This window comes from Diospyros lotus, chromosome 7 (assembly GCF_014633365.1).
Source record: "Diospyros lotus cultivar Yz01 chromosome 7, ASM1463336v1, whole genome shotgun sequence".
NCBI lineage: Eukaryota > Viridiplantae > Streptophyta > Magnoliopsida > Ericales > Ebenaceae > Diospyros > Diospyros lotus.
Genome location: NC_068344.1, coordinates 27,491,793 through 27,635,971, shown reverse-complemented (window position 1 = coordinate 27,635,971; position 144,179 = coordinate 27,491,793). Strand labels below are relative to the sequence as shown.

General features: G+C 36.8%; 4 protein-coding genes across 6 annotated transcripts; 1 reads left to right on the top strand and 3 right to left on the bottom strand.

Moving 5' to 3' along the window:
• The first annotated feature begins 5,737 nt into the window (after window positions 1–5,737).
• LOC127806440 (plasma membrane ATPase 4) lies at window positions 5,738–12,720 on the top strand. The gene is made up of 16 exons (XM_052343740.1): window positions 5,738–6,057; window positions 8,003–8,122; window positions 8,217–8,453; window positions 8,649–9,410; window positions 9,531–9,653; window positions 9,765–9,869; window positions 10,036–10,180; window positions 10,280–10,444; window positions 10,551–10,789; window positions 10,885–10,917; window positions 11,005–11,086; window positions 11,189–11,349; window positions 11,452–11,625; window positions 11,754–11,936; window positions 12,046–12,227; window positions 12,325–12,720. The coding sequence occupies exons 1-16, from the start codon at window positions 6,007–6,009 to the stop codon at window positions 12,419–12,421; spliced, it is 2,859 nt and encodes a 952-aa protein (XP_052199700.1). The 5' UTR covers window positions 5,738–6,006; the 3' UTR covers window positions 12,422–12,720.
• An 11,729-nt stretch (window positions 12,721–24,449) lies between these two features.
• LOC127805876 (uncharacterized) lies at window positions 24,450–26,201 on the bottom strand. Its single transcript, XM_052342701.1, has 3 exons — window positions 26,000–26,201; window positions 25,696–25,922; window positions 24,450–25,278 (listed from the first exon to the last, which is right to left on the bottom strand). The coding sequence occupies exons 2-3, from the start codon at window positions 25,918–25,920 to the stop codon at window positions 24,733–24,735; spliced, it is 771 nt and encodes a 256-aa protein (XP_052198661.1). The 5' UTR covers window positions 25,921–25,922; window positions 26,000–26,201; the 3' UTR covers window positions 24,450–24,732.
• Window positions 26,202–46,335: 20,134 nt separating this feature from the next.
• LOC127806069 (putative glucose-6-phosphate 1-epimerase) lies at window positions 46,336–72,534 on the bottom strand. The gene is made up of 9 exons (XM_052343061.1): window positions 72,236–72,534; window positions 70,223–70,297; window positions 68,416–68,472; window positions 68,156–68,316; window positions 60,098–60,238; window positions 54,019–54,121; window positions 53,823–53,922; window positions 53,131–53,378; window positions 46,336–46,756 (listed from the first exon to the last, which is right to left on the bottom strand). Exons 1-8 carry the CDS (start codon window positions 72,347–72,349, stop codon window positions 53,164–53,166), a joined length of 966 nt encoding a protein of 321 aa, XP_052199021.1. The 5' UTR covers window positions 72,350–72,534; the 3' UTR covers window positions 46,336–46,756; window positions 53,131–53,163.
• A 1,368-nt stretch (window positions 72,535–73,902) lies between these two features.
• LOC127806051 (villin-4-like) lies at window positions 73,903–114,288 on the bottom strand. Of its 3 annotated transcripts, none has more exons than XM_052343030.1 (24): window positions 114,023–114,288; window positions 111,870–111,985; window positions 111,435–111,534; window positions 106,835–106,903; window positions 106,512–106,748; window positions 106,241–106,418; window positions 106,018–106,150; window positions 105,156–105,318; window positions 104,925–105,072; window positions 104,655–104,755; window positions 103,816–103,971; window positions 101,459–101,527; window positions 101,288–101,356; window positions 101,031–101,168; window positions 84,713–84,841; window positions 84,197–84,344; window positions 84,047–84,057; window positions 83,605–83,745; window positions 83,158–83,283; window positions 82,999–83,064; window positions 74,959–75,283; window positions 74,662–74,870; window positions 74,392–74,581; window positions 73,903–74,304 (listed from the first exon to the last, which is right to left on the bottom strand). In XM_052343030.1, exons 2-23 carry the CDS (start codon window positions 111,923–111,925, stop codon window positions 74,468–74,470), a joined length of 2,886 nt encoding a protein of 961 aa, XP_052198990.1. In that variant the 5' UTR covers window positions 111,926–111,985; window positions 114,023–114,288; the 3' UTR covers window positions 73,903–74,304; window positions 74,392–74,467. The 3 variants fall into 3 exon arrangements, with proteins under 3 accessions (XP_052198990.1, XP_052198991.1, XP_052198992.1); XM_052343031.1 differs by lacking the exon at window positions 114,023–114,288 and adding an exon at window positions 113,549–113,948; XM_052343032.1 differs by lacking the exon at window positions 114,023–114,288 and adding an exon at window positions 112,819–112,963.
• Between the last annotated feature and the right edge of the window lie 29,891 nt (window positions 114,289–144,179).

Genomic DNA, 144,179 nt, shown 5'->3' with positions numbered 1-144,179 from the left:
ACATAACTCGTTGAAATAACACTAATATATTACGACATCGCCTTTGCTATTCAAGCTATGCCAAGGACTATTTCAGTCTAGTCTTGAATGAAAGAAAAATTCGTCCCACCCAAATGCAAATGGAAGGAGCCATCAGAGATCACAAAGTTTAGGTCCTCATCTTAAATAGTCGTCAGAAGTCGCTCATCCATTGGCACGTACCCACCAAATAAACGTGGAAAAACAAGAACAATACGTGGCCCAGAAGGAAAATGAACATAGAGACAAGTCCGAGGCAGATTTCGCACGACGTTTCTAACTTTCTGATGCTGGGCATATGTATGTACACGGACCCTAGAGAAAGCCAGGTCTGTGAGTCGACAGGACAGGGGCAACATCATCTATGGAAACACTTAAAAACTTATGTTTTGTTGAGATTATTTTTAATTAATTATATATGGCTAGTAAATATATTAAAATTGATGGTGCAAAGCAAATCAATATCAATATCAATCGGGGGAGGCTCCAATCCAACCCACCCAATAATTAATTTCTTCTTAGACTATGAATAGAAATGATGAGATAATAATGGACGCGTATAGTCAACCCTGAGCCTCAGCCTGAGGCTGAGCATGTTTCTAGGCCCAAAATATGCCTACATTATTGCTTACGAAATATGTACCACATTAAATAAATTATTGTTTTTTTTGTTTATGATAGATATGAAATTGTAGATTTACGTTTTTTATATAAAAAAAAAAAAACTTTCCAGGTAACTGTTTAGAACCATTATTTTATTTAAAAATCTGAACTTATAATATAACATAATAATATTTCAATGAATAAAGGAGGTGCACATATGTAGTATGTATGTTAATATGTAGGCTACAGTAGGAGGGGTAGGATCGACAAATGTACTACTGTGCGATGTTTAGTATCAGACGAGCTAGCCAGCAACCTTCCTTTTAACTTCTACCGCGCCCGCTTTTCATGCCGTTGTCAGCGCGTGCGATCGTCTCCATTAGTTCAATTTAAGTACAATTAATTAATTTCCCGTGCCCCGCGGGGATGAAATAAACGTGAGCTTTCATGCCGAGGAATGAACTCTAGGGATGGTTGACACCTATAAATTAGGGGAGGTTGAAATTAACGTAAGTTTTCATGGCGCGGAATGGACTCTAGGGGTGGGCTTTCATGACGAGGAATGGACTCTAAGGGTGGTTGACACTATAATAAATATTTTGATATTTAAGTAAGAGAGTAAAATAATAGACTATTAATAGGATAGAGAAAAACATACATTGACTTTAATGAGAGCTAGTTTATATAAAAGGAGAAGAGGTCCTTCTATATGTATGCGTCGTATGTTTGTAGGGTGATGTGACTGGATATCCAGAGCTGATGAGTCTTTCTGATGGTAACATAGTGCTGACAAGATCCTCATTAATGGCATGTGAATGAGATCGACCATTAATAAGAATGAGATCTTGAGCGAGCACGAGAATATCCAACATGCAACTGTAATGGACTCTAGGGGTGGGCTTTTATGGTGAGGAATGGACTCTAGGGATGGCTGACACCTACAACAAATATTCCGACGTTTAAGTAAGTAAGAGAGTAAAATGACAGAGTATCAGTAGGATAGTGAAAAACATATATTGACTTTGATGAGAGCTAGTTTATATAAAAAGAGGAGAGATCCTTCTATATGTATGCATCGTATGTTTGCAGGGTGGTGTGACTGGATATCCAGAGCCGATGGATTTCTCTGATGGTAACATGGTGCCGACAAGATCCTCATTAATGGCATGTGAATGAGATCGGCCATTAATAAGAATGAGATCTTGAGCGGGCAAGAGACTATCCAACATGTAACTGTAATGATGTTATTAAAGACTGGCGCAAGGTCAAGATCGAGCCAGGGCTTGAGACCGACCCAAGACAAAGCTTGATTGGTCCGTGAGCCCAAATAAAGTTGATTGGGCCAGAGACTCAATTTGGGTCAGTACATTCTAGATTGATTGTGATGACATTGAAAAAGAAAAAAAAAAATTTATGTCCCATAAAGACACGTGTAATTAAATTAATGGTGGAAGATAAAGTCCGATTAAGCTTGACTCGTACCACATTAGACTTTTAATAGTCATCAAGCGGTAAGACTCCGGACCATTATTTGTATTTTTGGATTAATAGATAAATACCAAAATATTCTTCAAAGCAAAACAAGAGTCACAGTCACCACTATAAACATAATTTGATCAAGAGAAAGTCTGCCAGACTTATCAGTTAAAGTCCTCTTTTTAAGGCAATTTCTTTCATTTAATCCCTTGATTTAAGGCAATCCTAAAATTTAAGAAACAAATAAATTCAAATTTAGTATAAAAAATTATAAGATAGGTATTCTAATTCTCTTTGTTGTCGCATGTCCTAATATCTTTAAATCTAGGTCTAGACAACTAATACCCGTCCAATAATTCTAGTTTAACTCATTTTTAAACTTGCAAAATAGAAGAAATTAATTAATCATTTGTGATATGAGTAGTGTTAGCTCGTTCTCATCGTGATAATTATCATAGAACTCAATTCAAAATTTACAAAAAGAACCTTAAAGTGTGAGTAAAATGTATGACGATCAATGCTATTCTCACAAGCATTCGAGTTTTCTTAAATTTATTGGTGACTTAAGAATTGCAAAGTCGTTATCTTAGCTGTTTTTGGGGCAACCATTCTTATTGAAATTTTGCTTAAATCTTATAAATTCAATTGGTAACTGATTTATGCTGTATCAGAATGGTTTTAAATGATATTATTTAAAATTCTATCCTTTGAAATAAGGTTTATTTAATTTATTTTTTAATTTTTAAATCTAATTTCACAATGAATTCAAACTTAAATTTAAATGCTTTCAATTATTAGATATATTTAAATAATGAATTTAAAACCTACAAATTCAGAATAACAAATGATAGACCATAATATTGTAAGGATCGTGATAAAACAGTATTAAAGCACAGCAACAAATGTGAAACAATTATATGAAGGGTTATGGGTTAAAGAGATAAGTGAATATATAGTTTTTAAATTTAAATAATTTTATTAATTAATTAAAAATTAATTGTGCTTAAGCTATCTTTTTGAGGGGCGAAGAGGGTTGGTAGCTAAATTGCATAAATGATAATTGAATTTTTACTAAAATACAAAAAAAATATAAAATTTTAATTTATATTTAAAAAATCACTGAATTTCAATTTAATATACAATTCGATAACTACTGTTAATTATTGTTAAAAAAAACTAACGTGATGTTGACGTAACTAATAACGTGAACGACTAAATAACATAAATATTGATTGAACTTTACACAAAAATATAAAAAAAATTATTAAACTTTACACTAAAATACAAAAATATCAGTATTTCGTTAGTTTATTTTAACGATAATTGATAATTATGAAATTATATATTAAATTAAAATTTAATAATTTTTTGATTATAAATTAAAAATTAATATTTTTTTATACTTTAATATAAAATCCATGACATTATGCAATTTAGGGGCGGTGGTGGTGGGTGGTTGGGTGGAAGGAAAGGTAAATTATCTTCTTATTTTGATTTGATGGTTAAAGAGGTAACTATAAGAGAAATTTTTTTTTTTTTTAGATTGCAAGCTATCACCCGCGCTCTTGTCGAACTCATCCTAAGATCATTACGAGGAAGATAAATTAGGGATGTGTTTGAGTGATCAAGATTTTTTTTTTTTTAATTTTTTGATGCTACGTTTACTGACACTTACCAATAATCACTTACAGAAAAATGTAAATTAATTGTCTCTCCTAGAATTGATTCCCACACTGACAGTCTTAGTATGACTTTACAATCCCTTCTTTACCACCTGCTATGCTCTTGTGGGTGAATCTATTTCTTTTTTATCTTTTGAGGGTTAGAAGTTAAAAGAGAAAAGCAAAGGGGAGAAAGGATTTATAATAGTAAATTTTTAATATAATCTCTGTGATTTTAATGGAGGGTAAAAACAGAATCTTTCTCTCTCCCACTCTTTATAAATATTTTACTAAAATAATAATTCCTATTAAAAAATATACAATGTACTAAAAGCTATTACTGATTTACTGCAGCACATTTCAAATTACTACAAAATTTAAATTTTAAACTAAAATGTAATAATTGCTCATTGTATAAAACAAGAAGGCTAAATATGTTATTTTTACGCCCACTTGATTATTGTGTTTTACAAAATATCAAATAAGTTAGACTTAATGCATGCGGTCTCTATATGACGTTTAGTCTTTAATGTATAAAATGTTAGATTCGATATCTTAATTATTAAAAATTATTATTTTAAATTATTATCTGGAAGTAAATAAAATTTTTATATATGTCATGTAAAATATCTACATAGAAAAGAAAAAAGTACTATATCATAAAAAAATTACATCAATGGAACATATCAGATTATAATTTATATTGATAGGAAAAAGAGACTAAATTGTCCATGACTTAAAAAAATTCTAAATCCTAAATATTTAAATCAATTACTCAAAAAAATATTTAACTTTTTGTATTCTTAATCACAGAATATAACAAAACTAATCTCTATGATTTCTCTTTCTTAAATTCGATTTCCATCTCTCTTGTATATATCCTCCTTTAGGTGGGAGAAAGGGAAAACACGGAATATGAAAAAAGATTAGGCAGAATCAAATTCCGATAAAATCTTTACCCGACTCCCCTCCCTCCCTTTTTCTAATTATCAATAATAATTTGTGATAAACGATAAATGCTTCATTGGGTGGGCATTTTTGTGATGTGAGTGTGGGCACCACCGGGGGGGGGGGGGACACATCACACGCCCAATATGGACGGCGGGAGGGGGGGGGGAGGGTCGGCACTCAAGACTCAACTCATCATCCTCCAACCCACGACCCGGCAAAGTCTATCATGTAATGAACATAAATTTTGATCTATATGACTCTCTCTACACATAAAGAGAGAGACTGTTGAGATCACAATGAGCAGCCAGCAGCGCCCCCGCCCCCCAACTGAATATAGATGACACAATTAGTCTTATATCCACCCCCCCCACCCCCTGTTGAGATCACAATCAGTCTTACATCCACCCCCCCCACCCCACCCACCTAAATTTTTTGCTGGAATTTTAAATATCCAGCCTTTTACTTTTAGAAGCTGACTCTGAAGAGTCACTCGACAGCCGCTTGGGGTTTGGGGCTGCATATATTAAATTAAATTCCCCTATAGATATTGAGGAATTTCAAATAAAAAACGCTCCATTTCTTTATTGGCAAATGGCAATAATAATAATGGAAAAATTGGTAAACAAGTGAAATACTAAAAAGAGAGTGGATTTGGGGATTTACAAAATCTATTCCATTTATACAATTTGTATGCATTGATAATTACAAATTTACCGTCGCTTATCCTAATAAGAATCTTTGTCCTGGCAAGATCAGAATATGCAAAATTTTAAGTCTAAAATAATTTATTTAGGAAAAATTTATCTAAATCGAGAAATCACACACCCACATATACACATACAAATTTGTTGTTCGCGAGCACACAGGAGGTGTTTGGGAGAGGATGGAGCCCATGTTCCCTCCCTTTGTTATTTTATTCGCGTCGAATAAATGTTATATTATTTGACAAACAAAACATAATATTTTTATATATACATATATAGAGAGAGATAGATAGACAGATGGAGAGAGAGAGAGAGAGAGAGGCGTGCTGGTGGTGGTGGGTATAAAGAGAGGAGCGAGGCCTGGCCAGACCGTCCCCCAGATTCAACCCTCCATTGCTCTTGCTTCCTTTCGCAGCTTTTTTCTCGGGGATTTCGAGGCGGCTACTCCTTCAACGAATCGTCGTCTCCCTCATCCTCTCTGATCTTTCCACTCAGTCTAGTTTTGCTAGCGCACTCTCTCTCTCTTTCTCTCTCTCTTGCTACCGTTCTGATTGGCTGCTGCTGCTGCTGCTAATTAGCTTCTTGCCGCCGCGATGGCGAAGGCGATGAGTCTTGAAGAAATCAAAAACGAGACTGTTGATCTGGTACTCCCTCTCTCCCTCTCTGTTTTTCTTCGTTTTTCTGCAACTTTTAAGGCTTGCGTTTTTTTTTACTATTTTCTTTCCGGTGATTTTCCCGGAAAAGAATGGAAACCCGAAAACAGATCTAGGATGTCGACAAAAAATATGATGTAGTTCTTTCTCAAGAGATTTCGCTTTCTCTATGCATGCAGATTCTTATCTCTACTTTGATTTTGATATCAGTTTATAATATATATGTTCTTGATAAGCCCAAGTTGGAGTACTGTGATGATCATAATTCTGTGAGTTGGCAATTGGCATGAATGCAGAAATATTTACTGCCCAGAAAACAGCAGCCCTCTCTTCTCTTTTTTGGGTTAAATTTCCATTAATATTAACTGAGATTAAATCAAACGGAACACTAGATTTTCACTTCCTCTTTCTCTTAATTTTCTTGTGCTCTTCAATTTTTTTGTTGTTGATAATATTCACTTTTGGTCTCTTCTCAAGGGAGATCATACTTCATACCCTGAGAATTGTTATTTATTATATTCTCCAGAAAATTTCTTTTTTACTTCTCTTCTCTTTAACTTGGGACTCGGAAGCCAAGCACGCTTTCAATGGCGTTGACCAACATTTATTAAAAATAACAATACAATTTTTTTTATCAACAATAAGAAACTCGCAGTTATTATATTTGATTCAGCTATATTAATTCATTAGCAGTTAATAATAATGTTTTAATTTCTCTTATGGCTCTACTGTTTGAATTTTATTGTTGGTACTCTTTCCGTAGTACCTAAACTTTCTGGGTTGGGACAAAAAGATGCTACCGGATTTGATTGTTCACTTCTTATTTTCTATCTTTCTTTCTTATGTTGACTGTCACTTACACGGCCACAGTTTTCTTCGTTTCTTTATTGGCCTTCAAAATTTTTCAATCTGTCAAATTCAAGCCTACCCCACTGCAGCCCGCCGGAAAATTTAGACTGCGCGTCTTGTACGCGCGCCGACGAGGTACCCTTTCCTCAGCAGCGTTTACTTTTATGACATGGGCCGCTGGTAATGTGATTGGTTCATCCTCCAAGGCCATTCTTTTCAGTTTTCAACGCCCACCATAGAATTATATTAAAATACGCGAATAGAATAATACAACCGAAGAAAAAAAGTTCACTTTTTTGGGGTCCACTCAGTGAGTGCACAGGCTTCTGTCCTGGACGCACTGTACCCTATTGTTTGTGAAACAATTCAGGGTTGTTTGGAGTAATTATTATTAGTTTATTTTTGTTTTAACTTTTGTTTTGTTGTGTTGATTAGGCTTAGAAAGTTGCAACATGTGATTATGGCATAACCAAAAACGTGAAATGTCCTTCTGAAAGTGACTGTCTCATTTAATTTGGCCTTTACCCTCTAGAACTGTAAATTAGTTTGGTGTTTAGACTTCCTATATTCATTAAATACCCATCTGTTATCCTTGACTTTCTTTGTTTTTTTTTAACCACAAATTTTCAAATAAATCTTTTAGGTTTTTCGTGGAATCTCACCAAACTTGTTTTGTTCTGTTTCTCCCATGGAATGTATATTGTCAGCTATTTTTGCTCTAGATTTAATTTGCTTGCCTGCCAATGAATGTTTCAGGCATGCTGATAAAGTATGCCTGTTCATGAAATTGCTTAATGTTGATTGGGAGTGATTTTATTGTAGACCAAACATCTTTATGGAGAAACTGTAGTAGCATCATGCTGCTTTTCGTTATGCTGAAGAGGCCAAGTTTTTTTTTTTTGAAACTTATGATGTAATTGTAGCTTAGTGAGCTTGACTTTGACCAGTTATTTCCTAACCTTGAGCATGTAAATTCTGGTGTCCCTGAATCTGTATTTGTTTAATTTGAGGAGGCATATCAATTAAAAAGTTTGAAGAAAATTCTGGACATGGGTGTTAATCTCTTTGGTTTTGTTTAAATTTACAGGAAAAGGTTCCAATTGAGGAAGTGTTTGAGCAGCTGAAATGCACCAGAGAAGGTTTAAGTTCGGACGAAGGAGCCAACAGGCTTCAGATCTTCGGACCAAACAAACTGGAAGAAAAAAAGGTTATTTGCTTTTGGACAAATGTCTTCCGTGTATAAATAACGTCATCCTGATTGCAATGGTTAAATTGTTTTTTTTTGGGGGGGTCATAAACAGGAAAGCAAATTCCTCAAGTTTCTTGGATTCATGTGGAATCCACTCTCATGGGTCATGGAAGCCGCAGCTGTGATGGCAATTGCACTGGCCAATGGTGATGGAAAGCCCCCGGATTGGCAGGACTTTGTTGGTATCGTTTGTTTGCTGGTGATCAACTCTACCATCAGTTTCATTGAAGAAAACAACGCCGGTAATGCTGCTGCAGCTCTTATGGCTGGTCTTGCCCCCAAAACTAAGGTATAAAATTGATGTATGTTACCACACAAGGACGAGCACATGAAATTCCTTTTCTCTCTGTCACTAGAAGAAAAAATAGATAATTTGTTGATTTGACTTAAAAGTTCGTCACCTATGTCTCTTGTTGGAAATTTTGGTGAAGCAGTATTTGGAAATGCTGTAATAGTCTTATGCTGCATCTGTGTATAAACGTAGGTGCTTAGAGATGGCCGTTGGAGTGAGCAGGAAGCTGCCATTCTGGTTCCTGGAGATATCATCAGTATCAAATTGGGAGATATCATCCCTGCTGATGCTCGGCTTCTTGAGGGCGATCCATTAAAGGTCGATCAGTCTGCCCTTACTGGGGAATCACTCCCAGTGACCAAAAATCCCTATGACGAAGTTTTCTCTGGTTCAACTTGCAAACAAGGTGAAATTGAAGCTGTTGTAATTGCTACTGGAGTGCATACCTTTTTCGGAAAGGCTGCACATCTTGTGGACAGTACCAACCAAGTTGGGCACTTCCAGAAGGTTCTCACTGCAATAGGGAACTTCTGTATTTGTTCCATTGCCATTGGAATGCTGGTTGAGATTGTTGTTATGTACCCGATTCAGCATAGGAAGTACAGGGATGGAATTGATAACCTTCTTGTTCTCTTGATTGGAGGTATTCCAATTGCCATGCCCACAGTCTTGTCTGTGACAATGGCTATTGGGTCGCACAGGCTGTCACAACAGGGTGCCATTACCAAGAGGATGACGGCCATTGAGGAGATGGCCGGTATGGATGTCCTCTGCAGTGACAAGACAGGGACACTAACTCTTAACAAACTGAGTGTTGACAAAAACTTGGTGGAGGTTTTTGCAAAGGGAGTGGACAAAGAGCATGTTTTACTACTTGCTGCAAGGGCCTCTAGGACTGAAAACCAGGATGCTATTGATGCCGCCATTGTTGGGATGCTTGCTGATCCTAAAGAGGTATAACACTCTCTCCATTTCCTTGTGTGCTTTCATCTGTTTATTTTAGAATGTGGAACATTAAGAAAAAGGCACATAAGCACCAGTGACTACTTATACTAAGTATGGTTGTATTTTTAGGCACGGGCTGGTATTAGAGAGCTGCATTTCTTCCCATTCAATCCTGTGGACAAGAGGACTGCTTTGACCTACATTGATGCTGAGGGCAAATGGCATCGAGCTAGCAAAGGTGCCCCTGAACAGGTACCTTGTGTTTCCTTTCTTTTGGAGTTGTGTCTTTGGAATCAATATCGAACAATATAGGGCTTATTTATTTAATTAAATTATTTACTTTTTTTTTTTTTTTGGGAACAGATCTTAGCACTTTGCAATGCCAAGGAAGATATGAAGAGAAAGGTTCATGGCATTATTGACAAGTTTGCTGAACGTGGACTGCGGTCGCTGGCTGTTGCAAGACAGGTGTCCTGTACTGACCGTTTGTTATATCATAGTTTTCTTCCAAAGCTTGAGATTGTGCATATTTGTGCCCTTGATAGAGTATATCTAAGCTTGAGGGATTGTTCCTTCGATTTTTCTCTTCCTCTTGACATAAAATCTGAGCTGTTTCCTCCTATTGTGATTGCAGGAAGTGCCTGAGAAAACAAAAGAAAGCCCAGGTGGCCCATGGCAATTTGTTGGATTGTTACCCCTCTTTGATCCTCCTAGGCACGATAGTGCAGAGACTATCCGCAGGGCTCTAAATCTTGGAGTGAATGTTAAGATGATTACTGGTAAAGGATTTACTCCCAATGTGAAATATGCAATTGACTTGTCTTGTTCCTCTGTTTCTTTTTCTTCTTTAGTTTACAACCTACCATTCTAATGACTAGGTGATCAACTTGCCATTGCTAAGGAGACTGGGCGAAGACTTGGAATGGGAACGAACATGTATCCATCTGCTTCTTTACTTGGTCAAGGCAAGGATGCTTCCATAGCTGCCCTTCCAGTTGAAGAGTTGATTGAGAAAGCAGATGGCTTTGCTGGTGTATTCCCAGGTGGGTGCTTTATTTTTGCTTGTAGAAAAGAAGTTGACCAACTGTTTTCTTTCCTTTTTTATTCTGGAGAAATGCTTTACTTAACTACTTAAATGACATTGCATAGAGCACAAATACGAAATCGTGAAGAAGTTGCAAGAGAGGAAGCACATCTGTGGTATGACTGGAGATGGTGTCAATGATGCCCCTGCATTGAAGAAAGCAGATATTGGAATTGCTGTTGCTGATGCTACTGATGCTGCACGAGGTGCTTCGGACATTGTACTTACAGAACCGGGGCTGAGTGTCATCATCAGTGCAGTGTTGACGAGCAGAGCTATTTTCCAAAGGATGAAGAATTATACAGTTAGTTTCTTTCCTTTATTCTTTTTTCCTGCGATTATACCAGAAATATTTTGGCTAGGCTAGTCATTAACTTATTTACAATTACATTTTGACAGATATATGCAGTCTCCATCACAATCCGTATTGTGGTAAGTTAAATGTGATAGCCTGAAGAATTTGATAATCTTTATGAATTTTTTGGAAGTTTGCTAATGTGTTTTGTTCTCGTATTGTAGTTTGGTTTCATGCTTATTGCATTAATATGGAAGTTTGATTTCTCCCCATTCATGGTTTTGATCATTGCCATCCTAAATGATGGTAAGACATAACTATTCCATCTGAAGAGATACTTCTTATTTTTGCATTCCTATTTCAATTTAATCCCTGACTACTGTCACAACACATCATTTAATCTTTAAGGGACGATTATGACCATCTCAAAGGATAGGGTGAAGCCATCTCCAGTACCCGACAGCTGGAAATTGAAAGAGATTTTTGCTACTGGGGTTGTGCTAGGGGGTTATTTGGCCTTGATGACTGTAATATTCTTTTGGGCAATGCACGACACTGATTTCTTCTCAGTAAGAACGAAACTTTTTTGTTCTTTGTATCATGACTGACTGACTATATTGTGTTGGTGCTCTTGAGATTTGATTTTTCATTTCTTCCTTAAAATTTCACAGGATAAATTTGGTGTAAGATCTCTGAGGGAAAAGCCTGACGAAATGATGGCTGCCCTGTACCTGCAAGTGAGTATTGTGAGCCAGGCTCTGATTTTCGTCACTCGATCTCGCAGCTGGTCCTTCGTTGAACGCCCTGGACTTTTACTACTTACAGCTTTCATAATCGCGCAGTTGGTAAGAATTATATTCTGTAATTTACCATCTTTTCTTTTCGAGGAATCTTTACATTAACCTATCTCTAACTTTGTAGGATAAAGTGATGCGTGGCATGTTTAAATTGAGGAATGACTTGATCTTTTCAGGTGGCAACTCTGATAGCCGTATATGCAAACTGGGGTTTTGCAAGAATTAAAGGAATGGATTGGGGCTGGGCTGGTGTTGTATGGCTTTACAGCATCGTGTTCTATTTCCCACTCGACTTATTAAAGTTCGCCATTCGTTACATCTTAAGTGGGAAGGCTTGGCTCAACTTGCTAGAGAACAAGGTACTCTCTCCTCCACCTTCTCAAGAATTGGAATATATTCATCCCTTGCAGCTTTCAATATTAATAACTTGCAACGTCATTAATATCACATATTCTGTTTCGACAACAGACTGCATTCACCACAAAGAAAGACTACGGCAAAGAGGAGAGGGAAGCTCAATGGGCGCATGCTCAGAGGACTTTGCATGGCCTTCAACCACCCGAAAGCTCTAGCCTTTTCAACGAAAAGAGTAGCTACAGGGAGCTATCTGAAATCGCCGAGCAGGCTAAGAGGAGAGCTGAGGTTGCAAGGTAAGCCAGAAGGCTGGCTGTTTACAGACTATAAAATCGTGTTCGTTTTGAGTTTGCTTCTCTAGCTAACAAACACCATCTTTTGCCGCGATTGCAGGCTCCGGGAGCTTCACACGCTCAAGGGCCACGTCGAGTCAGTGGTAAAGCTGAAAGGGCTGGACATCGACACGATCCAACAGCATTATACTGTATAAGAAAGCATTACAAGTGTCACCTAGACAGGGGCGGGGCAGCAGCTTGAAGAAGGAAGGGCCCGGTTTCATGAACAGAGAAACCCTGACTGGATAACAAGAAGTTTTCGACACATTGGGAAACTTTACTTTGGCTGTTTTATTAAATTTTCCTTTTTTTTTTTTTTTGGGTCTGTCTTATGATATCCGTTCTTCTACCTTAATTTTGTTTTGCTGGTATTTCAAGTGGCAGAAGCAAGATAACGGTTTGGCTTCTTAATGCCTTTTTAATGCTGAGAAAAGAAAAGTATAACGTTGATGATGATCCGCTTCCATGATGTTGTTTTGTCCAACAGAGAACAAAACCATACATATATGCTTCCTTTTTGTCTTTCCTTGTCTCATGGTGTCTTGCTTTGGGCTGTTGCTTCTTCATAATCATTGATATTTGCGGGGTTGGCGCGTGTTGGCTGTTGGCGACTGTTGAGAGGTGAAACTAAAATTTCATCTCTTGGCACACCTAATGCAAATGGTGATAAAATTAAAATTTCATTCAACTTGTGTTTTCATCACATCTTCTCAAAGGACAAGTCGTTATCCTTCAACATTTAGATAAAAAATTTGAATTGCCAAGGAGATTAAAAGGAATCACTAGTACATAGTATAGATAAAAATATAATTTTTATTGTGTATTAGATATACCTAGTAAAATATAATATACATACTATACATAACTTGGGTATTTAAACAATATGTATATTTAATAATTGAATACATAAATAAATACATACATGTTGTTTGATGTAAGGTTAGGGTACATAAATTATTTTTGTGTTGAGACTGTGTCTACCTCACGTTATGATGGTCCTATTTTGTCCCCACCTAATATCCAGTAGGATATTGTTCTAGTAACATCTTCTTGTGTTAAACATAGAGGATTTGTGCATCATCGGCTGTGAAGCACGGAAACGGCTCGGAGACGCCGTTTTGGCGTTTCTGAATCGTTTTGATGATGATTTTTGGGACCGACCACTACGTGCCACCTCTGCGACTGGACCTCGGGAATGGAACCTCGGACTTGGGGGTGTCGGACCTCGGGTGTAGAACCTGCAAGACAATGGGGGGCCGGGGCTAGGATCCCCCGGGATGGACTCCGACGCTCAAATCAGTAGAGTAAATACGAGTAGAAGTAAATGAAAGAGCTGTAGAGCTTGAATGTACCTGACGAGAGTCCTTGTCTTTTATAGGCGAACCCGTTTTGGGGTACCCGAGATCAGTGGGCGCGACTCTCGAGAATCCCGGTCAAGTTGGAACGGGTCTTGCGGTTCGGCCTGGATTTCCCGGGCTCCGCTCTGGAGTGTTGACTTACCACATGTCGGTCTCTCAGGTGATCCACGTGGCAGGTGAGACTATCAGCGCGTAGGGGTATTTTAGTAATTTCAGTTGGTGCCACATCACTTGCCCCCCACTCCTTAAGCCGAGCTGAAAACCATGCTGGGTCGAGGAGTAGGTTACCTGACTGTTGATTTTTACCAAGACGCACGAGAGTGTTTTTAAAGTTGAGATTAGTGCTTAAAAATCTCATTTACTACCCTGGAATTATAGGGATGGGTTTTGGTTGGAGGGAAGAATTCGTTTGGAGGGAAACATTGTTATTTTGAATTTTTCTTCCTTTGGGTCTCCTCTATATAAGCCCTAAGGCCCCACCCTACAATTATCATTTCAAGACAAACATTCATCTCCTTGAGGTTAGTCTTTCCCATCCTCCTTTGCTTTTATTTTTCCTTATTTGTTATTTATTTATTTTTTATCTTTGCTTCCATTTTGCTTTTTTTGCTTGTTTTTTTTTAAAAAAAAAAAAAAAATCAAATTTTCCCTCGGATTCTCGGGAGTTGCGCCCACTCATCTCTGGTACCCCAAAACGGGTTCGCCTATAAAAAACAAGGACTCTCGTCAGGTACATTCAAGCTCTACAGCTCTTTCATTTACTTCTACTCGCATTTACTCTACTGATTTGAGCGTCGGAGTCCACCCCGGGGGATCCTAGCCCCGGCCCCCCATTGTCTTGCAGGTTCTACACCCGAGGTCCGACACCCCCAAGTCCGAGGTTCCATTCCCGAGGTCCAGTCGTAGAGGTGGCACGTAGTGGTCGGTCCCAAAAACCATCATCATTTGGCGCCTACCGTGGAGCCGACGTCCATACTCGCTAGCCTCTTCATTCCCTACCTCGTGCTTCGGACTTCAACTCCTCACCTCGGACCTCGGTCCTTCCGTGAGTGTCAAACGACTTTCGCTCCTTGTCATAGCTAACCACAAGGCTCCCCGAAGAGACGTGACTCGCAGCCAGGTCGGAGCCAATCTAGAAGCCCCGCAACAAGGAGAGAATCCACCACCTCCAGCCAATCCCATGCTGGAGGACCGACTCACCAGGTTGGAAAATCAGGTCCAACAGCTAATTGAGTTGTTGACTGGTTATCTACACCAGACTGAACAGCATCGTTCGCATGTGCCCTCCCAGCGGGCGGAACATCAGTCACCTCCTCCTGCTCGGGAGCCTCGTCAATCCCGCCAGATGGGTCAGGAAATCCACTCCTCTGAGGCGGCAAGATCCACTTCTGCCCCCTCGCGAGAAAGAGGGACTTCGCAGGAGAGACGATTGCGTTTCCTAGAGAAGCAAGTCCAGGAACTCAAGAAGGGAAAGAAAGAGTTACTCCACCTCGGCTCTAACCAACCCTTGAGTAAGGACATCATGACAGAGGTTCCACCGGAAAGGTTTCGTATCCCCTCCATTAAGCTCTATGATGGAAGCACGGATCCCTATGACCACATCGAGCTTTTCTCCTCTCACATGCTGGTGCAATCGGGGTCGGACGCGATGTGGTGCCGGGCATTTTCGGCCACTTTGGGAGGACATGCCCGGACCTGGTACTCCTGCCTTCCCCATCGTTCCATCAACCGCTGGGAAGAGCTGAAGACCTGTTTCTTAGCCCACTACGCTCCCTTGAAGCGCCACCGAAAGTCTTCCATGGCTTTGGTGAACATCAAGCAGAACCAGGGTGAATCCCTAAGGGATTTCGTGGCTAGGTTCAACGAAGAGGCATTAAGTATCGATGAGTTTGACCAGCGAATCGCAATGGTGGCTCTTCAGAATGGCTTGAGAGCTGGACTATTTGCTCAGTCCTTAGCCAAAACTCCACCTCGTACTTTCACAGAGTCCTTAGCCCGGGCTAATAAGTACATCAACGTCGAAGAGGTGATGAAGGTGAAGCGGGCGGAGCAACCTGATAGGAAAGAAAGAGAAAATGAGAAGAAAAAGCTGGCGCCAGAGTAGAAGACGGACTATCGCCCCTCCCGAGCTCCCGATCGCCCGGGTTTTGGGGGTGCACGTGAAAGCCCGGTGAATTACACTCCCCTCAATACAAGTCGAGCAGAGATTCTCCTGGCGTTGGAGGATAAGAATTATTTACGGCGTCCTCCCCCGCTGAAATCTCCACCCAACACTCGAAGCAAAAAGAAGTATTGTCGTTTTCACCGCGACCACGACCATGATACTGAGGATTGCATCCAACTGAAAGAAGAAATACAAGAGCTTATCAACCGAGGATACCTCCGGGATTTCGTGGGTCGAGGAGGTACGAACTCGGGCAGGGTAGAATCCAAGTCGGAGCATCGAGAGAGGTCTCCTACTCGAGATCGCTTTCGAGAGCGAAGCCAAACACCGCCCCGGAGAGAAGGAAAGCAACCCGCCAAGGAGGGGGGCAAGTGATGTGGCACCAACTAAAATTACTAAAATACCCCTATGCGCTGATAGTCTCACCTGCCACGCGGATCACCTGAGAGACCGACACGTGGCAAGTCAACACTCCGGAGCGAAGCCCAGGAAATCTGGGCCGAACCGCAAGACCCGTTCCAACTTGAACGGGATTCTCGAGAGTCGCGCCCACTCATCTCGGGTACCCCAAAACGGGTTCGCCTATAAAGACAAGGACTCTCGTCAGGTACATTCAAGCTCTACAGCTCTTTCATTTACTTCTACTCTCATTTACTCTACTGATTTGAGCATCGGAGTCTACCCCGGGGGATCCTAGCCCCGGCCCCCTATTGTCTTGCAGGTTCTACACCCGAGGTCCGACACCCCCAAGTCCGAGGTTCCATTCCCGAGGTCCAGTCGCAGAGGTGGCACGTGGTGGTCGGTCCCAAAAACCATCATCACGTTTCCAATTTTAGAAAAGGGAAAAACGGCCCGAAACATTTTTTGGGCCGCTTGTATAATTTTCAAAAACTTTTGGGCTGTTTCAAAATTTTAACAATTCGGCTGGAAACGGGTTTCCTGCACATGACTAAAGCACAGAGAGCCCTAAAAAATTGAATCTGATCTGCCTCATTCCCTCTCTTTCTTTTTCTTCTTTTTATTCTTCTTTTTCCTTGCCGCCATCTACATCAAGGCGCTCTCCTGGTCAAGCAGCTTTTCACTTTCTGGTAGTTACCAGAATGGCACATTCCTTCCAGCATACAGCAAGGATCATTTACCCATTAATCCACTAGAGCTTGCAAAGGCTTTTCTATCTAAGGTACACAATAAATTTACATACTCATGCCCATTAATCACTTTCTATAACTTTTTTATAAGTTTTCTTTTACATGTCGCAGATAAAATACCACCAAATTTCTTCCTTCCTAATTAATGTCCACAAAGGAGAAAAACAGATAACTGGTAAGGATATGTATTATTTCACTCAGTATCGTTAATTATGGAATTTATGTTTATTATTTATATTAAAAATTATATTTAAAAAAAACCTCTATTTTTTTTTAAATTTATAGTTTACTCCACGTTTCCGTTTCCTACATTTTTAGAAAAATGTCATTTCAGCGTTTCCGTTTTTTATCGGAAACGTTTCTCGTTTTCGTGCAATATAGATCACCAGTACTTGCGTCTTAAAATTATACACGTAATAATCACACATATCATTTCTATGATATTTCCAGAGGAGGCAAAAAGAAAAAGAAGAAGATAACAACATCAAAAGAAAGAAGACAGAGAAGGGTAGAAGGCTCTATCTTCCTTTTATTAAATTAATCCCGTTTCCCCTTTTTTTCTTCTTCTCCCAATTCAATTCATTCTCGTCCCACCAACTCAATAATTCAAGCAATCATTCAAGAGATTACTATACAATTTCACTATACACTATTACTATACACTATGCATTATTGGCAGGGGTTAATGATTAACTTTTGACCAACTATTTTCAGAGACATTTTGGGTACACGATGTCGATATCAAACGCAACACTATATGGTATGTGACTTTTTAGGTTCACTGCTCGCTAGCAACCATATAACACCGAAACCCTTTTTGATATTGGTTAACCCCTTGACCTATCATCGAAACTTCTCCAAGTCCTGACGACGTTTCAAAAGTTCCTGAATAGTGCCTAGTAACGATTTATGATAGTATAGGTGACAATGAAATCTCACTTTAAGTGAACCTATTATAGTTGACGATTACTATGTGTTATAATCCTTCCATCACCTAACGTCCTAACTGAGTGAGAGTCATGGAGTGATAAATTCACAAACTCAGTAACTATGTGTCAGACCTCATTAATGTGACTAGATGACATCTTAAAAAACACATTTCCTGACTTTCAATCTGCCATAGCCAGAGATTGTTCTATTACATTAATAGTATATCATATAAGACGTTCATCTCATCAAATATCGATGAGGGCAACAGATCATATTCCTAATGATTAGTGGTTAATTTTATAAAAATTTTGTTATAATTATACCCTTCTTTTGATCTTAAAAATAGTTTAAATTAGATATTAATATATATTTTATGGTTATATGCAAGTTTAAATTGAAAAATGAATAAAATGAAATTTTAAAGTAAAATTTAATAATAATAATAATATATAAAATTATATATAATACATATACATCATTATATGCATGCATGTAATATATATATAATATAATATAATATATATATGTGCCATGTGTAATACATATATATAATATATAATTTATTAATAACATTAAATTATTATTATTATTATTTTTTTTAGGCATGAAGAATTCAAGCCCATGAAGACTTAAAGTCCATGAAGAATTCAAGTCCATGAAGAAATCAAACCCATGGAAAAATCAAGCCCATGAAGAATTCAAGTCCATGAAGAAATCAAGCCCATGAAAAATTAAAGTCCATGAAGAAATCAAACCCATGGAAAAATCAAGCCCATGAAGAATTCAAGTCCATGAAGAAATCAAGCCCATGAAAAATTAAAGTCCATGAAGAATTCAAGCCCATGAAGAATTAAGGCCCAATTTGAGCAACCCATGGAAGATATTATTTGGAGAAGGCCCAAGGATTATTTTTAATCCTAATGAAGATTAAAAACCAATTTATAGAAATCTATTTTTATTTTTTATGTGAGAGCTTTATTAGGTGTGTTTTTTAGCTAAAATCCATTTAACTATTAGGTGGATATTATAGCTAAAATCCATTTAACTTTATGAATGCTTTATTAGGTATGTATTTTAGCTAAAATCCATTTAATATTAGGTGTGTATTATAGCTAAAATCCATTTAACTTTAAGTGTGTGAGTGCCCATTAGATATAATTATGTTTAGTTGAATAATTGAAATTGTGTGGTTTGTATTGCATCTTGTGGCCTATAAATAGATCACTTGATTGCATTTGTAAGTGTGATTATTATTCTTGAATCAAAGTTTAGTTGTTTCCTTATAATTCTCTCTTTGAGAATTGTTCTTGTTCTTTCCCCTTTTCTTTAGTATTCTCTCTTGTGATCTTACTTCCTTCCTTTCTTCTTTTAAATTCTTATGTCATTTATTATTACTTTATTATTCACCGCCTAAATGGCCGGTTAATTTGTGCCTTTAAATTTCTGCAATTTTAATTCTTGTCATTTAATTATTCACCGCCTAAATGGACGGTTAATTTGTGCCTTTAAATTTCTGCAATTTTAATTCTTGTCATTTAATTATTCACCGCCTAAATGGACGGTTAGTTTATGCCTTTAAAATTTCTTGTCATTTAAATTCTGTTATTTAAATTACGTCGTTTAAATTCATGTCAATTAACTTTTAAATGGAAATGAGTAGCTAAATCTAATCTTGGGTTAAGGCAAGGACAGTGTCCAACGCCAATGATTCCCAAAGAAAGCTGCGCTTTAAATAAGTAACATTAATTTAAATTTCAGTATGAGTGTATCTTAATTATTGAGAAATCACTAGGTTTGGATTGGAGCGTAAGCCTAACTTAGAGCTTTCATGCCATGTATGAGAGTTACTAGAACTGGAAATACTATCATACCCAAACCCGGATGATTAATTTAGTTGTTTTGTGTATTAATTGCAATTGAATTTATGGTGGTTGCTTAAATTAGAATCCCGCATATCATGTATGGGGATTGCTTAACCTAGAACTATCATCATCTCTAATTGCATTTAATAACAAACCCTCATATCTGAAATTAAATTAATGTTGCTAATCTTTTATGCTAAAATTTGGGAATCAACGGGTTGGCACTGAAATTGTCTTAACTCAAGTATTATCTAATTTTATATTCTCACTTAAAGTATTTATTTCAATTACTGCCTTAATTTATTTCCTAGTATCTGTTGTTTAAAAAACCATAAAAAACCTTGTTGCCAATTTATCCAAATGCGTGTGTGCTTGTGTGACATTCTTTTTATTTTGCCATAAATAAATCTCTCAGTGGACGACCTGGACTCATTCAGAAAATATAAATTTAAATTTAGACTACAACTGCACTCGTACACTGACGAGTATAAACCTCTCACCTAAACAAAGAAAAAAATATAAAATTTTTATTGTGTTTTGTTTTGTGTTTTAATTGCAGGGTGGGAGTGCAGTCACCTAACACCTGTCTCCATATACCAATAATATAGAACCACATAGATGAATGTTCCCACCTCTCAATTGGATGGTTCGACTCATTAGCAAATCTCACACACCAATATACAAAATAATCGTGCCGATTCAAGTCCAAGGATCAACATACTATCACAACCTAATGACACAACCATTATCCACCAGGTCATGTGGTCACTCATCGATGTCACATTTGGTTGATCGTTCCCCAACGATCACCCACATGTTTACTAGCGATATCTCATGTTATATGCGCACGTGACACACCATCCTCCCATTGGTATCGCCATACCGAATGAGGTAATAACCCTTGTGTTAATCTATACTCGATTAATCGAAGTCCCCATCTAAAGAATTTAAGGACTAGGAATAGTTTAAGAAATTCTGTTATGAGAGAATCTTGTCACACAGTCTCAACATTTATAGAATAAGATTCTCACATAGAAGATTCAAAAAGTCATTCATATAATAGATTAGAAAAAATATGAATAAAGAAAACTTTGTCTTTTATTAATTTATACAGAAATACAATTAATGCATTAAAACAAGCCCTTTAGATGTTATCCAAATGTAGTATCAAGGCATACAACACTAATAATTTCTCATTTACACTAATGTTAATTTACATCACATGTAGATCTAGTGCTTCACCATTGGCAGGAATCAGATACCCATCTTTTTAAGATGTCAATCTAACTGTGACTGAATCATAGCTTTGGTGAGTGGGTTAACTATATTATATGTTGAATCTATTCTCTGTAGCTGCACGCCCTTAAGTCCTATAATCTCTCGAATCAAATGAAGCCATCGTTCAATGTGTTTGGACTTCTGATGAGACTTGGGTTCCTTCGCTTGTGCGATAGCCCAATTGTTGTCATAATACAAATGTACTAGTGACAGAATGACCGGAACCACATCAACCTCCGAAAGAAACTTTCAAATCCAAACAGCTTCCTTAACAACATTACATGCCACAACATACTCTGCTTTAGTGGTTGAATCCGTTGTGATTTCCTACTTGGAACTTTTCCAGTTCACAACACCATTATTCAAGAGATATACAAAACCAGACATCAATTTGCAATCATCAACATCCGATTGAAAATCTAAATCAGTGAATCCATGCACATGGAAATCTCCCCTCCATAAATCAATGGCATATATTTAGTCTTTCACAAGTATTTCAAAATATACTTTACTACGATCTAATGACTCTAATCGAGATCGGATTGATATCGGTTTACAACACTTACAACGTATGCAATATCCAGATTCATACATATCATTACATACATAAGGCTCACAACCGCCGAAGTATAAGGTACCTCCCTCAATCTTGGATCTTGTAATCTTGGAAATAAATCTGCTCCTATTTATGTGGTCCTAGTTTGGTTTCCTTAATGTCTCATCTCTCTCTCTCTCTCTTTAGCTCTTGATCTTAGTTGGAGCATGCCAGTACTTGCCATTTCCTGTGTCTACATTAGCTTAATTATTTGACCCTTGGTCACATTTCTTTAACAATTGTTCACTCTTCAATTCATGATCTCATCCCTATCACTTGATCCGTTATTTGGCTTTGGGTGTGCCTGGTTACTATTAGGCTAAGGAAGGCGAGATGAAGGAACATCGAGAGGAGGTGACGAACAATTCAACGTAAGTGGGTGAGGAGTAGAGTGTTTCAGGGTTCATTTGAAACTTGTTGACATGAAGGTTTTGCTCAGGCCTGGTTTAAGGCATAAGCCTTACTGACCTATGTCTAGGCCCCTCAAAAAGGGGAAGGCCCCAATTTCCCAAAATATCATTGTTTCATGAGATAAATTTTATATATAATTGAGTGTTACAATTAGAAGTTAGAAAGGAGGGGAGTGTAGGCGGATGGGGGTTGTATTAATTGGGTGCTTTCATGTCATGTCATCCACATTTCATATTCCTTTCTAGTTTTGCCCTTTTGATATTGATATTTCCACCATCTTTCAAATGAATAAATTTCACAAATTTTTAGTATAAATAAACTTAAAATAAACCAAACCAAATTCTCAATGAATAGGTAACATTTGCAAATGAATGTTAAAGAATTTAGACAATCAAATCTTATGGACAAAACTATCCCTCATGTTTTAAGTTTATTTATAATAAAAATTTATAAAATTTATTATAAAAATATCAATATCAAAAGGGCAAAAATGGAAAGAAATGTGGATGAGAAAGTGCCCAATTAATACAACCTCCCTCCCCTTCCCCCTCATTTCTTAGTTCTAACACTCAATTGTATTCTATATTTGGTGGATTCTTTATTAATCAGACTGCCCACAATGAAGGAAAGACCTTTTTATTTCAATTTCATTAAATAATATCAATCAGAAGCTTCACTGCTTCAGAGGAGGTAAAAATTGCGATGGACCCGACCACTTGTTAAGACTAAATTTTATAAAAAGAATATTTTTTTTTAAATTTATGAATAACTTATAAAATATTATTAATCATTCATGTTACTATAGTTCCAACAATTTTTTTTTTTCAAAATTAAAATTAATAAAATCTTATTTACATTCAACTATGTCACAAGAAATATTAAGCAATTTAATTATATTATCAATTAAAAAAAATTTACTTTCTAAAATAAAATCTAAAAATTTAATTAGTAATTTTATATCTCAAAAAATAAAAAAATAAAATTTTAATAATTTTTATTATTTATAGTCTAGCACCTCACCAACTCTCCAGCCGGCCCTAGTTCTGCTTTTGGGATAGAGGTGAGGCCGATGATTTGGCGCGGGAACTGGGATGCGCGGTTGTGATAGTGAGGGACTGTTCGCTCTTACTGTTGGTTTGGATGCTTACCACGGCTAGTGACTGGCGTCCAACATCAGGTTGTGGTGGCTACATTCAATTGATTTGTATCTTTGATCTTTTGTGTTGTTGGATTTGGTGTTTTGTCTAGGGATTCTGTTGGGCCTTGTGGCATATGTTTTGGGCTTATGCTCGTCAATTATTGGGGCCTTAGGAGCTTGTTGTAGCAATCTTTTCTCTGGTTGAAAATTAGACTCTATCCAAGGGCACGAGGTTTTGTAGCTTAGTTCTTCAATCTCTTAGAGGGTGTTGGATATGGAAATTGTTTTGTGGGACAAATTAACACCGAGTAATATTTGGAGTCATGATTGATGATAGTGTAATCAATCATATATCGCATCTTCATTAAAGGAGATGATAGGCAGATGAGACAGTCATCTGTCATGACTCTTAGCATTACTCATTAATCCCTCTCCCATGGGACTAACTTTTTTTCAAGAATTAATTAAGTCTAATCCTTGCATTACACCCAATAAGGGATAAGGCTTAGGATAAGACTAATTAAGCAAATTCCCTGCCAAACATGCAGTGGGTCGTTTCAGTTAGGAATAATTTGAATTTTCTTTTTTGATGGGTACAAGTTTATGGTTCGGCTGTCGCGGTCCCCAACTGTTCGAAGAATGTCCTCGCTGACGATCTCAAGCAAGTGATCGTCAATCAATCAAGCAGATGTTGTTTTCTGGTGTTTGCCTTCTGTTCTTGCAGATCAGCAACTTTCATTTCTTGGAAACAGCATCCCTGAATTTGGATTTGACAGGGATAGATATTTATGAAAGGAGAAATTCTGTATAACTACAGAAGAGAAGAAGAAGATGAAAGGCAGTTAAGAGACAAAGGGATAACAGTTTCCTTCATGATAATCAATACAAGTCCAAATTTCTATTAAATAGACTGCACACAAACCCACTAAATTAGAAAATATGAAAACACTACCAAAAGAGCAACCAAATCCACTTGCTGCTGATCCTCATCAACCCAGGTAGCCTAATTCCATTTCATGTGCTCGTTGGCATTTTGGATGGATCAGTTTTGTTCTTCAGTTTAATTTCTTTTTAGGCGTTAAATATGGTTTTGTATAATCTAAATCTTCGATGTCTGCTGCAGCCGAATTTCACCTCATCCGGTCGAAAAATTAGACTGAATAGCAGCATTCATTATATTCATTTGTTTATATTAATTAAAGTGGCTGTTCTGTGTTCACTGTTGTACATTCTGCACATACATGGCAACGACTCGCCCTTTAACTGACTGAAAATGCAAAATATTTGAACCGTGCATTTCAACTACTGCAAACACTGAAGCTAATAACCAATTAATGGGTAATGAACAATTTAATAATCTACAGCAAGCTTAATCATGCTCCAAGTAATTAAACATCATTCACAGGAGGAGCATTTACAACACACACACACACACACATATATTGTCCATCGCCATAGAGTTATTCCTCGTGCACGAATCAAACTGTGTTAAATTAATGCAGGATTCATTACAAACACACACACACACACACACACATATATATATATATGCATGTCAATGACAATATTAATTAATTATTAATTATGTTCTATTCAAGTTTAGACTTTGGAAAAGCCAATGGGGCCGCTTACTTTGCTGATCAAACGACGTAGTACTCGAACTACCCATCGTCGTGTTGGAATTAGTCCCACTGCATTCTTGGTCTCTCTCTGATTTCAGCAAGCTTGAGCTTCCAGTCTCCTTCAAATCACCTCTATCTTGATGATGATGATAGTGGCGGCTCGTCAATTTGTTCTTCCTTATGGAGCCCCCCAGGCTCAGCGTTAGCTCCACATCATCGTCTTCTTCTTCTTCTTCTTCTTCTTCTTCTTCTTCTTCTTCTCTTTCTCCTTCTCCATCCATCACAATCTTGCTGTTTATTTTCATGGCGGATCTGCAATTACTCGGCCCTGCAACTGCTTGGTCTTCTTCAATGGCGCTACTTGAGAGATCCTCTTCTTGAGCCGGCCTTTCCAGATCGAATGCCGGCCTCGCCATAACCCAGTATCCGTTCTGCTGTTTGATCTCGTTTCTCAGCTCTTCCATCAGATTCTTCTGGACGCTGTAGAGCCGGTGGAGCTCTCGCACCTAAGAGCGTAAGAAGAAATACGGGACTCAAAACAATGAATTTTGTACTACTTGGACTAAATTATATGGCTTTTGTTCAGAGTTGTTTATAGAAAGAGTTGTGCAGCTAATTATAATCCTTTACGAGAGACAAAGATAAGATCAATAATGGTATTCCAGCCGGTTGTTTAGCTGAATGTCGATTTATGCCCGTTCTGCCATGGATTCAGCCAGTCAAATCGTCTAGAATATCAGTGTTCTATAGTTAAACACAAAAGTTTTGAATCAAGATCAACTCAGCTCAAATTCCATCTGATTTTACTCTCGAATTCAGCCATATTTCTCGAACTCGAATTGCATGCATTCGTGGATGCAATAGTGCCAGACGATCAGAGAGGAATATTAATCCGAAATCTGTAGCTTGAATTAAATTGATACCTGATGTCTGAAAACAGTTTCATGCATCAGCATTGTGTTCTTGATGGATTCAATGTTCTGTTGCTGGACCATCTGATCCATCATGCTGTTCTGAAAGCTTATGAAAACAGTCCTTTTGGGGTTCTGGAAGCAGTCCCAATCATCCGGTCGACTGCCCGAACAAGAACTATCGTTGTTTGGGGCTGAACATAATGGATTAATCGCATATTGGAGCTCGGTTCCCATGCCTGAAAAATTCTCAGAATTGTTAAAAAAAAAAAAAAAAAAAAAGAAGAGAAAAGAAAAACCAGACAGGAATTATTACTTGTAAGCAAACTACCGCACAGAAAATAGACCCCTTGAGACAGAAAATGGGAGAGAGAAAGATATATAGAGAAGAGATGGTGGGGCTGAATATTTGGGTGGGGTTCTTGATAAAAGGCACTAATAGTTGATGGAGGGGTGGAGATATATGGGTCAGGTTTAATAAGGTCCAGTTCCGCCGCGCCATTAATCCACCCACCAAGACAAGAAGCAATAAGCTATATAATTAGCAAATGGGTTCAATCATCTTGCGTCATGCCCAACAACCAAACAGTTCTTCTCTGAAACCTATGCAAGTTGTTAGGTACGTATCGCTTGCGAGCGAGACGGCCGCACAGACAGCTAGCCACATGCGTCTGCAAAATAGCTAGCGCTTTATTTGGAGGCCCTGCTTCAACTAGTCACCATTTCTACTTGTTGATGTTGGCGAAGGGGAAAACATGGATCGGCCATGAAGAATACTTAGATATCTGTGAACTCGTAATTTGTATCGCCAGTCCATAAATACTTGCAACATAATTCTCTTCTGATCTCTTGCATTTTGGCTGCTCCCAGATCATCATGCATATGAGAACAACACATAAATATGAACATATATATTCTACAATATGCCATTTGGAAAATGGAAGGCGTATGTGCAAGTTAATTTGCAGATCACATCATCCCAGACTGATTAATTACAGAGATTGTTAGGATGGAAGTAAACTGGACCAACTAGATGAATTAATCTGCAGATATATGTATGTATGTATACCTGTGGAAAGTTGTAAGCTGCAGCCGAGAGTGTCTTGTTGGGAGGCTCATTGAAAATGTTGCACCTTCTTCATGCCAGTGCTTTTACCGTTTGGCAAGGAGCTGATTTGATCACTAAGAAGTGAGCTGAAACCATTAGTTCAGAGATCAGAAGCCAACAGTTGAATCAACTGATCAGATCAGACATTTCGATCCCTTGTAGAGTTGGACGGAGCAATCCAAGGCGCAGCAAATCTTTCAGCAGCAGCACAGAGACAAACCACTAATTCCCTTGTTGGAGACAAAACAAAGTACCCCTCACTACTTTTAAAAATTACTTTCATGCTGTTAATAATTCATGTCTGCTGACAGCCTGTGCACAAAGGAAATTAAGCAGCGTGCAGCTGGGGGGAGAGAGAGAGAGAGAGAGCCTCTTTGTGAAGAGGAGGAGGAGGAGCTGGAGCTGGTGCTGGCAGCATATGGTATATTATATTTGCATATACATATATAGACACATTTGTATATGTGTCTTGTTCTGGCTTCATTTGGAAGAAGATCAAAACGTGGGGCCCACATATTTTATTTCTCGTACTAATATCTTAAAAATGGGATTCTATATGCTTGATATGTATACTTAGTTATATATAAGTTTCGTGACTTCCCTTTAACAGGGAAGCCAAAGTAATAATCATATTATTACCTATTGTTACTATGAATTGTGACATAATTTTAGATCAGTCAAAAAATAAAGATTGTATGTAAAAAGGACTCAATGTCAATGCGGGCAGTCGTCCCTCACTTTTCTTTAGAACGCTTTCAATTTGCTAAAGGTACCACTCAGGAGGATTGTTCTCTCCGTACATGGCAACAACTTTATTATGAACAGATCAACGATTGTGTTTGTAAATAAAGAAAACCAAAGTAAATGGAGGTTTCTGGAGCTGGGGCCTGTTTGCTGTTACAGCAATTAATTAGGTTGGTAGGTGTCAAGGCCCCTACTTAATTATTCTAATTAAGAAGGGGGATAAACCAAAGCCTTGTGGACAGCTCAAAGTGGAATCTTGATAGAGTTGTCAAGAGGTTAATTAATTAATTAAGGACTATTAATTTAGATATATATATATGATGAAATGAGAAACAAGGAAAGATTATTGTCACGCTGCCTATCGCTTTCTTTCAAAAGCTATATATCTCAAGCCCCAAAACAAGCATTAACCTTATCCTTTAAAAAGAAAAAAAATAAAACAAATTAAGTCCAATAATATTGCTTCAGAGAAACTCTTCTACTCATATCACATGCATTAGGCTTATTCTATATGACTACACACACACACACACTCACACATATGTTTATACATGTTCTTGACATGATCATTTGTTTAATTTTTGTTGTAATTTTTTTAATTATATGCTTCAAATTATTTAATCAGTTTGAGAGAATTAATTTCATAGGCAGTACATATGGCCGCTTGTAGCTGTCACCTGTACACTTTGATTTAAGATATTAATGCCTAATCTATACTGTTACATTAACAAGGCCATGCCACGTTGAGTTAATTAATTTTGGCTACTTTTCACTAGTTAACCAAAGAAGCTATGGTTTCAAAGGAAAAGCTTTAAATGATGGGTTCTGGGCATGCATATAAAATGACACATTTTTCACAATAAAAAATGCTACTTGTACAAATAACTGAGTTATCGAGAGAATGACTAAAGACACCGAATAATAAAAATACCATCACCTAATTTAATTTGTAGATTCACCACCTTTGCCCTTGACTGCCTCCTTTCTCCTCTGCCACGGTTGCCTCTAGCAAGCTCTGCCTTCCCTTGCCTCGTCGTAGCCCCGCATCGCCTTACCGACCATCGATGTATCATTTCGTCGTCCCGTTATAGCACCTCGCGTAATCGCTGTTGCATCCTGTTGTCGCCTCGCTGCAGCGTCTCACGCAATCATTGCTGCATCCTGTCGTTGCCTCGTCGCTGCATCTTGCCGTCACCTTTTCGCAGCATAAGCCAATTGTCGTTGCACTATCTTGTTGCCTCGTTGTTGTCACCTTTGGATGAAGCTCGAGAGATGAATTAGCCCAGACTTCATCCGATGATGAAGTCCAATTCAGTTATTGAGTTTGTCAATCCCATCGATACAAAATAGCACAGTCATTTCAAAATATACCTCATGATGGCGCATGATTTTATTATTAGGGAGACTTAGTTTCCAACATGGAGATGAGATATATATATATATATAGTTTTAATCTCTTAAGTAAACGTTATTTAGTTTATATTAAGTAATGTTGATGTGACAACTCAAATATAATGACGTGGGTCTTATCCTATCAAGTTGTTATGTTGAAAGAATTAAATAGCTGAGCCCCGTATAATCATTATATTTGAATTGCCACATCAGTTTTATTTAGTATAAATTAAATAATATTATTTAAGAGATTAAAATTTTATATATATATATATATGTTTGAATTTTTATGAGGTTTTTAGAAATTTTTTAAAAATATATTATTATTTTTTAAAATTTTTAATTAAGTACTACTCATTCTAAACATTTTAATATAATCTTGCAAAATTGTCACATCATTTTTTCACACTGGAGAAAAGGTGTCAGGGTGGAGTTGAGTGGACAAAACTCTTTCCTAAAAGTAGTGAATTTTGCTTAAATTATTTAAAGTAGTGGTTAGTTAATAATAAACTCACTACAAATGGTAGCAACTTTCAGTAGTTGGATTTACAGACTTCTTGTTACAAACATCCAACACAGCCCAAACACTACAATATATTCACAATTAACATCCCTGCCAACATCTAAGCTGTCACTATAAGAGCATTATGATATATGTACAAAAAGGATGATAAGCACTCAAATCAAAATACACTATATATCTATTGAAATTAAAATATCATACATACTAAAAAAACACCTAAATTGAAAAACTATCTTCAATGTACATACTAACTATGAAACATCATCCAATATCGAACAAAAAGAATGACAAACAATCAACCGTAGGCATGTAGAAACAATTGGAGCATCCTCCATCACAACCTACTCTTATACTTGATGCTTTTGCTTCACCACCGTGGTCTATGCTCATACACTCACAACGGTGCCTCAAAGGTGGCCTTGCTAGTCTCGGTAGGAACTATAATGGCAGCCTGAGCAAAACAAGCTATGATGATGGTCTCTCGGCCTCGAAGCCATTCACACTCCACCTCAATGTGATTGTGGACTAATGGGTTGACATCTCATGGTGTGATTGTTGGGAATAATATATCTAAGAGTTGTGCTACAATACCCGGAAGAGGTTGACGCATGGATTTACCAAAAAATTGCGGGCGGACTTCAACAATGTTGAAGTCCGCCCACACTGTGTGGGCAGATTTCATCATAGATGAAATCCGCTTGTGTTGGGAGTTGAAGTCCGCTCGTTCAGTTTGGGCGGATTTCATCTATGATGAAAGATGAAATCTGCCTGGATTTTATTTAAACACGCGTGCGGTGTATTCGAGGCAAGGCGACAATTTCAAGATGAGGATATTTTTGACATTTAATGTCTTTAGTCATCCTGTTCATCAATCAATTCAGGCAAAGTAGAATAATCCTATATCTAATCCTTAACTGGTGAAAACCTGTGAGGAAACAAAACAACCAGTCAAGTACCAAGGGCAACCATAAAAATAAAGGAGATAACCAAATTACGCGAAAACCCCCTCAATGTGAGGAGTAAAATCATCTCAACAATCACAAGAGGCAAGAGATAAAACAAAGTATCAAACTTATCTCAAATCAGTGAAATAACAAAGGAGTTAGGAAGAACAGATCGAACCATAAGGTAATACGAAAATGGCTTGATTCCTATGGATCCCGGCCTCAAAATCAGATCTCCATCGTCCAGATCTTAGAACCACGAGTCTATAACGTACCTTGAAAATTTCAGATTGATCGGAGCACAAAACACCATCTGATCAATTGTTCGATCACAGTTGCACAGGTAGAAATGAAAATTCGAATTTCTCCTAGAACTTTGCCCTTTTTCCTCTCGTATTTCCTTATGTTTTTCTCACCTATATGTATGAATTTTATAGCCTAAGGGGCATAAAAAAACCCTAATCTCATTAAGATTATTTTAGACCCGTGAGATAAAAATATTTGTGAAAGAAACCGGGACATCCTTTTAGGAATACCCAACCATTACTGGGTTGTCCTTTAGCTAGAAGGGAAGCCTGACCCAGTAGTGATCACTCTGCATCATCATTTATGACATTATCGACATCAGAGCCCTCAACCCCAACATTGTAATACCCATATCTGTATGAGGTCACCGCGTAATTTAGATAAATATAAAATATCGAAAAGTTGGCCTAAAAGTAAAATAAATCGCCGAATCAACTGAAGGGAGTACCTCAGACCCTAGATGATTAAGAAAAATGGTATAGCATCATCAAGCAATATAAGTTATGATTTTTGGTGATGAAAGAAATTGAATCGGGAACAGTTTTCGGTACAGCTGTCGACTGGGCTAAGAAAATCGAATCGATGTAAGAGACGTTCGAAAAGTCAACAAAGCGTGTCAAGGACTAGTATTTTATGTATGGAACAACCCTTAAGTGATTCCAGGTTGAATCGAGTGGATTTAAGGTTAAAACGATCAGACGGGTCTAAGTGCAATTTTTTAAATTTGCCCGAGGGAGGTCAAAACAGTAATTTTTTGAAAGTTTCAAGGGAGAAATGAGAAGTACTAATCTTGAGGGTCTTAGTGATGGTGCTGGGAAGATCAGGGGCTTGAGGATAAGGGCCAAAATGTAAAAGGAAATTTCAAGAGGGCCAAACTGTAATGGCAGATCTGGCTGCGATTTTTGGCCTACAAATCCAGAGATTTGGGCAGTAAATCTTGTCAGAGCATGGGCAAGGACGGTCTAGGAGGCGTGGGGGAAACGTTTTGGCCGAAAATTGGCCACATGGGGGTCGGTTTTGGCCTATAAATAGCAAAGGATTTTGGCCAAATTTGGAGCATCAAATTGCTCAGTTTTGAGGGCGAATCGAGGGAAGCCAATAAGGGGCTTTTGATCCTTGAGGCGAGGGGAGAATTTTTGGTAAGTTTGGTGAATTTTTGAGGTGTTTTGAGGGTATTTCGAAGACTGGTCGGAAAAAGAGGCGGACCGCCGTGCCGCGCCTGTAAATGCCCGATCAGAGGCTTTTCCGGTGGCTTTTCAGCCTGAAACCGATGGCATCGGGATCGACTTTAGATGGGCTTTCGATCAGTGTAGGAAAATGGGGCATCGGAGCATCGTCGGTGATCGAAAAAAGGAAGAAGATGACCGGCGCGTGATTGTCACGTGCCAACCAAACCCTCCAGCCTACTTGCCCGCGCGTGGGGGCGCGTGCCACATAGGTAATTTCTGATTTTTTTCCAAAATTCTTGGAAATTTATTTTATGAATATTTATGTAAAAATATTTGAGAAAATAGTTGTGTAGATAATTATTTTGGATTATTAGTGATAAAAAAATAGGAGAAAAGTGAGAAAAATTAAGGAGAAAATTATATTTTGATGGTTATTGAATGATTAGGGTACCTTGCGGCTTGAGGTAAAGTGACTCGTGCAAAGTTCGAGGTGGGCACGCAAATCGAGGCGTACCGCGCTTTTTGAGGAAACCAAGTTGTGTCTAAAGGTTAATGGTTCTATCGAAAAACTCATTTATGGCATATGAATGGTTTACTGTGAGTGTTCATCCCCGTGGCCAGGTTTATTGATGGTTTTACAAATGATTATTTACACCTGTATTAGATTTTGTACGATAAATTGCATACATTGAGATGTTGATTTTATGCATGTTATGATTTTCGACATTGGCGTGTTGTGTTGTCCATGTGGGACGTGGGTTGTAATCTTGTGATGTGACCCCTGAGTGACAGCACTCGGAATGCGTGCCAAAGATTATTGTTATGTGACCCACTTGAGACGGGGCTGAGGCAGATTTCACCCTACGGTACTCAAGTGGCGGGGCTGAGAGTGGACACCAGCCCAAGTTCCATTGAGCAATAGCATTAATATTGAGGTGTCATTGATTCCGAGGATAGTGCTGATATGACACTCTTGGGGCTAGCGTTATGTTGGATTTTGGAATTGCTTTTGAGTATGAGCGTAATGTCTAACAATGACAATGGGGTGATTCCCGGGTTCATATGTCGAGGTTGTCCCTCTTAAGTAGGATTGGTTTGCCAATGGGTCGGTGTGGTCATGTCGCCTTTAGAGAGATTGCATTTTCCCCGGTTAGGGCTAAGTGCTATGTGAGATTCTCTTAGGCTGGGGCATGTCAGGATTTATCAATTTTATATATGATTTTACATATCTGCATGAAAATATTTTTGAACTCTCACTTAGATGATTCAGTATCTAATTTGGACCATGTCCCTGGAATATTCAAACGTTCCAAGTGAAAGCAGTGTGCTAAGGGAAAGAATGTCATCGAGATGTAGCTGCTATGTTTAGTTTTCATAAGTTTTGTCTGTGATTACGATGTTCAGAGGTTATGTAATATTTTGATATTTTCATGTGAAACATCGATTTTGTTACTATAAAAAGAATTGTTAGTTATATATCGAGGTTTCGATCTTGCTTCCGTTGATGTGATTAATAATACCTGTCTTAGTCTATTAAGTTTTAAATTTTGATATGCTGAGAAGGTATAATTGGGATTGTCGGGAAATGATTATGATAAGGGTATGTATATCGAGAGACTTATGTTGTGCGTATGATATTGAAAAAAAAAAATTCTCAAAATCTCGAGGTAATGCTCGTTTTGGGAAGACGGGGCGTTACAAACATCCTTCTGTTACAATTGCTCAACGTCATCATCATCCACAAGATGTGATCCCTCGACTTTACCAAGTCCATCTCTACTAGCATGGAGTGAACAAGTCTAAAGTGTGAAGTCGCCAATTAGCCATTGCTTCATTGAAAATAGTAAATTCTCTAGATGATGCAATGAAGAGGTGACATCGATAAGGATCTAACCAACCTTGTCTGTTAAATCACTTGACTGTAGAGTGCCTATGTTGGAAATAACTAAACGTTAGTACATACAAGCAAAATATAACCAAAAAAATAAAAAATGAACGAATGAAAAATAATTCATAAATAATATTATATCACATTTGCTCTAAATCATCATTATTTGGTATATCATCGACGATTGAGATGGGGGCGATATAATGTAATGGGTGATCTGACAATACCATGTCACGTAATCACTATCTAGAAGGGTAGGACTCCCAAATCCCTAGAATCACGATAGCACAATGCTACTCTCACATGTCTACATATTGCTAGTGATAAATATACTAGTCATGTGTACCTTTGCCCTGCTTATCTAATATATGTAGCTTGGGGTCTCGGTGTCCTTATACGACGATATGAGTTGCACCATATTGAACTAATGCATTATGTGCAATGGTAGTGTCACTCCACAACATCAAAAAATATCAATGAGACCTTTGATAACCAAATGTCTTATCTATCTTGACACATGTAAGGTAAGAGATGAATCACATCGTCACTATATGACTCCCACATGACCTAAAAGGATGGAAACAAACATATGGTTATGATTATTAAATACAAACCATTAACTAAAAGTATGTAGGTATGGAAATAAACATCACTGCCATATGACTAGCTATCAAATGGTTTGGGTAACAACCTATGAATTAGTCAAATGGTTAAGCTGGTCTCAATAGTATTCTAGTGTGTGGACGATAAGATTATCCTTACACATGTGAGGACCTCTCCAATGTTGTAACATACCTCAATCTCATGCACATCTCGTGGACATCCACAACACAATGCTTTGTAAACGTAGGGTAGGGCAACTTTACCCCAACTAAGAGACTCACATTGGTTGAAGTCAACAAACAATGGATAGTAGCTAGATGAAAGACCCTAACTTATTTGGAAACAACTACCCCCTAAACAATTACAAGATATAAGTGAGCATGTATTTGAATCATTACCTCTAGAGCATCAATAAGTCCACAAAGTGAGATCTCAACCACATCATCTTCAATATGGCCTTAGGCATGTCATCAGTTGTGGGTTGCAACCCCAATAAATGCTCACATATGAGCGACTAGTTCCACGACCCTACCCTTGTCACAATCATTCCGTTGATGTGCAACCTAAGTAACATCGCTACATCCTAAAGGGTAATTGTCACCTTTCCACTAATCAAATGAAATGTATAGGTCTTTTTCCTCCATCGCTCAACCAATGCTGTGATTAATAATAGATCAATTTAGAAGCCAACCCTAAGTTTATGCACACATATGAACCCTATACGTGTTAAGTATGGGATGACATGATGATGTGATTCCCAGTCTCGCATCCTAAGTGATTATCTCATTTTGCATGCAAAGCACTTACCTTGTGTTCCTTTTTTCCCAAATTTCAGAAGACTTGTGTGAATGTTATAGGTAGAGCACGTGGTCATTGATGAGGCCTGGAGCAAACTGATCCATCATACTTGCTAACCATCAAGGGAAATAAGATAATAATATTAGTACATATACATGGTTCGTACTTCAATGTACCTACTGGTATTGACTAATACAAGATAAAAGAGTTAACAGCTAAATGGAAAACTCGATAACAAATATGTTAATTCATTTCAATAAAGGATAATAAATATAACAAATTAAATAAAAAAAGACAATAAATCCAACATGTAATCATCAAGTATAATGCATGAAAAAGAAATACAATATGACAAAATGACATAAACCAAGTAATATATTCATAGCTCTTCCTTGGCAGTGATAATTAATCCTTATACTTTCCAAGGGCTTGGACATACATGATGATTATAGCCTTCTTGCCTACAAATGCCACAACATTATCTCGACTAGCACTCCCATATCCATCTTATTATGGATTAACTAGTGTCAATTGACCAATGCTTCATGTAATGCATAAGTTCCTATTTACTCCTAAATTCCAAACCTTTCGCAAGCAATCTAATCAAACGAGTTTAGATATTCAGGATACTAAGTACTGTTCATATCATCTAATCAACCCAATCAACATTAAAGAATTTAGGTCTTGGGATTGTGCCACATGAAATAGGCATGTGATCAACATTTACGTTAACATCATTTGATCATATTCCCATCATCCGATCGACTCAACACCAGTGTCAACATTTATACCATTTCCTGTTGCATGTGTCACCTCAATCACATATATACCCTTTTCGTCTTTGTCATTAGCTTTATCAAATCTATCTCGATTAAAAAGCATACCTCTTATGCCTTCCGCATCAAGTACTCCTCCCCATTGTGCCATTTTCTCAACTATATAAAAGGTTTCATCAACATTGTAGTGTAGTCTACTAGACTCCCCTTGATCTATGGAAGGTGAAATCATTCCACACAATTGATTGGAGACCATAGATTGGATGACTCGTGTGCCCCTAGGCTACCAATGGACTCCCACGTATTGCTTAGCTTAACATTATCCAGGTGGCTAGTGTCGCAAGTAAGAGGCTAGACATTATGTTGCTTAGTAGTCCTTAGGCTATCAATGGGAGCCCATGCATTGTTGAGCTCAACCCTCCCAACATTCATTTGAGTGTAAGGGGTTTGTTTCTTAGGCTTCAATATCAGGCATACATCCTGTAAGTACCCCCGCCCGGATATCCTAACCATCTGGTCTATCCGAACGAAAGCGCTTACATAAGGGAAGAGAAAAAGACATAAGACAAAAATACCCTGATATACATACATAAAACAAAATACAACAGCGGAAGCAAATGATAAACATGCATGCCCACGAGTACCCCACTGGAACAGCGGTCATAGAGCATATAAATATATACAAACCCTGTGCCAATAAATAGGAGATACAAAGGACAACCTGGCACAGTCAAAAATAAAAGACAGAAGTTCTAACAAAATATCAGAGTTAATGGGGGCAGCTAACTATACACCCTACCGACACGGCTGACTGCTAGGTGGCGCGGTCCTCGCCCTCGGCTTTCGCTTTACCCTTACCTGGAATGATGGAAAATAAGGTGAGTCGCAAGACTCAGCAAGCATAAGAAAAGGAAGGCTGTACAAAAAATAGAGGAGAAGATCACCCCGAACACCGTCCCACACATACACACAAGTCATGAGACGCAACAATACAATAGTGTAGCATAATAAAAGCACATACCAGTCCTTAGGGCCCACATAAGACACCTGGCACCCAAGTCCCATACCAACCTGCCGCTGTCCTGAAAGGCAACATAGATCTCCAACAAACCTGTGCGCACTATCCCGAGTCGGTACTCCCGTCACCCGTATCCACGTCGGTACTCCCGACACCCGAGCCATAGGCTCCCTCAGAACGGTACTCCTTTCCGAGAACTAAATACTACCAGTAACCATGCAATGCATATAAAATGCAATGGCGTAATGAGCATCAACGTGATACATGACGCCCATACATCCAAGCATCAGGCCATGCTCCGCCCATATAGTAAACCACACGCGATGCATATGCCCGTGTTGGATGCAGCATAACCAAGCTAGAATGCCCGTGACCAAGCATAACCAAATCATGATAATCCCAACATGCAGCCCGTACCCATGTGCACACCAAACCATGCAACAAGAATAAAATGTAATCAGGCATGCTATAATCACATAACGGCAGAGCTAGTCAGCAGTGCCTGGCACCGGTTAGCGGTCAGTGACTAGGAGAGACCATCTGACGGCCTAAGATAGACCGTACGACAGACACACCGTCACCGAACAACCGATCCTTACCCCCACTGCATAACCGCTCTAGCCTATAAACAACCAAAAAATCCAATAATAATACCCGAATAGCTAAGAACTTAGCCTCGGGTGAGTACAACATCATTCCCATAGGCTTGGGGGTGGCACAAACCCCGGTAGGCAACCAATGAATAAAATCCTCGAGACCAGGTTAATAAATTAAAATTTTAAAACACATTGTTTAAAATTCCATAATTTATTAACAGCCGAAACAAACGAAGGGAGGTCAAATAAATTGACAACAAAAGAAAACGTTGTGGAGGGCATAAAGAACTTGCCTTTACGAAGATATCCTTATGCTTGATTTGACTTAACACAGCAAAAATTATACACACTGTAATACCTCAATAATTCGCCAAAATTAATAAAATTAGGCTCTAAAAGAAATTCTGACCGCACAGAATATTAATTACTAGTTTCTCTACATACCTAAAAAATTAACTCTTGAATTAAACTTGATTTAATCCGAAGTTAGCCCCAAAATCTTTCAAATTTCTCCCGCGCGCACGCTGTTGATTGCCCAAAATGTTTGCTGATCAATTGCACGAAAGCATGCCCGAAATCGGGCTTTAAATTGGCCAAAAACAAGCGGAGGAGAGGACACCACGTGGCAGCGCTGGAGTGGCCGCTGGGAAGGCCATCGCCTCAATCGAAACGACGTCGTTTCTGTTAAAACGGGAGATGCTATGGCACACACCAAGAGGGGGGGTGAATTGGTTATTTTAAAAATTTAATTGATAGAACTTGAAAAACTTTTTAATACAGGTTGAAGTTTTAATGATTTAAAACGTGAAGCATATAAAATGACAAATGTGAATCAAGTGAGGAATTAAGGAATGCTTGGAAAGATAAAGATGATTTAAAGAACACAAGCACACAAGAACACCAAGATTTATAGTGGTTCGGCTTAACCCAAGCCTAATCCACTACCTTAGCTCATCACTAAGGATTTTTTAAACCATCCACTAAAACCCCCTACTTAAACCAAGTAGGTCCTCTAGTCCGAGACTAGGAATTACAAAACCTCCCACTCAAATGGGCCCTCTAGCTATACAAGCTAGGAAAACAAGAAATATATAGTTGGAGAGAATCTAAGAGATGAATCTCTTAGTTACAATGTCTCTAAAAAATGATACAAGGCTTAAATGAATGTAAACAAATTAAGATCACAGCCTTGAAGAGAGAAAATTGAAGTACAGTGAATGTAAATAGAAACGAGTGTAAAATGTAAGCTCAATTCAATTCGTTCCCGTCCATTAGCCTTCTCTTGATCATCTATGACATGTATATATAAGTGTCCCACGAAGTTGAAGAGAAATATAGCCGTTTGGAGCCTTTGGGATTTGAAAAAATAGCCGTTGGAGCTTTCTGCAAAAAGAAATAGTCGACAGAAGAAATATATAGTTGACTATTTTTACAACTAAAGCAAGAAATAGTCGACAGACAAAACGAATAGTCGACTATTTTATAACACAAAATTTCAATAGTCGACAGACACATTCCAATAGTCGACAGATGCTGAGATATGAAGAAATTTTTGAAACTTATGAACAAAAATAGTCGACAGACTAAAAGGCATAGTCGACTATTTTTACTCGATAGTCGACAGATGTTAAAAATAGTCAACAGATGCTTGAATAGTTGACAGAACAATCAAAATAGTCGACTGTTTCAAGGCATAGTCAACAGAATGAACCTGATAGTCGACTATTCTTTAGAAAAACTTGAATTTTCAATACATCCTTATTCGATTCTTTAAAAACTCATTTTGATTATCTTTAAAGCAAGTTGAGATTATCAAAAGTATGATTTGAAACAAATTATTCTTAACAAATCAATCTTTCATCCATACTCAATATCTCATATCTTGCTTTAAGATTTATATACTAAAAATGCATTTTCTCATTCATATAATCCATATAGTAGAAATTGATTTTCATATAGACATTCATCAAAACCATTTCATTACTAAGAGATATTAGATATCAAAATACTAGGAGATAGTTTTCTAAAATGAACATACTTTCAAAAACATGTTCTAGTTGGTCTTTTGCCTTAGAATTATTTTGACCAACGATTTCAAGGAGATTCTTTTTAGATCTTAAAACTTGTTTATGCTAATCTCCAAATAATATAAAAGATCATAGATCATTTTTACAAAGCACTTTGAAATTGATTTTTGTTTCCAAACAATATGCTTTGATTGAGAAAAAAATACATTTGAAATTTTTCATCATTAAAACTAAACACAAGAGTAAAATATCAGTTTCGACGTCCAGTGGCTGAAATAAATCAGCCAAAAATCCCTGCCTCGAGCGCGCAGCCCCCGCGCCTCGAACCCTCGTCCGCTGCCTGGCCGCCTCGCTCGCGCCCGCACGCCTCCTTCAACATATATACACCCTACATTATATTTAAGGTGAGTTTTTGGCCCTTTCTGAAATTCGCACCAGCACCCTACAACTTTCATTAATCACACAAACACCCCCCCTAATTAATTACACTAACGCCCGAAACTTATAAAAATCCCACAATTTGATTTATTTTATTTTTTTTTATTCCAAATTTTTTCTAAAATAACATAATTAATTATCCTAATTTCTTATTTCCTTAAAATCACATAATTTATTTTTATTTAATAACAACAAGTTATTTTAATATTTCTTTTCAATTAAATTACGTCGATAATAAATAATTAAATTAAATTGCTATTTATGGGGCGTTACACATCCATCCACCCCAATCCTAGGTTCTCCAATAATTGAACCACCTTGCTAAGGAACTTATCATTGGTAGTCCTAAAAACCCTAAGCCTATTGGCCATATGGTAACTTAGCCTCCAAATGAATCTTGTATTGGTTAATTTCAATTGTAGTTGTATTGTAGACCAAAACTAGAAAATCATCATATGTTGCCCCTTGATCCACCTCAAACATTTCACTATCTCCATGGTAGGTTGAATTATCCCTAGGATCGACCCAGTCCTCATTCTAGTAACACTAAATTGTAAGGGTTTTATTATTCATAGCTATCCAAAAACTATGCGTAAAGTAAGTTCTTCCATCATAATTTAACCTCCAAATGAATCTTCGATTGCCATTAATTTGTAGTTCACTACCAAGAAACAAGCTTCGACAATCACTTTGTGTAGGTCATTGATGAGTTCTTTCAATGTTAAATAGTCAATTAGAAACTCGAGAGGCCAAGGGTTGAGGTCCAACTTACACTTGTGAGTTTAAACTCATGTTTAAGGCCAAATGATGTTTGACGTGTATTAAACTCTCTATTACCTGAAACAAGATCATAATGAACTTGTTATGGGGAGTATCGAGTTTTTCATTATATGTATAGCTCAAGAAAAACTAATTATTCCAATTAATAGCTCGGGCTAACTTTATGTTAAATATTTAAAAATAATAGTATTTAATTAAATAATATAAAAATAATAAAAATATTTAAAAAATTCTGAGATTTGCATTTCTCCTGGAGAGCGTGTGTAGTAATTTTCAAGAGAGATTTGACGATGAGGTCCCAATTGTGTGGGAGGGCATTGTCATTATTTCCTATGGGATTTTTTAATTAATTGATTAATGCGCTCTCTCTTTCTCTTTCTCGTCCTCTTAACAAGGTTGTACGGAAATGACTCGACCCATTTTTTAAATATTTTCTGTTCTTATTTTAAATCTTATTTATGTTTATTTTTTTTAAAAAAATTCATTTTTAAATTTTCATTTCGAAAACATTTCAAATTTTTATTTTCGTAAAATCTAGCCCTTTTAACACATCTTCCTTCCATCCTCCTTTCCCAAGACAAGATTCTAACTCACTACTTTGATGCCTTTCTTGTCCTTTCTTTCCATCCATTTCTGATCAAATTCTTCAATGTCACACAATTCATTTCTGCATGCACCCAACTGTCAAATCGTAATTTAGACATATGTTGGCTACCTTGGCATTGAGTGATCATCTTTAGATGGAGCTAAAATCTATGGTAAGGCTATCTCCAACTTGGTTTCTCATTTTGTTTTATATTATATTATAAATAATTTATTTTTTATTTTAATTTTATCTCAAAAATTATGCTTAATTATTCTAACCATAATACATATTAACTTTTTTATTTGACTCTCTATTTTATTTATTTATTAATAAACTTTAAATTCTATTTATTTTACCTTACTTGTAATTTTCACTATTATAAAAAATTATTATTTATTAAATATATACATATACAAAATTAATAATTAAATAGATAAATTAATAATCAAATACACAAAATAATCATATACATACATACACATAATCAATAATCAAATACACAAAATAATCAAATACACACATATTCAAAATTAATAATCAAATACACAATCAATAATCAAATATATAAAATAATCAGATACACAAATACACAAAATCAAAAATCAAATACGCACATACACATACACATACTCAATAATCAAATATATAATTCAATAACCAAATACACAATATCACTCGTGCAATACATAAATAAATAAAAAAATTTAAAAAAAATCATCGCAGCCTTCGCTGGTCGTCATTTTACTCATCGCCGCCACCAACACCGCTTCCGCTGGTTGCCGCAACCACTGGATCTGGTGGTTGTCGCCCTGATTTCATCTTCCATCGTGCTTGCAACTTGTTTTCTTCAGTTGTCTTCTCTGGATATGCTCTCGACATGTTTGCAACTTTTTTTCTCTGGCTATCTTCTCTGGATCTGCTCTCGTTGCATCTAAAACTTCTTTTTTAGCTTTGATGGTTGTTGTGGGGGAGAGATGGTGAGGATAGATTGGCAGATTTCGATCATGACACCTGGCAATGATTTTGAGTTTCGCCAATTTTTTAGCAAATGATTTTGGCCATGACGAACAGCGTCAGAGGTATCAATTTTCTTTGGCTTGCTATATTTGGCTTTGGGAGCACAAATGACAATCTCATCGAAGATAGCCTAATTAAAGAGGAAGAAGTTGAGTACATAAGTCTTTAACACTATACAACAAAGTATTAAAATTTTATTTTATATTTTAATTAATTAATTTATTTTTATCTTTATATTTCTTATAATAAAAACTCACATAATGAATACGAGATCAACGTATCTTCAAATCAGGTTTTAATTACTTGTTTTTTTTTTTTTTTTCTTCTTTCAGTACTTATTTGAATAAATACTTGTTCCATTTTAGTATTGTCTTCACAAAAATCTCCATTAATTTTATCAATTTAATCATTCTCCATCACATCATGGAACCACTTGAATCTAGAATTACGTCATTTTATATATAGTATTATTAATCATCATATAGAGTAAAGATTGAAATATAAAAATGAAGGTGACGAGGAAGGAAGGATTGGGGAAGAAGACAAAGGCTGATGCTGGAGCCATTTTTTTTGATAAACCTGGAAGACGACAACTTATAATGAGGCTGAAGACAGAGAGAGATCGACCGAGAGAGAGAGAGAGGCATGTCCATGCTTTCATTGATTGGACAAAAAGGTGAGAAAACAGCACGCGTTGTAGGCAATAGAAGGCACATCTCCATCCGCCATAAGACCCCACCTCTCTCCTCTCTTCATCCCAGAATAAGCTGCTTCCCCCTCCCTTTTCAGCCTTCTCTCTCTCTCTCTCTCTCTCTCTCTACTGCTACTACTACTCTTGTGCTATATTAATTAATTAAACCCTCCAATTAGCTAGTTTCCCTGCCTCACCCTTACCTATGTCTTATTCTCATCCCAATTCCCGGCCCTTATTTCAAGTTGGTTAGTTATATATGTATTTTAACTTGTTAATCATCTCTCTTATGTATTTGTAGTTATAAATGTCAAATTTTACTTTTTTAAGATATTTTTTAAGGTTTTAGGATTTGTTTTGTAAGACAAAAGTTGTTTTATATATGTGCATTATTCTTAATTAACTTGCAAATCATCTCTCTCTCAATATATACAAATATAAATGTTATTTCATTTATCTTTATCTATATAATTATAGATATGTAAAGGTAAGGTAGCTTTGATTGGAATGTTCCTAGCTAGCTTGCTAGTATATATGACGCCCTAATCTATTAGGAAGGTGGCTCCGGACAAGCAATAATGCAGTGAACCAACATCCTGCTGCAGATAGATAGATTAGATATTCATATGGGATTCCCATCAATCAGTTTGTCAAATCTCAAAAATGCAATGGATCTATCAAGCGACAAAAAAAAGAAAGAAAAATCAATGGATCTAGATTACCCTATGTGCTAATAACCTCAGATGGAGCAGCTGGTACCATCATCCATGGCAGACCCTTGTTCACAGAATCAGTAAAGCATATTGGGTCCCTCTCTCTCCCTCTCTCTCAAACCTTAAATGGCTGTACTTGCTAGCTAGCTGGCTGCTTCTTGTCATAACCTCTTCGATACAACCTCTTCACATTAATTCACAGTTGCGGTCTATAAGATTGAGGCCTACATATAGCAAACATTACCTTAGCTTAGCTTAGCTTAGACTCTTCAGAAGAATCTTCAAACTCAACCTTGGAACAGTCCATCCGATATTATTCTCATCATGTTCCTGCACCCACCTCCCCAGTTAAGGAGAAAAAAAAAAAAATCAAGCTGTAAATTAGTAATGCTTTTGAGGGTTGATCTAGAAAATATAGTGGTCTTTCTTAATTATTAAAATGTTATAAAACAAATTTAAAATACAAATTTATATCTGTTTATTTGAACTAGAGGGTAATGACTAGAGAACTGTCTGTGATTATAAGAAGTAAGTGAGAGAATTTGGATGAGGGTTATCTTTGTACCATGCATATTGACAATTTTGTTGGCCCTAGCTAGCTCTTTCTAACTTTTTTTGTTTTGTTTTTGGGTAACATGTTAATTTTCTTAATTCTTGATTTTGAAGAAAGAGACCCAATTGAGCAAGGAATATTAGATGTGAACGTTTAACGTCTTAAGGACTCAAAACTAATATAGAATTCAGAATTCCGATAAAATATATAGAAGAATACTTTATGGAATGAGAGATAATTCATTGTGATTGGTTGATCTTAAATTATGCAACGAAAATCAATTGGCTTCCATTTTCATGAGTTCCCACATTCAATGCATCAGATTCTGAGTTGGGGATGAGATCATGAAGACTTTCCTAGAAACTAACTAAAAAGAAAAGAGAAAAAAAAAAAAGCAGCTCGTGGTGAGGATTGGTTTTTGGAGGACCAAAGGAATCTCTCTATCTTTGGGCCGATGATTTAGTGCTTATCTTCTCTCTTGGATCCAATACCATTTTACAATAATATCCACGCTCCCCGGGGCCGTAGTGCATGTTTCTTTTATTATTATATTATTATATTATTATATATGTAATAATAATAATAATAGTATTTGTTACAACTATCCTTTTCTCTCTTCAATTATTGGTTGTTAATGTGTTGTTGATGTATAATGGGCGGCACTTGACAGATCGGGTTGGTTTGTCATCTGATGATGCCCAGAAAGTACAATATGGATGTATTGTATTCTTAATGGGAAAGCAAGAGAATCATATATAATCACCTAATTGACAGAAGATTGGCTTTAATTAAGCGCTTAGGACATTCATTCATTCATTCATTGTATTGGTGGCACCAAGGTAACAACGCTACGTACTTTTTAAAATAAAATAAAATTATTTTAAAAAGTTCGTGATGTTTTTTTTTTTTTTTTAAATTATAGTAAAGATATATATATTATGAATCTCACAAAATAACATGTAGATATATGTTAGTGTATTGCCCAATTGAGAATTAGGCCTCCATTAATCGACATGTGAGGCTCCATTCCATTGATTGGATTGAGATCACATGGTGTCATTAGATTAATTAAGTTTTAATTGAGGAACCCACCCAAAATGAGGAAGGATATCATCATCATGGGGGAATACTATGCAAAAAGAAGAGGCGTAGCAGCACAAGGAATTGACATGGGAAGCAGACAAAAATCATAAATTTGATCATGACAATGTCCCCCCCGTGGATCTATTTTTGCCTCAACGCAATCCATGGGGAATGGCTTTTAATGCATTACTTCTCGCTGTAGACAAGTCAATGCCATGGCTCATCCCAACATATCAATCTTCTTATATGTGGCAGTCAATAAACAATTTTGCCTTCACAATAATATTATGATGTCAATATTGGTGGTAGGCAACAAAATGAATCCCTCTCTCTCTCTCTCTCTCTCTCTCTCTCTCTCTCATGCCTCACCGACAAACAAAACTTCTCAAATTGTTATGGAGAAAAGGGTATTATTATTATAATATACATTTAACATTCATTTTGATTAAAACTTAAAATTGCTGTACGAAAGATGACATCAAAATGACTTCAACAGCGACATTTACAGAGTCTTGAGTAATATATAATTATTATTTAATGTACCAAATCCTATTGCTACTACCAAAACAAATGCAAATTTTAATTCCAGTAGGTGAAATCGCATTATTTCTACATAAAGAGTGCCTCCAAACATGTTTTAGATTTTTCTCCTAATATCTTCAATTTGATTAGCCCTTAAATTATTCGAGTCTAAGCATCGTTCGAGCTTTGCAGCAAACAAATTCGGCATCATCACATGAACGCGTCACTATAAACTGATCTCACTAAAAAGGCCAAAAGCAAAAACTAAACGAGGCACTTTCTGCAAGTTTTAGCAGCACTTTTTAGATGCCGCAACAGCCCCATCTTATTCTTGTGAGAATATCCCCCATTACGAGAGAGAGAGAGAGAGAGAGAGAGAGAGGAATTGCCAGACCAGAAGCATATATAAGAATCAAGGAAAGTTTACAAACAATTTACCAGCTGGGCTAATGGATAACGAGGAAAGAGTCGGCTTTTTACAAGCCCAAGGTGTTACAACTTCAGAGAGAGACAATACTGTAAGTTCCCAACCAACGCAGCAATAACTTTTTTTTTTTTGGTTTAAGCATCCAAAGGCAAATAGCATAGATGGTTCTCCTTACTCCAGTTCCAGATGCTCTACCAAACATCCAAACATAGCAAGAAACATTATTTTGACAACTCTGCTACTCATGAATAATTCACCTTCCACCCAAGTAAAGAAAATATAACAAGGGAGAGAGGGTACAGTGAAGGAAAGATATAAAAAAGAAAGCAAGATATTGCTGTCATGCTCCAACCACCCTTGCAACAGAGCACCTACACAAACAGGTCAAAACCCATATTCGTAAGATTACAGCCGATGTGCAGGTGGTACTGTAAGTGCATAAATCTTTGATTTGTTCAAGAAATCACACTAATAGTAACAATGACAATGATGTTGATCCTGTTTTAAATTGATTGCCCAGGCAAACTAAGGAGACATGCAGAAGCCACAAAGCAAATAGAAATTCAATCATGAATTGTTATCATATCAGCAATTTGCCTACTTTTCTATGACGAGTAGTACTGTGAAGGCCAACAATTTAATAACAAGCAAAATGCTAAAATCTAAAATTGTGGATATCAAACAAAGCTCATATCTACTATAGCAATACTAGAATTCCAGTTGTGGAAATATATATATATATATATCTAGCGAGAGAGAGAGAGAGAGGGGGGGGGGGGGGCTAGTGATGATGCTGACTCCTCCCACTCCGAAATAAAATCAGGACCAAAAGAATCCACTAGATTGTCTGATCCACCAACAAAGTATCCATGTGGCCACACACGGTATATTCCTAAGCTCAGGAGCTTACTTGATGCAGTCCCCCGAAGTATGAAGAGTCCTCCCGCTGATATTAGGTCATTCTTGTTTGGCTCACTTCCTTCCTATTTACATGAAGATGGTTTCATCTCTTCATAAGAAGCAGAGAATTGGAGAAGGGGGGGGGGGGGGGAGGCGGCGGTAGATCACAGAAGTTTAGGTGGTGTTCTCTTTGTGTTTCAGTTTTGAGTTTTGAGTTTTCAATTCATTTTTAGTTTTGTGTTTTGAGTGTCCGTTTTGAAATTTTTGAAAACATGTTCTTTTTGTTATTTTGAAAAACTGTTTCTTAAAACAAAAAACTAGAAAACGCGTTTACTTTGAAAATTTGAAAAACATCATTTTATAATATTTTATTCAATAAATTTAATTTAAAATAAATTATAAACAATTATTAATAAATTATAAATTATTAAAAAAATTATATTACATATTCCTATTCAAATAAAACAAAACAAAACAAAAATCAAATCAAAAAAGAATTCAAAAGACAGAATGGATGGGGTCTCGCACGAAGGGAGGCGATGGTGGACGCGCTATGCAAGGGGAGTGACGGTGGGCAGTAGATGGCGGCTCGCACTGCCGGTGGCGGGCGCGGTCGACGACGGTGGTCGCGGTGGCAGTGGCTGATGCGGTCGACGGCGGTGGCAGAGGCGGTGCTGTGTGTTTTGGGTTTGTGATTTTTCGGTGTTTTGGAGAGAAGAGAGGAGAGAGAGAGAGAATGGATGGGGTATGCCAGATTTGGGGAGAGAGGGGTGGGTCGATGGCGGCTTTCGGCAGTGGTGGGCGAGGTCGACGACGGCTCTGGTGGCGACGGAGATGGCGCGCAAGGTCGACGGCAGCGACGGAGATGGGGCGCAAGGTCGACGGCGACTCTGGCAACGACGGAGATGGCGTTCGCGATGTTTGGCCGAGGCGAGAGAGAGAGAGAGAAGAGAGGAGAGAGAGAGGAGATTCGAGAATGGAGGCTGGGGTTGGGGCCGGGGCTGGGGGGGGTGGAGCGTCTACACTGCATGAGAAGAAACGCATCTGTTTTCCGTGTTTTGATCTTTTACGCGTGTTTTGGCTAAAAACAGCCAAAACGAGTTTTTGTTGTTTTGGATTTTCTGTACAAAATTTTTACTTGTTTTTGAAAATGCGTTTTTGAAAATAACAAAGAGAACACGTTTTGAGTGTTTTGAAAAACTGAAAATAGAAAACGGCCCGAAAACGGGAAAGAGAACAGGCCCTTATTTTTCTTTTTTAAAATCAACGTTAAAAAAAATCTGAAATTTTTTTTTACATTCATTGTCGGCTCCTGACACAATCCTTTCATTCAGGAGTAAGACCTGAAAATAAGGAGTGATACCTCCAAAAGGCCTAGAAACAGGAGCCTTGAACTTTGGGCCGGCCTAGGCACATGCCTGAAGAGTGTTTTTAAAGGCCCTAAGCGCACTTGACCGCAAAGGCCTTCCAAGAGCTTAAGCAAGAAGTGCTAGCATGTGCTCAATCAAAGAAAAAAGAGCAAATGTTAGGAAAAAAATAAAAAGATAATACAATAACTAACTAGATAATACTATCAAGAAAAAATTAATGCTAGCAGAGAACAAAAAAGGGTCTTTTAATTCATTTTCAATGATTTAGTCTACATTAAGAAAATTTCATCATTGGAGTTATAGTTCTCATCAACTTTCTCATTAGTGCCATCAAATTGACTTCTTCAACCAAAACTAGCCATGAACTAGAAGTTGAAGCAGGTGTTGCATTGCCCCATTTGCTTCTAATACTAAATCCAGACTCTTCAACTCTAGCTATATTAGCAACAACACCCCATGTCAAAAAATCAATGATCGTATCTCTTCTACAGCACTTCAAGATATTTATCTAGAATATGGGTGTATTCTGGTGTATTAGTGTACACAATAACAACTATTTTTTTTTACTTAAAACAGTATTTAAGCCCGCCATGTGCTTTTAGTGCTTAAGCTGGGTTTCCCATTTGAGCTTCGCTTTGAAAAGAAAAAGCACTAGAACCTTAATTTGTACTTTTTTGGTGCTTAAGCCCACTTGAGCGCACTTTTAACAAGACAAGCCTGAAGGATGGCGCCTTGGTTACCATTTGGAGATGTGCATGCACCTTGCACCCAAGCATGCCATTGACAACTATGGAAAAGGTGTCAAAGAACTTGTAGACTTCAAGATCAGATCTTTGCAAATTGAATTTAAATCTATTGGTTCTCATTAATAAGAATATACTAGTGAGTAGAAAAGCAAAAATGACAATTTATCATTCTCAGTGAGTTGAAGATCAAATTCATCTTCCAGCTGGTTCCCCCCACCCCCCCTCTTCCCCCAAACCACGGGGGCTGGGGCACCAAAAAAATATGTATATATATAAGTAAAATCTTAAGAACTGGTTTCATGGTACTTTATTAGGATAGAAAAATCATGAGTCAAGCCCAACTGGTAAGGTTCATTTTTTAGTGTAATAATCTGAGAGAAAATCAAAGACTAGAAAACAATGGCCAACACCTCCTGCAGAATCCAAGAGGTCCACATAATATGTGGCCATGTATACCAGAGTATTTATATCCTGTGTAAAGCAACACTTCTAATGAAAAAGTATGCCTAGGTTGCATTGAATGCCACTCGCTACACATGGATGGACCTGTATTGGAACATGCTCCATTTTTATTTAACTGAACATGCTTCAGAAACCTGAGGACATGCATATCCGTCACTTAGACATAATTGAAACACATTTGTGAGAATGGGAAAAAAAATGTAACATCCAAAAATAAAAAAATAACATCGTACCTGGGCTGACAGCAATTTTACAATCCCCCCCCCCCCCCCCCCCCCCCCCCCCCCCGTCCCTCCCCCCTCAAAAAAAAAAATTAAAAGAATCGCAAACCAAAATGTGAAAACACTGCCACAAAAGTTTCATGACAAACTTAAATTTGAACTAATATAATCAGAACAAAGCCCACGTGAATTCAATTGAAACTTCAGAAGCACAGTTGGGCCCAAAAGCAATTCTACAAAATGATCGGAGAAGATAACAGTGTTTGCCAAACGTGGTCTAACCTTCATTCTGAGAGTAACAACCAGAATTCACGAAGAATTAGGGGCCCTTGGGGTTCAGGTCTTTAATGAAGTATGATTCTTGTTTGGCTATAAGACCTCACCTACTCCTTGTGGATAAAAAGCATTGTAGAATATTATTCAAAGGCCTTGAAGAGGTTTTCCTCAATCCATCTTTTGGTCTGCCTTATATTTTTATATAACTGCTGTCAAACTGTGTTCTATTGTCTGCCACGATGGTTTGAGGTAACCCAAACTTGTATGTGATAGACGACCACCCAAATTCCACCACTTTTAAGGCTATGATTATGTCCAGCGGTTCAGTCTCTACCCATTAAGTGAAATAGTCTGTCATGATCCTAGGGTTTACCTAGGGTTTTGGAAATTGAGAAGAGTACAGGGAAGAGAGAGCAGAAATGGAAGAAGAGACAGAACAGAAACAGAGAGAATTGAGGAAGAATTAGACAGAAGGAGAGGGAGAACAAGAAGAATAGGGAGGGAACAGAGAAATCAGAAGGGAACAAGAGAGAGATCAGAGTTGAGAGGGAAACAAGAAATCAGAAGAATAGGGAGGGAACAGAGAAATCAGAAGGGAACAAGAGAGAGATCAGAGTTGAGAGGGAAACAAGAAATCAATTATCATTTCAAATGACAAATTCCCTAAGTTATAGCCTATTTATAGGCTTCCAAGGTAAAGGTACAAATCAGCAAAGTAGCAAAGTACACAAAGGAAAAATACATGTGTTAGATAATTCCTAATATACCTTGGGTCGTGACATAGTCAACCCCCACAATCAAATATTTCCATTTGTTCTGTGGCTTGGGAAAGTAGGCCCAACAACTCCAATCCCCATTGGAGGAAAGGGCCACGAAAGACCCATGCAAGTCATCAGCTGTGAGGGTTGATGGTTTATGGTTAGCTTTTTAGTCAATAGATTTTCCTATTGGGATTCTTAGGAGGAGCTTTCAATTCAACCACCTTGTTTAACTTTTCTTCTATAAAATGCGTTGTCTAAGTTCATTCAATTTCATGTTGCAAATGGGTTACAGTTAGATTTTAACTAGATAGTTGGTGCAGGCAAAGGTCCTTGTGCAGAACTTTCCCAACCTCTTCCAACTGGCTAACACTGAGGATGCCAATGCTTCCTTATAAGCTGATGTCATTATCTGGTCTCGCTAGTTTAGATGTAGTCTGTAGGATTGGTAGATTGACTCTGACAGCTTTTTTTGGGTAACACTCAGGATCAGTCAAATTTTAGGACAAGGGAAGGATGTGCCCTTTGGGAGCGAGATCCTTTTCAGGACACTCATTTTACATTGTTCCCTGGAAGATGATAAGGAGGCCAAAGGCCCATCCTAAAGTTAACTTCTCCTCTAGACAGCCAGCCATGGATTGCCTGTCTCACAGTTGATATTTTGAGAGCAAGGGAACAGAATGTTAGGAAGTGAGGTTTTTAGTTCATTGGAAAACCCATGGATTTTGTGTCATCGCCCAGTTTTTTGTGACATTTTGGGTTCACCTCATCTCTTTTTGGTGTAGATTAGGTGATACCTACTACTACTGCCGATTCTTGGTTATCTTTAATTAGGCTGCCCTGCCCCTCAAGGAGGCAGAGACATGCATGGTGGGTAGCCCCTTTTTGTATGATGAGGAGAATATGGAGCAAGAGAAGTGGTGGACAGTGGAGATTTCTGGTGGAGTGGAGAGGCATTTTTGTGAAATGAAGGCAACCAGCCTCTTGTTCCACTTCATGTTTGGTTGTACGCTGACACTCCTATTTTTGTCTTCTTCTTGTTCTAGGCAATTTTTTGTCTTTCTTCCCCTTTGCCATTTTTGAAAGACTTATATATGCCTGCAGATAGATGGGCCTTTACTTTTGTGTGATGCTGAGGGAAGGGGAACCCCCTTGAGGTGCTCATAGCCCTTCACTTCTGTTTTGATGTTGAGGGAACCCCCTTTTTCCAGATGGGGAGGGAACCCCTTGAGGTGCTTCTTAAATACATTTACTTATTGGTAAAAAAATTGCAAATCAAGTCTTCACTGGCTTGATCATGCAGATGCAACTACTAGGGCTAGAGATTTTAAAGGAGCAGGCCCTTGGCATCCATATTGAGACAACCTCAAACTTCTCTAATGCTTACCTAATTAAATATTTTATACAGTAAATAATACACTTATTGATATGTAATCTAATAATGTAGAGTATCTATAAGAACTATCCTAGTAATACAGTTCCATTTTGTTTCATTTAGTTTTATAAGTTTTGAATCTTAAATGAATTAAATAAATAAACAGAAAAGACAAGCAAATACATATAAGTGCATTAATATGTGAGGCAAATTACTACTTTGTCACACATATATTTGCAAGTACATAACATGCAATTTCTATTAGACACATACTTTGTTAGTCCTTTGTTAGTTAAATATTGTCTCATTATCAACCCAATACATGATTTCACGTTATTCTTTGCTTGATCCATGGGTAAAATCAGCATTCTGATAACTATAATCACCTGCATAGTATTTCAACCTAGTGCTCAGATAATCACTTCATAAAATCATTATGATTTCCGGAATAAACATTTAAATTTGTTATATCTAATCAATGATAAACAACCAATTAGTATAAGGAAAAGCTACCCCAAAGGGGGGGCCATAAGCAATTTATTGTCCCTATTTCAAGAAAGGCCCATCTAAATATTCTCACAATAGAAGAAAACAAATATGAAAAGATTAAACAAAAATAATCAAGTCAGTTAGGTACCTGTACAGGATTTTAGACCAGAAAATGAGCCTTTTAGCTGCCCAGTAGGACTTTCCGAGGATCAAGCTGCCCACTGCAATAACTAGAAGGAACAGCAGATAGTTCCTGCCTTCCTCTCCACTCCTCACCAGGCTTTAAAGTTATTGGTTTTTCTACCACAGCAGCCTCCACACACAGCATATGCTTATATTCATCATCTCCAAAATCAGCCATTGCCTTCGCCTTCTTATCCCAGGGGTTCCACACAACTACAGAAGAAACAAAAGAAAATTGCTGTAACAACCCAATAAATAAATATATCTTTAGACACACACACACGCAAAGATAACTATAAAAGAACCAGTAATTATTCATCTAGATTCAAACATCACGTAGAGGGTTCCTTCGTACATTGTCTGCATAAATAAATTTCATTAGCAGGTTAATCTTCAAAGCTCATAAATAAGTGAAAGTGTGCAACACCACCTAATGTATGCTGTTCAGCAGAGTAATCACAAGAATGCATGACTAGCTTGTTCATAAATGTACAATTAAATTAAGCATAATTTCCAACAAAACTGGGTACTAAAGATTACTCAATATTGATAAATTGAAAGGCCAATAAATCTTCAAATCACCAGTATGCAGCCGATAAACTGTAGCTCAATCTATATAAAGAAAACTGTAAGAAAGATGGACAAGGTCATTCTCACCAGCATCTGGAAGTCCATCCTTGCGAATAACAAATGTCCGTTTCTTCTCATGATCCAAGATTGCAATCTTTGTAGGGGTGCTGAGGTATATTTTATCCACCTACATACCATAATTAACATGGGAAGAGCATTAAAACCAAAACGATGTATTTAAAAGCATGATGAACAGGGAAACCAAAATAATTTCCCAACTTACTTCTGACTCAAAAGTTATTGCATCTCCTTGTTCAGTAAATCGCTCCTTGTTCTGTAAGTTGTCAAGATAATCCAGCGTCTCCAATCCTTCTACCCGAACTTCACTGAGTCACAGAAAATGAACTAATTCAGGCACAATTAAAAGCTGCCGTGATAGGACATTGTTGATCTTGCTTATTTTGATTCATCTTATTTTGTTTTGATTTGTATACTTTATTTGGGTTTTAGACTTTATTCATTTTGTTCATATAATTGTAGTTAGGTTAATTATGTTTTTGTTAGGAACTTAGGAATGGATTTCATCTTATAAATAGGTGTACTATGTATTCAGAAAATTCACGCCTTTGATAAATATTGAATAAAAGTGATTATTTTCCTCCACTGATTATTCTTTTTTTCATTTTCTATCTCTCAGGTTCTTTCTCAACCTTCTTCTTCTCTTCTTCTCTTTACAAATTTTCCATCTCTCAGGTTCTTCAATATTCTGCAAATTTCTACTGTCCCACATCATGTGGACTGCTAGGAAACTCTTCATTTTGAGTGCCCATCACCTACCAGACAGATGTGTCATGTACTTAGACCGAAGCTATTGTAATAAGGGGTAGTTATGGCTGTAATGACTTGTACCTAAGGGGTGCAACAGGAATTGTACATGGGAGTGGTAACCGTTTTTGGCGATAACTCCCAAGCTGTGGACCAGTTTAAAAGCATGGTCCCGGCTCAGTTTGAAGGCATCGAAATACAATTTGAATTGCCTATTTTCCTCTTAAATTTCCCTCTTCTCTCTCCCTCTCCTTCTCTTTCTTGATCCTTCTCTCAATTCTCAAATTCCCTCCCCCTTCTTCTTACAATTCCCACCTAATTCTCCTCTAAATAGGAGAGAATTCTCTAGTCAGACCTTAGATCTGACAATTTGGTATCAGAGCACGCTCTTGGCTGAAGGTTTCCGGTGATTCAATTGCAATGGCAGATGGTACTTGCATGAAGCAGATGGAGATGCAACTGCAACAAGTGATAGCTACGGTGATAGAAATGCAGACTTGAGTGGGATCTATGGAGGCGGCGATTGGTGTGGTGGTCGATAAGAAGTCAGAGGATGTCCCGAACCGATTGCGAGGAGATATGCACAATCAAATCCGTGAGGAGATGCAAAAATAGAGCAATACTTCTGGGCATTGGCACTAGTCATAGAGTGGTCGAATCCTTAGAGTTGGAGGTCGATCCGGCCATAGTTGGTGATAATGTAGTTGAAAGGAGACCGGAAGTCCAGGTGACTTCAAATCATTCCGGTTTTCCAATGCCAAAATTGGAATTACCAGTGTTTGATAAGATGAAAGCCCGGTGGTGGATCCAAAGGTGTGAGAAGTAGTTTAACATACATCAAGTGGTTGATAACCAGAGAGTTACTCTAGTAGCAACTTATCTGAATGATGTGGGGGATGTATGGTTCCAAGGATGGTCAAGGGTGAGAGATGATTATAATTGGGAAGAATTTGTTAGGGGATTGTGCGAAAGGTTTGGGGAACAGAGGACTGTAGATATAGTAGAGGAATTTAATAAGCTGAGGCAATGTGGGATTGTGTAGGACTATCAACTCAAGTTTGAGGAGTTGAAGGTTATGCTTAACCAAAACCCCTACATGATGGAAGAGTACTTCGTGTCAAGCTTTATTAGTGGGCTGAGTGATGATCTCAGGCCCATGGTGAAGATGATGAAGCCTAGAATGGTGCAAGAGGTAGCGAAGAATGCCTTGTTGTAGGAATTAATAGTGGAGGCATTGATGAGAAAGCAAAGGATCCAAGGAAAGGGAGGAAGCTATGGGCTAATTCCACCAAGGGGGAAAAGGTGCAGGGGAAGGAGTTGAATAGAGCAGGGGTAGGGCCCAAGTATCAGGCACTTCCACTACTTGCACCCACGATGCAGCAAGGGGGAAGACTCATGGAGCATAGAAGCTTGGGAATGGCCAGCAATAAGATCATTAAAGTGGAAGGGAGAGTACAAGATAACACCCTCATGGTGTTAATTAACAATGGGAGCACCCACAGTTTCATTGATGAAGGGACAACTAAGAAGATGAATTACGAGTTATCTAATACCCAGCCCCTTTCGATGACAGTTGCTAATGGGAGTAAGGTGTTGACCAAGTCAGCTTGTTTGGGGTTTTGCTGGATGATCCAGGGGGAAACCTTCGAGGCTGATTTGTGGTTATTGAAGCTTGGGGAATGCCCAATTAGCTTTGACTTCAACGAGATTGAGGTGACTCTGGAGAAGGAAGGGAGGAGGGTAACTCTCCAAGGGAATATGGAACCTGGGATTTGCAAAATGATCAAGGGAAAGCGGTTGAGGAGCAATGCATGATGGCAGCCAGCAACCAGGCACCTCCCCTATGGCAGGTACACGAATTGGCTTTATTAGATACATTGTTAATTGAATTTCAAGACTTATTTGCAGAACCTAAGGACTTACCACCCAAAAGACTTTTGATCATTCCATACCCCTCCAACCTAATACAAAACCAGTAAACATCTGGTCCTCTTACATTGGTGTCCTGGAAAACACCGGTCACCGCACTTAAAACAAAACCCTGCTTGCCTCCTTTGCTCTATCAATCTCCCATTCTGACATGTTGAAGAGTGAACAGGTACAAGTACCATCATCCCCTTTTACCCAGGATCCATCCTCATTACCTCCATGCCATAACCCTTACCCACTGGCAGTACAGATCCCATGCCAACTCCCTTACTCTGTTGCTTCTGTTTCTTCATTATGGCTTCCACCATAATCTCCTACAGCCTAGCACTCTCAACTACTTGCTCCACTGTTTCCGAGTGTAACATCTTGACCATAGGCCTGAGTTCTTCACTTAATCCACTCATAAAACTAGAGACAAAATAGGCCCAGAGAAATGGGGGTTTAGATTAATCATAATGGATCTCAACTCCTCAAACTGGGCCTAATAAGCCTACACCCCTCCTTGTTTGAGTTTATTGAACTCTTCTACCACATCCATGCTATTTCTATCCCCGAACCTCTCACACAACTTGTCAACAAATTCATCCCATGTGACATTCCCCTCTCACCTTCGACCAACCTTGATACCAAGCATCCCCAGCATCATTGAGGTAAGTCGTTGCCAAAGCACACTATGTCCCTCTAGTACATTGCATCAACAAAACATATGCTCACATCTTCTTACCAACCATCGAGGATTACTTCCATCAAACAGGGGTATCTCCAACTTAGGCATCCAACTTAGGCATAGGGAACCCTGGTTGATGGGGTGCAATCAATCCCTCTCGCCTTTGATCCCCCTTAGTTTCTTCTCTTCCTCCCGAAGCCACCTCAATTTTTGAGGGCCCTGTATTCATATTTCTTACTCTTACTCCATGACCGGTGAGAATTAGCTTTATTCTCTCTCTAAAAGGGAAATCAAGTGATAGGCTTACCTGATTTTGGCGTGTAAACATAACCATAAAATTTTGGAGCTAATCCTGAATTTGAGCTCTCACTTCCTCTCTAATCCCATCTTCCGATCCATCGCCATGATTGCCTCATGATTCCGATTGGATCCAATTTCCAATAATTCCACCCGGGCTTGAAGATCAGTAATCGTCGAGTGGAATTGTTGCACTTGTGACTCTAGATTCTTCATTCGAGTCCTTTCTGCCATCACTGATCCTACTGAATTACTCTGGCCCGGACCTTGCTCTAATACCAAATTATCAGATCCTTGGAGATCTAACAATGTTTCTCAAGAATTCTAGGGAAAATTCTAAGGAATAAAGGAAACTAATAGAGAGAAAAGAGAGAGAGAGAGAGACGAGAGAATTAAGAGAGAAAGATTGAAATGAGAGAGAAATTCAGAGTGAATTCAAATTCAATTTTCTACATGTCTCATTAGATGGGAACGGTCCTTATATATTGGATCCCATGTCCATACTCCCACCAAAGGTAAACCTTATTTACATTGATGCCCCTTCTAGAATTAGCTAACAAACTCCTAATTGCCTGCACATGCAATGCTTGCCACTATACTCTCGCCTCTAAGTGTTTAGACCACGACAGATAGCTACCATGATTGCTTGGCCTAGACCCACCAATGTCAAGGCTTTGAGGGGGGTTTTGGGGCTAACAAGCTACTACAAGCGCTTTGTGAAAAACTACAGGGTGATCAGCAAACCCCTAACTAAATTATTAAGGATAGTTTTAGATGGGATGAAAGGGCCAAGGTGGCATTTGATCAGTTGAAGAGGGCCATGAGTGAGGTTCCAATATTGGGGTTGCCTGATTTCAACAAGCCATTCACACTAGAGGCAGATGCCAGTAGCACTAGCGTAGGAGCTATTCTCGCACTAGATGGCTGGCCCTATGGGCACATAAGAGAATTCTAGGATAGGACAAACAAGACACACTTGACCATGAGTTGAACATGCTATGGGCACACGAGAATTCAAAGGGCTTCTTAGTGTAGCTTTTTAGAACTTTTTTGAGGTTAAAACCTATGACACAAAAGTTTTTGGTTAAAGATTATAAAGCAAAATTAAGACTAATTACGACCTGAATAAAAATAGCTACCTGTTTTTTTTCTCTTGTATGTCAAATAATGTTTATACAGTCATTATTATGGATTTCATAGCATCCTTTTGTTGAATTGGCATTTTTTGTATTTTTGGTATAATTTCACCATATAAGCTGATCAGTGCCTACATACCAAGTTAGTGTTACCTTTTTAATATTATTTCAGTTGTTAAACATAATAACTGAAAAAGGCACTAAAAATATACTTTTCATTTAAAAAAGGGAACATTAATTCAATATGAAAACACCATTCATCTTATATAATGATATTATACAAAACCATTAAAAGTAAAGGACCAATAGACAAACTTGTGGGGAAAGAAAAGAAAGAAGTTCGTAACAAAAGAAAAAAAGCATATACATATGTGTGTATTATATAACTTGGATGAAAACTCTTAAGTATGACATAAGATAAAATGGCTTCAGAAAAAATATGGTCATGGATATAAATGATTGTGGAGCTGGAATAAAAATGTTAAATTGGATATTCAAAAATACAAAAATGGATAAAATTAACAATGAAATCATAATAAGGTTGGAGCAACACCTATTGAAGATAATGTGTGCAATAAGTTGTTAAGGTAGTTTGGATGTGTAAAAAGAGATAAATATACTAACCTATCAGGAGAGTGGATGAAATGGAAAAAAGAAAAAGTTTTATAGCAAATGCAGTAATAGAAGACAAAAAATATGTAGTAAAAAACAGTTAGGCACGACATGGGGTTATTATAATATCTTTATAAAAGGTATGACTGCAGATACAGATGACTGAACAGCTAAAATCCATGTAACCAACCTCATCTAATGAGATTAAGACTAGTGATAATAATGATATCATACACTGAACCTGCCTCCATATCCATACTTGTACCCATATGCATAGTGGTGCTTCTTATGAAGATTTTGTTCCACCATTAGCTACCTACCATAGTTGTTGTGTATCTGGCACAGTGAATGTAAAGAAACAACAAATATTGTTGAGCAATATAGCATGAAATTACAGAATTTATTATTTTTAGTTCACAAAGGGTTGTGCTCTACTGATGTCCATTGTATATCATCAAATCTTCTACATGAAAATTTTTCTTTATTTTTTTTCACAGACAAGTAATGCAAACACTATATCCATGGAACACTTCAATCATGACCCCCCCCTAAGGATGGCAAGAGACTAGAAAGCTAATGATTATAGTCCAGAGCCTTCATCATATCCATAAATATAATACAGACTCTTCTGAGAAACAATATCATCATGAAAGTTGAAAGATTATTACATTATACTGGATTCCATACATATTCCCGTTGAAAGGCCATTTATAACCACAAGGACTTGCTTTAACACGAAATATGAGGGGGTTACATATTTGAAAATACCAATGGCATGCATGGCAAAAAGTCTGAGAAATGAAAAAAAAAGTGTCAACTGAGCAAATAAAACATCAAGGTTATCCCTTGGCAACTTTATTGAAGAGAAAACAAGGCAAATCAATTTCAACACATACCTGATATCTGAAACAGAAAAATAGGTATGATATGCAAATGTGAAAGTAAATGGTTTTCCATCAGTGTTGGTATTTCTGATTCGAGATGTCAGCATCAAATCTCCTCCAGGTCCCAAAGCCACCCTCAATCGAAATTCAAAACTACAACAACAACAAAGTGTTAATGCAATAAAAGGTTAGAAATCAACACTAAAACCTGATAAAAAAAAATTCATCGAACAAAATAACAAGAGAAATTATGAACATGCTACTTAACGTGCCTATCAAAAAGATGCTCCTAAGATCCCCACTTCTACTTATTCCCTTTATACAGAAGGGTTGTTCAACACAACAACAATATATCCAGCCTTTATCCCAATACGTGGGGTCGGCTACATGAATTTTAGACTTCTATGTATTTTTGTCTTTTGTCATATCTTCATTTAAGCTCATACACTTAATATCAAACTTTAATGTCTCACCCAAAGTCTTCTTGGGTCTGCCTCTACCTCTTTTTTTGACTAATTGTTCTATTTCATCAACTCTCTTCACAGGAGTATCTCTTGGTCTCCTTCTCATATGACCAAACCATCTTAGTCTAGTCTCTCTCATCTTCTACTCGATTGGCAATACTCCTACCTTATTACAAATAACCTCATTTCTAATTTTATTTTTTGTTGTATGGCCGCATATCCATCTTAGCATCTTCATCTCCACTACACTCCTCTTTTGCTCATGCTAGTATTTGACTGCCCAACATTCTGAGTCATATAACAAAACTGGTTTTATAGTTGTCCTATACAATTTTCCTTACAGTTTTAATGGGATTTTACCATCACATAACACCCCCAAAACATTTCTCCATTTTAGCCAACCTACCTTAATTCTATACGTGACATCCTCGTGAATTTCTCTATCTTTTTGAATCACTGATCCCAAATATCAAAAATGGCATTTTCTTTGTAAGATTTGATCTTCCAATTTTATTATAACATCCTCCACTCTTGCATTCTTACTAAATTTACATTCCATATATTATGTTTTCCTTCTACTTAATTTAAATCCCTTAGATTCTAAATTGTTTTTCCACAACTCAAGCTTAGTATTCACTCTCTCTTTTGTTTCACCCACCAACACTATGTCATCTGCAAATAGCATACACCATGGCACCTCTATCTAAATGTGTTTAGTGAGTTCATCCATTACTAAAGCAAATAAGTATGGACTTAGCATAGTTTTTAAAGGCGCGCCTAGGCGAGGCGATTTCAACGAGGCCCTCGCCTTGCACGGTGAGGCGCCGAGGCGAGAGGCGCGCCTCATGAAACTTAGGTTTTAATTGAAACCTGGGCAGCCCAATTCCTCCCCTCTTCTTGGTTCCAGCATGTATACATTACAACATATTTACATAAAAGTAAATGTTCACATTTTTTTTTATTTATATTTTACCTTCCATTTACTTTAATACATAAATGTAAATAAGAAAGTACCCCCCATTTGAATTCAATAAAAATATCTAAAAAATCAAAATCCATAACAATAAGAAAATGGAATTTTAATTTTAGTATAAATTCGGGATTTAGCGATTTTACCACCCTCAAAATACATACCTACTATTTCTTGAAAAATTCATTAAAAATCATTTTAACAACAATGAATATTAACTATCAAAATACCGGGAGATAGTTTTTCAAAATGAAAACATTTTCTTATATGTCTCCTTATAATGCGTTAATCTTCCAAACTTAGAAAAATAGCATTTTTCAAAATGAAAACATTTTCTTGATTGTGGACTTGTAATGTTTATATGTTTGTTTAAAACTTTGTATGATGATTGGTACTTGTTTGAGTTTGAGACTTTAAGTTTGAACTTTGATGATGTTTCTAGTTTAAAATTTACATGATGAATGAATCGACTTTGATGATGTTAGTTTAGAATTTAAAGATAATGAATCATTAATGATATACATGTATTATTATTGATAATTTGATAGTTTTTTATGATTTTACAAGATTTTGAGTTTTTTCTCTAAAAGGTGTGCCTCACTTCGCAAAGGCGAGCCTCGCCTTGTGCGCCTCGCGCCTCAGGCTCCAGGACCCTTTGCGCCTCGTTCCTTTCAGAACTATGGGACTTAATACAGAACCTTGATGCAGTCCCATTGTAATTTTAAATGGTTTAGTATCCCCTTCGCATGTTCTGACCCTTATCTCTGCATCGTGATACATGTTCTTAAAGGCTTATATATAGGCTATTCAGACTCCTTTTTTCTCTAAAACCCTCCATAATACTTCTCTAGAGACCCTATCATAGGCCTTTTCTAGATTTATAAACACCATATGCAGGTCCTTCTAATGATCCCGATACCTTTCTAGCTTCCATTATTAACCTATCAGGCATGAAACAAAATTGATTTTCCGAGACATTTGTTTTTTTTCTGAGCCTCTGCTCTCTATTACTCTCTCCCAGAGCTTCATGGTATGGCTCATTAACTTAATTCCTCTATAATTTTCACAATTTTGAACATCTTCTTTGTTCTTGTATATAGGAACCAAAGTACTCTTTCTCCACTCATCTAGCATCTTTTTTGATTTAAGGATTGCGTTAAATAATTTCGTTAGCCAGGAGATACCTGCTGAAGATATTGCTGTTCGATGTCTTGTTGTTTAATTGTTCTGGTCTGTTGTTTAGCAGTAGTATTGTTGTTGTTTTGTAAGCAGTTAGTTTGTTGTGTTTGGTTAACGCGTTTGACGCGTTTTGTGAGCTGACAGTATATAAGTCGGCTTTTCTCTTATATTATGATTCATTCGATTTTTCTGTTTTTAATTGAAAGAACACCTGAGGTATTTTTCTACCTTTGTTTTTCATTCTTTCCGTTGTGAAGCTCTTGCTTCATGGTATCAGAGCCAAAGACTTACGTCGATGGCATCGCACAATTCAACCTCATCCAATCCTCCTCAATCTACTTCAACATTGTTTGTTGCTACTCAGTCAGATTTTACAACAGTAGCAAAGGCGTTTAGTTTCATTCCGACGAAACTTGATTCCAATAATTATCTTTACTAGAAGGCGCAGATCATGGCGACTATTCGTGCATTTGATCTAATGCAGTTTGTTGACAAAACTGCTCCACCGCCTAAGTATCAGTACTCCGATCAAGGAGAGCAAGAGGCGGTTAATCCGAGTTATCTTAGCTGGATTAGATCTGATCAACTTTTGTTAGGCTGGTTATTTTCAACAATCGACAAGTTCGTTCTAGGTCAGGTAATACATTGTGAGAGCTCATCAGAGGTGTGGTCTTTTCTGGAGAATTTATATTCTCAACAAACTGTTGCTTGCTCTCGTTCCAGTTGAAGCAGCAACTTAGATCGGTGAAGAAGAATGACCTCTCAGTGAATGATTATCTCCTGAAAATCAAGACTATAAGACATTCCTTAGCTGCTATTGGTGATTCGATTAGTGACAAGGACGTGTTAATGGCGATATTGAATGGATTAGGTGATGACTATGACAATGTCATAGGTCTGATCATGTATCAGATGGACGAGATCAACATAGATAAGGTACAATATCTTTTGTTGATGCATGAGCAGAGATTGTCCACTAAGAATGTTCCTCAGGTATCAAATGGAAATACTTTTGAGAATGCTACAATGTCAGTGAATTTAGCATCTCAAACTACCAGAGGAGGTAGGAATTCCACTGGATTTCAAGGAGGAGGTAATTTTAGAGGAGGAAATAATCGAGGTAGAGGCAAATCGTTAGGCAAACGATTTTATTGCCAATTGTGTGGTAATAAACCAGGACATTTCGCTGATCGATGTTATCATAGGTTTGATAGAAACTTTCAGCGCAATTTTAATTCAACTAGTAAAAACAGTGGCAGCACATCTCAGTTCGATTCTCAGGCTTTCATAGCTTCTTCTCAAGAGTCTAATCGAGGTTACTTGACTGATTTAGAGTTTCCAACCGGGACTTCATATGGATATGTGCCACAACCTACCTTTGACTCCAGACCTCCTTTTGACTCCAGTTCTCAGTATCCTCAGCACTATCCACATTCTAATCAAATTGGTGATCAATCTTGGTGTGTAGACTCAAGTGCTACAAACCACATCACTTCCACTTTGAACAATCTTTCTCTTCATTCTCCCTACAATGGGACAGATAAGGTAGCTGTTGGTAATGGTAAGACTCTTCCAATCTCAAATGTTGGTCTTACTCAAATGCTTACACATTCAACCCCTATTTCTGTTCTTTCATTACCAAATGTCTTACATGTGCCTAAAATGACTAAAAACCTCGTTAGTGTGTCTCAACTTACTAATGAAAATAATGTCATTGTTGAATATCACTCTACTTTTTGTTTGATCAAGGACAAGGAAACGGGTCAGGTGCTATTCCGAGGGGTGCTTTAGATGGTCTGTATCAACTTGCTCCAGCACTTGCTCATGCTCAGCCTCATAGTGTTTCTTCTTTTGCAATCAGCAATTGCTCTGTTGTTACCTCTAAGAGGTCTCCTATCTCATTTCTCTCAGACAGTCCTGTTAATTGTTGTAACAAACAAAATTTGTCTTTGTCTAGCTTACAGTCCTCTTGTAATAACAGTAGAATTTGCAAACATTGGCATGATAGGCTAGGTCATCCCTCTTTCAATGTATTGAAACACGTTCTCAATAAAATACATGTTTCATGCAATTCTAACAATCTGGCCTTTTGTGATTCTTGCAAATTGGATAAGCTACATCAACTTCCTTTTTCTTCTTGTCAAATTTCAGCAAAGCATCCTCTGGAAGTTGTATATTCAGATCTGTGGGGTCCATCCCCAATCTTGTCCACTGAGGGACATAAGTATTATATAGTTTTTGTGGATGCTTTTACTCGTTACACATGGTTGTATTCTATTAGACAAAAGTATGACACATTAAATGTCTTCAAGACCTTTCATAAATTTGCTGAGCTACAGTATAGATCTAAAATTCGTGCTTTTCATACAGATAATGGGGGAGAATTTAAAGCCTTACTACCCTATCTTGCCTCTTATGGTATTCAACCTAGATTTTCTTGTCCCTATACACACCAACAAAATGGTGTTGCTGAAAGAAAACATAGGCATATTGCTGAAATGGGTCTCACTCTTTTATCTCATGCTAACATGCCTCTCAAATTCTAGGTTGAAGCTTTTCAAACAGTTGTCTTTACTATTAATTTGTTACCCGCTGCACCATTACAGTTTCAAAGTCCTTTTGAGAAACTTTATCACAAATTCCCTAACTATCTTCAGTTGCAACCTTTTAGTTGTGCTTGTTTTCCATATCTTCGACCTTATAGCAAGCACAAGTTTAATTTTCATTCTACTAAATGTGTGCTAGGATACAGTCAGGTGCATGCTGGGTACAAATGCATGGATTCTTCGGGTAGAGTGTATATAACACGTCATGTCATTTTCAATCCTGATGAGTTTCCATATCCTCAATTGTTTTCCAGTTAAGTTTCGTCCAATTCTTCATCTAAGCAATCTTCCTCTTCAGGTGTGTCCACCGATGTTCTTAATTTCTTCAAAAGTTCTTCTGTATCTTCTTGTTCAGCTCCTCGAGTAGCACCTATTCCTTCTTTTGTTTGTCCTAATGCTAGTTCTCATTCATCTCATGCTTCTGAACAACCATCTATTTCTCAACCTTCTCGTATGCTAGTTCTCATTCACCTCATGCTTCTGAACAACCATCTATTTCTCAACCTTCTCGTTCATCTTCTAGTTCAATTTCAAACTCTTTCTCCAATCCCGTTTCTCCTCATCTTTAGTTTACATCTACTCCAGCATTCTCTATTCATCCCATGATCACTCGTTCTAAAGCCAGATAGTTAAATCTTTCTTCTCCACATGTCCTGTTGAGCTCTCTAGAACCTAATACCATTCAAGAAACTCTTTTAGACTCCAATTGGGCCCAAGCTATGAAAGAGGAATATTTTGCTCTTCAACGTAATAATACATGGGACCTTGTTCCTCCTTCCTCTGATATGAATCTGATTACTTGTAAGTGAATTTTTCGGGTTAAGTACAAGCCTGATGGATCTATTCTTAAGTATAAAGCTAGGCTTGTTGCAAAAGGGTTTTTTCAAACTCCTGGCATTGATTACGCCAAGACATTTAGCCCAGTAGTTAAAGCTCCTACCACCATTAGAGTTTTATTTTCTCTAACTATTCAATTTGGTTGGGATGTGCAGCAGGTCGATATTAACAATGCATTTCTCAATGGAGATCTACAAGAAGTTGTTTATATGATGCAGCCTGAGGGGTTTATTAGTACAAAGTTTCCTTCACATGTGTGCAAACTGAAAAAGTCCATTTATGGTCTTAAACAGGCTCCACACGCTTGGTACAACAAATTACGAACTGCTCTGCAGGATTGGGGTTTTGTGCGTGCTGTCTTGGATGCTTCATTATTTATAAAAAGGGAGTCTACGTATGTGTTGTTTGTTCTGGTGTATGTCGATGATATCCTCATCACAGGATCCGATACAGCTGCTTTACATGATTGTATCAAAGCTCTAGACACCTATTTTTCCCTCAAGACTCTTGGATCTGTTAACTATTTTCTTGGCTTTGAGGCTTGTAGAGATGCTACTGGCCTGTATTTAACTCAATCCAAGTATACATTGGACTTACTTCAGAAGGCTGCCATGTCTGGGTGTAAGCCTTGTACAACTCCTATGAGTTCAGGCTGTTCATTAACTACTGAAGGTGCTGAGTTTTCTAACCCAGCTCTTTACCAAATTATTGTTGGATCTCTTCAATATCTTACTTATACTCGTCCGGATGTAGCTTTTACTGTTAATAAGCTGAGTCAGTTCTCAGCTGCTCCAAAGGTTCAACATTGGCTGGCCTGTAAACGTTTACTTCGTTATCTAAAGAGAACAATTGGGTTTGGTTTGAAGTTCACTCCATCTTCTGCTGGTTTGGCTCTCTCTGTGTATACTGATGTTGACCATGCTGGTTGTAAAGTCACCAGACGGTCCACCAGTGGTGTTTGTGCCTTTCTTGGAGATAATCTCTTGGTTTGGAGTTCCAATAAGCAAATTGTGGTTGCTCGTTCTGTTGGTGAAGCAGAATATCGAGCTATGGCGCAAGGTGTTGCTGAAATCTTGTGGTTAAAGACTTTACTAACTGAATTGGGTTATCCTTTTACTGCTACACCTATTCTCTGGTGTGACAACCTAGCTGCTAAGTCTATTGTTGAAAATCCTGTGTTTCACTCCAGAACTAAGCACATTGAAGTTGATGTACATTTTGTTCGCGAAAAGGTTGAATTTGGAGATGTGGAAATTCGATATGTTCCTTCTCAGCATCAAGTTGCTGACATTTTTACCAAGGGCTTGCCTACAGATTGATTCTTGTTTCTATGTAACAAACTTCGACTCCACATGACACCTGCTGATCATTGTCCAATTGTTTTTGCTCACAGTTGATTATGGAGTCTCGTTTGAGGGAGCATGTTGAAGATATTGTTGCTCGATGTCTAGCTGTTTAATTGTTCTAGTATGTTGTTTAGCAGTAGTATTGTTGCTGTTTTGTAAGCAGTTAGTTTGTTGTGTTTGGTTGACGTGTTTGATGCGTTTTGTGAGCTGACAGTATATAAGTCAGCTTTTCTCTTATATTATGATTCATTCAGTTTTTCCGTTTTTAATTGAAAAAACACTTAGAGGTATTTCTCTACCTTTGTTTTTCATTCTTTCCGTTGTGAAGCTCTCGCTTCAATACCCTCTTCTCCCATGCATTTCCATGCTTCTATTGGTATATTATTTGGTCCCACCGCCTTATGATTTTTCATCTTTTTTAATGCTTGCCTTATTTCTTTTGAACTTATGCGTCGATAAAATGTATAGCTCACGTTCCCTTCGGAGTTACTAAGATGTCCCAACCTAACTCTTGTGTCCCCACCATCATTGAATAATTTTGTGAAATACCCTTATTATACAGAAGGGTTGTTCATGGGAACAAAATGGTAAGCATAAGCAAAGAATACAGCGGATTACCTGACTTATAAAATACATGCATAAAAAATTAGGAAATTCTCAAACTATACCTGTGTGGCCATATCTTCAAATCGTCTTCAGAGGGTTTAAGGATCAAATCAACAAAAGCCTTACTGGATGAGTTCGTTGGGAAAGGAGGTGGATCTTTTTCAATGCTCCAAAACCTATTTCTAGCAAATCCATGCTGCTCAAGAGAGCCATGATTTGAAAACTGCACATATGGAGAAACTCTCATTGACAAGGATAAAACTAAAAAACAAACAGAAACATAACAAAAAGTTCAAGAAATGAAAGATTGAGAAGCACATACTTGAGGGAAGCATATTGGGATACCTCCACGGATTGCTTTTGGAGGCTTGAAAATAGCCTACATAACAAAAAATAATATAATTCAGGAATCTAGACACCTAAAGGTAGACACCACAATATATAATCTAAGTTCCTTCCTATCACTTGTATAAAGAATCTTATAGATTACGAACAGCAGTTAGGCAGGCTACGGAAATAAAGTTAAAATAGACTTAAAAATATTACAGAGTACCCCTGACAATACGTCTCCTAAGGACTAAGTTAATTGAATAGGCTGGAAGTACTACAGAGGAAGTTTCTTTTTTCTTTTTCTTGTTTTGTTGGAGGGGTGGGGGTGTTTAGGTGATGAATTTAAGTTGTCCAGGCTCCAGATATTAGGAACCTAAAATTTTGTGGAGAATGGTGGCTGAGAAGTATGGGTGTTCATAGAGGTTTGGAGCATGTGTAGCAAGGGAATGGAGCTTTTGCTAGGGATTGGAGGGGTACTTCTCAGGCATGGGATGGTTTCCCATCACACTTAAGTTTATAGAGTTTGGAACAGAACTAGAGTTAAGTACTAGTGGCCAACCTCTGTGCAAGGTCTTCCCAAATCTTCTTCAATTGAGAAGGGACAAAGACATTTTTATGCAGGATACTTTCTCCTGTTCATAGGAGTATTGTTTGCTCACCTGTCTGTAGGCAAAATCTCTAAGATTGGGCATTTGGACCCTATGAACGCCTTCTTCAATTTCAGTTTCAAATCATCAACCAAGGTTAATTTGCAGGAAATATAATTAGGGACAAAAGGGCAAAATATCTCAGTAAAGAAATTAGGCAAACAAGAGAAACTAAAGCAACCAAACTTCGTCACAGAGTCTAAGAATTAAAAAACAAAATCAAACCTTTAGTTTAATGGTTATAACCTTTAAAAAATCATTCTCACACTTGACTTTAGTAAATAATAATTGTGTAGCAATAATTCATGAAGGTTATGGCATCATAACTTAAAATTTTCCTGCATTGAGTAAAAAACAGAAGATTAAAGCTAGCAATTACAGGGTCCAAACCAACCACAATCTCTATCTTTTAGACCAAAATGACTATAGTGGGCTCGCAACCATTATGGTTAGATCCATATCTTACTGTAGCCAACAAATGGACTTGAAACCTAACATACAAATCCTCCTTGTAAATTCCAATATTTGTAACTCCCAGTTTCATTCATGGAAATAACACTTTAGCTGGATTACTTTGGTAACTTCATGTGATAGCATACGACAATTAATTTTTTCACCATAATTTCTGGCCATCTAAATAACCCATAATCTTCCATCTTGTAAGTAACATTTTCAGGGCAATATCTCACAAAGTGAACAGACTAAAACAACAAAAACAATGTATCAAACCTTTATCCTACTATGCGGGGAAATGTTATTTCCACTCCAGGATTGTTAACCACTCCATTGTAGTATGGTTTTACCACACTACAGTTGAGTACAGACTGCACAGTTAACAAATTTTGGAATGGGAATAATAGCACCATACTGCAGGGTTAGCTAAATGAATTCTAGCTTGTTGTCATTTCTATCTATGGTCTTATCTTTTACAGGGCCCTTACAGCTCATATATACAAAGTGAATACACTATACCCAAATAATTTTCTCTATTCAAGAAGAATCTGTAGGTATGTGCTTTGCTAGACACATAAAAAGTGAGCACAAGACATATCAGAAAATTACTAAGAGTAAGATATGAAACAGCTTATATCTTTGGTTGGGAAGGCAATCAGAAGTAAATCAATACACTGACAAATTTAAAATGCAGAATACCTTACTACTGACAAAAAGCAGCTCCTCTCCATGCTCATTCTTCCAAGATGTCACATGACCACCATAAAGATACACCTGCATAACAGGGTATATTACTGTAAAGAAACTTAACTAACACGTGCTAGATAACAGCAATTCCATATTTGTCATTTAACTCCATAGCAAATGTCGTTAAGTTACAAAACCACCACCAAATATAATTTTTCTAAGGCTTGGTGTGTTGTTTTATTTTAATTAAAAAGAATGACTAAACAAAGCAAGAAACTTCAGAACTTCATGTACCAATAAGAAAATGTTGAAATCTGAGAACTAAAATAATTAAAACAGCACAAAAGGCAGATATAATTTAAATATCACTCATTATGTTGGACTCCAAAACCATTATTACCCTTCAAGCTTCCATCTTTCAAGATATTATCATCCATAACAGATTCTGCTCCCAAAAGTGGGTGATTAGTTATGGAACACATGCCACACCACATGGTGGCTCCAACATTTTCCCTAGGACCTCCGAGGACTTCGAAACAATTAATTGGAAGAATTCTTTATTAGTAGTAAATCAAGATTATTTACTTAATTTTAGGAGCACTCAGTGAAAACTCTGTAAATACTTGGTAGACTTTCACATTAAAGCTTAGCAACCAAAAGGAAGTCCCCCACCGTGTTATTGCACACTGAGACATTTTCATATTCTTTTACTTGGACATGAAGACCAAGGAAAGAGATGAATAAGGTCACTTCCCTGTAATGTAGCGCCTTTGGCATGTAAGAAATAGTAGAAAGAGACACATCAACTTGCTAACAAATAGTCAGAACTATTTTTCACTGATCCTACAAAGTATTATCTGGAAGTTCTTACTTAAGTTTGATATATAGAACTAGTAAAAAAATGAAAAATGCAATTTATACTGTTTTCTTTTATTGTTGAGTTGTCTTCAACAAATCTGAAAAACTCTCTAATTAGCTAAAGCATCTTCAGTTGCTACTCCAGTATATAAAATCCAAAATTTGTGTTTGCCATTTGTTGGACGAAAAAAGAAGATTTAAATAGATTAAAGGATAAGAGAATTATCCTTGTAGATTATCTGGTTGTTATACAATTGTATTTAAATTAGTTTAAGTTTGTTTTTATCTGTTTTATCTCCTAAAGTTTAGGAGATAGTCTTTCCTAGTTTTTAGGATTAGATTATTCCATTCCTTTCCTACTCTATAGGAAAGAGATAAGAGTTGTATCCTATATATATTTCCTAGCCCTCTCAGTTTAATATCAATCAAGCATTCTGTTTTGCTCGTTTCACCATTGATTGAAATTCCCTTGAAGTAAGGCCTTAAAAACTATAAGTGACCCTTAAAGAAGTCAACAACTTTGCACGACCATTAACAAACACTAGGAAGGCAAAGACCTATCTAGTGTGGGAACCAAGGTGTCGGGCCTATCATGAAAATTATTGGCCCAGTTTAAAAAGGGACTATATTGGATGAAAAAGAAAGAAGAAAAAAATTCAAGATTATCACACCTATTCGCTTTATCAATTAGAAAAGAACAATTCCTAAAACTTTGACTAAGAAGAGATGCAGCAATGCACATCCCCAACACAAGAACAAGTAAAGAACTATGATTAGATTGGTGGAAATCAAAATGAGATCAATAACGAGTCCCCGGCCTTATTAATTAACCAAATGGAAACTGTTTCCCCTTTGAATTCCACACGACAGATCTACTTTATTTGCCAACACATATATCATCATATCATAATATTTGCAGATTCAGATCAAGATCTCAGTGGATTGAAGCACCTAGTACCTAATGTAAACAACCAAACAAAAAGACGGAAGGTGAAAAAAGAAAAAGAACAAATTTAAGGAATCTTCAATTCGGATCAGGAAATTAACCCCTAAAAAGGAAATCAAAGCATGCGGAGCATCAGATCAGAGCACTTACTACAAATGAAAAGGAGATAATGATAAAAAAAAAAAAAATGAAGGGATCGAAATCTAAGTTAATATTATTACTTCAGCAGAAGGGCCGCGAACCTCCCGGAGCACGACCTTCTCGAGGCCATTGATGCCCTTACACACCTCCACTGGAATCCTTTCACCACCGATATTCGAAATCGACGACGCCATTTCTCTGTCTCTTCTTTCTTTCAATCTCTTCAAATTGTCATCACAGCGAATAAACACCCTCTATCTCTCTCTCTCTCTCTCTCGCCCTGCGAAACCCCTTCACGACGAGTTGATCTCTCTCCTCTCTCTCTCTCTCTCTCTCCTCTCTGAGTCTCGCTCAGTCTCGCTCGCTCGCTCGTGTCAATTTATGGGGTTAATTACACAGTGACCCCTTCGCTATTACTCTTTCTCATTTCCTTCCCTGGGTAAAGTGACATCACAAATTTAGCCCTACCCTTGTCAGATCAGGTCACCCCATTCGCACGCTTTGGATATATATGTCATTTGCGTATGCGTATGTGTAGGTGTGTGTATGTATGTATATGGATAAGATAAAATTCCCCAAAGACCATGACGTCGGTTAAGTCAGGAGCGCTATTGAATCTCTTGCTATTTTATTTTAATATTTATTTTTTATAGTTTACATCCAATTTTAAACACAAAATGCTATAAAAGTGATTAATAAAACATAAATCATGAAGACCTAAAATACTAAAAAATAAATAACTAAGACTATATATAAAAGTGATTTTTATAACGATGGTGCCATTAAGGATTTATCTTCTTCTTCTTCTTCTTATTATTATTATTATTATACAAAAAAATATACTTTTAATAGCAAAATATATTATTACGTTGCTACAAAAATAATAGAAGAATAACTTTTATTACAAAAGAAAATTTTCAATCCTCTTCCAAATCATTATTATATATAAACCAAATATATATATCCATTTTTTTTTAATAAAACATGATACTTTAGGAGAATAATATCGAAAGGATACAAATAACACACATCTTAATTGAATCTAACCCTTACTTTCTTTCTATTTTCTTGTTCTAGCATTTCCAAGAACAATTTGATTTCATTTCTACTTTTTTTTAAACAAATATAAAAAAATTAATAGATTACTTATTTCCGTTCTAAGAAAATAAAAAATTAACATTTTTTATAACAAAAATACCCTAATAACATGGATTAAGTATCATCATAGATTAGAATATACGGAGGTGTTGCTTTTTGACCCCCAAATTTTGTATTCAAGCAATAAATAAGAGATAATTCAGCAAGTAATGAGAGATCTTAAAAAATAAAAAATACTTGCCACTCTCACATTTGCAATTATGCTAAGGGTCAAAATTTGCCTGCTAGATTTCCTGATTTATCTCTTCTTCTAAAATTGTGAAGCCGAACAGCGAAGACGCCCATAATGGTACGTTAATAAAAATATATATATATATATATCATCATAGGTTACCTATATTTTTCTCACTTTACAAAGATATCATCTTAGGTTACATAACAATTTCATTCAAAATATACAAAATTTCTCACTTTACAAAAATATGTCGGGTAAAATTATTTTTGTACGCAGCCCTATATTTTTCGTTGCAAAGAAACTGTTCCCACAAAAATAAAAAAGAAGGAACATGATCACAAAAACGAACATGGCAAAGTTAAAAAAAAAAAAAAAAGAGCTTAGGGAGGCCCCAAATAGCTTTGGGGCCAAAAGTTATTAACACAAAAACAAGAAGCACACTTTATTGTCAAAAAAAATAGAAGTGACTGGTTTATACACTCTGCTGTACACGCTTCATCCTCTTTCATACAAGACAGCCTAGGATGTTCACAACCTCAAGCCCCTAATCCTCTGTTGAGATCAATGGTTAAATAACTGAAATAATAAAGTCAAAAATGCAACCTCACAACGAACCTGTGACCATAAAGAATACAAACAACTAACTTGGGGCAAAAAAAAAAAAAAAGAGAAGAAAAAATGCTACATATCCATGACACAAGATGGGGAAATAAATGGAAATTTTTCAGATTGTGTTCATCAATCACAAAAACAGGCTTCTTGGGAGCAGAAGCAGCTAAAAATGCACTGGTACTGTCCCTCAACAACACTTCCTAACTGCAGAACAAAAGAATTCGATTAGAGATTGCAAAGGGAACCATGGAAAAGAAAAGAGCACCACTCAATGGAGAATGAAATTCTTACAGATACTCATCCATCCTTTCTCCGCAACCGAAACTTCAGGTAGTTGAAACAAAACCCGGAGCCATTGAGAAGAGACTTAGAACAACTGAAGGGCCATTTTCAGTTTATTCTGTTTCCATTTTGGTAGTTTATAGAAAGCATCCTTTCTCATCCCAAATTTCTCTCTGAATTCTTCCGAAGACAGATAAGTCTGCGTATGATTTAACAAGATCTTAGGAACTTCATATGAAATATGCAAACTTCTTTGGTTATAGTTTCAAAATGGGGTACCTCTCGCTTGGTCACATCAATTTCTGTAACAGGATCTGTTGAAGATATCCTAAGTCGTTCATATGGGTATACGGGGAGTCCTTCCTCATCTTCAGCTTCACCCTCTTTTACATCTTCTTGTATGGTTAGAGCCTCTATTCTACTGCTCATATATTTTTCTTTTGAGTTTGTCTCTGGTTTTGGTTTTGGTGCCTCGGGGCTCACATTCACTTTTCCCACACAACAAGGCAGTGCTTCAAATTTCAGTAGAGAGGAAAAATTACTCAACTGTCTTTAGCAAAGTTAAAAGAAAGTTACCTTTAACAGTACGAGGTATAATAGTTTCTCGTGGAGATTTTTCAAAGGATGAAGTCAGTGCGGCAATGGCTGCAGATCTGGGTGCCAATTTTTCTGAATCTGGTGTAACAGATTTTGGATAAAGTTTTCTCACAACTGGGGGAGGAGTTGAAAGGTTCCTTGCATTTGGATTCTCGAAATTAGCAGCTAGCGCATTAAAGGCCGGAGACCTGCCCCTCACACGAACTCGATCAGGGCTGAAAGACATGCTTCGGGACCGTTGTGATGATTTATCTGGTACGGCAGACCTTCCTGTGTGCACTACAGGCGTTCTCCTTTTGGGTTTCTGATATTAACATGTCTATGATTAGAAATCAAACTAACCAACACTACTCAATAACGAGAAGCCATGGAAGATGCACTATGGAACTTAATACCAAGTTATAAAGGTCTTGTACATTTACTTTACTCAGTGACACTAGAAAATGGAAGGGCATTGTCAATGCAAATATAATAAATGCAATGCTGCAATTGTGTACTAAACAAAAGATATTTAGAAAGTCCTTGTATTAAATCTTACAAGCTGTTCTTCATATTCTCTACTTCTCTGATTGGAACCCAACTCAATTGAATTTCTGTTTAATCCAACACATATCTTGTGTAACATGCAAAGTTAAAGGTTATAGGTTGGACTTCCAATTTCAGTTTCTTACCATTTGCAGAGAGGTTAATCTTCAAATTACCAGTTTCACTGATATCAAATAATTCTGTTGCACCTAAACCATCAGGAATCAAAGCCGTTCCATTATACTTGAAATCTCAGTTTCACTGTTGCAGTATTTACACAAGTTTCCAGAACAAAGCTAACTTCAACATGTATAATTTATTCAAAAAAGCTTTAAGGTGCTAATTTTAGCATTTAATTCTTATACAAATCTACAGAACAATTTTATTTAGATGTTTACTGCAATAATTACCTAGAACCTATTTAGCAATCACAAGAAGTTGATAGCACACCAGAACATGTGGAGAAGAAGAAAGTATATATAGCTTCCCATGTGGGATTCCTATGGTTTCTTCTCAGTACTCGCACAATTATTACTCTTGGGCTACTTTTCAGAGACCAAAAATACCCTTTCAACCTCAGAACCCTATCCAAGCACATCCAAATTAATTGTAACCCCATCCCGCACCTATTGGTCTTCAATTTAACGTTTAAAATGGGAATTTAGCCGGTTGAAGTTTTCAAAATTGACCCACCCACACCTTGAAATCTTGAAAGAAGCCAAAATTTCCAACTTTTCCATCTTTCAACTCAAAGTCATGCCTTCTAATTCTTAAAACCAGACCTATCAAGTATTCCTATCCATAACTCTCCATCAGCCTAGTAGTTTGCTGCCTTATCATTTGCAGAAAGTTACTTATGTCACTTTATGGCTCGAGTTTCTGTTCCCAATGACATAATGACTTGTATTATCAAACATCAATGAGCTACCTCAAGTATTATCAAAGAAGATAAAGTACTCATACTATGGGATTCATCACCCATAGCCTGCTAGAAAATACATTGCAATAAAATTATGCTCCTATTTTTCAACTCCAGAAATATCAATCGTATGTTTCCAAGATAACCCTGCAGTGGAACTTGCACTTGTCTTACTGAATTTCAAAATACTAATTTTCAAGAGTTTTTTGGACATTTAATTTGATATTCACATCCCATATCCATCTCCTGGTAGCTAATTGATAAGGATTTGAAATTACAGTACCACACCGTAGTTGCCTACCATCAACACAGGAATTTAAAACAACTCATATATAGAAATAAACACAGACCTGATGATGGCTCCAACTATCCCTCTGAAGTTCACAGTCTCCCTCTAAGATGCAATACCCTCAGTCCATATTCCTCTTTTCTAGTCCCTATCCCATTTGTTTCCAACCACTAAGCATATACTCCACATGGTTTTTATCCAAAAATAGGAAGTTCCATCACCATAAGTTTGCTTCCATATGTTGCTGGCCGGAGCGTCACTCACTTAACAACTGGAAATGGAGAGCTCCTAAATTATCTTCTATTAATCTGCTATGTTACATAATATGTAATGTTCATAGCCTTCAGCATACATATACATGTATATATATATGCATGACAAATTCTTTCCACTTCTTCACTGTGCTAGCTCTTCCCCCTCAATTTTCCAAGACTGAGCAATTTTGAAACCAAATTAATGGTATTAATTAAGAGTGGCACATGATTATATATACTGCTGGAAAAATTGGGAAGATGAGATGGCCGAAAATTAAGAGGTAAGATTGTTAGGATATTTCGAAGTTAAAAAGAGATAAGAGATAAAGGATAAAGCTTGGTTTGTGATCAGGTTGTTGAGGATAAAGTTTTAAAGTTAAAAAAGAGATGAGAAGAGAAGGCACCAAGAAAGAAGGAGATCACACAGGTAATCCTATCAGAAAAATCAAGTTCAAAATTGTTTTGATTTCATTTATCATGTATTCCTGTATTTTAGGAAGAGATTAGATTTACCCATGTCCCACTTGAGATCAAGGAATGGCAGGAAAAACAGTCCCCATTTTATTCAAGTCTCCTCCCTACTTGTTCTAAGCTCTTGGGTACAACATTTACAAGTACCTGAGCACATCTTTTTCAACCTCAGGTTCGTTTTGTTCATGGTATCAGAGCAGGCGATGGCTGGGACCGATCCTGCTGTGACCAACTACTCTTCATCCACATCTCACAAGGAAAACCCTTCACCCATTCCAAACTCTGTCCAGCCCTCCTCTCTCTTGATAATCATTCCCTCCAAATCACTCAACGTAAGTAAATGGAACCAATTTCAGAGAGTGGTTCCAATCCATTTTCCTTGACCTCAAAGGGAAAGGCAAGGCCGGGCATGTCATCGATGCCATTCCAAAGCCTGCCTCAACGGCCCCGACTCATGAGGCTTGGGATGCAGAAAATTCCATTGTGATGGTGTGGTTGATGGACTCCACAGAACCTAAGATCAAGATAACCCACTTATTCTACAAAACAACCAAAGACATATGGGAAGTTGTCCAAGAGATCTACTCTGACTTGAAAAACACTTAACAATGTTTTGAAGTGCAATCCAAAATTCGAGATACTCGACAAGGCTATAAATCAGTCATTGAATACTATAATTCATTAACTGAATTATGGCAGGAGATGGACCTGTTTTACAATATGGATTGGAATTGTCCTGAAGTTGGTGTCAAGTTCACACTGCTGCTTGAAAAAGAGTGGATTTTTGAATTCCTTCTCAGATTAAATAAGGACTTGGACGAGGTACGTGGCAAGTTATTAAGTACTAAGCTATTTCCTAGTATTCATGAAGTCATTGCAAAAGTTAAATAAGAAGAGAGTCGGAGAAGAGTGATGCTTACCAACTCCTCTACTAAATTGGACACCACTACATCTGCCTTGACAACCCATCAGAACAAGCCACCAGCATCACATCAATGCAATTAGAAGGCTGGAAAGGAACAGCTATGGTGTAGTCATTGTAATAAGCCCAACCATACCAAGGAGACATGTTGGAAACTACACGGCAAACTAGCTACCTAGAAACCACAAAACCAACGGGATACAAATCGTGAGCCCAATCGTGCCCTTACCACCAAATCAACTAATGACAAAGAGAAATCTAGTAATATGAATTTATCCGTTGAACAAATAAAATTTTTACAAACACTGTTGAACAATCAACACCTACTTAAAGAAGTAGATGTTGCATCCTCCACGACAACTATTGCTCATAAAGGTAATATATTTATTTGTAACAAACTTGGTGCATATGATATCTATACTCCAGTTTGAGGAGGAATATTAGAATTATTAGTATAATTGTATATATTTTATATGTATTTTATTTGTAATTATTAGGCCTTGTAATTAGCTCTACATTAAACCCGTAGATTAAGGCTCATTATGTCTATTATAAATAGCAAGCTAAGAAAAACTAATCTCTTGGGTTTTTCTCTCCAAATTATTCTCTCACAGATGTACCTTATGAAAAAAAAAAATCTAAGGCTAACACCATTGTCAAGCAATTTCACAAACACGTTATCAATGTCGTTCAAACCAACATCCAAATCTTGTACACTGACAATCGAAAAGAATATTTTACAAATGACTTGAACCAATACCTTGTTGATCAAGGTATATTTCATCAAAACTCTTGTCCTTACACACCCCAATAAAACGGTGTGGCTGAAAGAAAGAATAGACACCTACTAGAAGTAGCTTGATCCCTTATGTTTGCTAGCCATATACCTAATTCATTTTGGGGGGAAGCAATTCTAACCGCAGCCTATCTTATTAAACGATTACCCTCAAAAACCCTTAACCTTTATACTCCGCTTAGCTGTCTACTTGATCCCTTCCCTCACATCCGGTTGCATAACCCATTATCTTCGTGAATTTTTGGTTGTACTGTCCATGTTCATAACCAGCAACCTCAAAAGGGCAAATTTGATCCTAGAGCCATTAAACGCGTGTTTGTGGGATATTCACCAACTACCAAAGGGTACAAATGCTATAACCCTTCCTCAAACAAAATCTATGTTACATATGATGTTACCTTTTGTGAAAACCAAATCTTTTTTTCCCATAGTTCTTTTCAGGGGGAGAAGGTAAGTGAAGATAACTATTGGGATCCTTTTATCTTTCTACCCATTTTGCTTCCATCTCACTCTTCTCCGTGCCAAAATTCTCCTCCTCAAAATTCACCTTCACCTTCCCATAGGCCAACTTATTTAGTTTCAGCACATGATCAAGAATTCCTAAGTTGTATAGTCATTTGAACCATGGCATAGTCCAAAACCCACAAACAAGGATATGGTGGTTGAAGACTTAAACCTCCCAATTGCTCTCAGGAAAGTAGTAAGGTCATGCACTCAATATCCTATATCAAATCATTTGACCTACACTAAATTGTCTAATCAGTACAAGGCATTTGTTGCAAGTAAGGATAGTGTTGAGATTCCAAAGGATATTCTGGAAGCCCTACAAAATCCCAAGTGGAAAGCTACTGTGGATGAAGAGATGAGAGCACTTTTAGAAAATAAAACATGAGAAGTGGTTAATTTTCCCCAAGGGAAGAAAATTGCGGGCTATAAATGGATATTCTCTATAAAGTTCAAGCCTGATGGGGAGATTAAGAGATACAAAGCAAAATTGGTGGCTCAGGGATACACCCAAACATATGGGATTGATTATGAAGAAACGTTCACACCAGTAGCCAAGACGAATTCAATTAAGGTACCTTTATCTCTTGCAATTAATTTGGATTGGGAACTTTATCAAATGGACATCGAGAATGCAATTCTAAATGGAAACCTAGAGGAAGAAATGTTTATGAGAATGCCCCCTGGATTTGAAGAAGGTGATAACACGGTATGCAAGTTTAAGAAATCACTCTATGGATTAAAACAATCTCCTAGACCATGGTTTACTAGATTCAGTACTGCATTAAAGGGTTTGGATATATTCAGGAACAAGCTAATCACACATTGTTCACAAACAATTAGCAAATGGGAAAAGAACTAATTGTATACATAGATGACATTGCACTTATAGGTGATGATTATCAGAAAATTACAGCACTAAATGCTCAATTGAAAAATGAATTTCTGGTTAAAGATCTTGTTACTCTTAAATATTTTCTCAGTATGGAAATAGCTCGAAGTAAACATGGAATATTTGTTACTCAAAGGAAGTATGTCCTAGATTTGCTAAAAAAAACAGGAAAACTTGGATGCAAACTAGCTAGCACTCCTTTGGAGAGGAATTGGAGGTAGAAGGCTACTGAGAATGATCCACCAGTAGACCGTGAACAGTACCAACGCCTGGTAGGTAAGCTAATATATCTATCTCTCACAAGGCTTGATATTGCTTTTAGTGTTAGTGTGATTAGCCAATTTATGCATGCACCTACAAAGCAACATCTAGAAGTAGCTAACCATGTTTTAAAGTATCTCAAAGGAACTCCAAGCAAGGGAATTTTGTTTAAGAAGAGTGAAAATCGAGATATGGAAGGGTATGCAGATGCAAATTGGGTTGGGTCAATGGAAGATAGCATATCTACAACTAATTAATGCACTAGGTTATGGGGGAATCTTCTGACATAGAGAGGCAAGAAACAATCTGTTGTGGCCAGAAGCAGTGCTGCAACAGAATACCAAGCAATTGCTCAAGGCTTGTTGTGAGCTCATTTGGGTTGAGAGACTTCTAAGGGATCTAAATATACCTAGAACAAATCTTATTAAGCTATACAGTGACAACATATCAACAATAAACATAGTTCACAACCCTATACAACATGATCGGATGAAGCATGCATGTATTAACAAACATTTCATCAAACATGAGATGGACTCAAGGGTGTTTAACCTATCCTATGTCTCTACAAAAGATCAGGAAGCTGACATTCTTACCAAAGCTCTATCCAAACTAGCATTTGAGTTCTTAGGTGGCAAGCTAGAATGATTGATATCTATTCACCAACTTGAGAGGGAATGTTAGAAAAATCGAGAAGATGAAATGGCCGAAAATTAAGAGGCAGGGTTGTTAGGATATTTCAAAGTTAAAAGGAGATAAGAGATAAAGGATAAAGTTTGGTTTGACATCAGGTTGTTGAGAATAAAGTTTTAAAGTTAAAAGAGATAAGAGATGAGAAGATAAAGCACCAAGAAAGAAGGAGATCACACAAATAATCCAATCAGAAAAATCAAGTTCAAAGTTGTTTTGATTTCATTTATCATGCATCCCTGTATTATAGGAAGAGATTAGATTTACTAATGTATAAATACCCCACTTGAGATCAAGGAATGGCAGGAAAAACAGTCCTCGTTTTATTCAAGTCTCCTCCCTACTTGTTCTAAGCTCTCGCGTACAACATTTATAGGTACCCGAGCACATCTTTTTCAACCTCAGATTAGTTTTGTTCGTATACATATTTGAATTCATTGATAGCTTTTAATATCAAACGATGCATTCTGTAGAATTTAAGAATTTCAAATATTTATGGATTTGAAATCCAAAAATTTAAATAGAAACCATTTTTTTTATTTCTGATTTCCTTTTTGTTAAAGAGCCACAACATAAACACGTGAATGATGGGAGAAATTGGAAGAAACAGAGAAGTATACTAGAATAAACTATTAGTTGACTGACTGAGATAAACTGCTTGAGTTAATGAAACTTACAAAGATACTGAAGAACAAATACAAAACCTTACCTAAAAGCTTGTTTACATGAAAGTCCTCAAAGCTTGACTGAGTACTTGACCAAGTAATGGCAACTCAAATGACAAAATGTCTAATGTGTTGCAGGATAAAGTTCATATACACAGCTAACCAACCTTAATCTTATCTAAAAATCTTAAGATCCAGATTGGAGATCAATAATTTTCATTTTAAAGCTTGGTTTAAAATATGTAGTAGCTCTAGGAGTATCTGGAAACCAAATCAAATAAAAATGCCTCCTACAGAAACACAAGAAAGATCATATATTCCAAGATGCTTCCTCTGCTCTCAAAGTTTGCAAAACTGACAAATTAGTATAACTGTTGTATGCAGTTTCTACCTCACAATTTGTTATTTTGCCATCATTTCCCTTTTCCGGTTCACCAAAGGCTTCTGAATGATCAAATAGTCCACTAAATCTTCTGAATGGTCAAACGAGAAAACTAAGCACACATCAGGAAATCTATCAATATGGTGAACAGAAATATTGCCTTGTAATGATACATCATTATTGCACTAGCAGCATTGTGGAATGCAGACCAAATAAATAATACAAAATCATAAACGCAGACATATAGAAGCTGCACAACTCTCTCTCCCAAGAAACTTTAAAAAAAGAAGAAACCAGATAGAAGGTGGACAGAGAAAGATAGCAGTTTGACAATTAAATCCAAGAGAAATGAGGAAAGGAAAAGAAAAGGTAAATAAGACAACCAATTTCAAGAACGGGAAAGGCTTGCAAATAAAACTATGAGAGTAAGAGGAAACAAAAGTACTAACATCTAGATTTGGAGTGCCCCCATTTTTCAATATTGCAAGCTTCCTTTGGAATGAGTTTCCATGCATCTACAGCCAGATGAAAGTATAAGGATCAGTTGCGGGATCAGGATTTCCTTGTTACCATTTTCCCAGGAGTTGCATTCTCAAGGGATCACTTACTGCAGATTTTGCGGTGTCCCATGTGAAGAAACGTGTGAAAAAAGGTGGCTCACACCCTTCAGTGACAATGTATACTGGAGCTTCGTGAGATAATTGTTCGAGAAGAAAATCGCGTTCAAGAAATTTCTGTTTGAAATAAGTAAGAGATCATTAATGCGACTGAAAAATAAGCAACTAACAGAAATCCCAAGAGATGTTGCTAGGTACTAATTATAGTGAGTTGGGATTGTGGTTATCTGTGACTGCATAAGCACCCCGACAAATGTGCGTTAAAAAGCACTGTTAACAATCAGCGTGCAGAACTTTTTACTTTGATTAACAAATATAAGATATTGTGCTTCCTCCAAAGATCTGAACAGATAAATATGGAAGTAGATGGAATAGAAGTGCTTTTTGGGTCTATTGAAAAGCATGAAACTTCCTTCAAGCAAACATGGTAAATCATACCTCTCCCATAGTTAGAGCATGCATTCTAGTCTTAGCATCAACCTGTTGCCCAACCCAGACAAAGATGTCCGAGTGACAATCCAGGATGAATATATCTTCAGTCATCAAATCATCCTGGTTGAAGTTGTATATCTCTGACACCTGCAGTAACAATTGACTTCATAATGCATTCTAATGATACAATCCAATGAATATATACCTGAATATTAGAGATAAAATTAGATTAACACTAAATGAACCTTTCAGAAAAATAAATGAAAGATTTAATGGAGGAGAAATAGGTTTGCTTCAGAAATTCTGTTGCTTTTATTACAAAAGAAAGAAAATAAAAATAAATAAAGGACTTGAAAGTACAGTTTTCATTTCCCTATAGTAACTGAAAGTTCCCATATACTAAAATCCCGCTAGGATAACAAACAAAAGGCTCAAGTGAAATACAAACCTCCAGATCTCCTGAAGACCGGCAGGCATTTTTAGCAGTAACCAATGCAGTGGAAAGAATAGAAAATATTAAATCAATAACAGTTATATCAGGAATAAGATTAAGAATCATATTGATGCAATAGATCCTAGTAAGAACTGCTATTCAAACCTTTTTTGAAAGTGCATGAGAATAAGTGAGGATCATTTTCAGCATCCCTTCCAATCTTCTGACTGGGGTATTCAGATTTTCCACCTAACAACTCCCAAAATTGTTCAGATTCTGAACCTTCTTTTTGTGGTTTGGATTGCAGATTTGGCTGCAAGGACAACAAATACCTAATGAATAATGAGTAGGCCTGACCAGGTAAGATGCAATTGGATTTTTTTTTTTTTTTTTTACAAGCACACTGATGCATGAAAACAGTGTTTTAAGCGAGGAAAACACCATTCGAAGTAATACCACAGCATTCCTATGATTGGATCAGACAAAATTAAGTGACTTGTCAACAAGTGAGGACACATTAAGGGGATATCTAGGATACAGAAACAGAAAATAATGAGTAATATTAATCTTTCTGAAGGTGCTATTCATCAAAGATGCTTCCAAGACTATGGTTCAAGCCAGTATTTGTAAATGCTGAATTAAGTCTCATTAGGATTAATGATAAATTCATAACATCATGACCTTTATCAGATCCAGCTGGCGCTCAACCAGCTCCTGGTCTTCTGAGGTTGTAAGGTTCCCAGACCATGTAAAGACAGTTGAGCCATTGTGTAGGATGAAGCAGTAACAGGAGTTTAAAGATGAAGCCACCTGATTCAAATAAATCAGAAGAATCAAATTTATTTCATATGCACAAAACAATATGCGTCCAAAGAAAACTAAAAAAGAAGAATAAGGAGAAAGTTTGTAATATCCTTATTTAGTAACTACAACAGTGGATATGGAACAAGCAGCACTAGTTATTTAATAGTTTCATAAACATTTACATGGAATTCATATAATAAAACAAGATAGCATAGGCTAGGTACAATGTATAATTATTTCATAGCTGAATTTGGATGAGGGAGAAGTCTAGGTAGCAATAGTAAGGTTGTTCCTTTCTAACTAGAAGGTCGCAAAGCAAGGAACCTCAAGCGAGTACTCGTGAGGCCCTTTATAATTAAATCTGGATGTGCATTATTATCTAATTGGCATATAATAATATTAACATAATTACTTCTTCTAGTGTTCTGACCAACAAAAAGATTTGAGTGCCAGAGGCACATTCTGCTACCAAGTAACCCAGGGCATTACAAGGGAAAGAGCATCATGTTTTCACAACCTAAAGAAAATTTGGTTTCCAGAGAATTTCCCTGAAATTTGGTATGCAGAACAGTACTTTTCAGTTGCTTCCAGCTAGAAGAGTGAAGAAGGCTAACACACTTTTGATATATATAATGAAATGCAAAATAAATTTACAACATCCTGGATCATATTTTTTAGTGAAACAAAATGATCCCTAAACATTTGAACATAGATTTATTGAAGCTCAAGAGGATGGGAAAAAATTATGAGGTAAGATATTCATGTGACAAAAATTTTGAGTTTAGGCACCTAACATGCCAAACACGCCCATGTAATAGAAATGAGAAGCTAAAGCCATGGCTCCCATCCAAGAAAAAATTAAACTTTAACAGCATAAATGAAAATAAAGTGTTTTGAAAAAATAAATAGACAAATAAAACTGTAAAATCAGGCATAGATAAAGAGCGAACATGGTATGTGTGAGAAGAAAAATAATGTGTTCACTTAATTAAGAGTGTAATACAAGTGACTATATATACAAGAATTCTAGAACTATTTACACTAATACCCCCTTACTTATTTTATTTAACAGTATGCAAAGACAAAAAGTACTAGAATATACCTATTTAGAGATACAAAAAGTAAGGGCCACACACCAGGAAGACCCCACTCCTTACTGATAACATGCAACCTCAAATATACTTTTCAAATATCCTAGATACAAAAGCTTGCAAATTAATTTCTACACCTTTACATCAATTTGGACAAATATAAATTTCTAACTGTCTTGAGAAAAAGAAACCAACTGATCAATGAACAATTCACAGTTCATTTGTCTGAAGCTGGGCAAGTGGTTTAATATGACAAAACAAGAACTCCACTTGCACAATCTCATTAAAATTGGCAAAATAACAGATATACTTTTATTATGTGTTAATCATGATCATTAGGCTGTATTGGAAATCCACTAGCAAGGTAAACCTTTTACTATTATTTCCGATAAATGATGGTGCAGAAATACATGCCATTCACATAAAAATTTCTTCAGTTTGAATGAAAACCATCAATTATCTGAAGATATTAAGTCAGAGTTCAAAAGCAACTTAGCCTGCCAGGTGACCAAATAAGAAAAATAACAGTAGTAGGCAAAGGAAAAATCATTATATGACTTATCACAGTTAAAGGTAATCCTTCTCCAACAGCACAATTGTTGAGTTGTATATAGAGATAGTTAGTATGATGTCATGGCTTATGTCATTCTGATGTCATGATAGTTGTATGTATATGCATTTCATCTCTTAGTTTGTAACTGTTGAGTTATATGGTTATAGTCTAGGGTTAATCCTATGATAGAGCCCATGGCCCATTATATTAGTATATATATATATGTATATAGGTGTATAGTCTATGGATTTAATTAAGTGGTTTTATACATATTAAAAGCTAGGTTTATTTCCTAAGCTTCACATGGTATCAGAGCCAAAACACAAACCCTAGCTTTTAATACAAACCCTAGCAGCCACCATACAAACCCTAGCCGCTGCCGCCGCCCACATCACCGACGAACGACGGTCGCGTCGCCACCAACCGCCGCAGCCTGCCATGCCACCGCCGTCGCCGTCGCCGCCCACTGCGTTTCTACCGCGCGTGCTATTGGTCAGCTGCGGGTCTTCACCGTCCAGCCACCGATCACGCACACCGCCGCCGCCGTTGCGTTCGCCGGCCTCCAATCTGTTGACCCCCGGAGGATCGTTGTCGTTGCCGTTGCCGCCGCCACGCGCCGCCTCTCTTGCACTGTTCACGGAGACGTTTTTGCTCCAATCTCTCTCACCAGTGCTCCGATCGCAACGCCGTCTTCACCATTGGACTCGCCTCCTTCAGTCCAACCCAGCCCAGGTGGTTTCGTCGCCATCCACTGCCATCCGCGACCGCCGATCACCGGCATTCGCCATCTACCGTTGCTCTAGCATACCTGTTCTCTGTGCTGGATCATACAGCCTTTATTTTTTGGTTTATTTGACCCTTTGGTTTTAGATCTGTTGATATTGTAGGGCTCCCTTTTATCCAACATGGCTAGTACTAGTAAATATGGCTCCTTTTCTGGTATGTTGTCTCCCTCTCCAACTATTGCTATTGAGAAGTTGATGGGTAGTTCCAATTATATCTCTTTGTCCAAGGCGATTGAATTATGGTGCAATCAAGGCTTACAAGATCATCTAACTACCAAGGCCGAGAATGTGACCACAAACAAACCCGAGTGGCAGAGAGCTGATGCTCTGTTGTGCAGTCTCCTGTGGCAGTCAATTGATCCCTCTCTTCATCCGATCTATACTAACTATACCACGTGTTGTGAATTGTGGGCTCAAGCCAAGACGTTATACACTAATGACATTCAACGCTTGCATTCAGTGGTGTCTAATCTGCTCAGTTTACGACAACAGGGTTTGACTCTTCCTGATTTTCTTGGTCGGATGGCCTCTATTAAAGCTGAATTTAACTCTTTGTTACCTGCTGGTAAGACTGCTGCAGAGGATCTAGCTCAGCGGGATAAGTTCTTCATGGTGTGTACTCTTGCTGCCATTGGTCCTGAGCTTGCTCCTGTTTGTGATCCGATTCTTGCTAGTCCTACTGTACCTACTATGGATGAAGTGTATTCTCGTCTTCTTTGGGTTTCATCTGTTCCTACGATGCCTCCCTCTTCTGCAAGTGATCATTCAGTCATGGCTTCTCAGGTTCAGAGTAGTGGCGAACAAGGCGAAGATCGTGGTAATCGGGGCAAACGCCCCAAGTGTAACTATTGTCACAAGTGGGGGCATACTAAGGAACAGTGTTATAAGTTGCATGGCCGCCCTCCTCGTGTTAATGTTGCTCATGCTGATGGTTCTCAATCTAAGTCCTTTGATGGTCATCCATCGCAATCTGTCCTTCTCACTAGGGCTGACTATGATGAGTATCTCAAGTATAAGACGTCCCAACAAACCTCATCCATAGTTGCTTCTATCGCCCATTCTAGTGATTCTACTGCCTATCTCGCTCAGTCATCCTCTTTGAGACCATGGGTCCTAGACTCAGGTGCTTCTAACCATATCTCTGGTAATCCCCATTTGTTCTCTCATTTTACTAATTCTATTTCTTTACCTTCTGCAACATTAGCCAATAGGTCCAAAGCGGTTGCTAAAGTTATTGGCACTGCCAAACCCTTACCTTCTCTGCCTTTAGATTCTGTCCTTTATCTTCCTCATTGTCCCTTTAATCTTGTCTCTGTTAGTAAACTTACGCGTGCCTTAAATTGTTCTATCACCTTTGATGATCATTTTGTTACTATCTAGGATCGTGGTACGGGACAGATGATTGGCGTCGGATGTGAGTTGCAAGGTCTCTATCATCTCAACCTTCTTGCATCGCCTATTGCTTGCTCGGTGACTGCGTCACCTGCTCTTCTCCACAATCGTTTGGGACATCCTAGTTTGGCTAAGTTTTAGAAGATGATCCCCAGTTTATCTAGTTTGTCGTCTTTTCATTGTGAGTCTTGTCAACTTGGATAACAGTCTCGCACTTCTTTTTCAAAGCGTGTCAATAATCGGGCTGTGTCCCCGTTTGCTTTAGTTCATTCTGATGTCTAGGGTCCTAGTCGTGTCGTGTCTATTTTGGGTTTTCAATATTTTGTAACGTGTATCAACGATTATTCTCGTTGCACATAGTTATATTTAATGAAAAATCGTTCTGAGTTATTCTCAATTTTTGAATCCTTTTGTGCTGAAATCAAAACGCAATTTCATACCTCTGTCCAAGTATTGCGCAGTGACAATGCCCCTGAGTATTTTTCTATTCCCTTTACTACCTTTATGTCTTCTCAGGGGATCTTGCATCAGTCATCTTGTGCAAATACACCACAGCAGAATGGAGTTGCTGAGCGTAAAAACAAACATTTGATTGAAACTGCTCGCACTCTTATTCTACATCATCATGTCCCCTTTCGCTTTTGGGCTGAAACTGTCCTTGCTGCTTGCTATCTCATTAATAGGATGCCCTCATCGGTTCTTCAGCATCAGATTCCTCACTCTCTCTTGTTTCCTGATCAACCATTATATATTCTTCCTCCACGTGTCTTTGGTTGCATCTGTTTTGTCCATAATCTGTCTCCCAATCATGATAAATTGTCTACTCGGTCCATCAAGTGCATTTTTCTTGGTTACTCTCGCCTTCAGAAGGGTTATCTGTCTTATTCTCCTGACACTCGCCGCTATTTTCTTTCGGCAAATGTTACCTTTTTTGAATTGTCTCTTTTCTACTCTTCAACTCATTCCGAGTGTCAACTCATTTCTAAGGTCATCCCTCTTCCCGCGAGTCCTCCTGCTCCTATTCTCTTTGTTCCTTCTTCTTCCCCATTGCAGGTTTATCATCAGCGTCATCAGCCTCGGTCTCCTCCCAGTGGAGATGTTGCTCCTGCGCCTTCTCTCGCATCTCCTACTACTTCAACGACTCCTGCTGCCTCACATCCTGCTCCAGTCTCTCCACCTGCCGCGGTCTTGCCTTTTTTGAGTCGTCTCCTGACACTCGCCGCTATTTTCTTTCGGCAGATGTTACCTTTTTTGAGTCGTCTCCTTTCTACTCTTCGACTCGTTCCGAGTGTCAACCCATTTCTGAGGCCATCCCTCTTCCCGCGAGTCCTCCTGCTCCTATTCTCTTTGTTCCTTCTTCTACCCCATTGCAGGTTTATCATCGGCGTCATCAGTCTCGGTCTCCTCCCGGTGGAGATGTTGCTCTTGCGCCTTCTCCCGCATCTCCTACTACTTCAACGACTCCTGCTGCCTCACATCCTGCTCCAGTCTCTCCACCTGCCACGGTCTTGCCTTCTGAGGATTTGCTTCCTATTTCCCTTCGGAAAGGTACCCGTTCTTCTCGCAATCCTCACCCCATTTATAATTTTCTTAGCTATCACCGTCTCTCATCTCCTTTTTGTGCTTTTGTGTCTTCCTTATCCTAGACATGGCCAAAATTGAACCGGACCGGCGGTTCGAACCGGAACCGGACCGGCCGGAACCGGACCCGGAACCGGCCGAACCGGAACCGGAATCGGAACCGGACCGAACCGGCGAAATTCGGTCCGGTTCCGGTTCAAGGTTCCGGAGAACCGGAACCGCCGGTTCCGCGGAACCGGAACCGCCGGTTCCGCGGAACCGGAACCGGAACCGCCGGTTCCGCTGAACCGGAACCGCCGGTTCCGGTTCCGCGGAACCGGCCCCCCCCCACCCCCCGTGCGCGTGCGGCCGCGCACGGTGCACCCCCCCTCCCCCCCGTGCGCGGCCCCCCCCCCTCCCCCCCCGTGCGCGGCGCACCCCCCCCCCCCCCCAACGGTCCAAATTGGACCGTTGGACAGCCCCCCCCTCCCCCCGTGCGCGGCCCCCCCCCCTCCCCCCCCGTGCGCGGCGCACCCCCCCCCCCCCCAACGGTCCAAATTGGACCGTTGGACAGCCCCCCCCCCCAACGGTCCAAATTGGATTGGACCGTTGGACCCCCCCCCTCAAACTTTTTTTTTTTTTTTAAATTTTATAATTCCTATCTATATATACCCCTCCCTCCCCCACTCATTTTTCACACTTTCTCTCTATCTCTCTCTCTCTCTCTCAAGTCTCAAGCTATTATTATTCTCTCAATTTTGTCTCTCATTTAATATTTTAATTTCAATTTCTTCAATCTTCTCATTTTGTTATTTATCAATTTATTCAATTATATTATTAATTATTTATTACTTGTTACTATATTATTTTATCATTATTATATTTTTTTATTATCATACTTTTTTCAAAAAAATGGCAAGTGAAGGTAGAAATGTTGAAAATGTTGAGTTTGAAGCTCAAAATTTTCAAACACAAGAGAGTGAAACTCAACAAAAGGGAGGTGGAAAAATTTCTACTTCTGATATTTTTAATATTCATTTCAAGAAAACACCAAAAGGAGATGGTAAATTTGATGTATCTTGTAATTATTGTAATCAAGTATACAAATTCAAGCAAGGAGGTGGATATGGTACTTTCGCCCGACATTTGCAAACAAAGCACCCGCTCAAGGTTGGATTGAGCCGCGATCAAACACAAATATCCGGGTTTGCTACCTCTTCAAACTCTCCTCAATTATTTCATTATAATGAAGCTAATTGTAGGTCTGGTTTAGCTGAAATGGTAGCAATTGATCATTTATCTTTTAGTTTTGGTGAAAAATTAGGTTTTACTCGATTTTGTCAAAACTTTGTTAATCCTAGTTTTAAATCAATTCCTAGAAATACTTTGAAAAGGAATTTGTTAAAATTGTTTAAAAACTCAAAAATTGAATTGATAACATATTTTCAAAACAATAATATTAATGTTTCTATTTGTAGTGATATTTGGAGTGATCATTGGCAAACTCATTCATATATGGGTATTACTTGTCATTGGGTTGATGAAAATTATGTTTTACAAAAAAGAATTCTTGCGTATCGATGTTTTGATGAAAGTCATAATGCTGAAAATATTTGTAGAATAATTCAACAAATTTTACAAGAATATAGATTAGTTAATAGAATTTTTTCAATTTCTTTTGATAATGCATCGGCTAATACTGCTTCTATTAATGAATTGAAAAGAATTTGCCAACCAAATTTTGGTGGAAGATTTTTTCATGTTAGATGTGCATGTCATGTTTTAAATTTATGTGTTCAAGATGGTATTAAGTCACTTAATTCTTATTTAGATCCAATTAGAAATGTTATTTCTTATATTTGGGTACACCCTCGAACTGCAAAAGCATGGGCACATTTTTGCACCTCCAATGGTCAAACCCCAAAACGTTTTTCAAAAGATGTCCCTACTCGTTGGAACTCAACTTTTAAATTACTTAATCAATCTTTTGAATATAAAGATTTATTGTGTTCTTTTGCAGCAAATTATATTCCACAATATCCTATTTTTCCAACTATGTGGAATGTTTGTAGTTCAATTTTGAATATTTTACGAATTTTTAATGATGCTACTCATACACTTAGTAGTGTTTATAAACCAACTTCACATCAATTTTTAATAGAAGCAATGAATGTGGCCGGTGTATTAATGGAAGGAATTAATGTTGAAGAAATTTGTCATGCTGTTTTAGAAATGAGAGAAAAATGGTTACGTTATTATCAATTTATTCCTGAAATTTTTCTTGTTACTATGGTATTTGATCCTAGGTGTAAATTTGATGGTTTAATTGAGTGTTTGTCTAACTATTATTCGTTGTTAGGATTAGAAAATAATGAAGAAATTGATGTGAATATTATAATTTCTAAGGTTAGAACTTTATGCAATCAATTATATGAAGCATATGTTATTGCTCCTAGTAGTGAAGAATCATTTCCATCCATGGCTCCGCATTCCTCTTCCTCCCAACCAATGAAATGGGGTCATAAATTTTTAGATCAAAGGAGGAAAAAACCTAGATCGAGCTCACATTCGGAGCTCGAAACTTATCTAACCACAGTTTTTGAGTTTGGTGATGATACAGGTTTAAATTTTGAAATTTTGGAGTGGTGGAAAAGGCACAAGGAGACATTTCCAACTCTTGCAATTATTGCAAGTCAACTTCTTGCAGTTCCAGCTTCAACTGTAGCCGTTGAACAAACATTCAGTAGTGGAGGCAACATTTTGGACGAAAGAAGATCAAGATTGGCTCCAGAATCATTGGAAGCTCAAGTTTGCCTCGATGATTGGGAAAGAGCTAACATGCGACGTCAAGAAGAACTTATCCATTCATCATCATCTGACGAATGGGTTAATGATGGTTCAACAACGGCGACTTCCGACTCCAATGAAGATGCGTAGGATCCAAGTCCATATTTTATTTTTTTTCACATTTGTAAAAATTAATTACTTGTATTACATTTTTGTTGTAATTATTTTTTAATGAAATTAAGTCTAATTCTATTTTTTATTTTTTATTTTTCACATTTGTAAAAATTAATTACTTATATTACATACTTGTTTAGTTGTTTTAATTATTTTTAATGAAATTATTACTTATATTTCTTCAATTTTTAGTAGTGTTTTTTTATTAAAAATATGGTTGAGAATATTTATATTTACAATTACATTTAACAATTAAAAATCGAAACCAAACCGAACCGAACAACGGAACAAGGACCAAAATTGAATACAACAATATTTAAAAAAAAATTAAAAAAATTCGGTTTGAACCGGAACCGGAACCGTTGACCGAACCGGCTCAAACCGTTGACCGAACCGGTCCAAACCGTTGACCGAACCGGCACGAACCGGAACCGGAACCGAACCGTCCCAAACCGCCCTTGGGCGGTTCGGTTCAGGTTCAAAGATTTCTTGAACCGGAACCGGCGGTTCATGAACCGGAACCGGCGGTTCATGAACCGTGGCCATGTCTACCTTATCCTCTATTTCAGTACCTAAGACTGTTAGTGAGGCACTTTCTGATCCGGGGTGGCGACAAGCAATGGTGGATGAGATGACTACTTTGCATTCCAATGGTACTTGGAATTTGGTTCCTTTACCCCCAGGGAAATCTCTTGTCGGCTGTCGGTGGATCTATACTGTCAAGGTGGGTCCTGATGGGCAGGTTGATCGCCTCAAGGCTCGTTTGGTTGCCAAAGGGTACACTCAGGTTTATGGCATTGACTATGGTGACACTTTTTCCCCTGTTGCTAAGATGTCATCTGTGCGTTTGTTTCTCTCTATAGCAGCTATGCGCCACTGGCCGTTGTATCAACTGAACATTAAGAATGCCTTCTTACATGGTGAGCTTCAGGAGGAGATTTATATGGAGCAACCTCCTGGGTTTGTTGCTCAGGGGGAGTCTGGGCAGGTTTGTAAACTCCGTCGCTCACTATATGGGTTGAAACAGTCTCCTCGAGCCTGGTTTGGTCATTTCAGTACTGTCATTCAAGACTTTGGTATGACTCGTAGTGAGTTTGATCATTCCGTTTTTTATAAACACACATCACAGGGGAGGTGTATATATTTGGTTGTCTATGTGGATGATATTGTTATTACCGATGATGATCAGGATGGTATTATTCACTTGAAGAAACATCTTTTCCATCATTTTCAAACTAAGGACTTGGGGTTACTTAAATACTTTCTTGGCATAGAAGTTGCTCAGTCCAGTTCTGGTATTGTTATCTCTCAACGGAAGTATGTGTTAGATATTCTGGAAAAAACTGGGATGCTTGATTGTAAACCTATAGATTCTCCTATGGACCCTAATGTAAAGCTCTTACCAGGACAAGGGGAGCCTCTTGCTGATCCTGGAAGATACCGCAGGCTAGTCGGAAAACATAATTATCTCACTATCACTCGCCCAGATATTTCTTTCTTAGTCAGTTTTTACAGTCTCCTTGTGATAGCCACTGGGATGCAGTAGTCTGGATTCTCAGGTATATTAAGGGAGCTCCAGGTAGAGGACTATTGTATGAGGACAGAGGTCATACTCGAGTAGTCAAATATTCTGATGCTGATTGGGCAGGTTCTCCTTTTGACAGACGGTCTACTTCAGGATATTGTGTTCTGGTTGGAGGAAACCTAGTATCTTGGAAAAGTAAGAAGCAGGAGGTTGTTGCTAGGTCGAGTGCCGAAGTAGAATATCGTGCTATGGCCTTGGCAACGTGTGAATTTATTTGGTTAAAACAATTGCTTCAGGAGCTCAAGTTTGGGGAGATATCACAGATGAAATTAATTTGCGACAATCAAGCTACATTACATATTGCTTCCAATCCAGTCTTTCATGAGAGGACCAAACATATCGAGATAGATTGTCACTTCATTCGAGAGAAGATTTTGTCTGGCTGTATTACCACAAATTTTGTCAATTCCAATGACCAGTTAGCAAATGTCTTCACTAAGTCTCTCAGGGGTCCTCGAATTGAGTATAATTGTAACAAACTTGGCGCACATGATATATATGCTCCAGCTGAGGAGGAGTGTTGAGTTATATGGTTATTGTCTGGGGTTAATCCTATGATAGAGCCCATGGCCCATGGCCCATTGTATTTGTATATATATATAGGTGTATAATCTATGGATTTAAATAAGTGGTTTTATACATATTAAAAGCTAGGTTTATTTCCTAAGCTTCACAATAACTAATAGAGATACTCAAATCATCTCCCTCTCTCTAAATTCTCACATGGTATCAAAGCCACTGGTGAGAAAATCATAAGCCGCCGCTATGTATCCTTCTCCAACGGCCTCCAAACCCTAAACTCTTTACTTCTTTTCTCTCTCCTCGCAGCCTCTGTCAAGATCAAACCTCCACTATCCAGCCTTCATTTGCCAGCACCTTTGCATCTCAAACATCCCGAGCGGCCCCTCCTGCATCTTAGACATCCCAAGCAGCCCATATTGCCTAGAGTGCCCCTAGTCCAGCATTAGGCCCTCCGATGGTAACCCTACTTTGCAACTAACTATGAGGCTTCCTTGAAATTTCAAGCATCTCAGCCATCTACAGGTCATCACATAACTTATGTTACTTAAAGCCCTTCTATTGGGCTTTGGATTTTGAACTCTAGCATCGCCGATCACATGTGTGGTAATTAAGAATCTTTTCTCTACCCTTACCTTTTATGAACATTTACCAACCATCACTCTTACAGATGGCACCAAAATGCCAGTTAAAGGGATAGGAAAAACCTCTCCTACCTCCTCTTTCCCTTTAAATTATGTCATTTATGTCCCATGTAGTCCTTTTAATTTGCTTTTTGTTAATCAACTTACTAGAGAACTAGATTGAGATGCTTTTACCTCTACTTCTGTTTGTGTGCAGGACCGGGGTACGAGACGGACGATTGGCGTCGGGCAAGAGTCATGGGGCCACTATCATCTTGTTGTGCCTAATTCGCCCATAGCCTACACCAGTGCAACTTCCCTAGATCTCTTCCACTCGCATCTCGATCATCCCAGCATCTCCAAACTAAAGAAGTTAATTCTTAGTTTGTCGTCATTCTCCACTTTTAATTGTAAGTCATGTCAGCGTAGTAAACACACTTGTAGTTCTTTTCCTAGTTGCATCCATAATAGGGTTGAAACTCCATTTTCCCTTGTGCACTCTGATGTATGGGGGCCCAATCAAGTTAACTCTACTCTAGGTTTTTTCATATTTCATTACTTTTATTGATGATTTTTCTCATTACACTTGATTGTTTCTCATGAAAAGTCGATTCAAATTGTTTTATGTCTTCCAAAAATTTATTGTTGAAATAAAAACACAGTTTGAAGTTTCTATATGTGCTTTAAGTAGTGATAATGCCCCTTAGTACTTTTCCTCCCAGTTTACTACGTTCACGACTGCTAATGGCATCTTACATCAATCTTCTTGTCCTTACACACCTCAACAAAATGGTGTTATTGAGCGTAAAAATCGTTATCTCATTGAAACTGCACGAACACTACTTTTACATGCCAATCTTCCCACCAAATTTTGGGGTGATGTTGTTCTTACTGCTTGTTATTTGATCAATCGCATGCCATCTTCTTCCGTGCTACAAGACCAAATTCCTCATTCTCTTTTGTTCCCTACACAGCCACTTTATTCTGTTCCCCTTCGTGTATTTGGATGTATATGTTTTGTGCATTCTTTCTCACCTGGACAAGATAAACTTGCTGCCAAATCTCTCAAGTGTATCTTTCTAGGCTACTCCCGATTGCAGAAAGGCTAAAAGTGTTACTCTCCTGAATTGAACCACTATCTTATATCTGTTGATGTCACATTCTTTGAACAACAGTCTTTCTTCTCGGTTTCTCATCCTGATTCATAGAGTCTTAACTAGGTATTGCTAATTCCTTTTTCTTCTCTTTCGTTGTCCTCTTCAAGTCTGTCTCCTCCTCTATGGACCTCCCACTGCTATCTTCAAGTCCACACTCCACGGATTCTCCACTTCTTACATATCATTGTCGTCCTCAGCCTATTGCCAATGCTAGCATTCCTCCAAAACAGGACTCTCCTGACTCACTCTCTCCGTCAGTGGTTCCTCTTGCCACAGATCTTGCGCTAGCTAGCCTTCCTGTTGCTTTCCACAAAGGTACACGGTCCACTCGTAATCCAACTCTCATTATAATTTTGTGTGCTATGTGCGTTTGTCACCTGTTTTTAGTGCCTTTGTTTCAAGTCTTTCCTCTGTTTTTGTTCCCAAAACCACAGGTGAAGCCCTATGGCATCTAGGTTGGTGTCAAGCTATGTTCGATGAGATTGAAGCCTTACACTCAAATGGTACTTGAGATTTGGTGCCTCTACCACCAAGAAAGACTCTCATTTGTTGCCTATAGGTGTTCAACCCAAAAGTGGGCCCCGATAGGTAGGTGGATCGTCTTAAGGCTCGCTTGGTTGTCAAAGGCTTTACACAGAACTATGGGTTGGATTACAGTAATACCTTATCTCCTATTGCTAAAATGGCCTCTGTTCACCTATTTCTCTCTATGGCTGCTATGCGTCATTGGCCGTTCTATCAATTGGATATTAAAAACGCCTTCCTCCATGGTGATCTACAGGAGGAGGTTTAGATGGAGCAACCACCTAGTTTTGTTGCTCAAGGGGAGTTCAATGTGGTCTACAAACTCAAAAAGTCTCTATGATCTAAAACAATTTTCACGAGCGTGGTTCAAAAGGTTCAGCACTATGGTTCAAACCTCTGGTATCACCCAGAGTGAAATTGATTATTCGATTTTCTATCGACACTACTCTTCTTTATACATCTACCTTGTTGTTTACGTGGATGACATTCTTATCACAAGGAGTGATCAAGTTGGCATACAAAAGCTGAAGGAAAATCTACATCAACACTTTCAAACCAAAGACCTAGGCAAACTTCAGTATTTCATGGGTATTGAGGTTGCCCAATCAAGAGATGGCATCTGAATTTCTTAAAGGAAGTATACCCTCGACATCTTAGAAGAAACTGGCATGGTGAACTGCAAACCGGCTGACACTCCAATGGACTCAAATATCAAACTCTTGTTGGGACAGAGGGAACCCTTTTCAGATCCTAAAAGGTATCGAAGACTGGTAGGCAAGCTGAACTATCTTACCGTCACTCGTCCTGACATTGCTTTTGCTATGAGTGTAATTAATCAGTTCCTCAATTCTCCATGTGATTCTCGTTGGGATACTACTATCCGGATTTTGAGATACATCAAAAGAGCACCAGGTAAATGACTACTCTATGAGAATAAGGGACACACAGATATTTGTTATTATGCAGATTAGACAGGATCTCCTTCTAATCGTAGGTCAACCTCTGGGTAATGTGTTCTTATGAGAGGAAATCTAGTTTCTTGAAAAATTAAGAAACAAAATACAGTAGCTAGATCAAGTGTTAAGGCAGAGTATCGGGCTATGGCTAATGCAACTTGTGAGCTCGTCTAGCTTAAGCAACTCCTGTAAGAACTTAAGTTTTGTGAAACGTCCCCTATGAAGCTTGTTTGTGATAATCAGGCTGCCTTGCACATTGATTTCAATCCAGTGTTCCATGAACATACCAAGCATATTGAAATCGAATGTCACTTTATTAGAGAAAAGTTGGTTGAAGATGTTATTGTTACAAAGTTTGTTAACTCCAATGATCAATTTGCAAATGTATTCACCAAGTCTCTAAAGGGTCCTCGAGTAGAATATATTTGTAACAAGCTTGGTGCATATGATATCTATGCTTCAGCTTGAGGGGGAGTATGATAGGCAACCCATAACATTCCCCTACCAAAGACCTAAGAAATAAGGGCAGAATAGGGATATTGAAATAGGAGAAGGCAAGCGGTGCAAGTACAGCCAACAAATTCAGTTAAGGGGTAGAATGGGAAGAGCAAAGAAGGGGAGGCATGTGAGGGCAACAGATTCCTTTAAATACAGAAGCAAATAGAGTAGAAGGGTAGGAATTTTCTGGTGAATATAGAGGGAGAGCGTGGACCTCTCGAAAGTCCACTTTCTTTTCATTTTGTTAATTTCCAACTTGTAGCTCCTTTCGATTATCAGTGTCCTAACATTTGGTATCAAAGCGTGCCATGGGGGGTCTGTATCGGAGAGGGTGGGCGAGCTAGAGCAGAGGTTGGAAACTTACCAGCAGCAAATAGAAGGGAGGATGGATGGTCTGCAAGCAGGAATGGACTCGCTAAAGAATGAGTTCCAAAGGATGCAAGGAATAGAGAAGAGTTTAGCAACGGTGCTGGAGCAATTTAACCTGCTGGCGGAGAAGTGGGGAGAGCAGGAGAGGGGACGAAAAGGGAAACGGGGCAAGGAAGACATACCGGGGGGACTCATCCTTTGCTTTGGGAGGATCGCCAGCATAGGGCGATCGTAGCCGTGAGGTCGGAACGGAGCACGAAGCTTTCGAGAGGCAAGATGGTAGAAGTCGGCGACTAGAGATGTTGATCTTCGAAAGGGGTGACCCTGATGGGTCGGTTTTCAGGGTCGAGAGATACTTCTCGATGAATGAGTTGACGGAGGCTGAGAAGATGGATACAACAGCTCTCTGTTTCAATGGGCCTGCACTCGCCTAGTTTCAATGGGAACAAAGGCGACATAGAGTCAGGAGCTGGGAAGAGTTGAAGATCCATCTACGTAGACAATTCCGATCTTTGTAGGAGGGATCATTGGAGAGGCTCTTGGCTATCAGGCAGGATGAATCTGCGCAGGAATACCACCTCCTCTTTGAGACTTTGGCGGCTCCGGTGGACAAAGCTTCAGAGGCCATACTGGAGGGCCTCTTTGTTAACAGGTTGAAGCCAGAAATTAGGGCAGAGGTTAGGGTGTTACAGCCATCGGGTCTAATGCAAATCATGGAGACAACCCAACAAATTGAAGAGAAGATTCACATACTCCAAGCCTGAAGTTGGTCCTAGACCACCTGTGAACCCTACAATAGTTCCATGTTCTTCACCTTGAGGACAAGGTGAGTTCCGTGGGGGAGTATTGATAGGCAGCCCATAACATTCCCCTACCAAAGACCCAAGAAATAAGGGCAGAATAGGAATATTGAAATGGGAAAAGGCAAATGGTGCATGTGCAGCCAACAAATTCAGTTAAGGGGTAGAATGGGAAGAGCAAAGAGGGGGAGGCATGTGAGGGCAACATATTCCTTTAAATACAGAAACAAATAGAGTAAAAGGGTAGGAATTTTCTGGTGAATATAAAGGGAGAGCGTGGACCTCTCGAAAGTCCACCTTCTTTTCATTTTGTTAATTTCCAGCTTGTAGTTCCTTTCGATTATCAGTGTCCTAACAGAGTGTTGAGTTGTATATAGAAATAGTTAGCATGATGTCATGGCTTATGTCATGAGGTAACATGATGTCATGGCTTATGTCATGATGATGTCATGATAGTTGTATGTATATGTGTTCCATCTCTTAGTTTGTAACTAACAGAGATACTCTTCAAACCATCTCTCTCTCTCTCTCTCTAAATTCTCACAACAATTATTTGAATTATAAAGAAAGAAAATGTTGCTAGACAAGTTGAAGCCACCTTATGGGTCTCCATGAGGTAAAAATAGGTTTTCTAGTTAATAATAAGGAAAAGATAGCCATGACCATTCATATTCAGTATGCAATTCATCTGAAAATAAGTCAAGATGCCCTGAAATTAGAGAGGGTAAGGTAGGTGCTGGTGACCAAGCAGAACTGCATCTAGCCATAGTGAAAATTATTCAGAAGATAAATGGGAGAAACAGCAAAGCAGGATGACTTACTGGTTCAACTTGAATTGCTTGCATATTTTCAGGTCCAGAACCTTGAACCCGGAATAAAGCAAGTCCATCTTCTGTATACGTTGCATCTGGAAGTTGAAGCTCTGCAATTTGTTTTTTGTATCCATCACTGAGACCACCCTGATGAAATTAATACAAGTTATTGCTGATAGTCAATCATTAACCAAAATAAAAATTTTAAACGACGAAATGAATGTTTGAGTGGAAAATCCGGTTTTAGCATCTAAACTGTCCCATACCTTAAAAACAATAAAGCTCTGAAAGATTGAAAAAAACTGGATCGGTTCATTTCCTTCAAAGATGCGAGTCTATAGATCCATGCCAATTAAACTGTTAATACAAACGTCTTTACAGAAAATAATATATAATGCTAGATTATCAATCTTGATATTAGTAAAGTTAAAGTTTACCTGCACAGGCAAAAACTTCAGTGACTCAACCATATTGCTTGCCTGTGAAATAGCTGAAGTTTGATCTTCCTAAATTTCATGACCAATCAAGGTTAGATGATCAGAGTTAACAATGGTCAAAATTAAAAAAAGAAATTAAAACATTAAATTGGAGAGAAAATGAAAGTGTAACCATGAGTTCAGAGAGTAAATTCCACATAAATCATTTTATATTATTGTACATGATTGCGTGTATGTGCATGAACCTAGGACGGGGTGGGGGGAGAGAAAAATATTACATAGAAAAAGAAATGTGAAGTTTGTGCCAGTAAATTCCCAAAAATGCAAATGCAGATGTCGTAGTTTCAGACAGTATAATTTGGTTATGGTTACTTTTTTGGCCCTTCATAGGGTATGGGGATGAATTTTAGTGCCAAGTAACACATACATTTCTCAATGGTAAATGATAAGCTCAAAAGGAAAAGGAAAATCCATTGAGTTTTTTCTGCAGTTCGTCATATGAAAAATTAGCATTAGCTACAAGTTCTTAAGTGAATAGTAAAGCATCACTCCAATCAAATACAGCGCAGGTCTCTTTAACTACAGCTGCAACGATAAATGCATGCCATATGTCTTGCAGCTAAGGAAAAAGAAAACTTCGACGTAATAAAAAGGATAAAGGGATTAGCTGGAGTAAAAATAAGAGAGAAGAAAAAAAATAAGTGCAAAAAGCAAGGAACATAATTGTTCACACAGTAATAACACAAATGATAAGGCACAAATTTCCTCAACAGTCACTAGCACCATGAAAAGTCCTACAGCATGTTGGTATATAATAGAGAGAGAAAGACCAGCAGCAACACAAAACAAGCACTTGTGACTACATCCTACTTCATGTCTAAACACTGTACAATAACACTGCAATAAGGACCTTTCAAAACTGGTATGACCAGATTCAACAAAATTGATAAGGGAAAGGAGCTTTTAAGCTTAAATAGAAATGGAGTATATGATAAAGCTCCACATAGAGTTTCAATTCTAAAGCTTTTAGATAAGTAGGACTAGTACTAAGTATATTTAAAATTTCAAAAAGGTAGAAATGGAAATAGAAAAGGAAATTTTGATTGCCAAAAGGGATCTAGACTGGTCATTTTGAATATTCTAAGTTGACCATCAATAAGAAATAGAAGCCGTGATGAAAATAAAATGAGAAAAAGTGTTTTGAGATTGTTGTTCTAGTCCAATATACACCACTTACTGCACTGTTGGGGCAGAAGGTGCCAAAAAGGACAAGTGGAATGCCAAAAACATAGGTTGAGAATCATGAAAAAAAAAAATTCCCATGCAATGCAGCTTAATGGAACCAACTAGAAAAGGCAGACATGTGAAGCCTAGTATAAATGGGTCTAAGCCTTGTTAAGATCAGTAGAGTATACTGGTTAAATCATGGAGCTCGACAGTCTTTCATATTCTAGAGGTCGTGCTACATGAACAAACTATTTCCAATTTGAGCCGAGGAGCAAAAGTTATGCTGAAGACTTCCTTTTGGTTTTTGGTTATCTTTAGCATGTTTTTGACTGCCTGTTTTAGCCTAGCTCCAAAAAAGGAACATCAAATTTGTCTGGGCTACTTTTCTTCTTAAGTACATTAGTCCCAGTAACCATTTTAATTAATTTGAACCCCTCACCTTTCTTTCTTAGTTCCCTAGTAAGAAGCTCTCTGTGCATTTAATATTTTCTCACATTGATCTGCACTAGTCTATCGAAGAAAACGAAGTGTTTCATTCACATGAGAATAATGTGTGACATACAACAAAAATGCAGCAAGACAACAAAAAACTAAACACCTAAATGTCATGACCCCAAGGATCCCAAGGATAAATTAGTCATCATGTATTATATGTAATTCTTTTGGTTGTACTCTTCTACTGTAGCTGTTAGTATCTTCAGTTGTAAAGCCTATAAATAGGCTAGATTAGTTAGAGAATGGAACATAGATGAATGATAATTGAATTCTGATTTCCTTGTCAATTGTTCTGATCTCTCTTGTTTGCCTCTGATCACTCTCTCTTTCTCCGTTCTGTCTGCATTCTCCCTTAATTCTGCGGAATATCTCCCTCTGTTCTGTCCGATGCTCCCTCCATTCTGTCTAATTTTCCCTCGGTTCCTTCCTAACTTCTATTCTAAACCCAAGGATCATGACACTAAAAGATGAGATGACAGAGTTGTTTCCACATTAGAGGATTTGTCTAGACCTAACTTGCTTTCCTGACCATTGATTAGACTCCATAAGTACGAAAACTTTATGACATCCTCTTTACATTTACTTCAAGGAAACTCAAAAGACAAAATAAAACTGTACTGAAATTCTTTATTCACCTCAACACTCTGCTTGCCAAACCATGTCCCTATAAGGTATTCCTCTTTATCTTCTCCAGGATAAGAATACTGAAAGATATAGCAATCTCCGCTGTAAAATTTTGACTGATCACAAGTTGGAAGGAGAGTCTTCTCTTGGCCATTCACACGCCAAACCTGTACAACCATGGTACAGAGTATCATTAGCATACAAGTTACAAAGGTAAAATTTCAAGTAGACTTAAAGCTCACCTAATGAGTTATGATCTTAAGTAGAGAACCAGGGCTATAGTTACTGCCAGATAGACACGAGCAAAATTTATTACTAAAAATCTTTTGGGAAAATTTCAGAAACACTAGGATGGGGAAGTATTCCAGAGACATCTACAAACCAGGTTTGATAATCTGAAAGACTCTCATCAAAAGCTGCACTTTAAGTTCTATCACAAAAGTATAAATTCTTTATAGATGTTTATGTGGCACTCCTGCCATAAGTTCTTCTACTTTTTTTTCTTTTTAAGAAAAAAGAAATCTAAAAATTTTACTTTTCCTTCTTTTTCCAAATGGTCTGTTCTCATTTTGGAAGTACATCTTTCACTTCGAATTACACACAATAAAAGGCAAAAGATAAGAGTGAAGCCAGAGGCTGTGGGTGATATATGGGTTCAAAGAAGACAGGTACACTAGATATAAAATTTATACATAAATTATTGGGAGAGAACCAATGAACTCAAGACCTGCCATTCACCTTTGATAGAAAAGATTTAAGTTTTAATTGGCAAGTAAAGGAACAAGAATTTAGGCATAGATCTCATAAATTTTGCTAGATTAATATAAATCCATGCATAAACTTAAAGCACCTGCAGGTTTCCTGTACAGTCAATATATGGTTGAGGCTCTTCCTTAGCAGGAGCAGCTTTTAATAGACCCTTCACATTAACCCCCTGGCGTTTTAAGAGTGCTGCATAATTGCCAATGGATAAGAGCAGTAAGGACCTATATACTAATAAGAAGAACAGACTAGTAGCAGTTATAACAGGAAAAGAAATGAATATTTATAAGTGCAGATTGCCATAAAAATTTCTGGGGGCAAAGCAAGAACATCTGAAATACTTAATCAAGTTACTGACCAGCAACCTTTCCTCTGCCATCCTCAGACACGGCAACATCAGCAGAAAGAGGCCAGGAATGGAATTTTGACTTGAACATCACAGTCTCAAATCCCTCAATTACACGAATTATATGAGATTTCGGGCGATTAAGACCTCGGACAAGCTCCTGTTGAGTAAAATGATAACTATAAGAGGATAGCAGATTATTTTCTTTCAAATTAAAAACAAATAATAGCACAAAAAAATTACTTCTGCAGCTCCACTCGCACTTTTTCTTTCATCAAGAGAGGTATTTCTCCCCATCCATACAAAAACTTCTATCCCACAATCTAGAAGAAAGCATTTATTTGTATCTAGTAGCTCCTTAGTCAAAGATTCAGCTTCAAGAGGTTCTGCTGTCCCTTTTTCAATGCTGGAATAGCAGAAAACTTTTTGTCAGAACTAGGACGCAATGGACCCATAAATTTATGTTTGTTCCAGCAAAATCCATTTCCAAGGTATTCCTTTTAATCTGTTTCGTCCCCTCATTGAATTACTAAAATGTCAAACAGAATGCGAAGAAATAAAGAAATACAGATAAAATCAACTGGTAGAAAAATAAAGGTACAGTATAAAATATCAAATACAATATGCAATAAAAAAATTGCACGGCTTGGAAAATTAAAGAGTATCCCTAGTGCATGAGGCTCCTCACTTTGCGAGGGTCGGGGGAGGGTCATTTTTGTAGGCAGCTTTACCCTTGCTTTAGCAAACTATTCAGACAATTGACCATAAAATTTTTCAAATACAACAACATACCAAGCCTTTATCCCACTATGTGAGCTTGGCTACATGAATTCTAGTTTTTCTTTCATTTCTATCTATGGCATTATCTTCTATAAATCTCTTATAATAAGTATCAAACCTAAGTGTTCCCCACCAAGTTTTTCTTAGTCTTCCTCTACTTCTTTAATAATGTTTGTTCCATTCCATCTACTCTCCTCACAAGAACCTCTATTAGTCTTCATCTCACGTGATCAAATCATCTTAATCATGTCTCATGCATCTTATCCTAAAATAATAATAATAACATTGACAAAATGTCAAATGGCAAATTCAAAGGATATATTACCGAAACAGTTTTGTAGCAATAACATCAACAGTTTTGTCCTCATCATTAGCTGTCTTCTTTGGAAGTGGAGCAAATCCACCAAAGAAACCCCAGAATTCGCCAGTTTCAGGATCAGCCATCAATTTCCCATCCTCTGCACAGAAAGATCAGTGGATAGGCATAGCTATTGATAGTAATTCACCCATCATCATCTATAGAAATATCAAATTGATCTTTGACTTACCAATGGCAGCAACCTCACAATTCCCATCATGATAAGTGTCTTTAATGTACTGGACAACTTCCAATGCTTTAGCCCTTTCTTGTATAGAAGAATTGGAACCATTGAACTGAAAAATTTTAGACTTGGTATCCAGTATAAAGATATCATCATGGTTGAGTGAGGATCGAGCAAAAGGAACCTGACCCCAACATAAAGAAGTATAAGAATAAGAAAGTGCCGTATAAGTTCATGACCCATCATTAACTGAGCATGTGAAGGATATATTATCTACCTCTTTCACATGAACAACATGCTTCCCTTTGCAAACATACAACCGTGTCTTGTGCTCTTCAGCCTCAGCATGCTTAAACCCAGATGAGACTCCACCTTGTTGAGGTATAATACATGGTTTAAAATATGAAAGGAACTTCTCAGTTTCATGGCCTTGTACTTCACGGTACTGGACAGCTCGCCCACCAAGAGCTGCATCCAACTCAACAGTTTTGATGGCTGCAGTACCAGCTTCATCCTATTTAAACGGAGTCAAAATAGCAAATTACAAAAACAGAAGGATCTCACATGGATGTTAAAAATCATATAATTATATTAGTTTACCTGACTGGTATCTTTACCAAGCCAATAATGGATATCATGACGCAAAGCACCACTTTTTAAAGCAGTTGTCTGAAAAAAGAGAAGGTAAAAAACATGGGATATTTTTGACATTAATAAAACAAGTAGTTTCAAACATGCAGGGTGGACAAAGAGTATGAATCAATTAACGCATTTCACAAGAAGATATATGCATTAACTATATAATCTTATGCACTATATATGTGGCATTATTTTATTCAACTAATAGCACATCTCAAACTTAACAAAGGGGCAAGATGATAATTCTGTAGCCAACCAAAGGCAGTACAAGTAAAGGTCTTTTGGATGTTGGCATAAGTGCATGATCAAAACATTTTTATCTCATCAAATGCTTCTGCAAAATGTGGGAAAATTAGGAGCCAATGGTAATGTCTCTCACAAATGGTGATTATATGAGAAACAATATCACATCTCCAAGATTTGATGAAAAAAATCATGAACACCTTATTGTGTATTTCTTTCACCATATAACTTATTGTTAGAATTATTAGTATAGTTGTACATATTTTACATGTGTTTTATTTGTAATTATTAGGCCTTGTAATTAGCCTTAGGTAAAGCCCATAGATTGGGCACATTATTTCTTTAATTTCTTTAATTGCTTGTACAGCCTATTATAAATAGTAAGGTGAGAGAGACTAATCTCTCATGTTTTTCTCTCCAAATTATTCTCTCACATGGTATCAAAGCCACTGGTGAGAAAACCCTAAGTTGCCGCAGTGTATCCTTCTCCGGTGGTCTCCCAAACCTAAAATTTCTTATTTTTCTCTCCTCCCACTTTCTCTCTCCTTGCAGCCCCTATCAAGGCCAAAACTCCACTTTCCAGCCACTATTTGCCAACACCACTATCGCCATCGTGTTCGCCAACGTTAGATCGACCACCCACGGGAGACCATCGCCATCAAAGCTACCACGCAACATCCGAAGCTCTCTGGCCAGTTTGCCACTCGCCAGCACATGGGAGCACATGCCTAGCCAAAATTCCACCACCCACGGGAGACCATCGCCGTCAAAGCTACCACGCACCATCCGAAGCTCTCTGGCCAGTTTGCCACTCACCAGCACATGGGAGCACATGCCTAGCCAAAATTCCGCCGTCTTCTCATCAAAACCTCACCAGAGCCTCTTAAACCCATCCCTGGTGTATGTTTTCTAAAAAACCATCCCAATCTGTGTATCAGTTACCCAACACCTTTTTACCCACTTTTATACCCAAACATCTAAGTTTCAATCTATTTGCCTGAACCCACACCATGTCGTCCTTGTGTGATGCCAACTCTACTCCTCGTGCCTCATCTACATCTCAACCCTTCATCCTTTCCAACATAGGGACCCCTGTTATCACCTCTGACAAGTTAATAGGGTCTGTCAACTATCTCTCATGGTAGCCTCTATCAAGATGTGGTTCAAGGGGCAAAGACAAGCAAACCATCTCACCAAGAAGGCAGCAAATGTCGACGAAGCCAACAAGGCTAAATGGGAACAGGTTGATGCTTAGTTGTGTAATATTTTATGAAATTCCATTGATCGATTTGTTTTGCAGCTCTTTCAACCATTTGAAACTTGTTATGAGGTTTGGAAGGAAGCCGCTGAGTGATATACTAACGACATTCAGCGTCTCTATACTGTTGTCCACTATCAAGAACATCCAGTAGGGTCAATCTATGGAATCCTATATGGGCCAGATGTGATCTCTAACGTAAGAGTTTGAAGCTCTTCTTCCATACTCCGATTCCAAAGCCGCTCATGATTCTCAATGGGACAAACTGTTCATAATCCTTACTTTATCCGGTCTCAAGTCTAAGTTCGTGGCTATTCGCCATCAGATCTTGACTAGGTCCACTAACCCCACTATGAAAGATACATACAAAAGGTTGCTTAATATGGCTAGCAAATCTTCCTCTACTGGTGCTTTTACAAGTACCCCTCCCGAGGCCTCTGCTCTTCTGTTTCAAACTTCAGGCAGTAATCAGGGCCGTTCCGGTAGCCAATCTCGCCTGGAGTGAAGCTAATCATTCGATTTTCAATCGACACTCCTCTTCTTTATGCATCTATCTTGTTATTTATGTGGAAGACATTCTTATCACAGGGAGTGATCAGGTTGGCATATAGAAGCTGAAGGAACATCTATATTAACACTTTTAAACCAAAGACATGGACAAACTCCAATATTTCTTGGGTATTGAAGTTGCACAATCAAGAGATGGTATCTCAATCTCTCAGAGGAAGTATGCACTTGATATCTTAGAAGAAACAGGTATGGTGAACAGCATACCGATTGACACTCCAATGGATCCAAATGTCAAACTCTTGCCAGGACAGAGAGAGCTCTTTTCAGGTCTTAGAAGGTATTGAAGACTAGTAGACAAGTTGAACTATCTCACAGTCACTCGTCCCAACATTATTTTGTTGTGAGTGTAGTTAGTCAGTTTCTCAGTTCTCCATGTGATTCTCATTGGGATGTTATTATCCAAATTCTAAGATACATCAAAGGAGCACCGGGTAAAGGGCTACTCTATGAAGATAAGGGACACACAGATATTTGTTATTATGCAGATTGGGCAAGATCTCCTTTTGATCGTAGGTCCACCTCTAGTGGTATTGTGTTCTTGTGGGAGGAAATTCGGTTTCTTGGAAAAGTAAGAAACAAAATGTAACTAGATCTAGTGCAGAGACAGAGTATTGGGCTATGGCTAATGCAAGTTGTGAGCTCGTCTGACTTAAGCAACTCCTACAAGAACTCAAGTTTTGTTAAGTGTCCCCTATGAAGCTTGTTTGTGATAATCAAACTGTCTTGCACATTGCTTCCAATCTAGTGTTCCATGAATGGACCAAGCACATTGAAATCGACTATCACTTTATTAGAGAGAAGTTGGTTAAATGTGTTTGTTACAGAGTTTGTTAACTCCAATAATCAACTTGCAGATGTCTTCATCACTCTAAAGAGTCTTCGAATAGAATATATTTGTAACAAACTTGGTGCATATGATATCTATGCTCCAGCTTAAGGGGGAGTGTTAGAATTATTAGTATTGTTGGTACATATTTTACAAATGTTTTATTTGTAATTATTAGGCCTTGTAATTAGCCTTAGGTTAAACCCATAGATTAGGCCCATTATTTCTTTAATTGCTTGTACAACCTATTATAAACAGCAAGGTGAGAGAGCCTAATCTCTCATGTTTTTCTCTCCACATTACTCTCTCACACTTATTATGAAGGTATATGAGTCAGTTATCTTAACTTCACTTGTGGTTCTTATCTATGGCCAGTCCTAAGTCTAGATAAAGGAGGAGGGTCGTGTTAGGTAACCAACAGCCAATTGGATCAAATAAAACAAACATGAATCCTAGATAAATGAAAAATGGGATAAAGGCTTGATATGATGATGTTATTGTTGTTGTCGTTGGTTATCTTCAATAAGCTGAAGTGGTTTGATGGATTTGCCATTGTCTAGGGATTTCTTTTACTTGGTAACATGATCAAGAATTTCTATCCATTGATAATGACGAAAACAAATAATACTAGGGTATAGAATGCTTCTGCATGTGAAGCATAAATAACTCTAGGTAATAAGTGACAGTTGTACGTGTATCAGCACAAGTACAAACATTTTCAAGGAGAAAAACATTGGTGATAATTAGCAGGAGAGACCTTAAGTACCACCAAGTTCAGCCCTTTATGAGGAAGCCTTGGGTTATTATAGGGTTACAACTGGAATGTCATCCTTAAAAGAATAAACAGATTACCATCCTTGATGCCTTCTTGATTGACCTTCTTTACATCCTTGATTGATTTCATTAACAATACTTGCACCAAACTACTTGGCGTGTATCAAATACTTACATTGCCTAGATAATCAAGTAATTTTTATTGCAATATTTTAAACCTGCAAATTAATCATGCCATAGGGCAAGCCGGAAGTTCACAAAAACTATAATGAGGAAAAGTAAACCTCCTCAACTGTTAAGGCTAGCCGGTTTTTTTCATACTTCTTCTCTTGCTAAATGCTATCACTCCACAAATGGCTCTTTTAATTTTTATATCTCATTGCATTTTATCAGAATAAGAGCATGTTCAGAAATTCTTAGAAGAAACTCAGCGTTTAGAACTCAGAAACTAAGCTCCTTCCTTCAGCTATTGAATCACACCTAAAAATCCTCAAACTACAACCTTTTGATCATCTGCATAAGCAAGTGACATGTAACAGAAGCACAACTGGTTCACATTAACTACTAATATAGTGTTATCCAGTCATTGATATCAACAAACCAAAATTACGGAGAAGAAAGTAAGAATTGCTGGAGGAAGAAATGCTGAAGTTCTAAAACAATCCACAGCTTCCTAAAGTGCTCGGTCCATATATCAGATTTTGCTGAAATTGCAAGAGCACATTTATTTTAACTATTAACATAGGCCATTCATAAAGAAAATTTTAGATGACTGGCTGCACATAACACGATTGAATCCATTCTTTTGGTGCCAATAATGCAACAAACATTCAAAATCCAACTTCATGGAAAAAAAAAGGAAGTTGATGAATCAAAATTAGTTATGTTACCTTCAAAATCACGTAGGAGTCGCCTGTAAAAAATTTTCCATATGAGGATTTTTGGATAGGCACAGGGCGGAAGTTTTCGATACGCCATATTTCAATCCCACTATATATTGTGAAGGAGAAGAAAAAATATTCCACCCATAAATAGTCAGATTCAAAATGACAGTAACTAAATATAGAAGAACATATACATCAATAGCTATGAGAATGGTATAGGCAACTGAAGCAGCATAGCAGCATATATCAGTATTATTTTTTATGCCTTCTTCCCAGAACTACTAGAGAACAGACAGCTCATCCTCCAGATAACAATAATAAAAATGATAATAATCAGCATAGATAGGCTTACTAGAGTTGCTGAATCTGACATTTCAAAGAAAGAACAAAACTAATTCCCAACAATGCTTAGCATAGTAAAACTAAAACGATAAAGGATACGCCTTTTGTCCAGCTCCCTGAAAAGCTGGATCTAAATCTCTCATTGAAACAGCCATAATGTATTCTGGCTTTCTCTGTTTGTTTTTTCACACTGGGATGAATATAGAACCAGAACCCTGAAAAATATTTGGGCACCGTCAAATGAGTATTCTGCAGGGAAAGAAAATCCTAAAGGAACCATAATAATCAAATAAATCATTGCAAGTAAGTCATGAAGAGAACTTAAAATCAGAAACTCACGAAAGATATCAAAATATATAAATAACGTCAACATAAAATATGAGGAAAAAATAATTAATTCAGTCTTTCAATTAAATGCAGTCTGTAGATTCTATCAGCACAAGCATAATAGTTATGCAGCCTTTTCAATTCAATGCAGTCTGCAGATTCTATCAGAACCTCATAGTAAATCTAGGGGATTAGAACTTGAGCCAGTATGAGCTTATTCTGTTAACAACATGGCCACCTATTCAACATTCATTGTAGCTAAACCTTGCCAATAGATAGACCAAACTACCCAGGTAGTTCTTGTTGAACTAGAATAAGCAATAAAAATGCATTTCATTGAACATTCACCAATATGACACAAAATGTCAACTACAAATGAAATATGACTGCATAAATACATATGCCTCAAGATGAACACCGCAGGTACTGTTTGCCATAGAACCCCTTTGCCTGAAGAATATGGGAACTCCACAAAGTTTCAACAAACTTTTTCCAAAAGAACATATCTCATCATTACAACAAGATCCTTAATGTTTCGTATGATAACAAATAGGTCAACTTGTCCTGTTCGTGATTCCCATTGCTTTAATTAAATGTGGTTATCTTAAATTTAATTTTTTATTATTCTTGATGCTTAAAGATCCATTTTTTGGCATGTATATTCACTTCATTTTCAAAGTAAGAAACTGGGATTATTTGAATGCTTTAGCTGTCAACTTACCTATAGGTACTAATCTGGTTCTAACTTTGTGCTTTAGCAGCATCATTTTGATGTCCAGTTTGACCGCAGAAACAAATGATTATGTTTTCCACTTATTCCTTCTGAGATGATCGTAAAATGCTGGAACAAAGTACTTAAACACAGTTCACGGTGAGCCAGTGCAGTGCAGCTACACATGACATCAACTCAGTTTCAGTCAGTACCTAATAAAGCTTTGTCGTGTCAATCAGCATTGGCTTCATTGCAGGCAAGCTATCTAGTGGTACAAACAAAAAATTTTGGTGCCTCAAACACTATTTCATTTTCAATTCTGTGATTATATCATAGTGCATTTGTAGCCAACTATAGGAGCAAATCAAAATCCTTAACAAAAAACTTGGCCTCCAAAAAATGTCTATAGACCACACTCTTCATCTGATTCAAAGTAAGCTATTAGCTCATTACCATCCAAATAGGACTTCATAACATTGATAGTACTTAAGATGCTGTAGAGGTTAGTTATTTAGAAGGACGTGACACAGAAGAGAAGAAAATTTTGAGATGCAGCAGGACAATGAAAATATTTCAAACTAAAAAAGCTTTAAAAAACTAGATAAAAGAGGGGGAGAAGAAGTATAAGGGACCAAAGGAGATGTCCAAACAGGACATAATAAATAATTAAATATAAGAGGATGACAGGTCCATAAATTTGCTTCGGATGCCGAGAAATTACTAGGGAGAATTCTTTTACCTTCCCATCAAACAGTTACCCATCGAGGCCCAAAATCAAACATAGGGCGACAAAAGAGGAAATGATAATTTATTCCCAAACCCTGAATCCTGATCTTGAAATTCTAACACTCCTCGAACACATCAGGCCGCAGTTACCTAGATGTGCATTTGGGTATCCCAAATTATAAAACTCTCCCATCGTAAATGCGAAGAAATCGAAATTGTCCGAAACTTCCATGATTAAGCCTCCCAGAATTGGCCCATCTGATTTGCTCCACACAAATCAGATAACCAGATCAAACGCTAACCGACTAGGCACAAACACTGACACAGTCACACATAACACCCAAAAAACTTCAAATCAATCCATCCATAGCTGGAACCAAGCACTCGAAGAGGCACAGGACAATTCCACTGATCCGAGGAACAGAGGAAAACAAATCCGGGAAACAAAAATCCGAAGGAAAAGCCCTCAATTCGAACGAAGAAATACCTTTCTGATTCGAAGCAGACGGAGAACAAACCAACAGATCCACTATAACAACGGAGATTTCCTGGAATTAAGCTGGATCTTCTGCGACACGGAGGCCCAGAAAAAGGAAACACAGCGAGAAAGAGAGAGAAAGCCGATGGAGAGGAAAGTGGGCTCAATTAGACGGAGAACAGCAAAGGGCCTCCAGAAAGAGAGAGAGGGAGAGAGAAAAAGCAGAGAGAGAGAGAGAGAGAGAGAGGAGGGAATATGATGAGTGCCAGGCGTGCCTATCACTAACGGCAGCAAAAAGGTCCCTCCTTTGAACTGTAAATTTATTATAATAATATATATTAACTCAGAAACCTCCATTATTACTCTGAATTGTTTCTTTGTGGTAATTATTACCGTCTCTAACTCGATTACATCACCGTAGGGAAGCAAGAATGAAAATTTGGAAAAAGGCTAGAAAATGGAAAGAAAGCGCGGGGCCAGGGCCGGGGCCGGGCACCTTTTCTTTCATTAGGATAGGGGGGGTGTTTGGATTCGCACTCCCTTGTACAGATCAAATTAGTTGTTTCTGATCTTTGTTTGATTTGAATTTTGCTTCCAAATTATTGGACATTTGGACTTAATTTTTGGGGGAAAATCCAAGGTACTGGCCGCCCACCCACCGGCCTCTCGCCGTAAAGGCAACATTCCAGCCACCCCCATGACTTGAAAATCAAAATAAAAATGGGAGGTGGCTTTCCACCACTTGCCATTTCATCGGTTAGACCTAATGGTTTGTACTTTTGAATCCAAATTTGACTTAATTATAAAGAAGAATTGAATTAGTTCAACCTCTTCAATAATATTATCTATAAATAAAAAATTATATATAAATCTATCTTTTAGGAGTTCATTTGTAAATAATAACAAATTATTACGTAAAAAAAAATCTTACTCCTTAAAAGAAGAGTGCGAGATAGGGTAATGGGTTATATCAATGAACTTGACCTAAAACAATGATCAATCAAGATAAATTAACCTTATTACCTTAATTTGAGATGGGTCTAGCATCTACCAAATTTAAGAATACCTCTTATAACTAACAAGTTTGTCCTCAAAATAAAATCAAAATAACAAAAAGAAAGTACAAAAAGTTAAGCCCAAATTTTTTTTTTTACATACAAGTTCTATCTTTTTTCCTTGTATTATGGTTTTTAGTTATTCTAACTTTTGCTTCTTCTTTTGATGATAGTCAAAGAAGACCTTTATCCCCTCATATGGGAAGCAATACCTCCATCAAACACGATTGAGCCTAGTAGACATAGCATTGATATTACAAGATCTCTTACAAGTGTAGGAATAGGGAAAAGAATGTTGTCTTTGAATAAGAGAGTTTTGACTCTTTGAATGGTGTAGCCTCAACCTATAAGAGGTAGTAACTGTAATACTCTAGGATATCATAAATAATAATCAAAATTTTCACTTCATAGATTGGGCATTTGGGGTAGCGTTTGAGAGTTTTGGGAGTGGAGTTTTGGTCCTTGCGTCGTGGGCAAGCTTTCTGATGAGTTTGGTGGCCAACGGAGCAGAGGAAGCGGTGGTTTGAAGCCTCGCCGAAAAATTGTGAATCATCGGAGCCGCCTTCAATTGCAAATTCGAGGTACTTCGTGTTGTTTTTTCAAAGTTTTAAGACTTTTATTGGGTTCAGGAGGTTGAATATGGGGGGAGAGTGAGCTTTTTCAAAACTCCAGAAAGCCAAAGCGTCGCCGGCGGTGAGATAGCCGCCGGAGAAAACGCAGTAGGCGGGCGTGTGCAGCCACGCGCCCGCGAGTAAGAAGAAGGCGTGTGGCTTGCACGCGTCGGCCAAGAAGAAAAGAAAAATAAGAAAATAAAAGAAAATAAAGAAAAATAAAATAGATAAAATTTTGCAAAAATTTCCATTAAATCTAAAATTTTGTTTATGTCTTATTTTGTGAAAAATATTATAGAAAATACTAAATTAATTATTTATTTAAGTAGTTTTACTATTATGGAAATAAGGAAAAAATAGGAATTTAAGTTCGAAAATTTTAAGAAAATTCTAGAAGGTTAGAAATATTATTTAAAGAATATTAGTAAAGATAAATTGAGTTATATGAAAGTTTAGATATTTATTATGTAATTTTGAAGAAATAAGACTTAGAAAATAAAGAGAAATTATAGAAATTATGAGAAAATAGTAAACTAATATTCTAAAAATAAATTTAATATTTTAGGAATCATTGGGGCAAGAGGATTGGGAAATAGTCCGCTCGACACGATTATCGAGGTCGACACACTTTTCGAGGCAACCTAGTAGTAAGTGTATTGTTACGAATTAGTACAGTTAGACATAAACCCGATTTTTTTTTAATGCTTACATCATATTGACATGTTCTGGTATGTACCCATCACGTAGACTGCACACATGACATACTATGAAATGCATATGTACACAATGATATCATTGATCACACGCATTGAGGCCATAGAGAGTACGAACTGGCACCGCTACTCTATCAAGGGTGCCCCCAAACACCCCGGCTTCGAAAGAAGTGGCCGTAAGAATTGTAGGTAGCATGAGGGATGCAGTTAACACCTACGATAAGTAAGACATTATATACACACATGATATAACATTTTGTACCCTTACTTAAATGGTTCATCATCTAATTTGGGTTTTTGCCCATGGAATATTTAACGTTCCAGTCAGGACTTGTAGTGATGGTACAGAAGTTGAAGATATGTAGTGACGCGAGTCGTAAAGAAACGAGCAAATGTGCTATGTTATGTTGTAATATGAATGTTTCAAAAATTATGTACATTTTAATTCATCTTTAGAAGCTTATGTATCAACTTTGTAATAAGTGTCATGTTTAATTATTTATGTATGAGATGTTATGATCAGGTTCGATTTCAGCTTCCGCTTTATAAGATTGTGTTTATCTCTAGTGTATAAACATTTCGTCAAGCACTAGATAAATCTAAGGGAATTTCAGGAATAATGTAATTTAGAATAAGAAAAAAAATAAATTTCCTAAGACATAACACGCCCTGAGTAGGTGGGGTGTTATAGCAACAACCTCCATCAAGAGGATAAGCTTAAGCAAAACCCTTTTTAAGTTTAGGAGATGAGTTGGTAGTGATCGAAGTTGGTAGAGTCAAGATAGTTCTGAGGTATAATCATTGACCATGTCAACTCCAATATCTAAGGAACAAGTATTATGTTTTCGAAAAGTTAGGGCTAATATTGGTGGCCATGACGGTTAGGTGATAGAAAAAGTTCCTACATATAAAGAAATTGTCACACATACTGATCAAATGATGATCATTTTAAGGATAAAAACTCCTACAGACAGTTTTAGCCCATCTAGCTTTGCAACTCTCACCTTAAACATCATTATAATCTAGCCTCCATCCTAAGCCCAAATGGAGTGGGAGAGCACCTTAAATGGGCTTTGAATCATCCTCAAGATTCTACAAGTAACCCTTTAATTGCATTAACTTATGGTTAGCCATAACAATGGATCTACTTACCTTTCACTTTATTTCCAACTACATATGAGTTGATTGTTTTTCTCGATGATCATCCTACAACTAAAGCCCTATAGGATTTAATGAAGATGTCATCTCTTCCTTAAGTCTTTATGTGAGCTTTTCCTCTTCAAGTTTATTAATATTACTTTAATTTTTTGTTCGTTAGAGGCAATTGTTAACTATTTTTTAAGGTCAACTATCATTGTGCTTGCTATGTCCTTCAAAGGATTAAGGCCACTGAGTATCACACAATGTTGTTGAGGCCTATTAGTTAGGATTCTTTACAACCAAGAGTTGCTTAAGTAAGAGATATGTTCACTAAAGTGAAAACTAATGAAAAGTCAAGTGCTTGATAAATTTCAACTTAGGTTAATCCATTCAAATATAGACAAAAACAAAATAGTTGTGCACACTATCAATATCAATTAGTATTTGATGCACCTCAAATTTTATTATGGTGGTTGCTACTGTGATATTTTTACTAGGCATGCCAATTCTTTTTAAATCATCATTTGAGAATGTTATGAGTTCTTTTGAACTTAGTCGAGGCTTTTTGTGGCCTGGTATACTTGTAACATCTCGCATTGAGCGATAGGAAAGATCGGAACAACTTACCCTGATGGGCCTACGCGAACTTCCTAGGGGGGTCACCCATCCTTGGATTTTCCCAGGTCAAGCACGCTTAACCCTAGAGTTCTTTGCCTGGATTCAGTTCAAAAGGTATCCAGTTAGTGTTGTTTCCTTATTTACTTATCCTCGATATATACTATCCTCCTCTGGGCTCCCGAGGTATTACATTCTCTCCTCTTGAGCACATGACGTCCTCATCATACGACCTTACAGCTGGTCTTAGACCTTCTCCCTTTTGGAGGCTACCATCCTAGAAGTCTGCCAAGAGCCGCTCCTTGATCAGGCCTCGCGTCCCGGGGCCACTCCCTGCCCTCATTGGACTGCCTTCTCCAAGGGTCAACTCCAATACCACCTGTAACATCCCGCATCGAGCGATAAGAAGAACCGAAACAACTTACCCTGATGGGCCTACGCAAACTTCCCAGGGGGGTCACCCATCATTGGATTTCCTCAAGTCAAGCACGCTTAACCCTAGAGTTCTTTGCTTGCATTCAACCCAAAAAGTATCCAGCTGGTGTTGTTTCCTTCCTTACTTATCCTCGATATATACTATCCTCCTCTAGGCTCCCGGGGTATTACAATACTTCTCTATACAAGTATGCCTTTCAATTGCAATTGGGATTACTAGTAACACTTGATCCTCCAAGCATAATATGAATAAGACCTATAGTTAGGCATTGTTGCTTATATGGTTACAACTTAGAGGTTCTTTGATATTGATTTCCTAGGTTTTATTGTCTTCACGTCGTTTGTCGATATGCCTCTTGTAGAAATGCTATTGGATTAAGTTCTCAATCTTTCTCTTAAGATCTAAACACCCATCCATATCATAATCATTTTACCAGTGAAAGGTATAGTGTTTGCTATTATCTAATCACTATGGATCAACTCTGAATGGTTTCATTCAACTGAGTCGATTATCATTGTGGACCCCACTAAGTGGGAGCGAAGGTATTTAACAAAATAAATCCACTAGGTCTATGATATTGGGACCATTCTTAATCTTAGACTCTTAGTCTCGCATCTCCCTTTTGCTACAGTGGGAGTCTTATTTTCACTTGTCAGCAGGTACATTACCCCTCTACATTGTGTGTGTAAGTGTGTGTATCCCATTTCTCACGTCTTAAGGCTAATAACTTTTCAAAATTTATGTGCTTATCTACTTTGGCAAACAAATTGACTAGTGTCTTTGGGGAATTTTTTAGAAAGAAAAAAGAATTCATCACTTTAGAGCCTATCAATAACGATGAAAATGGGCTTACATCATTGTCAACCTAATCTACAATGGCCACCCAAAATCTACAATATACTATTATAAAGTTTCATCTCTATTTTGCTTGATCCTGAACAAGGAAGTCCTAAGCTTGGTTAAGCAATTGTTGTTTGTGAATTGAACCAAGATAATTGGTTGATAGATTCCATGAAACTATATATGTTGTGTGGTTGTAAAGTATGCTATCATTATTTGGCTTCCCTTTGAGTATAAGGAAAAATTCTTTACACATCTTGATATACGTTTCACCATGGAACTTCATCATGTCTTCACAGGTATTTAGGTGATCTTAGGTGTCCTTAATTCTATCATACGCATCAATATTTAATAGTTTAAACTTAATTAGAAGACACATGTTCTTGCATGATTTCAATCATGAATAATGACTCACCCAAATAACCTAAAGTATGAGAATGACTTTCCTTTTCACATCAAGTCTTTTAGTTACACCCAAAGATTTGCATTTGATAAGCCTTTTTGTGAGATGAACTACTCATATTAGTGGTGATAGCTAATATGAGTAGTTAATAGTGATAGAACGATTGTAACTATTCATTCTGCCACTTGAATTATTGATTTCCATTGTTACACAACGAGTTGGCTTTGTTTCTCCGGTGGGACACTTTTATGTCAATCCTTACAATGCTCTTTTTGTCACACTTTTTGGATTCACAAATCATCCTATTGACCTTTATGACTCAATTTCACTCATCCCATCATTTGATTTGTTATTACATGGCTCTTCCCACTAGACAACTTGGAGGCATTTGCTTCTCCTTGTTCCTCTAATGTTGTGAAGTTTCAAGATTAACTAACGAATAGACACAAATTGGAACGAGGCATAGTTGCATTAAGGTTCATATGGCATTGTGCACCTTATTTATAAAAGTCCTTAGGACCTCAACCTCATAAAATATATGTTATTTGCCTCCAAATCTAGGGTAGGATGACCCTAGGTTTTCTAATTTCTAGGTCTTTCAAGGATATTGGGTGCACCAATCTAGAGTAGTTGTTGGCCTAATGCTTCTTCGTCCTTAATCCTTAATTGATCATTTATTTCTCTTCATAATAACTTATGAGGTTTCATTTAACCCTAAACCTCACTTGTACCTCGACTGGATATATAATACCTACATAATAGAAGTTTTAACCTTGTTGCCTAATCATTAACATGTATTCTATCAAGCCAAATAAGACCATTATATGCCAAAAATAGTGTCAACACACGAGTATAAATGAAACAAGTTTGAGCCAATAAAATGGGTGGTATTAGAAAATCTCAGTTTTTTAAACTTTGAAGATTTTGAAATATTTCTATGCTCGGGTAAAACAACCAATATAATGGGAGGTAAATGAAAATTCCTCCATGTTGGAAAACAATTCCCCAACGTATCAATGTTCCATTAAAAGTGTTTCAAAAATGTTTGTTTAATGAATTTTTGGCAAACACAAGAGTGCACATCTTGTAGGTGAAAACGAGGCAAATCCAAAAAATTTGCAAATTTATTGGAACCAAAATATAAAGGCAAGTTTAGTTGTAAAAAATATTTTATAATTTTTCAATTCTAATTGATGATGTAGAAATTCAATCACCAATATATTTGTTTAAAAAAAATGATACCTGGCTTGAGTCATGGACTAATCTAGGTTTTTTAGATTTGCAAAATAAGGTTCATGATATTGCCTTGGGACTTGCAACGAAAATCACTCTGATGCTTCAATTAGATGTTAAACAATAATAAAGTGAATAGGATATATGTGAGTTATGATTAAGAACACTTGCATTGGAAGATAAACCCTCCCTTATAATGGTTTCAAGATAATCCTTAACTAGGATTAAGTCTTCTAGCTTGAGGTCACTTAGGAATAGTAGTCCTAGAAAAAATTGAGCAGATTTTCTTGATTAGTAATGACCATAATTCTAAATTTTAGGACAAGGGGTTTATCCCTAATTTGTTAGGATCAACTCTTGAAGTAGCTCAAGTTTGTTGCTAACTTGTAGGAAGGAATCTTAACCACAATCGCTTTCCTCCTTTGTTAGGTTTGTAACACAAGAGTCTTTGTTTAACCAAGGTAAATTCTAGTTGTGAATCCTTGGTAAGATTGTTAAATTCTTGGGCTCTTGGTAAGCCTTTTGTAGCTTTGAGATCTAAGTCCAAACTAACCCAAAGTCCTTGAGGTCGAGCTTGATTCAAACAATAACATTGTTTGAACAAGGCTATATTTGACTCGTATAAAATTGAGGTTGAACTTAACCCATAAAGACAAGTGTTATGTGTGTAAGCTTCATTTGTATTACTAATTTTACAATTAAACATGTCCTAACATTTTATGTTTCAAAGAGCAATAACATTCATTTTTTTAAAAAAATAGAAAATGTCATTTTGATATTTTCCATTTCAGAGTATAAAGTTGAAAGAGTAAAAAGGTTAAGTTTTTTGTTTTTCTAATTAAAGATTTGATCATTCAATAGAAAATTAGTGCTAAAAAAGTTAAAAAAATATTTTCTACAATTGAATGACCCTAACTTTTGTCCTTAAAGATTTTCATTTTTCATATTTTTATTGAAGTTCATATAGGAGGTTCTTTCTAATTGACATTATCTTTTAAGTAAATTGAGATTAAAATATAAATTAAAACAAGACATTTTCTCAAATAATTGTAAATGTAAATAAGTGTTGGGCAGAATTATTTCTAGTAATTGGCAACTGACTTGATTTGATTATGATTAATCTAGTTAATCTCCATTCAATTTTAAAAGTGGCAACCAACCCATTGTCCCATTTCTTTAGAAAGGTTAACTTATTAAATGAATTGAAAGGAACTAAGGATTTAGGTATATTTTTGGTACATCAAAATTGGTGAGTTTATAGTGGTGATGTATTGTCTAACTTGTAACATCTCACATCGAGTGATAGGAAGGATCGGAACAACTTACCCTGATGGGCCTATGCGAACTTCCCAAGGGGTCACCCATCCTTAAGCTTCCTAAACACGCTTAACTCGGGAGTTATTTGTCTACATTCAGCTCAAAAGGTATCCAGTACTGGTGTTGTTTCCTTCCCTCGATATATACTACCATTTTCTAGACTCTTGGAATATTACATTTTTTCCCCTTGAACACATGACATTTTCGTCATGTGACCTTACAACTGATCTCGAATATTCTCTCATTTGGAGGCTGACATCTTAGAAGTTTGTTAGAAGTCACTCATTGTTTAAGCCCTCGTGCCCTGGCGCCACTTCCTGCCCTCATCAAACCGCTTTCTCCAAGGGTCAGCTTTGATACCACATATAACATCCCACATCGAGCGATATGAAGGATCAGAACAACTTACCCTGATAAGCCTACGCGAACTTCTCAGGGGTTATCTATCCTTGAGCTTCCCCAGCTCAAGCATGCTTAATTGAGTTCTTTGCCTACATTCAACTCAAAAGATATCCAACTGATATTATTTTCTTTCTTACTTATTCTCGATATATATTACCCTTATCTGAACTCTTAGGGTATTACATAACTTGTAAGGGTCAAGGTAGAGGTTGAGATTTTTGGGCCAAGATAATACACATTGACATGATACTTGTCTTATTAATCATGATTTAGGTGCTTTTTATCCAACAATAAGGATTATATCTCAAGGTATTTATCATAATCTTATAATTCCTCACTGATTTTTCCTATGGGTTGATACTTCAATAATTCACTAATTTTTCTTATGGGTTGATACTTCAATAATTCACTAATTTTTCCTACGAGTTGATACTTCAATAATTCATTAATCATTCTTTAGGCTTAATCATGCCCAACTCATATAAGGCCTAGTCAACTATTAACTATCCATAACTAAACTAGTGTAATTTATTGTGACAACTCATTTTCCATGTGCATTTTTTGCTGAAAATTTTGGAGATTTTTTAAATATCAAGCCCAAGACCAAAAATAGGCTTAACTTTCGCAAATTCCTCTTATCACCCTTGATCTAGATATTTTAAAGAAATTCTAGCAATCAAGTGATAAATACAAAACATTGCACATAACATAATTTAAATCGAACCTATGTAACATGTAATAGTTGAAAATTATGTTGAATTGAAATTATCACATACCCAAATTGGGTTTAGTTAGTTTAAGAAACTAACAAGAATTGCAAGAAAGTTTAACATACAAAAAGAATAGTCCAAGACATAATAAGGTGATAATCACCACTTATTATTTATCAAACGAAATTATGTTGTTTAGTCCAAGACAAAAAATCGATCACCCATTTGATAACAACATATCCCTTCATTATCCATCAACTTATAAAGGTGTTGATACAACTATATATGCATACGTGTCATGGCATACGAGTTTTCATGCCATAAACAATAATTTCTATAACATGCTATAATATCCATGATTTCATGACAATGGTACAATTTACGAAATATTAATGGGTATAAATGTAATAATAGATAATTTGCAAGGTCTTGGTGAATTATGAACTAAAATAGAAGATGTACGCATAAATAACAAAATTTAGCAAGTTTAAGTGCAATAACTGAAAGTTTGTGATAAGGTGACAAGGTTTAAACTTCTAAAAAATTTCTATCTGCATTCTTTTATCTTTTTTGAACTGTTTCTTGTTGCCAACAATGCTTCAATCACTCTATTCTGTTTGCAACCATCACTAGAAACCACTTTTAGTATCATTGGAATCATCGCCAACTATCGTTACTCATCTTTTTTCGCTAGGAAGACATTAGGAGAAATCAACGACTATTGTACGTTGATGCCACCTCATTACTACTTCATGGATTCTATCTTTCCACCCCATCAAAACTCATTAAATCTCTCTTTTTTATCTTTTTGTTCTTTTACTTTTATTGGGATGTTCAAAGACAAGCATAAAAATCTTTTTTTATAGTCAAAATTTTCATTTCAAGCCATGCTATTTGAGTTAATTGGGATCATTTTCTTGCCAATTCTTTCAATTTTTGGCATCACTTTGAACCTTGATTGATTCTCAATCAATCTACAATTTCAATTCAGGAATTCTAGTATATTTTGGAAGATTGACATGAGTGATTTGCATTAATTTTCGATTTTGTTTTGGTTATTTCTTTTATTTTTTAACTTCATGAATATTTTTTATTAGTGAGCAAAAATAGGTACTGAAAATACTATTTTTCCCTTTTCCATGCTACCTGTAAGACTTATTAGGCAATTTGGTTCGATTCAAATTTGTTTGTCTGAAATTTGAGCACAAAGCCACCTTATTGAATTGTTCCTCATGTCTTGAACTATTATTTTCGCAATCTTTTAAACTTGATTATTTTGTATTCGATAATCAATATTGAGATCTGAAAACACCATTGTATTCTTGATTATGGCTACTTTGACACATATTTTTTGGTTCATTTGGACCTAAACCTGTTTGGGTTTTATGTGGATTCTAACTAGACTATGCAACCAACTAGATTCGAGTTTCAACTAACTTCAAATTTGAATATCTTTTAATTTGTTTGACGATTTTCAACAAAATTGTGTCCCACATATTCGTCTTTATGCCAACTATGAGCCTAGTATTAGGTTTGACTCAATTTTATCTAGTTTGATGGAATTTTGTGCATAAATTTAGTTTCCTAGCTTATCAAAATTAGCCTATTTTATATTTTTTAACAAATTATACTTAAGCCCTATTTCTTTGTAAATTCTCACTAAATTCTGCTAAATTCCTCCTGATACTCAATAATTTTCCAAATTGTCACTAAACCCTCCTTTTAGTATTATTCCAATTAATTAAAAAAAATAATATTAATATCCAAAAATCTCTAAATTATTTGGATATTTCACTGACTTTACCCAATAGAATAGGATTAAGTCTTTAAGGTTTTTTATTTAGTGTTCTAACCCTATCATTTTATTTTCCGAAAATCATCCTAATACCTTTGGATATATTTTTTATCCTTTTAAAACATCTTAGAAACTCAAAAAATTACATATTGCTCGTTTTAACCCAAAACCTATTAAAATTGCTCATTTCAATCCATTTTCGGTTTCCATTCCCAATCAACTTTTCACTTCATCAATGGGTGTTCCTTAGACATGTTTTAATTAGCTTTCGACCTCTTGAATTTAAGAAAAAAAGTTTCTGAAATTAAAAGAACATACTTTAATAACATCTACAAAAGAACATACTTTTTCATGATCATCATTGTAATTGCAAAACGTATATGCAATAAGCACTTTTCATATCCCTCTATCATTGTTATTTATAGTTGAGGTGTGATGTATCATGTGTGTGAGAGGAAAAAGATTAAAAGATTTTAAATAAAATTTAAAAATAATTTCTATTCTTATTTTTTATTATGCCAGATCATATTTCTACTCAAATTTTTATACAAAAAGATTATATCAAGTTTTTGATACGAGAAGTTTGGCACAAATAAAACTTTAACAAGTTGAGTTTTATACGTACAATATATTTATACAAGAAAATTTTGTATAACTAAAATGTTGGGTTAACCACTAAAAAAATTGAACTTTGCTTGGTTTTTCAATTTTAGATCGAATTTTTAATCTTTTTTCAAAAATAACATTCTACTTTTATTCAATTCCAATTGTAGATTGTCATTTCCATTATATATATGTTGTTAAAATATGACGTGACAAGTTAATAGGTAATAAGTTGAATGATGGGAACTTCTATGATACTAGCATTGTATGAGTACTAAAGCATCCTAGCCATACAATTTCCATGGATGAAAGGCAATCGTCGAATTTGAGTTACAATTTACCCATTCAACTAGTTAAATTAGGTCACTAGCATACCAAAATTTGGGGCCTTAGTGATATTACTCCATATTTATAGGTCTTTAGAAAATAAAATAAAATTCCATTCTCCCTTCTCTCTTTTCCTTTTTTCATGGTTGAGTGACAACAACAATTGGTTGAAGCTTGAAATCAATGGCTAAAAATGAGATGGATTTGGAGATGGTGATTGGAACAGTAGATGGTAGGAGTGTTCAAAAAAATTGCTAAACCATGAAAATTGACTACACCACATTACACTGTGCGGTTTTTTTAAGGAAACGGGTTGAGATGGTTTGAAAAATCTATAAATCGTGCAATTTGCAGTTTGATAAAAATAATTTTGATTTTTAATAGAACTATCCGACTTAGTTTTTGGACTTTAATAATTAATGGTAAGTTGATTGCGCTTGTATTTGAACTTTAATAGTTATAGCATCTTTTGGAAATATTTTTAAATTTGTATTTTAATTTTTTATTAAGTTGTACTTTGTTTAAATTATTTACTAGTATAGTCTTTTTTTTTTCCTTGTAAAAAAGTTAATTTTGAAGTAAAAAACTCAAAATAGGTTAAAATGATCAACCAAAAAAAAGCTTTAGGCCCAATTTGTTGATCTATCAAACCCAATAGAAAGTCAACTTAGACAAATCGCAAAAACCGTAATGTATTTTTGGTATGATCTAGTACGGTTTATGGAGAACAAATTAGATCGCGTGGTTTGGAGTAATAAAAAAATCGCACATATAATTTGGTGTATTGAAAATGGCTTGAACTGGCCAAATAGATGGAAAAAGAAATGGAGATTAGAAAGATAGGGAGATTGTGAATGATGGCCCTAACTCACCACTGTCCAAAGCTTGAAATCTGAGGGTGGAAAAGTGATAGGAGAATTTGAAGACATTAGCTGCAACTCAAAATCACAGTGAGAATGATGGTGGAAAGTGCAATCATTATAAGAAAATAATTAATTTGAAATGGATTTTTTTCGTCTCAAACATCTCAAATTTGAGAATAAAAAAATCATCTTAAATTTGAGATGGATTTTGAGTTGAATCAGAATCTATCTAAGATCATAATCATCTCACAATTCATTTTAGACTTCAAATTGATTTTTGTCCATCTCATATTTGAGACAAAATTATCCAACACAATTTTGAGACAAATTGTGTCCATATCATATTTGAAACAGATTTTGAAATAAAAAAGAAATTATTGCAAATGTAAAACGAATTTTGAAATAAAAATATTTTTATCTCAAATTTGAGATAGATTAAAATCATCTTAAATTTGAGACGAATAAAAACTATAATGCCTTGCAAAATTTCAAATTTTTTAACCTAAGGAAATATAAGTATGATCATAGAATGCATATATGCACAAAATAGTTAAGATGGAAACCTGGTAATTTCCTAGAAAGGAAATTTCAAAATTAAAATTTAAAACAAAAGCGGAGAAAGGGAGTTTGCAATTTCAAGGGGCAGTAGTGAAATGAAATATCTAATAAGGGTTAAAACAAAATTTTAGGAAGATATTAAAATAATAAAAGAAAGAAAGGAAGGGGTTTAGGGTAATTTTTGAAAGAAAGCACGAGGGCCTATGCCCGATTTCCTAAAACTATTGGGCGCCAAAGTGAGAAGACGACAAACCTCAATGGTGGATTCTTTGCTCCACAAATTGGCGATGACACTCCTTCCCATGGTAGGCTACGCCGAGGCACTTACTTGCGTGTCCTATGACCTCTGGTTGATCCCTAGCTTCCCATTAGTTGATCTGGAATGTTGCGCTATCGGAGGAGGCCTGTAAATCAGACACCACCGTGGCTGATTTTTAGACGGATTTGAGTGTAAAAATCCAAGCGTTTCGACAAGTTTTAGCGAAAGGAGGAACTTCTAGCAAGATTTTAGGGAAAAATGAACTTGCTGGAAAATGTCTTAACTCATTGGAAAATCAAAGGGGTTTTAGCCACATCTGTGAACTCCGATCACCTTTCTACGTCAAGGGCCGGGAAAGGTAGAGAAATTAGAAAAAAATATATATATATAGAAAAAAGTGCCCAAAAAACTAGGAAATTGAGGGTCTATTTACTTATAGAGAATATTTTTTGTTTTCTATCTTCAATTTGTATCTTTGTTTCTATGTTTTTATTTCTATAAAAAATTAGAAAGTGTATTCATTTTTATTAAATATGAAATTAATTTTAGATTTCTAAAAATAAGAAAATGTGTTTAAAATCATACGTAAAAAAAGATATAGAAATGATAACAAAAAGAAACGTAAATGGTTAGAACAACTTGATAAAAAGAGAAGTTGTTGACATTGTAATAGTAGAGGGAGACGTGATGGTGCTGGTTGAAGAATAAGCTTGACAAGAGGAGAAAAAGAGGGTGATAAAGAAAAGAGTGTGGATAGCGCTTGTTATTACAGTGGCAAAAAACACAAATTTAGTGATAGGAATGAGAACGACAAGAAAAGAGAGTAATTGTGCTCGTCGTCATAATGACATAAAGTAGTTGGGAAGATAAGAGAAATGTGTGATGAGTTGATGGGTGTGTGTAAAGAAAACACTAGGAAAAATAGAAATAAAAAGAAAAAAATTATTGTTGACAAGATTCAAAGTAAAGATTCAAATTAGAAAAATGTGTTTTCCCTATAAACTATCCTTAAAATATTTTTTAAAATCTAGTACAATTTTTGAAAATGAAAATTTTGTTTTCTTCAAGCAATCATATGCTTCTATTCCATTACTCGAGCAACAAGTTCCTCTTCTCCTTCCTCTAGGATAGATAAACTTGTATAGAGCATAAAGTCAAATCATTAGAAAAAAAATTTAAAAAAATTGTTAGAATATTCTTATGAGTTTCTCAAGAATTCTTTAATTTTAAAAAAATATTTAAAACATATTTTATAATTTTTTATTTTTATAAATATTTTTTTTAAAAAAACTACTCTAATTTTTAACAAGTAAACAATCCCTAACGTTTTTGGGCAATTGAATCGTGAATGGAGAAAAGAAGAAGCTTGGCGTGTGGGTAAGCTAAAAAATTTGAAAAAAAAGAAGTATAAAATAAAATAAATAAATGAGCTATTTACGCATAATATATGAATTTCAATTCAATTTTCATTAAGATTTTGGTAAGACAAATACTTTTTTTTGACACTTAGATTTTAACTATCTAAACTTGAACACTCAATCAAAATTTTTTAGAGATAAGTGAGTTCCTTCTCTCCCCTAAAAGTACTTCACTTCTTTCATATTGCTTCCATGTGTTGATATACTCATGATGTGAAATTTTGTATACACGACCTGTGATGTACTGCTATCCATATTCATATAGCCCTTAGCCCTTGGCATGTATTTGATGGTGAATGACATATAAAGCTGGTTTTCATTTCATTTGGATGAATTTGGTATTAGTGTAAAGGGTTGAAAAGATGATTTGACTTTTGGTGTTAATCCTCGTTGTACATTCATATGGGTAGGGTACCCACTGCAATCAACATACATAAAAACCCTCATTTTTTAATCCTCATTAAATGATTCAATAATTAATTTGGTATGTTCAACATTGTCAGGCTTAGAGGTGGCAAAGGAAAAAAGAAAATGTACTATATATTGAAATTACCTAATTTAAAGGAATTTTTGTGACTTTAGAATTGAGGGGCATTACGATCATTGTCAACCCAAGATAATTTTAATTATTTCCTTATGATGTAATTTGCTTCTTAAATGAACTTATTTTCCTCATGTTATAGATTACCTTATAAGTTTGGTCCGTTACGCACTTTCATGCCTTATTTATTTTTGGGCAATGTTAGTGGTGATAATTATAATAATAGAAAAAATTCACAAAATTAATATCCTATTTTTCTTTTATATAGTAATTTAAAGTGTTAAAAAAATCATCTCAAATTTGAGACAAAAATAAATTCATCTCAAATTTAAGATAGATTTTGGGATGGGTATTTTTTGTTTCAGATTTGAAATGAAAAATGATCCATCCAAAATTTAAGACAATTATTGAAATGAAAAAGTATTCATTTCAAATTTGGGATTTTGTCACAGATTACGTGCATCTCTAATTTGGAAAGAATTTTGAGATGAATAAATATTAATCTCAAATTTTAAGAGAGATTTTGAGACATATTTTATACTCGTCTTAAATTTAAGAAAATTACATTTGAGATGAATTTTATACTCATCTTAAACCTAAGATGGTTTTTGAGACAGGTTTTATAATTTGTCTCAAAAAATTAAAAAAAATATTTTTAATTGTAAAAATAATTAAATATAACCTAAAAATATAGTTATATACAAATATAACTATATATATTTATACGTTGATCTATATATAAAAATATTTTTACACAAATATATTGAAATTTGTTTTCAAAAACACATATACTTAAAGTAAATAAATGTAACGTCTCGTAAATGACAATTTAATTTAATTTTGAGGTAATTTGATTTAAAAGAAATATTAAAATAACTTGTTGTTATAAATAATAATAAATTATGTAATTTTAAGGAAATAAGAAATTAGGGTAATTAATTAATTATTTTAGAATATTTCTGGAATAAGAAAAAAAATTGAAATAAATTAAATAGTGGGAATTTTATAAGTTTCGGGTGTTAATGTAATTAATTAAATGGGCATATGTGTGAATTTCAAAAGATAAGGGGGTGCTGGTGTGAATTTTAAAAAGGGCCAAAAAGTCACTTTAAATATAATGTAAGCTATATATATGTTGAATGAGGCGTGCGGGCGCGAGTGGTCGCGCGTGAGGTGGCCAGGGGCAGGTGCGCGAGGCTGAGGGAATTTGGTTGATTTTAATCAGCTTTGGGCATTGAAACGATGTCGTTTCGATTGAGGCAATGGCCTCCCAGAGGCTGGCCCACGCGCTACCACGTGGCGCTCTCTCCTCCGCTCCTTTTTGCACGAATTTAAAGCCCAAATCGGGCGTTTTTAATGCAGTAGAAACAACAAACATTTTGGGAGAAAAGCAGCGTGGGTGCGGGAGAAATTTGGGAGATTTGGGGGCTGAAATTTGGATTAAATCAAGTTTAATTCAAGATTTAATTTGCCAGGTATGTAGGCAAGCTAGTAATTAATATTCTGTATGGTCGGAATTTTGTTTAGAGTCCAAATTTGTTAATTTTGGCAAATAATTTGGATATTGCAGTGTGTATAATTTTTACCGCGTTTGGCCAAAACGAGCCTAAAGATATCTTCGTAAAGACAAGTTCTTTATACCCTCCTTGTCGATTCTTTTGTTGTCAATTTATTTGACATCCATTCGTTTCTTTCGTTAGCTGCCTACGGGGGTTTGTGCCACTCCTAAGCCTGAGGGAATGATGTCGTACTCACTTGGGGCTAGGTTCTTAGCTGTTCGGGCATTATTATGGATTTTGGTTGTTTATAGGCCAGAGCGGTTGGGCAATGGGGGCAAAGATCGGTTGTTCGGTGACTGAGTGACTGTCGTACGGTCTATCTTAGGCCGTCGGCTAGTCTCTCATATCCATTGACCATTGACCGGTGCTAAACACTGTTGACTAGCTCTACCGTTACGTGATTATAGCATGACTGGAATCATTTATTTCTTGTTGCATGTTTTGGTGTGCACATGAGTACGGGCTAGGGTTTTCATGATCTGGTTATGCTTGGTCACAGACATCCTAGCTTGGTTATGATGCATCCAGCACCGGCATATGCATCGCGTGTGGTTTACTATATGGGCGGAGCATGGCCTGATGCCTGGATGTATGGGCGCCATGTATCACGTTGATGCTCACTACGCCATTACATTTTTATGTGCATTGCATGGTTACTGGTAGTTATTAGTTCTCGGACGGGAGTACCGTTCCGATGGAGCCTATGGCTCGGGTGTCGGGAGTACCGACATGGATACGAGTGACGGGAGTACCGACTCGGGAGAGTGCGCACAGGTTTGTTGGAAATCTATGTTGCCTTTCAGGGCAGCGGCAGGTTGGTATGGGACTTGGGTGCCAGGTGTCTTATGTGGGCCCCAAGGATCAATATGTGCTTTTATTATGCTGCACTATTGTATTATTGCGTCACATGGCTTGTGTGTACGTGCGGGACTGTGTTGGGGTGACCTCCTCTATTTGCTGTACAGCCTTTATTTTCTTATAACTTGCTGAGTCTTGCGACTCACCTTGCTTTCCATCATTCCAGGTAAGGGTAAAGCGAAGGCCGAGGGTGAGGATTGTTCCACCTAACAGCCAGCCGTGTCGGTAGAGTGTACATTTAGCTTGCCCCCATTGTCTCTGATGTTTTGTTAGGAGTTATGTCTCTCATTTTTTACTGTGCTGGGTTGTTTCTTGTATCTTTTATTTGTTGGCACAAGTGTCTGTATATTTTTATATACTCTTTGACTGCTGTTCCAGTGGGATACTTGTGAGCGTGGATGTATATCATTTTGCTTTCGCTGTTGTATTTTTCTTATGTATGCATGTCAGGGTATTTTTGTCTTGTGATTATTTCTCTTCCCTTATGTAAGCGCTTTCGTTCGGATAAACCGGGTGGTTGGGATATCCGGGCGGGGTGCTTACAATAAAACTTAAATATATAAAAGAATATATTTCCTTGGCATAAAACATAACATTAAATATATATTTATACAAATTAAATGAATAAAAACTTATAAAATAAAATATATAAACCTAATAATTCATTGCTGATATTTTTTTTGTAAATGTGTATATATATATATATAAAGAATAAATTAAAGGGAGAGGAGAGAGAGGGGGATGGCATTTTCATATTTTTAAAAAAATTAACAGGGTCACTATTGCGCCCCAGCAACCCCATGCTCGTGGCCTAGCACTCCCGTTCTTCAAAAATGGTTTGATAGGCTTGAAATGCTATGACACAGAGGGATGAATTGGGTTATTTAAAAATTAGTTTAAAATTTTAAATTTCTTTTCAAAACAAATAAGAATATAATGTAAGTGATGATTATTAAAATGGTTAAAATAATAAATAAAACAAAAAATATAAGCAAGATATGAACATAAAGATTTATAGTAGTTTGTCTTAAACCAAACCTAATCCACTATTTTAGTTACTCACTAAGGATTTTAAACTCAATTTACTAAAATCCCCAACTTAAACCAAGTAAGTACTCTAGTCCAAGACTATGAATGTACAACCTCCTACTTACACAAGTATTGTAACGACCCATTTAATGGGTTTTAGATGATAATTATATTTTTGGTGTAGTGCATTTTATGTAAGCCTTAATTATTAAATGCCAAGAATAATCTATGGGTGATTAAGAGGTTAAATGGTGGAAATTGTTTCTTTGTGGTTAAGGGGCAATTAATTTAAAATAGTATTTTTGGGAAAAAAATTTGTTTAAAAATAAATTATTGTGAGTGTGTAAAATAAAGCATAAATGGTGATATTAAGTGTGCTTGGGCCAAGTGTTTAAGGCCAATGGAAGTTGTGGGTTTAGAGAAACTCCATGGGTCTAAAATGAATTGGGCTTGGGCCTTAAGTAAAAAGGGGCTTGATAAAGTAGTGTTGTGTGAGTGTAAAGGGCAAATGTGAAAAAAGGGAGCAAAGTTGGTAGGTTGGTGGTTGGCGAGAAGGCAGGCTATGCCTTCTTGCTTCTTTTTCAATTTTCAATCTCCTTCTCTCTCTCTTATTTTCTTGGTGCTCTCGGTAGCCTCTCTCTTCTTCTCCTTCTTTTTCATCGTCATCATCTTATTCTTCATTCATTCTTCTTTTCTCTTGGTAGAGAATAAAGCTTCAAGTGGAAGGTCTTTTACCTTGGGTAAGATCTTCATCTTCTTGGTCTCTCCTTCTAAAGGTAAGCATTCATCTTCATTTTTTCTATTTCTTTTTAATGCAAGTTATATCCATATGTATAATCCAAGTTCATATGTTCATATCCTCAATGATGTTTTGAAAACTTGAGTTAAATGGTTTATCTCCATTTTTTCTTAAATATGGGCTTCCTTCAATAGATCATTGGGTTTTGTTTTTGGGTCTCTATGGGGCTTGTTTTCCCCATCTTTTTTTCAAGGAATGGAAACTTGGGGGTTAGGAGATTAGTCATGGATGATTTTGGGTGGTATTTGGGTGTTTTGTGTTCATTTCGTGTACTTCGGATTGCGTCGAGTCGACTTATTTGTGGGTTAAGTTGACTCGACCAAACCCGATTTCTTTTGGCTTTTTTTCCCCTTTTTCGGCCAAGTCGACTTGTCGACTCGGCCCAAGTCGACTTGGTTTCGGGCAAGTCTAAGCAGCTCAAGTTGACTCTGTCACAACTTGACTACACTACGTGAGTTTCATTGTTTCGGTTATAACTTTTGATGTAGAATTTGGAATTGAGATCCGTTTGTAGATTCATGATCTAGACTTCGAGGGCTTCGATTTGATATATAATATCATATACTTTGGATGTGGTTTGAATCAGTTAAAGCTTTCCTAAATCTATATTAACCATAACGATCACGTTTTGGGAAGTTGTTAAAGTAATGTTTTTGGTTGGCATGTCCACGAAAATCTCTTCTCATGTGTGATGCATTGCCATCATTATCTTTGCGCCTCTTATTATTATTTTGGCACTGTGGCTAAGTTCTGTAAGTGTGAGACGGGATATTTCATTGAGCGCCTAACGCGAGTGAGGTGGCCATATACCCGGTAGGTGATGCTCCTGCCACTGTGGTGGCTGATGAATTTGATATATATACGTATGCATTTTAGTCATGGATGTGGAAGCCTAAAGGGCCAGTATGACGCATGTATTTTTATCATTATATAAAATTGCATGAGCATGACTTGGTGGCTTCTTATACTATGAGTCACATATGGAAAAAATGGGTTTTATGCCATTATTTAAATTGTGTGAATATCATTCTATTAGTTTCATGTGTGCCTTGTTGTTAAGTAAGGAGATACTAATTATTGAGGTATTAATAATGTAGAAGGTATGATCTAAAGCTTTGTTATAAATGTCGGGTAGGGGTCTTCAATTGATTCTTATCTTATGCATGCCTTTATAGGTCCATCTTATCTTTATTCCCTTTGTTATATTTATGCTTGCTAAGCCTTATAGCTCACTTGTTACTTGTTGTCATTCTAGGTAAGGAAAAATCTATAGTAGAAGGGGAGTCTAGTGGGGCTCAAAATGGATTTTAAACATGTACAGAGATCTCTCCCAACTAAAAGATTTTGGGATTTGTGTGGAGGGCCGGTGTTAAGGATTATTTATTTTTGTATGTTGTTGGCGCTCTTGTTTATTTTGAAAAGTATATGGCTTAAAAGTCTTAAGAAATGTTGTATGAATGATTGTTACTCCTAGTATGAGTGAGCCTGTTTATAATATGAAGTTTTTGGATTATGTTAGTTTTTGTATTCCATTTTGGAAGAACCTTCTTTCGGATGTCCTATGCTAGCGGGTATATCCTGAAGCGGGCCCTGACAAGTATGCCTTCTAGCTATTCAAGCTAGAAAATACAAGAAATGTACAATAAGTGAGAATTTAAGAGATAAATCTCTTAATTATAAGATCTCCCAAAATAAAAATAAAGTTTAAATGATAAAATACAAACTAAAATCAAAGCCTATGAGAGAGAAGATTAAATCACATATACAATTGAGATGATGTAAATAATTTTTAAGCTCTTTTCATTTCATTTATATCCATTAGCCTCTTCAAGATTATCATTGATTTGTATTTATAGGGTCATGTGCAACTTACTCCATGTGTTTTTGATTGCATAAAAAAAGCCCTTACACTTTCAAAATATTGCAATCAGCCACAATTTAATGTTATTTTACATAATTTTGTATAATAATCTACATATAAAATACATAATTCTACATACATCATTTCAATATATCAAAAAAAATATAAAATTTTACATTAATTAACCAGTAAATTGCACAAAATTATGTAAAATAACAATAAATTGTGGCTAATTGCAACATTTTGAAAATGTAAGGGAGTTTTTTGATGCAATCAAAAGCACAAGGGGTAAGTTACACATGACCCTAAGTGCAAAGATGTTTCATATAATTTACCCTAAATATAATGGTTTATTTGACTCTTCTTAAAATACAATGGTCAAATTAGCCTTAAATTTAAAAGTACAGTGGCCTATTTTGCTCTTCTTAGAATAGGGTGATCAAATTGCCTATAAGACAAAGTACAGTTATTTATTTATTTAATACTTTGTCTACAAAATTAAAATTTTAATTTAAATTAAAAACTTGGTAAAGTTGATTTTAATTTGGTAATTAATCCTACAGGTTTATCGTAACTTTTATGAAATTTTTAATACAGAAAAATTTAGGAAAAATTTCATGCAATACCCCTGAAATTTAAGATAATTGTAAGACCTAGTTTCTAAGCTTGAGAAACTACAATAAATACCCTTGAGGTTTAATATTATGTTATAATTTTTCCCTTATTATTAGGTGTGAGCACAACTTCGGTTAAACCGAAGTAACCAAACCGAACCGACAAGTTCGGTCGGTTCATTTCGGTTATTTTTTTTCAAAATTTTGATTCAGTTAATTTTTTTAGAAAATTCGATTTTCGGTGTTCGAGTCGATTTTTTACTTGAAATAATCGAAATACCTGAACCAAACTGAACCCATAACCCCTCATCCACCCGAACCACCCATCTCATCCCCTACACACACGCGGATGCGGCACCCCATGCCAATTCTGGCAGAGACAACACCCCACGCGGACTGGCAAACCACGACACTCCATGTAGCCCACACTCCTTCTGATAGAGCGCAACACCCCATGCCATGCGGGTTCTGGTCTCCATCCCCATAACCTTCTCATGTTCTCCATTGGGGTGCACAATACACTTATTCTCCTTGCCTAACTGGGGTGCACAGTGCACTCATTCTCCCTGTGAATCTTCAATGTCCCTGAGACTCTTATGTGTTTTTTTTCTATTGAATCTTCGTCCTTTGAAGGCTGGAGATGAAGACGAAGACGACGCCGATGGCCCCTTCAGTAAGTTTTTCGGCTACTTTTATTTTTTATTGAAACCTAGATATACTAATATTCAACCATTAGATGCTTTTGATTTTCGGGTATGTGGGTTACCGTAGTTTGGGAAATTCGATGATCGGTTCTGATCATCGGAATCACCGGCCGGCTAGATGGCCTGCGGCAACAGCAAGGCCAAACTAATGTTTGGTCTCTTGCTTATTTTGTGTTCCAGTTCGGTTTTCAATTCGATTCGGTTATCATGCTTCAGATTTTGGTTAATTTGGTTTCGGTTAATTCGGTTTGTTAGGGTTAGTTGGTCAGTTCGGTTACTACATATAGTTTGGTTCATTCGATTCATGATTTTTGATCAATTCGGTTCGGTTATAACCGATTGCACATCCCAACTTGTTATTAGTTAACCCTAATTAAATTTTTCTAAATAACGAACATACTCTCATATTTAAAAAGATATTATCTCTCTTTCTCCAAATGACCAAACTACTCTTATACCAAACTGCCATTGTTATTGTCATTGAGAAGTTGTTGCCCTTGTTCTCTTCCAACGCTTTCCCCACCCTATGTTCTAACCATTGAATGATCATTGCCATCATTATCGTTAAGAAGTCTTTTTTCTTTCTTTATGGGACCCAACTACATCTGCGTTAGCCACCACATGTCCCAAGAAAAAGATAATTTAAGGCTACAAACAAGTTAAGTTGAGTTAAGCCAAGCCTATAAAAGCTCAAACTTTTTTTGTAAGAATTTTATTAGATATGGGCTTAAGCCTGAGGTCGAGTCGAGTTTAAAAATGAGTCTTAAGCTTGTTTATTTTAAAGTTTGTTGAGTTTGAGCCCAAGTCCAAGCCCGAGCTCAAACACAACTCATTTGTATTAAACATGATTTAAACAAAGCTCCAAATGAGCTTTAAGCTAACTTCATACATGCTTTTTCATAAGTTTTAAACTTAAATATCATTATAAGCTTGATTTTAGTCTTGTTTATGTAGAATATATAAAATTAATGTATTTCAATATATTATTAAAAACCCTCATTGTTGACCACTATCTCCGTCATAGCTTCTTCCTTCAATGGCCGACGACTATTGGGATGCAAAGGATGGAGAAGAAAATGGCTTAGGGCGAAAGAAGATTGCAAAAGGTAAGTGATTGACAAAGATGATGGCTAACAAAAAGGTTGAGTGGATAGTGTGGCAGGGTCAGAAGCAATTGATGACAAGGTAGGGGAAATGGCCAACGACAAGTACAAATGATAGGGAGAAGTTGTTTTGAGGAGACGTCATTTGAGGGAGTTGAGAAGACACTAGAGAGAAAGATGAGACGCCAGATGAGATATAACCAAAAAGAGAGTTAAGGAGACGCTAGAGAGAGAATGAGAGCTAAGAAGTCACTACCAGAGGAAGAGAGATGAGATGCTGGAGGAGATGTAACCGAAGAAAGAAATGGAGTTGAGGAAATGCTAAAGAGAGGTGAGGAGTTGAGGAGACGGGAGATTTTTTTTTTTTTAATTTTTACAGCTTTCTGCCACATGTGATGTTGTGCTTTCTCATTAGCCTAATAAATAGGTTTTTATTTATGTCACTCTCCCCAAATGCGTGTTACTTACTGGTTGATTTCCATGCTAGTGAAGTGTGCAATTGACTCCAAAATACATGATCTAAGAGTGTAATTAAAATAATAAATTTTTTTAAATAATTACACAAAAAAATTTAAAAGTATAAAAACAAAAATACAAGCAGTTTGGCCTATATCTGTGTGTGCATGTGCATGCATATGTATATATAAGTGTGTATATGTGTATATGCATGGGTATGTCTGTACATATATTTGTGTGTGCATGTGCATATGCATATGTGTGCGTATTTATATCTTTGTACATATATTTGTGTGTGCATGTGCATATGCATATGTGTGCGTATTTATATCTTTGTGCAAGTGCCTGTGTATTTATATTTATATCTAAGCTAAAAGCATATCCATGCCCCTAAAGTTCTCTCATTTAATCATTTGTATTCTTATATTTGAGTTCTCTCATTTAATCATTTGTATTCTTATATTTGAAAAGGAACTTATTGTGCCTCAAGTTTTAATTTGGAACCTATTAACCTCTCAAATCTCAAAATGATTGTCTATGTTGGGATTTTTAGCGAGAAATCCTAATTAGTCTTGAAAATTATTTTTTATTCCTAATATTAGTTTTTATTTAGTGAATAATCCTATTTACTAGTCAATTGTTAATTATTGTTAGGCAAAGAAATCTTGGCCTTAACAAACAAGAAAACTAATCTATAAATAAGATGATTGCCTTGTTATTCAAGGTGTGCAAATCACTTGTGAGAGACCAGCAAGAGATAGGAATTGGGTGTAATTGAAACTTGGGTTTAGAGAGAGAATATTGAACTTTGTAGTTGTAAACTTTACTAGATAGTGATATTTTCCCCCTATCATCCTAACGGTCGTGGTTTTTCCTTTTAGGGTTTTTCACGCAAAAATCTCTTGTGTTTGAGTGTGATTGGATTTTTTATTTTTTCAACAAGTGGTATCAGAGCTTTGGTTATTAGTTGCCTAGTACACAAAAGATATATCAAGCATGTTGAAATTTGATTGTGAAAAGTTCGATGGGAAGATCAATTTTGGCTTGTGGCAAATATAAGTTAAGGATATTTTGATCTAATATGGTTTACACAAGGTGTTGAAAGGAAAACAAACTCTTGAATGTTCTGAAAAATTTGTTAAAGTGATCTGTTGAAAGTGTAAACAATTCGCTCATGTGAAAAATGATTGTCATGTTGATGGAGCAAGTCTGGTAAATGGCTCCAAAGATTGTAATGCTGGAAGTTTGTCTCTCAATATTGTGGGAGATGAAGATTTCCTCTAAAAAGATGGCATATACATTCTCATGGCATGTCGTTAGACCATCAAAGTTGCCATGAAAGAGGATGTGATACTTCTAGCAGGTCCACAAGTTTGCACACGGGCATTGGCTTGACGGTGATGCAAGGTGTGTGGTAGAAAAGAATGTCGATGGTTGAAGAGCTCATAAGGAAGCTAAGCATAGGGGTTGCACCATAGTTTTTTAACAAGATACTTTTCGACATTGTGCCGTGAAAATCTTAGAGCGATATATGCCTAAGTGGTTGTACCTTTTATGGTGGGGTACTATGATCTTGGTGATTGAGATCATGGCGATTATCAGTAATAGATAGTTATGGTCGTTGTCAAAAAATAGACGAATATTTTTAGGAATTCTCGCTGAGGTGGTGGTTTGTTGGGATTTTCAACAAGAAATCCTAATTAGTTTTGAAGATTATTTCATATTCCTAATATTGGTTTCCTATTTAGTGTGTAATCTTATTTACTAGTTAGTTGTTAATTGTTGTTAGGTAAGGAAACCTTGGCTTTAACGAACAAGGAAACTAATCTATAAATAAGATGATTGGCTTGTTATTCAAGGTATGCAAATTACTTATGAGAGACCAGTGAGAGATAAGAATTGGGTGTAATTGAGACTTGGATTTAGAGGGAGAATATTGAGTTTTGTAGTTGTAAACTTTACTATATAGTGGTATTTTTTCTTTGTCATTCTAACGGTTGTGATTTTTCGCTTTTAAGGTTTTTTACATAAAAATCTAGTGTTTGAATGTGATTGGATATTTTATTTTCAACAGTGTGTGACATACATGTGCTATGTTAATAAATTATACACAATTATTTATAAAAAATTTATATTAATATAATATATATTAAATATAAAAATGATGATTAAATATATATATATAGTGATGGAGATAAGGACACCGACAATAGAGGAGGCGACCAACGATGGAAGTGTGGGTGACGAAGAAGGTGTGTGCAATGATTCGGGTTTTGTTGAACTGATTTTTTTTTTAATTAATAATGTACAGTTAGAAATTAGGGGTGAGCAGAAGTTCGGTTAAACCAAACTAATCGAACCGAACCGAAAAATTCGATCGATTCTGTTTGATTTTTCAAAAAGAACGGTTCGCTTCGGTTAATTTTTTTTTTTTCAAAAATTGGTTATTCAATTTGGTTCGGTTCGATTATTTTGATGAAAATACTCAAAAAACCGAACCAAATCGGTTGTGCAGCAAATGCCCAACCGAACCGGCCACAACCCCCCCATGCGAACCAAACTCCCCCCATGCGAGCGCGACACCCCATGGGCCTCTATATTGTCTTCGTTCTTCTCTCCCTCTCTCTCTCTATCTATCTCTTTCTCCCACGTCTTCACAGATCGAGTCCACTCCGATCGAGTCTGTGAAGACTCCAATCGGAGTATTCGGTTCACAATATTGCAAGGGGATACAAGCGAGGGGAAGAACAAAGACTCCAATCCGATCGAGTCTTAACAGATCGAGTCTTCATAGATCTGGCGATGGCGACGACGAAGGCTCGTTCTCCTTCCAGATCGAGTCTTCACAGATCTGGTGATGGTGAAGACGAAGACAAAGGTGTGCATATGAAGATCAGATACACTGTTAAAACTTCACATACACTGTTGTTTCCGTCAAAGCAACCAACTCCGACGCTTCTGCTTTAACATCGACGTCAACTTGGACCTCCGACACAACAACACCGACTTCAATGCCTACGGGTGCATCTATCTGTCCTTCAATTTGCACCATCGTGCACGCCATTCGGTAAGTTTTCTATTCTGCAACTTCCATTTTTCTAGAAACGTGAGAGTTTTTTAACTATAGATTTTTAGATCTATAAAAAATTAACTGTCCGATCAAACTTATTTTTAGATATATGAATCACTGTGGTTGGGGGAATCCGATGATCAGTTCCGATCATTGGAATCACCGACCGGCCAACTGGTGGCTAGTGACAACAGATGTTCAGTTTTTTGACTTTCTTCTCTTTGGTATGCTAGGTTAGTTCGGTTTTCAGTTCAGTTACCATGTTTTAGTTTTCAATTAGTTCAGTTTCGATTAGTTTGGTTAGTGGGATTGGTCGTTTCGGTTCGGTTAAAAATTTCTGAGCGGTTCGGTTCAATTATAACCCCTACTAGAGATTGAGATTACAAAAACATGAGAGTTAGGGTATGTTTGATTGAAATTGTTTTCCATAAAAAATATCACATCAATAAAAAAATTTCTATACTTGCGTGTTTAATTGCTTAACATTTTTCATGAAAAGTTTTCATGGTACGACACATTGAAACATATTTTGACCAATTTTTTATAAAAAATTGCAACTAAGAGGAGGTGGGAATTATTTTCTATAGAATTAAAAAATATTTTTCTTTTTCATATTTTTTCAATCAAACACACCCTTATATATATATATACATAGCAATTGATTAAAGAATATTACTTTGATGTGATATATATGCCAATTGCCAATATTCAAGAAGATTTAAAGCAACGAGTCGAGCACGAATCATATATGATCATCACCCTTAACCCAAAAAGAAATCTGTTGATTAATTAATTATCTTTAAACCAGTTCATCGAATCATATATGTTACATAATTCAGAAGTCTATTTAAAATAATAACAAATTTAAGTACTTAAATAAAAAAATATATACATATAGAAATTAAAATACGTATTTGACTAAATGCGCATGCATGTGTGAATGTATGCATTCATATTTGTGCGTGCATTTGTATGCATATTTATGTATTAGAGTGATACTCAACTGCATGTGTAAAATATTAAAATTTTAAATGAAAGTAATTAGATGACATTTGATAATGACTGTTTACTTTTAATTTTTTTAGATAAAATTTTAAATAAGATGAGATTTGATGTAGCTACAAAGTTGTTGGAAAAATTAATTATTATTTAAAAGTTTATAAGTTTAAATCTTATAAACATAATTATTTTAGTTTTTCTAAGCAAAGTATATTTTTAAAAAATACTTTATTAACAGGGTTTTATAAATATAGATATATGTATGTGTATGTGCATGCTATATTTTTTATATGTATGTATATAAATATATATATATATATATTATTAGGGGTGTTCGCGGTGCGATTTGACCGGTTTGAATCATTTTCAGCATGCCAAATCGCTATGTTCGCGGAGCAGTTTGACCGGTCTGAATCATTTTCAGCACGCCAAATCGCTAGTGCGATTTTTCAACCAAACCAGACCGGTCTGGTTTGGGTTCGGTCAAACTGCACCAAACCAGACCGCAAATGCGGTCTGGTTTGGTACGATTTATCGCGGTTTGAAATGCTACTTAAAATCACTAAAAAAGATATTTAAAAATGGTAAATAAAGACACAAATATTGGTAAATAAAGACAATTAAATGTAAATAAATATAAGTAAAAAATAAAGACAAAATAGTGTAAAAAATAAATAGGATGTGCTACCAATTATTAGATTTTTATAATAATATATTTTTTTATTATTTTCTTGGACGGTTCGATTTAAAACCGAACCGCAAACTGTCCAAACCGCAAACCGTTTGGTTTGGACAGAATCCAAACCGTTTTCGACTGCAAAAAAAATAAAAATCGATCGATTCAGTTTGGTTCGACCGGTTTTCGCGGTGCATCGATTTTTTTGAACACCCCTACATATTATATATAAATGTTGCTTGACGCGAACTATCCAATCACCCCCCTCTCCTCAAATTGTCGATATCGGGTAATATTATCCAACACAAGTAGCAGATCAATTTTGTATATATATAATTAATTATAGATATATATGTGTAAATATATTAAGACGAAAGATAAAAAAAAAGCCACGAATTTGTTTTGGTAAATTATTTTTTGGTTAATCGAATATAAAAAATAAAGATTATTCTTGGACATAGAGAGATTTAAAATTGTCGATCAATGACCATACAGCATTCAATTGTTGCTACCATACATGTGGAAAGTGTTGAACTTTTGGCCTATGTTGCACGGAAACACGAAAACACTTCATAGATGATGCTTCTCCGTTTTCGAAA

Excerpts from the sequence above, each read along its gene's own strand:
- LOC127806440 (XM_052343740.1), top strand. The coding sequence starts at position 6,007 with ATGGCGAAGGCGATGAGTCTTGAAGAAATCAAAAACGAGACTGTTGAT. Across the intron at positions 8,454-8,648 it reads GTCTTGCCCCCAAAACTAAG|GTGCTTAGAGATGGCCGTTG; the intron begins GTATAAAATTGA and ends GTATAAACGTAG. Across the intron at positions 10,790-10,884 it reads AAAGGATGAAGAATTATACA|ATATATGCAGTCTCCATCAC; the intron begins GTTAGTTTCTTT and ends ACATTTTGACAG.
- LOC127805876 (XM_052342701.1), bottom strand. The coding sequence starts at position 25,920 with ATGGGAACCGAGCTCCAATATGCGATTAATCCATTATGTTCAGCCCCA. Across the intron at positions 25,279-25,695 it reads AAACTGTTTTCAGACATCAG|GTGCGAGAGCTCCACCGGCT; the intron begins GTATCAATTTAA and ends TTACGCTCTTAG.
- LOC127806069 (XM_052343061.1), bottom strand. The coding sequence starts at position 72,349 with ATGGCGTCGTCGATTTCGAATATCGGTGGTGAAAGGATTCCAGTGGAG. Across the intron at positions 68,473-70,222 it reads TGCTTTTTGTCAGTAGTAAG|GCTATTTTCAAGCCTCCAAA; the intron begins GTATTCTGCATT and ends TTTGTTATGTAG. Across the intron at positions 68,317-68,415 it reads TCCCAATATGCTTCCCTCAA|TTTTCAAATCATGGCTCTCT; the intron begins GTATGTGCTTCT and ends CCATATGTGCAG.
- LOC127806051 (XM_052343030.1), bottom strand. The coding sequence starts at position 111,925 with ATGGCTGTTTCAATGAGAGATTTAGATCCAGCTTTTCAGGGAGCTGGA. Across the intron at positions 101,528-103,815 it reads TTGGCAAGCAGAGTGTTGAG|GAAGATCAAACTTCAGCTAT; the intron begins GTGAATAAAGAA and ends CATGAAATTTAG. Across the intron at positions 74,582-74,661 it reads TTGATGTGACCAAGCGAGAG|ACTTATCTGTCTTCGGAAGA; the intron begins GTACCCCATTTT and ends AATCATACGCAG.